General features: G+C 38.5%; 3 protein-coding genes and 1 long non-coding RNA gene across 8 annotated transcripts in view; 1 reads left to right on the forward strand and 3 right to left on the reverse strand.

The window, feature by feature from the left end:
• Positions 1-2431, forward strand: part of txlnba (taxilin beta a) — an 11616-nt gene extending 9185 nt beyond the window's left edge. For all 3 annotated transcript variants that reach the window (XM_067571786.1, XM_067571787.1, XM_067571788.1), the window contains exons 9-11: positions 285-377; positions 628-723; positions 1001-2431. In XM_067571786.1, coding sequence (XP_067427887.1) covers positions 285-377; positions 628-723; positions 1001-1945 — 1134 coding nt within the window. In that variant the 3' untranslated portion in view covers positions 1946-2431. The remainder of the gene's footprint in view (positions 1-284; positions 378-627; positions 724-1000) is intronic.
• A 25141-nt stretch (positions 2432-27572) lies between these two features.
• Positions 27573-43989, reverse strand: slc35d3 (solute carrier family 35 member D3). Its single transcript, XM_067572518.1, has 4 exons — positions 43016-43989; positions 38662-38872; positions 32046-32203; positions 27573-30317 (listed from the first exon to the last, which is right to left on the reverse strand). The coding sequence occupies exons 1-4, from the start codon at positions 43238-43240 to the stop codon at positions 29568-29570; spliced, it is 1344 nt and encodes a 447-aa protein (XP_067428619.1). The 5' UTR covers positions 43241-43989; the 3' UTR covers positions 27573-29567.
• Positions 43990-57827: 13838 nt separating this feature from the next.
• pex7 (peroxisomal biogenesis factor 7) lies at positions 57828-118250 on the reverse strand. Of its 3 annotated transcripts, none has more exons than XM_067572225.1 (11): positions 118101-118250; positions 116547-116691; positions 115703-115760; positions 115219-115369; positions 114969-115046; positions 113872-113980; positions 93469-93575; positions 92040-92153; positions 88026-88081; positions 75791-75890; positions 57828-58929 (listed from the first exon to the last, which is right to left on the reverse strand). In XM_067572225.1, the coding sequence occupies exons 2-11, from the start codon at positions 116656-116658 to the stop codon at positions 58861-58863; spliced, it is 954 nt and encodes a 317-aa protein (XP_067428326.1). In that variant the 5' UTR covers positions 116659-116691; positions 118101-118250; the 3' UTR covers positions 57828-58860. The 3 variants fall into 3 exon arrangements, with proteins under 3 accessions (XP_067428326.1, XP_067428328.1, XP_067428327.1); XM_067572227.1 differs by having other exon boundaries at positions 116547-116684; positions 118097-118250; XM_067572226.1 differs by having other exon boundaries at positions 116547-116707; positions 118116-118246.
• LOC137169192 (uncharacterized) lies at positions 59139-62836 on the reverse strand. The gene is made up of 2 exons (XR_010924411.1): positions 61707-62836; positions 59139-60791 (listed from the first exon to the last, which is right to left on the reverse strand). It is a non-coding gene; the product is annotated as an uncharacterized lncRNA (long non-coding RNA).
• Positions 118251-127818: the final 9568 nt, after the last annotated feature.

The following is a 127818-nucleotide window of genomic DNA, read 5'->3' on the forward strand; positions in this document are numbered from 1 at the left end:
TGCAGCTCTTTATCAAAAATAGATCATTTTGTCAATACTGAAGGGAGGGCACTGCAGGGTATAGGTGAATTAAGGATCCAAAAAACATTTTTAAAATCGCAAAAAAGAGTCTTGCAACGAGACATTTAACCAATAACTTCAATGCAGTCCCTTAGTCACTGGTCTGGAGCTTGCAGTTGTATCATCCAATCATTGCTGGTGGCTGGTTGTAATTTCCCTTCATGACATTTCAGCCTGTTGTCCACCTTTCTGAAATGTTCATGTCCGTGTCTGTCTGTCCACAGTTGCACCTCTACTCTCAGAAGTTTGAAGAATTTCAGGAGACGCTGGCCAAGAGCAACGAAATCTTCGCCCGCTTCAAGACAGAGATGGATAATGTAGGTGGTGACCACCGATATGTGAAGCCGTGTGGGTGTGAATGAGATGTTCCGGCGCCCACTAACTGGGACTAGTTTGTCTTTGTCTTTTATGTGAGATGCCAAATGTGCAAAAGTGAATGGAGTTAATAATTGAGAGAGGGTTATTGATTTTAATGAAAGTGAAGTGTTTCATAATTAATTTCTTCCCTGTACAGTATTATTGTCTTGTCCAGTTATCTTCTAGTTTTAAATTCTTTTCCCCTTACAGATGTCAGAGAAGATGAAGAAACTGGAGAAAGAGTCGAACGTGTGGAAGACGAGGTTTGAGAACTGCAACAAGGCTCTGAATGATATGATGGAGGAGGTATGTTGATGATGTTTCCTCATAAATCTGAACTTCCTGTTGAGTCTGATTGATCTAAATATCTGTGACGGGGGAGTGTCTACTTAGTTCCAATGATAAACCAAATGATAAACCATCTCTCGTCGTCTCCTCTACTGTTACATATGATGCTCCTTTCAGATCCATTCAGGCACTTGACTCTACCCAACCCAGTTAGAGTATAATTTTCTAGTTTCATTCTCATCGTATCTCACTCATTCGCTTCTCATTTTCCTCCTCCCTCCTGTTCCTGTTCCAGAGAGCTGAGAAAAATAAGGAGTACGACATGTTCGTACTGAAGATTCAGAAACTGGAGCTGTTGTGTCGTGCACTGCAGGACGAGAGGAAAATCCTCTATGACAAGATCAAGGATGTCCGCCACGCTAACTCCAACCTCCCATCAAGGATCTTGAGCAACTTGATGAACCACGATGAAATCGCCGTCACTACGGATGCTGACGAATCTGTCCTGACCTCTGCGGAGCCTCAGGAGCCTCAGAAGGAGGACCCAGTCCTGACAGAGGACATCGCCCGACTGAATGCGGAGCAGGCCAAGCTGCAAGAGCTTGCTGACTCCCTGCTGGCAACACCCATCGACAATGATGAAGAGCAGGAAGATTTAGACTTTGAAGAAGACATTGTGGCTTCTGCTTTTGCCCACTTCCACAACAAATCTAAGGCCAAACAGCAGGCAGCTGATGTCCAATCAGATGCAGCAGAATCAGTTCTCCCACAGGAAGGTAAAGCTGAAGAGGCTCAAAAGCCAGATGTGCCACCAGCTGAGGAGAAGACTTCTGAAACGACACCAACAGACCCAAAACCAGAGGCAGTAAAAGATGAATCACAAGTTGAGGTCAAACCCGATGAGGAGATCCAGCAGCAGCACTCTGAAGAGACACCAGAGCCTGAGAAAATCCAGATCAATCCACCAACAGACAAAAAACCAGAAGCAGTAGAGATCCTGGAGGAGGCTGGTGAGGTCAAACCAGCGGTCAAAGAAGAAGGTGAGACAGTCCAGCAGCAACCAGAAGAACCTGCACAGGTAACAGAAGCAGCACCAACCAAGTCAGAGCCAGCTCCAGTCTCTGAAAACACGCCTCAAACCGCCGCCGTTGCCTCCAACGCCAACTCCTCCAACGCCAACTCCTCCAAGAAGCAGGCGCCAAAGAAAAAGAAGAGGAGGAACGGCAAGAATGCTAACTAAACGTTAGGATGTGCTGACGGTGTGTGTGTTTGTGCGTGTGTGCGTGCGTGTGTGCGCGTGTGTGTGGTGTTATTTATACTTTGCCTGTGCACCTTTTGTAAAGGTTCAAATCTTTACTTTGCCTCAAGTGGTGCAGCTGAAGTGATTCATTTTCTCAAGAATCAATATCACCAGATGAGAACACACAAATAAACCAGCTGTATTTTACAGTTTAAATGTCTGAATGAACATTTAGTTTGGCAAGACAGAAGAGATTAAAGTTTTAACTGAACTCTAAGGATGTCTAAACTGAGATGAGCAAGCAATGAGAAAGATTTCTAGTCAGAAATATTAAATGTTAACAAAAGTGCCATAAAGAGTTTAAGTTTTGCCAGAACAAAATCATTGTTTGGTCTCTATGCCAGTGAAAATGCAGTGTCTCTTTTAAACCAGAAACCACAATGCACTTTGGCAACTCCAATAAAGTGATTTCTTTTGACAATTTTACATTTTGTGTGCTTTCTGATTTTTTTTGCATCCCAGTTATCCAAGATTTTTGGTAGCTTGAATATCCATATTTCTTTCATGTACACACACTGCTTTACTTATCAGGATCCAGATTGAAATAATAATAAAAATCTTATAATAATAAACCTTTGATAAACATGCTTTAAACTTGCGTCCATCACAGCGTTCCCACGGAGTATTTGTTGTGTGTGTCCTCAGAAATGAACGTTACCTGAAATGACCTGTGAGGCCGGTACAGTGTCTATAAAATCCATCTTGGAAGTTTTCATGTTTTGTCTGTTTTACATAATTTAATCAAAGTTGATTTAATGTAATGTTAAGTGACTTGGAAATTTTCTTGACTTATGCTTTTCAATCACATTTTCTTTGAGTTGTTTAGAGTGTTTCTTTGCCTGCATGGTTTAGTTTTTGGCCATGATACTGTGAAGTTGGACCTTGCAGATACAGCTGGATTTATGCTACAATCAATTGAAACCACTAGACTAACTAATTACATGACTTCAAAAAAACACTTTCAAGTATTCAAGGAAGTTTATTGTCATTCCAGAACATGTTGGTACATGGAGGGAATGAAATTAGGTCACAGTTCAGAAAATAGCTTATCATCTGGAGCTAGAGAAGCCACTGCACTGCTGCGTGCTGCCATGAGTACAAGTATAATAGATGGCAATAAAGATACAGCAGAATAAAACAAATATTAACAAACAAGACAAAAATGACAGAAAAGCAAACCAAATTCCAACCTTAATCATGAAAATAAGGCTTAACCCTCAAACAACACTTTGAAGAAGCAAAGATTGGAAAAATATCCTTACTATCCAAAATATCCCCACTTGTCAGGTCTAAAACTCACATTGGTCCTCAAAAATTAGAAATACACATGGGCACAGATAAAAGTGTGGCCTACCAGTCTGGTCCATTTCCAGATTATCTCAGTTTGCAATGTTAACTCCCAATCAGTCACTTCTAAGCTTAAGAGAAATGCTGTGGAATAATAAAATACTGTAATATATTACCTGTTGCAAGCTTGGAAAAGTATTTCCGATGCTGCAATACAATTAAACATCCACTAGATGAAGGTGTTTTCCTCCACATGTGAATGGCTTTACGCCAGCCTGATTATATTGAGAATGCAATACAACTCTATAACCACTAGATGGAGACAGTGATCTTCATAATACATCTGTGTTGCATGAACATGGTTTTCAACTGTTTTTCAAGCCATTTGATTGGTTCATTATTTCCAGTTTTTGGACACATTTTGCATTCACATTTATTTTTGTGAACCTGTTTTTTCTTTCAATGAACTTCAGGAAACAGAAACAAAACGGCAGAGTTTCTGTTTCATTTATCCTTTCTTGTGACACCAAAGAGAAACTTCAAAAAACACTAAAGGCATTCATATAGGCTATTGTTGCTTATTTGTTCTGAAATCTAAACTCTTTTTTAGTTTTAGTTCAGTTAATTATGATGTTGAAAACAAAATGTACTGTCATTGAATAGTAGATGTTCAAATTCCCATTTTTTCTGAGCACATTAACAACTTCTCAGTTTATTTGTGGACCTTTTGATTACATCACATGATCTTTATTAGCAGGTAATGTCTTCTATTAAAGCACCGCAGTAAAGCACTAAACTGGACATTTCTCACATTTAGTGACACATTTTGATCAGATTCCAAATAAGTGTGTTTGAATGTTTAACTCTTGCATTGCTCTGACAGTGGAGAGTTTTGCTGTCTAATAATGAAATTTGTCACTGTGATGATAATAAAATCACATGGGAATACTGAGATATAACAAGAACAGGGCTATATCTAATGATGAATGGGTTCTAGTCCGGGAGCATTATTTAGCTTCCTTTGTGTTCATACAGATAGAGTTAAATGCTTCATTTTTAAAGTAGGTCAAATGTTCATTCACAGCCACTGGTGTGGTCTTTCATTTTGTCACTAAAGCTCTTGATCTGATCCACTTAAAATAAGTTCAACAGTAGAATAATCTTAAATTTCTTAAAAGTAAATGAGGGCAAGGGTCAGAGGTGACTAACAAAATGTATCAGAGACCAGAATCACTGTGAATAATATGAAAGGTAAATCAGCCTAAGAGATTTATTCCCTCCAAGAGACTTTTAAAATGTTTTTAGCCCCACATTTCACCCAAGAAAAAGAAAAGATGAGTACTACAGTGCTTGGGAAAATTAAAAAAAGAGGAGAAGAGAAGTACAAAGGGTTTTTAAAATTCAAGATAAGAGCTTAATAGAGAGTGGGGGAGAAGAGCACAGAGATATGGGAGAGAGGGATTTGATTTGAAGCGTTTTTTGAAGTGTTTCGACCTAGTGACAGAAGATAAGAGTTGACTTAATGAGTCTGTGTGGATGAATGTAGGATATGAGTAGAGACACTCTGATTTCAGGTTAGCTGAGTAATAATCTTGTCCTTAAATAAAGTTCAACATGTTAAGATTTGTCCAACCAGGGCAGCAAATAAATATCAGTTTCTGCACAAGTTACCTACTTACATTTACATTTGGCAGACGCTTTTGTCCAAAGTGATGTACAAATGAGGTTCAATCCAAGCTACAGTAGATCAAGAAGGAGCCTGAACACTCAGTTCCACCTAGACTCATCAGTCAGTCTCTAAACGCTTCACTCATAGGGACTAAGGACAATCTCCCAGGTTTTGTGGCTAAAACTGGGTGGAAACAATTAGAGAGTTTAAAAAAAGCCTGCATTGGAGAACCAATCCAAAGTCTTTAGGGTGGCCCTTCATATCGGGGACATGCAGTTCACTACGGAGGAGAATGGGGGGAGAGCATCATTTTCGGGAAGGCGTGTCCTAAGGGGCATAGGTTTGTTAGCCGCCGTTCTTGCCGCCGTTCAAACAACTACCGTGCATTCAGAAATCCCTAGACTTTGGTAGGTGGAGATCTCGGCTTGTCTGGTATCACAAGACTAAGTTCCACCTGACACAAGGCTGCAGCTGCATTAAGTTACATATAAGATCATAACAAATTACTTTTTTTTTGGTTTTAAGAGAGGAAAGGGATTCTGCTGACCAAATGGAGAACTTGTGCCACCACTGAGAGATGATACAAGAGAAGATTATGGAGTGACTGTAGGACCAGTTGCTGTTCATTTGCAGATCATAGTGAGGAACAGATTAAAAGATGAGGCTGGCAATTTTCTAGATTTTTCTTATTGTCAACAAATCTCATGCACAGAGCCAAACCAACAATTTACTGATCTACATGTGTGTGTATCTGAAGCCTGATATATCTAATTCCTCTGTGCCATAGACCACCATTATTGTCCAAAACTATTTAAAAAAAGGTCAGTGAATCACACCGCTGCACTGGGTGACATGTTCCTTCATTATGAAGAGTTTGGTAATGTTAGTTTGTTTAGAAATGGCACCAAAGACTAATAACAGTGATCAGGTTTTCAGTCTTTTGAGAGTAGTTCTGTGTAAAGCAGACTCCACTGAGCATCTGTGGCAACTCTGTCTCCTAGAAATTATGTTCATACATTACTAAATTACAACAGCAAATACATTTTATTATAAATGTAATGCTGCTGAACCACGTTTTCTCTCAACAAAATTAGAAAATCGACGTATCTAGTTGTTTTTTTTTCACCAAAATATCTGATCTTGGAGAGGGAGGGAGGGGATATTGGGTATTGGGATTGGGATGGGGGGAGGAATACCTGTTAATGCAAATCTTGGGCTAGATTAAAATATGTTATTTCACGGAGTCTATCATCATCTCATTCCATTTTTATTATGTGGTCTCTGATTGTAAAAGTTAATTTTTCCATGTCCAAAATTTGTTCTATTATTGATAGCCATGAATTTAGTTTTGGTGAATTTGGCTGTTTCCATGTCCTTGTTGATATGTGGATGTTGATATGAGATGCATGTCAGTCGATTTTATCTTTCCTATTAAACCTAAAATATTTTCTAGTTTCAGAGGTTCTTTTAAGACAGAAATATACTTTAGGATTTTCTCAACTTCTCCCCCGAAGGTTATCAATATTGGACACGTAAAGAATGTGTGTATAATTTTCTACTTGTTCTTGTTCTTGTTCTTTAGCATCAAAAATGTGTCCTCTGTCCAGTGTTTTTGTTTTGTTTTTAAAGAAAACTGGTTTTTCATTAAGCAAATTCAAGCAGTAGCCTATAGACCTGCTATTAAAGTGCACAACACGTAATGTGTATTACAGAGAACATTCTCTGGGAAAGTCCCTGATGAAACAACGCTTGGCCCACCGGCTGCATGAAGCTATCACAGAGATATACTGTATGTCACAGTGGGTGAAGATCCCCCCGCAGGGTACTCGTGCTCACTATAGAGAGCTTTGTCCTCCTCCACAGTTCTTCTCAGAGCGATGGCAGCAGCAGACGTATGTGCAGGGGTATCATGGGCTTCACTGCATCTTTTTATTCGGTTCTATCTGTGTGAGTTTTCTCTAACTCATTCAGTATTCAACGTGCTCCGTGACCACTGACACACTGTCAACTCTGGGCACGTTACGCACACACAGTCATCTCGGTGGAGAGCCGTTATGTGCACTACAAGCTCAAGCTGTCATACACTCAAGCTCTCTTGTAATTTATTTGTACGAGTCTTTGGGACTGCCACAGTGCGCAACGGCCGTCCCTGCCTACTCACTGTGTGTATGAAGTGTGTGTACATGCACAGGATGATCATATGCTACTCACACCATCATGGATCAGTGAGTTATTTGCCCTCTCATTCCTGCTATGCTTACATTTGAGACTTTTACAGTGAATTGTAGAATATTGTTCTTTATTTTAAAATGAAGGCTATTTTAAAATTGTAATCCTGTTGATAATCCCCATTTTCACTAAATGTATGGGTATTATGTGTCTGATTAAATCTTTTTTTCTGTAACTAACGGAATACAGTTTTTTGTATCCCAATAACATAATGTCATTATTCTGTTACAAGTCTGTTTATAAGACGTAATAAAGTATCTCTGATTGTGATGTTTTAAAGTTTCCACTTAAGGAGTCTTTCCAGTCTTCTGCAAATATGTTAATTTCTAATTGTTTTCCCCATTTCCCTTTTACTTTATTATCTACAACGGTGAGTTTATGCAATATTTTATGAATATTTGAAGGATTTTCTCAAGTTTTATTTCAATTTTGAATCATGTATTGTGTTAAATCAGTTTTTTGATTTGTCCTCTTCTAAATATTTCATGATAGAACTTCTCATCTGTAAAAATTTAAAGAAATGTTTTTGGTCTAACTCATATTTGGAGGCTATCATTTCATATGAATTTATTGTGTGTTTTGTAAGTAATTGAGAGTATGTTACTAACCCCTTACCAGCCCAGCAATCCAAGATTTTATCAGATCTGTTTGGGATAAAATCAGGATTGTGCGCCATTTCTCTAAGATACACACATTCTCTATCTTTAGGGTTTTGCATCTACATTTCCAGTTACGTTTTAAGATATTATAGTTTTAAAATAAGGGTTTATGAATAAACTATCTTACAAAGGAGATCCCCACATTGGGTCTTGAACTCTAGTCTCCGACTGCGCGGACTACTGAGCTAAAAACCAGTGCACTGCAGATGTGCAGCCAGACGTCTGCTTATCTAGACACCCGTAACATAGAGACAGCACAGCGTGAAACATGTAGGGAAGAACTTCAAAGGTGATTCTTGCTTTGCACTTTTCATTTATTGCCTATTTTTTTACAACCTAACTTTGTGGAGAGGAGAAGGGGAACAACAGGTTATGGAGAGTCCCTTGAGAGCACTTCGCTTGAGTCAGTAGCTCAGCTTTATCTCTGGGGAACATCCCCAACTTGGGAGTGATGTCCAAATAAGGAAATGTGCGTCATGCAGCAGGTGGATGTAACTCCCTTCGTTGAGACCTGCTGATAGACGCAACAGCGGAGCAGAGGAGAGAGACTGAGATAGTGATGTATCTGACCGACCCACACCCTGGTATTTAACTTTTTTTTTTTCTTCCCAAAAGCAAATAATTTTTGAAATATTTGTATGAAATAAATGTTCGTAAAAAACCCACTATTTGCGCTTTGCTGAATAACGTATCTGTATCTGGGCAGAGAGAGAGTGAAATGAAGCTAAAATAATAAAAATAAAAGAGAAAGAAAAAAAATTGTCAGCTCCAAAAGTTTGGATTTCTTCAACCATTTCTACTCTCATGGTTGTGAAGGCGTACAACTATTCACCTTAAAAATATGTACAAATAAAAATTCTTCAATTTATCACAGACAGCGATACCACTGTTCCTCTAGTCCCTATTTATTAAACCATGTCATTATAAGAGCGGGAAAAAAGAAACAAAGAAAACATCTACCTTATTTTGTTTTTACTCTTCTCCATAGCCTGTTTAAACATTTATGTACTTTGCAAACTTATTACATATTTAACTCATAAACACACTTCTTCCAATATAAATTATTTTTTCATGGTATATAAACCTTTAGCAGTTGTATTGCAGTGCCAGTACGTCTATGTATACTCTGGGTTTACTCTGCTATATTCTGTGTAGATATACCACACACTCAGACCACACTTAGACATACACATGATCATTTATACAACACTGGATGTAGAAGTCGAAATGTCATCTTTCTCCTTTTAGACAAAAGATTCTCTTGTTTCCCTTCTTATGTATCCCCCACTCTCACATCCCCCCGCCTTTCCATCCCATTCGCACTTGTGTTCACACACACACATACACGCACTCAAACACAGGGAGGGAAAGAGAGAAACCATCACAGTAGCTCATGCATCAGTCCATAAAGTTATCCTAGTGTCTGTAAATTAGGCCTATATAGTTGTAAATAGAAAAAAATAAAGAGGAAAAAGGTCCATCAGGCAGATAATGTCAGCACTTAGAGTTCAACAGTATGTCGTTAGTCTTCAATGTGAGATCTGTCTTTTATTCCCCATTAGATCATTTCCCACTGTTGCACTTGAATGCAATTTTCCTGTCCCGTTTGTTTCTCCGTCTGACTTGTAGAAACCTTTCCGCTCCAGATCTTGCTAGTTCTGCACTGCTGTAGATGGTTGCAGTGCCATCCTTCTTGAACACTTTGAGTTTTGCTGGGAGCCAGGATGTGTGACTTGACCTGTTGCTCTCATAGTTGTTCTCACACAGCTCCGTATGCAGCCTGATGTTGTCCAGGTCCAGGTACATGCGTGCACCATTGGGGAGGATCTCTTTCTTTGACCAGGCTGCCTTCAGCACTTCTCTCTTACTATCATAGTTGGCGAGGTGCACAATGATTGGTCTCTTGAACCGATCCCCTTCCTTTAGCATGCCTACTTTATGTGTTTGGGTCATTTCCATCAGTAGAACATCTTTAAACATTTCTGGATGAATGCAGTCATGTTGTTCCCTTCACTCTGTTCAGAAATGTTGTAGATGCATACATTATTTTGCCTGGATTTATATTCAATATAGTCCATCTGATCTCCATCTCAATGATGTGACTGTTAAGGTCTTTTAGTGTTTTCTGGTGCTTAAGCTTTTTTCCTCCAGTTCACCTCCAGCTCTGATACTCTGGTGTTCATTGTCTCCGCATCTTGTCGTAAATCTGTCGTTTGTGGCATTATTTTGTTAATGTCTTGCTCTGTGTCAGCTCGGAAGTCTTTGAATTTCGCCCTGAAGTCTTTAATTTCTCCAGAGATGGAGTCCTTCAGCCTCACAATTAATTGTTTTACCTCACTGGTATCTGCCATTGTTTGTGTTCCTGTTGTGTCTTCATTTTGTAGTCATCACCAATAAGTTTTATTAACTGCATTTTTTCTTAATATTTAGTTAAATTTAACTTATTTGCTGAATATTTGGGGTTTTCAGAGTTTCAAGCTCCCACCGCCATTGATCATGTGACCATTTATTAACATTTACTGTAAGTAACACCACCATCTTTCACTAACCTGAAACAAAGTGCTTTTGTTGTCTAAACCTGAACACACACAGGATTCAGGATGTGAACTGGAGTCTGTGGTGTCGGAGTCCTGCATCTTGTACACCCACCATCCACCCTGACCTCCTCCGTCCGTCTTCAGAGCTTCATTCATTTGACAAAATGTTACCTGTGAACATAATCCAGGCAGCAACTACCTTTGCTAATGTAACATAATTGGGAAAACAATTTAGTTGTATATAACCATAATTTCTAGAAGACAGGGATGGGTGCGGATGTGTTTTTGTTTACAGCTTCACTAGCTTGTTATGCTACAAATCACAACCTATTGACTTTGTACTGAAGTTCTGAGAAATTTATAATGTAGCACAAAGTCAAGAAGTTGTGATATGTAGCACAACAAGCTAGCAAAGCTGCCTGCCTTACACAGAACTACTCTACGGAGACTGAAAATGTGATCGCTGTTAATAGTCTTTGGAGCCATTTCTAAACAAACTAACACGACCAAACTCTTCATGATGAAGGAACATGTCACCCAGTGCAGCTACGTAGCTCACTGATTTATTTTTGGTAGTACTAGTAGATCAGTTCATGGTTGGTTTGGATCCAAACATGAGATTTGTTGACAGTAAGAAAAGCATAGAAAATCACCAGACTTATCCGTAATGGTAAGCTGAAGGTCAGTCCTGCAGCACTGACAGTCAAAGCTCATGAAAAAAAAACAGAATTATGTGCAACCTGTGAGGGGCTGCAAATCCTGACAGTGTAACAGGAGCCGCAGGTGGAAAATGTAAAGCAGTCTCAATTCTTATGCACGCTCCTGCCTATCTGCGAAAAACATGCAAGACGCCTGTCTGCATGCAGGAGACAAGGTTCTCATGAGTGAGTGATTAAACTAAGCCGTGGCACACATAGATGTTAGAAATGACTCTGACAGAGAGAAAGAGAAGAGAGATGTTAATGTTCTACCTGCTGACCTTTCTATAATCCACTCAAAGTCTTTATTACACATTATTTATTACATCACTGTTCTTCCACACCATACAGGAAAAAAAACATTTCGTTATGGAGCTGCTTTGTGTCATGTTGAAACAGGAAAGAGAGAAACATAAACTGTTGGCACAAAATTAGAAGAACATTATTGTCTTAAACATTCCTAATATTTCTGGTGTCTGACCCTTTGTAGGCAAAAAACAGCTTCTACTCATGACCCCCCTTTACAGATTGATTGATCTTTTAGCACTTCAATCAACAACAACAACAAAAAACTGCTTAGCACTTATAGAGGTGAGAAAAAAAGCACACAGTTTATCTGTAAGGTTTAGGGGACAGTTGTGGTCGTGGTTTAAAAGAGACGACAAGTTCACAGTTCACAATGTCACGTGATCTTCTTCTTTGCTCCCGCCATAATTACTACAGCAGCTCGACGGCGCCGTAACTCGAACATAAATATGCGTTGTTTTGGGTGAGTCGCGTTTCCTGAATCTCTACAATGGAGGTGAAGTTATTACGACCCAGAGTCAGAAAGACCACAGTTAATTAGACCCAGATTGGCCACAATTACACCGTTGAGTGTCTGCATACTTTTAATAAAATATAGTATAGCTCTGAACACTAAACTAACAATCAAAACCTCACCTTTAACCCAAATACAAAACTCAAAACTATAAAAAATTCATAATCAAAACAGCAACAGGTCTCAATGATCACACCTCAATACAAATATTGTACTTATTGTAGTAAGAAATTCAAAACAGTTGCTCAAATATAATGTTGATCAGGTGCCCGAGTATATCAGCTGCTATGACGCTTAAATCTCCTGAAGGCAGACAGACGAGGACCGACTCCGCAGCATCTGATCAACAGGGTTGTCACATTTTGTGCTTTTCAAGCTCCAAAAATGCACCTTTTTAAACTTTGGAGAAATGTTTAGTGTGTGCAGTGTTAAGGAACAAAGATGAGTATTTTGCTGCAGGGATGATCTCCGGTCAGCAGTTTGACTTTAGAAGATTTAAGATGGCAAAATGAATCCAAGACGTTATTTCATAAATCACTTCCCCCCGAGGGCTGTTAAGCGACCTTTAACTTATCTTTGTTGCGAAATATGTGAGCGTGGCATCACAGAGGTTTTTATTCAACACAGTCTCGACGCTTATATTTTGTAGTCACGCTTTACACATGTTGCATAAAGACTGAACTAACCCCTGCACACTGAAGCATCTTTATATTGCGTTTTTACAAATCATATATAACACAAGTAACACATATGGAGACCCTGCTGGAAACTGAACTCCTGTGTAAATAAACTGATCATCTGAGCTACAAAAGCACTGAGATGAACTTGCATTTAGGCAAGAAACATCCCTGATAATACACTCTTCAAAACATCTGTTTGCAACGTGTGTTGTGCTCACATTGTTGGACTTAAAGAAAGGTAGTGAAAGATATATCAGTAGTGAATCACGAGCTTGTCTCAAACTCGTGAGATAAGCTTAACCAGTTCAGACCTGATCAGACTTCAGGGGGATTTCTCTGACTGCTTCTGTTGTTTACTGAGATCACTCTGTAAGAGCTGCTTTTTGATAAAATCAACTATGAACGTCAAACTGCCTTTGGAAGGAAGAAAAACCTCCCAAAATATCCTTACTTTACAAAACTGTCCTCTCTGTAAGAGGTCAAACACTTAGATTGGTTTTCATGTTGGAGAAAAAAAAAAAGCAAAGAAGCTTAAACTAGTATCAGTTATTGTTGCTTGAATTCAGTTATTTCCTCTTTTGTTTCATCTTTTTGTGCTTTTCATTAATCTTTCTTCCATCCTGCGTGTTTCTGGATGACAGCTGAGTTGTGTTTGATGTGGATATGAGTGTCGAACAGGAAGATAATCTCCTGTAACACACACATTCACCTCTGTCAGACTCATGTTTCTGTCTGACAGCTGCCGCATGTCAGAAGAAATCCATATCACACCAGGAGAGCTGTGCGTGAGTGTGTTTTCTATCTTTGTGAGGACCAGATTGAGTCTTAGACTCACAGCGTGAACAACTCTGTCTCCCAGAAATTACTAGAATTACACACTGCTAATTTATTTTGTCAGTTATGTCTTGAAGGAAAGTGCTAGGATTATGTTCAGTGAAAATATTTTTTGCAGAGAAAGTGACTGATCTGCATGCAAGTTGTACTGAGATGTGGATGATGAACATACAAAGCGGTGCAGGACTTTGACACCAGAGACCGAAGTTCACATCCTCAGGTTTGGTGTCGGAAGAAGTGGGGACATTATGAAGTTAAATTTAAAGAATATATAAATAAATATAAATAAAATATTACATTTTTATTAAAAATTGTTTTAAAAAAAAGTTAAAAGTATAAGGAAGAATTGTTATCATTAGTTTTGCAGGTATTTGGACAAATCTTTGAACTGATGATGGTATTAGATGGAAAAGTTAAGCATCACCAAAGTGAATACAATTCATCCAACATGAATTTCTGGACCAAATTTGATGGGAATCATCCCAAAGTTGTTGAGATATTTCAGTTTGAATCAAAAATTTGAACCTAGACATAGCTAGAGGAAAAGTCAGACATTGATCCTCTTGGGAACATGAATGTCTGTACAGCATTTCATGTGGTTTTTTAAATATTTCTGTCTGGAGCAGCCGACTGAACCAACGTGTTTATCATCAGAAGTGTTTCCAGCTGTGGTTCAGAGGTCTGCAAAGGCCAGTTTGGATCCTGTTCCTGTCCAGTTCACTTGGGTTCTGGTCTGGTGTTGTGTTTGTGTGTGTGTGAGTGTATCTCTCTATCTGGGGCTCCTATCATTACTGATGCAGTGTGTAATGATGTTGGCTCTATTGAGCTCCTCACAGCTCAGTGCACAACCAATGATGTGTGTCAGGACTGATGGAGACTCTATCTGCTGGATGCTGCTGCCTGTAATGAACACAGAGAACACAACTGCGGACAAACACACACACACACACACACACACATATTCACACAGTATATATGTATACAGTGCGACTATGCACAAACAGCACATATATGAGGAGTATAAAGGTCATGTAGCCTAGAAAACTCATGTTTTCTCAAGATATCAGATAATTCTTTGCAGTGATTGTGATTTGATCGGACAGTTGACTGCGGTTGTAATTTCTGCCTGTCAGACCTTCACTACAGTACAGTTTTCCACTTTGGTGCCAAACACTTGAGCTGTGGCCACATCTCAAGACTGAATGTGTCATGATGAAGCTGTCTTATTTCCAGAGGTCCAAAGGAGTAAAACGTGACAGAGCTTTTAGCTTTTTCTCCTGCCTTTTTTAAAGGAATATTTTGACAGATTGGGAACCATCCTTATTGGTATTCCTGCTGAGAGACGAGAAGATCGATGCTACTTTCATATCTGCTAAATATGAAGCTACAGCCAGCTGCTGGTTAGCTTAGTTTACCATAAAGACTGGACATTAGGCGAAACAGTTAGCCTGACTTTCCAAAGGTCCAACAAACAAAATCCACCTGCCACCTACGAAAAAGAAGTGTATCAATCTTTCTGGAGTCTCTGCTAGTTGCTCAGAGCCAATAAATAGCCTAGTTCAGCACATAACTCCTTGCAAAATGGTGTATTGATGTCTTTGCACCTTGGTTTTTGTATGGATTAAACAAAGAGATGTTCATTAATTAGCTTTAGAGATGCTGGTAGGTGGATATTGTTACCTTTAGACAGATCCAGGCTAGCTGTTTTGTGTTTCCAGTCTTTGTGCTAAGCTAAACATATACATATATACATTTATTTGTCCCACAAATTACTTTTTACTCGAGCAAAATAGCAAAATCTTTTAGATTTATATCTACATTTTGACACAGAATCTTTTAAAGTTTAAAGAAATATCTTCAGTGTCTCCTGAATGTTTGACCTACACACTCCGAAGCTTCTTCACTCTCTCCGCCTCTCTCTCTCTGGAACAAACCGTGGGTGAGAGTCGAGTCAGCTAAACGACTACATCTTCATGTAGGAGCTGCTAACTGTGTGAAATCACAGTGTGAATAGTGCTGCTGCAGCTCACTGGCTGGGAAACATTACCCGCTGATGCACTTTCACTTTGACCTTGAACTCTCTTTGTCTAATCAATACTTTACTTCACTGCACCTGCTGGATGTTTGACAGAACACACTCTGCCACTTCCTTACACACACACACACACACTCAGATATTATCCTCTCACTAACACTTTCTCAATTAGCCCATGAATTAATTATTGCACAGCACACTTTGCCCTTAAAACAGCACCGGTTCTCTTTAAGGTACTTGGCAGGTCGGTTGTTTCTGCATCTTGGAGAAGTTGACGCAGTTTTTCTGTGGATTTCAGCGTCTCAGTTGCTTCTGTCTCTTCAGGTGATCCCAGACTGACTCCAAGATGTTTAGATCAGGACTCTGTGGGGGCCAAACCATCTGCTGCAGGACCCCTTGTTCTTCTTGTTGATAGTCTTGTATTATGGATAAGATTATAAACATCTAAAGTGCCCTAAAACTTTTGCAGAGTGCTGTACATCTACACATAATATACACAGTGAAATGAAAACTAGATTTTCTAAATTCTAATCCTTGTTACGTGCGAGATATGTGTCAAAAAGTATTATTATCATTATTATTATAGAGTATTTGTTATTTTTTTAATTTCAAAACCCCTCTTTTTGCTTCCTGTAAAATGTCTCACAGCAGTCTGTGCACATCCTAACATGTTATCAGGTGCGTAAGCTAAAAGGCAAAGACAACCTCCAGAACAAAGAGCGCCCACACACAATGAGTAGACGCTCCCAAAAAGGCGATTTTATTCAGTAAAAATTATGACGTTTCGACTTTACATCTTGTTACAAAGCTACGGCCTAGGGGAAATCCTGACGCAACATGAAAACGAGGCTCCGCTCTTCCCAGATCCTCAAGAACCACCAGCATCAAGTATTTATTGCACACAACTATTTGGGGGATATTTTGGCTTCAGGGTGGGTTAACAGCAAAATAACATACAAACTGAACTGAATTAATAAACCCTTAAATTATCTACTCAAGGCAAAAGTAAGCAAAAATACATAATTCCCATTTTTGTTGCCCAGTTCACTTTTTTGTCATCTTCATAACGCGTCGAGATGCTGTTATGAGCTCCTGTTGACGTTTGTCCTGTTTCACACTTTGTGTTTATGTTTTCTGCTCACTCTTATTTTAAATTTTTCTCTTTTCAGCGGATACACTACTAAACCTGAAACTCTACAAGTCGCTTTCTATTAATTTCACCATTATTCATGTTCCTTAAGCAACCAAAACAAACAGTGCTCTGGGTCTTTTTTCCCTGTTTCCCAGTGTGACCATTGAAATCATGTTTGAAGTGAGAGGTTTCTCTGCTTCATGTCGAGAGATTTTTTTTAGCCTCTAGTACTTTGTTTCTCCAAAAAAAAAAAAAAAAATAACCTCAACAAAGCACATGCAGCCTCTCTGGTGCACATTGCTTCCTTTGAAAATAACAAGAAACATCCACAATAAGGAATATAGAATATTTTGGGGATATATATGCAAAACCAGTCTCTGTGTTATTATATATAATATTTTGTTTGAAGTTTAAGCGTACCTTCAATTTTAAATAAAATGGGTTGCACTTTGCCAAAAAGCTAATCCTAAAATGAGTCTGAAAGCCTCTGCACAAAGGAAATCACAGTCTGCTCTCCTGATGTCCAAAATAGAGGCTATTTCTGTCTGAATCTGAGCCAAATTCAATTCAATTTCACTGAAAAGATAAAAGCAGGGTGTCAAATGTGTTCTCCTCCTCCTCCTCCTCCTCCTCCTCCTCCTCCTCTCTATTTTACTTCCCTACACCTGGTGTCTCTTTTCTTTTTTTTCTTACCTTTTTTTTCTTGTCATTCTCTCATTCAAACTCTTTGTCAACCCAACAAATGAGTTCAGTCACTTCTTTCTCTGGAAATGGCTTCTTAGCAGCAGTCAGACAACCTGCAAATTGTACCATTATGTGCAGACCTGTGTGTGTGTGTGTGTGTGTGTGTGTGTGTGTGTGTGTGTGCTGCAGTCCTGATGAAGCATTTGAAGGACAGTTTTTGGATGGATTTTCCAGTCGTAAAGTGCTGAGTGGGCCTTTTAGTCGTGCAATTTTCTCCTTATTCCTCACTCGAATTCCTCCTCTTCCTCCTCCTCCTCCTCCTCCTCCAGCAGCAAACTGTTACCTGAGAGAGCAGAGATGCAGTAGTTCCCCTGAGCAAGGGGACCCAAGTAGAGATGCTACGGGTAATACATTACATGTAGAGAAAGCTGGAAGAAGCAGCTCTTATAGCGCAGTGAAGTTTACACAAGTTACTTTATATATCAACGGCCATAGCACAAAACCTCCTATCTGCAAAATTTTCTGATTGGCAGATTTTACTTTGGATGATGAGATTTGGATATTCAGTCTGTCTGCAAGATAATCCCGCCCTTCGTTGTGACAGAAAAGTCACACAACAAAACAGAAACACAACGCAGAGTCCCTGAGTGTGTAGAGAGGCTACAGCACAAGTGTGTTACACAATCACTGAACATTCATTTCCAGTGGACGAAGAAGCAAATACACTGAATTTAAGGAATTTCCCACTTAAGGAATACTGACCCTAGTATACTACAATGTAGTAACTATTACATTTACTACATCTTTTTACCTGAGAACAAACTTAATTTTATTTTTAATTTAATTTTGATTATTAACTTAATTTAGAGCATCGTTTTGTAGAACCTCTTCCAACTTGCACCAAGTGCAAAAGCTCCTATCTGCACTTTGCAAGGCATTAATATCTAGTCAGTATCGTTAACACATAATATAGTAATATAGTCCAAAAACAGTGTATTATGTGTTGGGTATCCTTAACAAATAGCATTCTGCAAGAAAACAAGTTTTTTTTTTAGTTTTCTCAAAAAAGTGCATTTTTCAGATAAGAGGTTTTGCTCTTCGATATTCATGCTACAAAAATAACAAGTATATATTGTCTTTTTACTGTCTATGAACTTTATGACATTATTTTAACTTCAGCTTCCACTATTCAGTGTTCAAAATTATCCAAATGAGAAATGTAATGAGTAAATAATGGCTATAGTCTTCATTTTGGTTTTACATCACACAGCATGTTCTAATTAAGTATTAAAGGAAAAATTTTATATTTTTCTTATTGTTAATAAATCCTATGACAAGCTAAAAAATCGGGATGTCTCAATCAAGTTTTTTGAGCCTGATCTGCGTCCTTTAATATCGTCCAATCTGTAATTACAAAGCAACAGAAGATATGTGATGTTGATTCAACATGTGTCCATCACATTGAAATAACAGCTGTAGCTTTCTGACTTTGGCACACATTGTTCACGACCTGATTCATCCAAATACTGAAGGTCCTGGTTCAAAACTATTAAAGTGATCATCTTGAATCTGAATGTGACTCCTGAATTGACATGACGCAGTCCTCTAGAGAGAACACGTATTAGATGTTTGTCATTTTAACGAGCAAAAGCGATGGTAAGCACCGGCTAAACATGAGAAGCTGCTAGCTGAATGTTTTACAATGAGAAAGAGTTGGAGTTGAGCCATTCTGTGTATTTTCCCAACCAGAACATCAAAATTTCACAGAGCTCAAGAAGGACCATGGAGAAAAAGAAAACTAATTTGTTCTCTCAATTTAATCATTCGTGCACACAGATTTCTTAATTAGGGCTCTCAATTTATCTCCTTTGTCTGTTCCCCTCTTGTAGAGAGAGGAAACCAAATGAATTCAGTTAGCAGGAGGTTTGAAGAAAGCGATGAAGAAGACATTTCCTGATGTGCTGATGCGTGGTGAATGAAGAGCAGGCAGAATACGTTTATATCCCTGAAATATACTGAAGTATACCCACATATCTTAGTCCAAGATTAAAATGAAACCTTATTAAGTCCAAACGATCCACAGTGAGGGTGTACACCGGTAGAGAGAACAGCATGAGGGTGAATTCTGTTAAATCAAGAGCACAGATTTTTAAATTGAGAGCACGAATAAGGTTTTTTTTTTTCCTCCATGGCTCCTCTCGGGCTCCGTTAAAATTCAGTCACTCACACTGCTGAACCCCAAATCATTTTCACTTTCACACACCCTAAAATTCATTTGCATGTACCGGTGAAATGCTGCACTGTAGGCTGCTGTAAAGGAGATTCCCTGCAGGCTGAACACAGTTGACAAAATGCAGCATTTGCATTAGATCTGCTTCATTTTAGCTGATACTGATCCTTTAAAATATGACCTGGATAATGATCCCAGGAATTGGCTCCAGACATCTCTAACCAAAACCGAGAAGGTGTGTTTGCTGCCTCTACTAGATTTTAGGCTTGTAGTTAATGTGTCTTTTTCCATTATTAAGATGATGGAAATATAGCTGACTCTTAAAAATGAAGCTATTCAAAAATAATCAACAGGGTCAGAATCATTTCTGGTTACAGACCACAAAAAGAGTCATGACTTTATCAGAGCAAACAGCAGAACATCTTCATCCCCACAAATAAACTGAAATCCAAACAAATCCAAATAACTACATTATTATTTTTTTTGTTTTCTTCTGGAAAACAAATGATTTATGATGATGCAACAGCTTCATAGAGCGAGACCACACACACACATAATGACCCATATCATCTAATCATGTCCTCCAGAGTGATTCTTTACATCATCCGTCACTACTCTCTGCTGATGGAAACACCATCATCGCCGTGGAAACACCTCCGTAAACAGGGCTCCCGACCTCCCCCCTCTCCTCCGCCCTCCTCCCCAAACAACACAACAATAACAATGTCCCACAGGAGCGATTTCTTTTATTACAAAAAAAGATTTTCAATTTATTTTGCATTGAACATGCAAATTGAAGAGCAGATGGTCCTTTCACTTCACCAGACAAACATGTTGTTGTTTTTGTTTTGTTTTTCTATGCAGGAACAATACAGAGTCTGAACACAGGCGCATCGAGTTCACATGCAAATATAAAAAACCCAAAGATTAAAAACCATCCTGGGAATTATTGTTTCATAGCTTGTATTCCTTCAAAATGTCTCCAAATGTGTGTGTGTGTGCATGTATATGTGTGTGTGTGTGTTCAGTACCTGCAAGGACCACGTTTTATACCTAGACAATGAGGAAATTTTGTCTGATTTTTGAAATAAGGTTAGAATTATTTGTAAAGGTTTATGTCTGCAAAATGAGCAAAATCTGTTGATTTAATATGATGATTTGGAAGGGAATTCATTTTGGACACTTCCATCTTTGTGGAGGTTTTCTTTTTTGGAAGTAAATGAATGGGACTGGAAAGTGTCTCTATTCCTTAATACACACTGAATCTAAGCATGTGTTGAGTCTGTACAGTAGTTTGTTCTCACTAGAAAAAGGAAAAAATTAGGTGTACTTAAATGCTCAGTTGGCATACTTTGTCCAATTTCCATACTGCCTACTAGCTGTATACAGTATGTACTTATCTCTCTACAGTAGTACACCATTTTTGCGGTTAGTATGCAATAAAATCAAAATACTTATTGGTTTTATACTAACAGGAACTTTGTCAAACTGAGACTTCAAGGTATTCGCAGGTCAGATATTACTTTTGTTCAACTTTGACTGTTAAGCCAATAGAAACCCCGCTTCACTGTATTTGGAAAGTGATAATTTTAGCCTGTTTCATCACCATTTTTAGAATATTATCACACTATCAGACTACAAACTGTAGCGTAGCTCTCATAACCTAATGGGCGACGCCTGGCCATTCAGGGCTGAAGCCCCGAATAATTCTCCGCTTTGAGTGGTTTGTCACTAAAGAAGATGGTAGTGTTGTAATTTTGTATCTTCAGTAAACGGAGTGGAGGCAAGAATAAATCAGAGAGGGTTTACAGGAAAATGCATGGCAATACTTGTGTCTTATTGGCTGACAGGTCTCTGTCAGTTCTTCAGTTGATGAGGTTATACCAAACGCTAGCTCACAGGTTGAAGCTGAAGCAGTGCCAGAAACATCCTCTCATGCTGAGCCAGGAAAACAAGGTGTGTAAATGTCTGTATGAGTTTGAAGTTACATTAACATGATATGAGCAGAGCATAAGTTATATAAAGCAAGCTGTAGCCACTGTAGCCAGCTAAACCATTAGCAATGGCTACAGTGCTAACACCCGAGGCAAGTTCTACAACCAATCCAACTTTTTCTCTGATCATGTCTGTTTCCCTGCTTATATTGTAGCCTGGACAAGTTGGGTCGTAACAATACTGAAGTAGGTGAAATTTAACCAGATAATACTGGGCTGTGTGTTCACTTTATTACGTTTTAGCACTGGTGCTAGCAAGCTAAAGATTTCAGTAGCACAAAGGAAAGTTTACTAGCACACACAGGTGGACGGTTAACCCTTACACACTGTTCATATCCTGACCCTTCATAGTATGAAATGGGTCATTTTTGATCCAACTCAAGTATCCCTTTATAATTAGTCCCTATGCATCCATAGATGTCTTATCAGTCATTAATAAATGGGTGATTAATCCTTCATTAATGTTTCAGAGAGCAGAGAGAGTGTTTTCTTTAGGTTTGACACCATTCATTTATAGAGAAACATTCACAATAACACTATATTATTGTCTCATGTCATCTAAAACAGTAGAACAAAACAGCCATAATTATTTCTATAATATAAGTGAAGGATGCAAAAACATTTTTGAATGGTAGGTTTCATTATAACCAATCAACACTGCTTGCAAACTGAAAGCCCACCTACTCAGTCAGTTGTACACAAACAACTCTGCATTGAGTGTATTAGTCATAAAACAGAACAACAAACTGTTTTGCAAATTTCAAAGAAACCTGCAAAAAACATCACTTGTACAGTCCTTTTTGTTGTGCAGAAGTTGCATCTCCCTCTCTTTAGTCCCCTTGCGGCAATAAACTGTGGAAATGCTCACTGATCAGGGCATGATTTGGACTACTGTGCTGCTGTGTCTGCTGTGGTTGGCGTGTAGGGAAGGTGGAAGTCACAAGGACCTTTCCTCCATTTTCTCTATGTTGTCCTCTTTTTCTAACACTTTCTCTTCAACTCACTGTCTCCTTTTTCTTCTTGGATTAACAGATCTAGTAAATCACTCCTTCCACTTCACCAAATCAGTGAAATAAGCAATGTGTAATGTAATAGGCAATGAGTAATGTTTCTTTCACTGATTTTTACAGATGAGCACAACCCACCGGTGAGTTGGTACATATTTCTCTTCACACAGAATAATTTTTAACAGCATATACCATCAAAACTGTCACATTGTACAGCCCTGTTATTTTAAAAAGACAAGTCAGTTCAGTCATTGTCTCCATTTTTCCCCAGGTAACAATGTTTTTTGACGTTTTACTACCTGTACCATTGAGATGGGAATTGTGGTTTATATCAAGTAGGTACATCAGCAATGATTTTGCAACCAAATTATGAAAGTTTACTTTGAGTAGTTAGCCGTTTTCAACTCTCATTCATGAAATCGCCATTGTATTATGGGTTTTAAGGATTTTCCATCATGTAGGCCCAGTAATAATGATTGTAGGTATTTGATGTGACGCTCATTTTGGTTTGAGACATTTGAGTGGCTGGAATATTCATATGCAGATTATATGGTAAAAAATAATCCAAACCTTTCCTTCTCCAATTTTAATTTTTAAGCAATGTGTAGCCCTTACATGCAAGAGAGAACTGTATGGAAACAGTCTATATAGAAGTACGTTTTTAAAAGTTTTTTGAAGGAGAAGAATCTGGGCTTAGCCCCTGATGGTTAACAGCCCAGCCAGGGTCCCTGCATAACCTGTTTTCAGTTGTGATTGTTCTGATCAATATTTATTTATTTATTATTGACCGTCCTTTTTCAGAGCAGAGTGCAAGGGAATTTTGTGGAAATGTAATGTGATCGTACCGTAAGACTGATGCTGCCAATTACTCTTCACCAAGAGAAAGAACATTTTTGTTTGTGTTCCTAGAGTTGCTTCACCATAAGTTCCAACTGTAGAAATGTAAATTTCCTACAAGTGGCACTAGATCGCAATTCATAAAATTGGACGTAAATTCTGAACTCAGTAATAAAGAATCGTAATCCTAAATACATTAAAATATGTCTTTAAACCTCAATTTTAATGTTACATTTTATTCCAGATTGCTTTGGATGAATTAACAAACCATTATTTTAACGTTACAAAGTCTAACGGCTTCAGTTACATTCATAAAGCAAATGTAGTAGATGTATTTAAACAGGGTTGGGGTAGAATAAGGATTGGGGGTTTTGGCATGTAGTTTTGATGGTTAGGGAGGGTCCTCACAAGTACAAATTTGAATGTGTGGTCCTTAACAGCATGCATGCACAGTTAACTGCTCTCATTGACCTCATGTCGATAACAAGCTGTCAATATGACTAACAGTTCAATAGAAAACATTCAACCTTCTGTCTTGTAAAGACAGCACATTAGCATATAACCATCCCTGCAGGTTTCACAGTGACTCCAAACGGACCAATGAGCCGTACCCAAGCTCCAATGACATCAGAAAACTCATAAATAATCATGGCAAATTTATTTTTGAGCAGCTCTGTAGTGTCACCCTTCTTTTTTGGTCTTTGTATCATGCAAGCGTCACCATTAAAAGTTTGAAAACTCTTCTTCCCAAAGCACAAAAAGACAAACATACAGATGAACCAATTGTATGAATTCTGCATTTTACTGCAACAAACATCTGCTAGACACAGAATAGAAAGTTTCCTGGAAAGAACTTAACAGTTATAGAGAAAACAGGACTTTCCTTGAAAGAAAAGCTGTTTAAACCCAAAGAAATATACATTCATAATAAATGATTACTGGAAACTTCACCCTCTACATGTTTTAATCTCTATGCTTCCCTTTGACAGATTTCAGATTTTTGCATATTCAACTGACCTGCCAGGCACTCACTTAATGACTCTCAAGGTTATAGCAGCCATTAATTGGAATTAATCAATTTAAAGTGTACCATTTGAACACTCTAGTACCAAATCACATTGTTCTTTCCTGGAAACCAATATATTACCAATATTTCTTTTTCAGACATTGTTTCAGTAGATTGAACAAATGCTCTTCAAGATGTGAGCTACAGTAAATTAATTGGCTAGTTATTTAACATCAACTGCCTATTTTTTACAGGAGGAATTTTAGTTTATTTACCGAATTTACCAAAAAATTTTCTCTATTCCAACATTCAGCAGGTTTTAACAGTCTCAATCTTTAGATTTGGATGTAAAAAGGAAAAAGCAACCAAAAACATGCACAAACAACTTTTGTCATCTTGACTCAAACAAAAAAGGTCTTAAAATTAAACAAATTCAATGTGCAAGGCTGTGATTATTCACGTTTGGCCTTCAAGGAGGCTTGTCGAGAACTTCTGGATTACAGTGAAACATCACATAAACACTTTATCATGGTGGTGCCCATTGACTCATTATCACCCAAAAACACATCTGAAAACATCTAACAAGTCACATGTCATGCTTTAACAACTATATTTATATTTTTTAAAGTGTTAATTGTCCAAATAACGTCCAAATCGGTCTGTTTCGACCAGCCCACACCCTGTGTGTTGCAGCTCGGGGTGACATCAGATCTCTTGTACCGTTAAATTAAGTTTGGGAACAGTGGAGAAAAAAATCAATATGAATCAATACCACTGGTTGACAGCTTTTTCTCTCCACACAATTCAAGACGCCTGAAGTGTTTTCTTTGTGGAAAGGAGACAGTATTTGAAGGAGAGGAGATAAATGTTTCCTGTTTGGAGTTAAATACAGAAAACAACAGGTCAAAGACACAGTATTGAGGTGAGTTATTACAAGGCTTCCATAGTGTTGAGGTGGTAGAGATTCTCAGTTGCATGCTAGTCAGGATTGGCCCTGACTGTGTGTTAGAGGAAGGCAGACTACCAGGGCTGGGTGTGCAATAGATTGTATACGATTTTACGTTATCTTCACCTTGGGCATTCAGTAATACTTTCTGTCCTTATTGTTTGCCTGTTTGTCAGTTAGCAGGGAATCATAAAACATTCAAAATATTCAATGAAATTTGGTGTAAAGTTTGGCCATTCACCAAGGAACAAGTGATTAGTTTTTAGTGGGGATCAGTTGACAGTTCTGAACATTTTCAGTTTTAGTTGAAATGTTGTTTCCTATGTTTCCTATTTATGAATGGGTTTCCGGATACAGATTTGGAAGTTCAATTTATGGCATATTTCATTTTTAAAATTCAAACAAATAAAAAAAATATGAAGTTGTGGTTTTATGGGGAGTCACGGGCTAGAACTATTTCCTGGTGCAGGTTATCTGGCAACTTCATGGTGACGAGAAGACTTGCTGAAAATAGTTAGCATGTAACTCCGTCTAAAACCACGATACAGTATAATCAGTGAGCGTTAAAGGTGTTGATAGGTGCATTTTTAAACTTTGGACAGCGCAAAGCTAGCTATGCTAAACTCATCTCCTGGCTCTATCTCCGTACTTAAAGAAGCCTCCTAAGAATGATATCAGTCTTCACATCCAACTCAGAAAGATATTCTCCATTACATTGGGTTTTTAGATATTACCAGGAAAGTTTATTTCATCAACCGCAGTAAAGCTCTCTTTCCTATGAATAGTTTTAAGGTTCACATTATCGTAGAACTTAAAAGATGAGATAAAAGATGATGAATGATTCACCAATAAAGGCCTAAACTTCGTTACTGAGTCTTATATTTGCTGGTATACATGTCATCATCAGCATCAAGCCCCAGTTTAGTCTGTCCATGACGTTACAGCCCACATATGGAGGAGACTTGACTCCAGCTGGCTGATATGAATAATTCTTTTAGACATTCGGTCTGCACACTGGCCCACACATCCCTTAGAAAGGCTGATTTTGACTAATTTTATTAGAAACTGTCTCTGCCTCGGGGTGGGCAGACAGCAGTGTTCAGCTGAAACTCTATAGATCCAGAAAGAATCTCCTGCTGAGTTTATACGAGAACACAGAGTGTGGGAAGTCTTGTCGCCATCGTGAGGAATTTTCTCATGTAACTCTTGGGCAAACATGCGAATAAGCCTATTTCTCTCTTTAACTGACATCCCATTGGTTTGCAGTTCACTTACGCCTTGTGTCGTGCCCCAGCTTCAGCAGCAACACATTACACTCCAAGAAATAAAGATAACATTTCATCAACTCCAGATTAACATGAATTAATCAAGAAACAATTTATCACAAGTTTATAATTCCACCTTTAAAGTCTGATCAGATTATACACAATTCTTTCCTACATCAATCGTTTTTCTGGGGTCAAAGCTCACATGGACAGTCTCCAAATGTAACCAAGGCTGGTAACCTGGTTAAACAACAGTGGAGCGCAGCCACCTTTCCTCCCACCACTGTTTTTATAAAGCTGTCTCTGAGCTTTAGCACAGCTAGAGGTATTAATTGCAAATCTGCCTAAAATAATGAATTAGGAGAGGAGTAAGAAAGGGATAATCCACAACAAGGTATGAATTAAAGGATGCTACCACTCACAGCTTTGTGTTAGATGCCCCCACCCAATCCTCAATGTGGGCAGGAATTATTTTCTACAGGAGGTAGAAAATATTAATAACTGTTCACAGTCAGATGTGTGTATTATTCAGAGTCACAAGGGCATTGTTTCTGGAAAGCTGCTGTTTCATGTTTGTTTTGTGTTGTGGGGGCTTCTGATGTTTCAAGGGCAGGGATCTCAAAACCTTGGTACATAAAACTGAAACTACACAAACAAATTTGATAGAATTTGAACAAATACCTTTTCTGAACTTGGAGAAAAAAGATGTTAGAATCCACCTCAACAAAGTGGTCAGAGATTGGTTCAAGTCAAACTGAGGTATGTATACAGCCAGAACACAATTTGTACTTTATTCATTCTCAAAAGGTAAAATTTTGCAGCAAAAACAATTCATTTAAAGGGAACCACGGTGATCAGTGGATTTGCTTAAGTAAATATGTGTGAATCTTTCATGCTGAGTTCAACTTTGGTGAACTTTATATATGAAATTCCACCTTTGACAAATAGCAAGCTGTCTTGACATTTCCGACCTCTTAAGGAACAGAGACCTTAAAATAGAAGAAGCTAGCTTGTTAGCTATGTTGCAACATCCACTTTTATTTAAATCTGCCGGAGTATAAACTGCTCCACAAAAGAAACATGGTTTGCAGACAGTATCAGACAGCTAGGAGTCGATTGTACAAATATGTCTCTTGATTAAACTGTGTGAACTTATCGAGACCAAGCTAACTAGCTCGCTCACTGTCAGTTAGCAAGGTAGCTAGCTATCGTGATTTACTGACAGTTAGAAAGCTAGGTATAACAGAGAGTTGTTGTGACTGACTAGCACGACATAGCATGTTAGCAGTGAGCTCATCAGCTATGGTAGTTCACCATCTAACCATCTATCACCAGGTTTTAAGCACTGCCTATTTTACGAGGTTGTGTCGATGACTTTAAGGGTCCGTCCCAACACCCACACTTACGGCATTTGCAAGTAATCGAGAAATTTCCGAAAACTGCCACAGCTGCCACAATTTTGGTGACAGTAAAAAATGCATTCAATTAATAATGCAACAAAATTAAGTTCTATGGAAGCATGTTGGTCTACTGTTTATAAAGAGATAACATTTTATTTTAAAAGTTTTCTGCTAAAAATGTTAAAGGAAGACATCTCTCAAAATCTTTCTTACGGGATATGATATTTAATATTTATGTGTCAGATATGCATTATTATTATTACTACTACTTTTTAAATGTTATGTAATATAGGTGTTTGTAAAGCACTTTGTAATCACTGATTTTGAAGTGCTAAATAAGTACATGTTACTATTATTATTATTTACTATCAATCTCATGAAGAAGGGCAGAGTTTTAATATTGAGAGAAAACCATTGGTGGAGGCATTGCCTTAACTGTTTAGTGTTGGTACATTAATAATAATATTCACAATGAGTCCAACATGTCAGAGACATCTGTTGATTATCATTGTGTTACCACCAACAACCGGACTGTTTGTTGCACAATAGACCGTGCCTTCTACCTCGCAACGTGTTAATGTGCACTTTAGTGCTAGAGACTGCAAGTGTGAGTATTAGGATGGACCCTATGTCACGATAACTTTACCAGTGGCGGGAAAGATAAAATACCTCACTGATGTATGAGCAGAAACTCCATTTTTACTCCATTTTTCTCATGTACATAAAAACTGGCGCTGACATTGTTTTGTGTCTATGATGGTAAAAAAGACACATGAATGGTGAACCAACAGTAAACCAACAGTAAGTGTGACAGACAATTAACTGATTTTCAGACTCAAACAAAACAAACCCAGTGTGAAAGTAGCTATAGATTAGTTAGCATCTTTGTGGCCAGTGCATGCCTACAAGTAAATAAACTTGATCTGAACCACATGTGCATTAAAGGTGTCATCAGAAACAAGAATTAACCCAGGTTTTCATTGAACAAAACATAAACTTTCAGTTGTCTGCTGTTTGTTTTGCGGTTCCCTGATTGGATGTGTTATTTCAGTTTGCACAAGATGCACTCTTTTTCTTCAAGACCTGCTTTTGTTTGGCTAGCTGGCAAATCAGTGGGGACACAGAGCAAACCGAATCATGCTACACCATGGTTAGTCTGGTCCCTGCTGGACGCCACAGAGCTGAAGGAGACGAGGCAGAATTTATCACCGACAGGCAGCTTCTCCAAATACTCTTTATCCACTTTTCTCCACCAGGAACCTCTATTTAATTTCATCATAAACAAAGAAAATGAATTTTTTGTTTCCTGCTTTCAAATTCACTGAATCTGTTCTTTTCACTCAAAGCCCCATGTGATGAAATTGAACTTTTAGCATAAAAGCGTGGGCTTTCGTTGAGGTGAAGACAGCAGCAAACATGATCTGTGTATTCAACAAGCATTTGTTCAGCAGTGCTAATGCTAATAAAAGAAGTTCCCAGTGGACGCAGAGCTCCAGTCTGTGATTTTTATTCTGCCCATCTCCTTTTCTTTGTCTCTGGTTTCTTCAGCATGTTCAAGACTTTTTATACTGTTTTATTTATTTTTAGAGTCTGTCCAGGTCTCTGTCCTGCCCTTACGGACTCTGCTGCTCCATGTTATCAATCAAAGGGTCTTTCTTCATGAACTGCAGATTTCTGATGGACCTCCACACCCCGACATAGCTGTCACTGGCTGACTGACTGGAAGAAATGTTCTCCTTGTGGAGATGCTCCCTCTGCATCTCCAGCACCTCCTTTTCTGTCATGATGTGGGAATTCATGCCTCCTTCTCCGTATCCTTGTCCACCATCTCCCGTCCTCAACTCTCCATTAGCCAAGCCAGCTGGTGCCTCCTCCTCCTTCCCTTCGATGCTCACTGTTACCTCTTTCTCTAGTTTTCCTGGGTCAGATCCGGTGTCATCGGCGGGCCCGGAGCTGTTTAGAGGTGGTTTCTCTTGGTAAGGCTCACCAGGGGGCGAGCCATCCTTAACCGCCTCCTCCAAATCCTCATATGAGCTCTTCTTCTTTGTCTCAAAGTATTTGACAACACAGTAGGTGATGGAGCCGATGGTATTCACCACCACACCACCGATGAACAGCCCAGTCGGCGCGACATCGTTGAACGCCAGCATGCCGACGGTGATGGTGGCGATGCTCTTGACTACACCCACAAAACTGGTGGTGACAGCGGAGTTGATGTAGGTGCAGTGCAGCGTGGTGAAGTTCATGGCGCAGCCAATGAAGATGCAGAAGACGAAGATGGACGTGATGTAGGGGTCCTTCCAGCCCTCATACGACCACATGTTGATGGCATCCATGGAGATGAAGCAGCACACCAGCAGCACCTGAGAGGGACGCAAAGACACAAAGAGACTCACATGGACAAAATGTCAATAAGAAAACTTGACAAAACAGAAAGGAGAGAGGCTGAGAAGGAAATAGAGAAAGTAAGAGAAGGGAGAGCAAAAAAATACAAAAAAAGAGAAAGAAAAGTGAAAGTTGGGGACAAAGAGCCGGAGGAAAAAGAGAAATGTAGGTAGAGCCAAAACAAAAAGATAGTAGAGAATATAATGAAAAGTAGCAACAAAAAGGAGAGAGGATGTAGAGAAAGAGAAGAAAGGGAAGAGAAGAGGTAAAGGTCAAGCAACAGAAGATCATGCAGGAGAAGCAGAGATAAAACAGAAAAGGAAAAAAAAGAAAGAGATAAAAACTGAGAGAAAATGAGTGGAAATTAAATAAAAAGACAAGACAAAGAGAAAAATCAGATGTTATCAGGTGCTGAGAGAAAAAGGGGAAGGGGAAAAGTAGAGAAAAGGAAGAAAAATGGAAAAAGAAGAGGCAGAGAAAAAGAAAAGAATGAAAGCGACAGTGAACAAAAAAACAAAAAGATGAGAGAGAAGGGAAAAGAAGAAGGAAAGAAAGGGGAAGTAAACAGACAAAAAGAGATAGAATCAGAAAACAAATACTGAAAGGAAAAGAAAGAGAAATAGAAAGCTGAAAGAAAGAAGGTCAAACAAACAGAAAGAAAGAATCACAGAAGTAAAACTGAAAAAACGAGTGACCAGTTTACTTTGCAACGTTCTGCATCACAAAGGCAATAACAGCAAAACACTGCATCAGTCTATAAAGGCTGTACACAACAGTACAGCCAAAAAGCATCTTTGATAGCCTGTTCTAAAAAACAGCATATTCACACCAGATTTGTGCATTTATGAACAAGGCACCACAGTGTAACTTAATTGATTATTTAAATTTCCCAACACGCCGACAGGATCAGTCAGAATACAATGTTAATTAATGTTCTGTGTTCCTCTACACACCCAAAAGGCCACACACAGTCCAGGTTCATACAGTGAAATTGTTTGGAGTAAAGCAGCTGTCCTCCTCCTAAATCTTGAGCTCCATCGGTGCTGTCTAAAAAATTATTTCAGAAGCTAAAAGTTTAATTCTGTTTCCTCTTTCCTGTCAAGTTGATAACTAGAGTTTTTAGTTGTTGGGCTGCAGGAGACAATTCTAACTGGCATGTGTCAACTCGGTTCTTCTCCCCACTCTACTATCTTAATATCAGGGTCTATTTTTGCCAGACCCGCTCACAGACAGAAAAAAAAACTAGTTACACAACACAACACAAATGGGCCTATAGGTCAGCAGTCACCTGGCGGCTGCAGCTCCCACCAGCACCCCTACTTCCTGCAGCTATGGATGAACCCGCATCAGGCGGACAGGGAGAAAGCGCTATACCGCCAGGGAGCAAGTGGTGAGCTGACCTCATTGTGGGATGATGAGTCTGGTGGACTCAGTCGTTGGAGTTTCTTCTTCCTCAACTTACAAAATTACAAATTTTGTTTGGCCATTGTTGTAGCGTTAATGTAACATCGCCTGAAAAGCAGCTAGCTGGCTGAAGGCAGCTCAGGATAGTCTGTGTCCAACCCAGAGCAACCAATTACAGTCCAGAAACTTCCTACAACTTATTTCAGCAGTTTTGTTTCTAATCAGACAACAAATTCAACACGTACGTAAAGGCCCAGGCCCATTACTGGCTACGTGTCTGCTGTGCAGTGTTAATGCCTTACCGGCGCGGCCATGATGGCGATGGCGTACTGTGCTGTGAGCGGTCCATATTCGCTGTCCAGACTGGTTTTCTGGATCAGGACCAGATAGGAGGCATGGATGATCACTGCCAAAACACCAGTGATGTAACCGAAGGGATCGCCAGTGAGATCTCCAGCACCTGGAGAGAAAATTAAAATCATGAGGATGCAAAAAAATCATGAGGAAGCAAAAAATGCCCCCAGTGTGTAAAACCTTTAAATAATGTAGTTAGCTAACGGCATGCCCGTTGCCTTTGGAAGTGTAAGGCTAGGTGACTTCTGTAGGTAGTTAGCTTGTTAACCGGGCATGCTAACATTAACAGTTTACATTACAGAACATAATCACACCGTTTAATCCATTCATTACACTTTTGTTGTGTTTTTGGAAAAGCTAGAGAACAACTGCAAAGCAAATGCTGTGATTATGTCATGTCAGAATGATCAAGATGAATGAATTAAGAGAATCCGACTTGTAAATAGTGTTCATGTCAACATCCAAGTCATAATTTTGACTTGGAAACTTTTCTGAAAGCTCTGACATAACCGACTTGGCTCTTAGTAATACAGAAGTGCCAGAGAGCTAAGGGACGTCTCACATCCGCCCAAGTCTGGCGTTCATGGTGATTAAACTAGAGCTGCAATGATCAGTTGATTAACTGAGTTAGTTGAGTACCATATTTCCTCAAATAAAAGATGGTAGTCAATTAAAAGCCAGGTCTTCAATAATGGCCGGGCATGTGGTCAACACAAAAACAGGCCGATGAAAAAATAAGGGTGGATTTTTAGAGTTCAAGTTCCTCCCGAAACGTTTTGGCAGTGTACCACTTCGCTGTAGCATGCTCACAGATGTATGCTAGCCAGCTTAGCCAAGGTAGCCTGGTTACCCTGTAGTGTTGATACTGTCAGAATGACAAATAAAAGACCCATAACACTGACCGAGTGCAACATTATTAATAAAATATGCACTGTTATCTCCATAATGAAACAATACCGAGTACTAATATAGAATTTGCTGATTCTAGCCTCTCAAATATGAATATTTTCTGGTTTCTTTACTCCTCTATGACAGTAAACTGAATATCTTTGGTTGTGGACTGTTGGTCGGGATAAAACAAGACATCTGAGGACATCACTTTGGCCTTTGGGAAACAGTTATCAACATTTTTCACCCTTTTCACATGTACCAAAAGATTAGTTGATTAATAGAGAAATATTCATGAAAATGAAATGAAATGCCCTAAAAAGAGATTATGATTTGGCAGAATATCGCTCTACTGTCAGAGATAGAAAGCAGAGACAGATCCTAAAAAAGTACAGGCTCAGTGACCACAAATCATCTTTGTGTCATCCCTTTTCAACTGCCAAAAAAGTACGACACAAAAAAACATATGGCAACCGAAAGAAAACAGACATTTACTGGACATAATGTTGTATTGTCAATACATGGTATTTTTAATTCTCCGTTTACTTTTGAATCATACAACTGACTTGAGTTATCCCATGACAAGTTGTGAACATGGGATTCTTTCCTATCTCTACTATCCATCTGATAAGTCATAAACACGTCATATGATTGGATAATCACTGATCATGTGTGGGGTTTAGTGAATGGTTAATTGTGATCGTGTACCTGCACAAAATCAATTTGGTATTGTTAAAAGCTTTGAGATTCCCTTCATCAAACATTTGCCCTGATGAAAGTCTATTGACTAAAATTTTGGTTTCATTTTTAAATACATGCATTGCATTGGTGTTCTCTTGTACAGTACCTTAGCATTGTGTTGATCTTAGCAGAAAGGAAGAGATAAAAACAGAGGAAAGAGTGTGGGACTTTGAAGGAATCAGAAGCAATGAATGAAGCAAGAGGAATTAGCAGAAGATAGAGGATTTAATCCTGTGAGTCTGTACGGTATTCAGTTCAGTTCAGTTAAGATCTTTATTGTCTCTCAAGGGGAAATTTGAGGGCAATAACACAACCACAAAATAAAAGCATGGGACATTAATCACAACAGACTGCATACCGCAAACACACATACAGACTGAGAAATCCTTCTTTCATCTAAAATGGGATACTGGATTACATCAGTGCTCATATATTTGGATTAAAATTGTATAGTTGATTATCTATATTTGATATTTTTTAATGTTAAATAATAAAATAAGAATAAAATAATTACTTGATGTTCTGAGTGCCTCTGAATCTACGTTTGATTTCTGAGGCACTAAAACTGTCTACTGAAATCAAAGGAAGTAAAAATAAAACATGTTCAGTCCTGTTTAATGTGAAATCCATAAAATCAATAATAATCAATCATTTTAATGACTTTCAATACATGAGCATTGTGCACCAGATCACAGTAATACCATAAATATCACCATAGGAGGACAATCGCTGGCTCATCTGTCTGTTAGTATTTACAACCAAGATCATTCTCGTAACGAAGCAGCAAGACAATAAACCCTTTCTTTACAAATTCAGAAGCAAGTGCTGTGAAATGGAAGAATGACTTTTACACGACCCCGTAAACACCAAAGAGTTTGGTTTTTGGCTATGGTACCAGTGATTAGTTTTTTAAATTAAATGAACCATAAAGCACCAGGCCAAGCAATATGATGCTTTAATGTAATATTGGAATTTTTGCATTAGTATGTTGAAGCACTTTAATTTGTCTGGTGTTTATTATTATCCAAAAACAGATATTTGAATACATATATATATATATAATGTTAGCTTGGTGATTGGCTGTTTCTTGCAGAAATGCACCATGTAAGTTAACTTCTATACTAGACCTTTTCTAACACTGCTGTTCAGAGGGAACTGCAAGTCATGGAACATTGTCTATGGGGAAAATTAATGGGATTTTTACTTTGAAACCAAGGACACCCAAAATAGTTTTTCCCACTTTGCAACTCTATAAATAGTGACAAAAGTCAAAGACAAAAGTTTGAGTTAAAAAAAATGCTTTATGGTTAGGAAGGAATGGTTTTCATGGTTGAAAGAAACCAACATTGATTGATGGAAGGAAACAAGAACCCATACAAAGTTTTTTGGCGCTAGTAACATGACTCCACTTTTACATAAGTCATCTTAGGTCTACTTAACTGCTGCTGATGGTACAGTGCGAGCCTTCATCATCATATCAACCAATAAAGAACATCAACTCAGGTAGGATACAGCAATTTAAAGCCACTTCAGTATGTGTAGGATTAGGTTTTTTTTACTCCAGTGCCTAAAAACACAGCAAAACCAAGCGGGTAGTTCTGGGTCTGAGAAGTGAAAGCGATGCAGAAGAAACTTAAGTGACTCCACTGGCTCCAAAAAGAAGTCTGATTATATGGAAGTCTAAGGGGAAATGGCCTTACTTCTCACTTTATTTATTACCTCAGTAAATAGTTTCCTAATGAGTTTATGGTCTAAATCGTTAGTTTCAAGTCTTCTTCAATGCAGCATGATGTTCACTTTGTAAATTATGGTCCCTTTTAGAGTGAAATAGACGATAAAGCAGGGTATGCTTTAGGATGTGGCTATGTTGTGATTGACAAGTCGCTACCACAGCAACAGTATTGGTTAGGTAACGTAACCATGTTGTGACCCCAGATTCACAGAGTATAGATGTAGCCGTAACTGTCACTATTTCAGTTTTTAGTTCATGAAAGTTAATTGTAAAATTTTGGTCACTAAAAAAGTCTTGTTCAGCATTTGGTTGTATTCAAAGACCCTCTAAGGAGTCGGATGTTCACTTTCTAGTAAGTACATTTTGTTTTAATGGTTTTAAGCCTGTTCTTTGCAAGTGAAAATTAGCATTAGCATTATCACAGTTAACCATAGACTGTAAATGCACCGTACTAACCAAGCTAGCAGCTGGAATTAGGGTCAGCTCCACCCTTTCGTCCAAATATGTTAACTTCTGGCTCCAAAAATCCAAGATGATGATGGTCAAAATGGCTTCAAGGCGGGAGTTCACAAACCAATGGGTGTCATAGTTGCTATGTCCATTATTTTTTTTACAGTCTATGAGCGACATACATACAAAATGTTAACAAAATTACATTAACTTGATTAATCCATGGGCGCCTGGAAGATACAAATATTAAATATTCCTCAGGAGAAAAGGTGATTAGCACCAACATTAAACCCAGAATGATGAATTGCACATTAGACTCATACGCTGCACATTTTACCACTTCATGTTTGAACCCCCCTGGCCCTCCTGCCTGAGAAACACTGGGAGCAGCGGCAGCAGCAGTGGAGATCAATTCAGGAAATTAATTATCTCTACGTTTTTTGTTTATGAGTTCAGGATCATTAACATGAATGGAAGAGGAAAATTTACTGCTGGGAAAGATAATTAGATGAAAGATCTGTACGCAACACTGGAATTAAATTTATTAAAAAACTTTACGTAAGATGAATAAAAAGAGATTTTTATAGAAAAATTAAGCACTGTTATAAGAAGACTGGTATATCCAGTAAAAAGTGGAAGAAGATTTTGAGAGACCACGGTCATCACGTGACCTGATTATAGAGCTTTGTTCACATAATGGGGACAAATCCTAATGGGAAGTGGTAGTACAGACGGGTTTCCCAGTAATTTAGAGATGCTGATGGGAAGATGAACACAAGGAATTGTTTTTGGGCCATTAACTGCAAGAACTGTAAAAGATATTAGGTGGAAAATGTTAAAAATCCATGAGAAACTTAAGGGTGCATAATTTAAAATCAGCATCTAGAGATCTGGTGAGAGCCTACGATTTTAATAAGGTGGTGGACAGTTGTTTTTTTGTTGTTTTTTTTAACAGAACAGGTGAGGAACAAACATAGACTGTAAAAAATATGGGCATAGCCACCATGACATCACCCATTGGTTTCTGAAGAGCAGTTTTGAAGCTCAAAGTGGGCGGCTCTAGCTGTTCCCATCTTGGCAGTACCTGTTCCACCTCACTCCTGGCTAATCCAAAATGGGTAAAGAGGTGGGGCTGAGGCAGGCTGAAAGAAGCCTGGTTTCTGAAACAAGCCACTTAGCCGCTAGCGACCTGTCACTCAAAGCAGCCATGTCCTTAATTATGCATAACTCTATGGCTTAATAAAATTTAAACGGGTGAGTTATAAAAAAATACATCCCCCGTACAGTCATAAAGTTAAAGTTTATTTATTCAAAGTGCAAAGTCACACCAAGGTGTCTTAATACACTTTACAGCAGTAAGACAAGGTTAAATGAATCAAACAATATTAAAAGAATCAAGGAGGAACGACACAAAAAAAAGATAAATAAAAAGAATGATAAATTATGGAAAATTTAAAAGTGGTCCAAAACACAGAAAACCATCTGAAATAGCTCATCATATGACAGACGCATATTATCACATCACTACAACTGATAGCAGGAATGGAGATATTGGTGAGACAGTGTAGCTGTTCTACAGCCTCACTGGAGTGACGTAAAAGACTATATCAAACCCACGTCATTGGTGTTAAGGCAGGTCATATGATTGCAAGAATAAGTATGTTTTGAGTCTAAATTTAAAGATTTCAACAGAAGTAGCTTCCCTGATTATAAGAGGTAGCTGGTTCCAGAGATAGGGAGCTCGGTAGGAGAACACTCGACTGCCTACTGATTTTTTCTTGATTCTAGGAGCAGTAAGATATCCAACATCATGTGATAGGAGTGCACGAGGGGGAGTATAACGAGTGATGAGGTCAGAAAGATATGATGGTGCAAGCCCATGTAGTGATTTATATGCTAAGAGAAGCACCTTAAAGTCAGATCTGGCTTGGATTGGGAGCCAGTGAAGGGAGATTAGGACTGGAGTAATATGGTCAAATTTTCTAGTTCTAGTAAGTATTCTGGCAAATGCATTTTGCAAGTTGTAGTTCTCTAATACTGCAGCTAGGTAGACCAGAGAATAAGACATTACAGTAATCTAGTCGTGAGGTAACAAAGGCATGTATTAGAATTTCAGCACCTGCCATAATAAGCAGAGAGCAGATTTTTGAGATATTACGAAGATGGAAAAATGCAATCTTGGTGAGGTTTTTAACTGTGGAGCTCTGTTCCCAAAGTTTAAAGTAAGGTCTGCAAGGAGAGGAGGGAGAGTTGGAATTTTGGGCCAACAACTAGCATCTCAGTTTTAGTGGCATTTAGTCACAACAAATTTTGTGGCATCCAGTTTGTAACACCGATTAGGCATAATTCAAAGTTTGCAATTTGTGAACGATCATCAGGTGAAATTGGTATATAAATCCGGATGTCATCCGCATAACAGTGAAATTTGATACCATGGGTGTGGAAAATTTCACCAAGAGGGAGCATGTAGACAGAAAAAAGCAAAGGCCCCAGCACAGAGCCCTGTGGTACACCAAAGTTAACTTCAGAGTATTTAGATGTAGTGTTTTTAAGTGAGACACAGTGAGTTCTGTCAGATAGATAAGAAGTTAGCCGGGAAAGTGCAGAGCCACAGATGCCAACATAGCTCGCTAGGCGATTTAAAAGAATATTATGATTGACAGTATCATATCGTATCATATTTTGTGCTGCAGAATAATTACAGAAAAACTCAGAGAAATTCTCAAGTCACTGGAAAGATGATGTGTATTTACCAGCTAGTGCGGCTCCACCGGTGGTGATGATCACGGCGGTCACCACGCCTATGGATGGCACGCCGTTCCTCAGCACGCACACACCTATGCTGAGTGTGAAGAGTGGCAGGCAGCGTTTGAACACCACGTACATGGGTAGACTGAGGCCTCGCAGAGACCACAAAGTGAGAGTGGACTGCAGCGTGGAGAGGATACACACCGGACCAAACTCCTGCAGAGACAGATCGAAAGGTAGAAATACACTTTTAATGGACTTACATTCATTCTCTGGAGATTTAGCCAAATCTTAATGTAAAAAAAAAATCCACAGATTTAGCATCGCACTCCCATAACATTGTGGGATTTATGATGGACAATGATACAGCAGAACCAGAGATATTGTCTTTTTTGCATTCGTCTTCCTTGTCAAAACCTGCCGCCTACATTACCCACAGACAAGGTCTGTTTGGATGCTAGTAGTCACTAATGTAACTTTGAGCTGCTAGCCTCCAGCAGAGACGAATAGGGGACTACAGAGGTCTGGTAACCTCACAATCTCTCTAACTCCACACCCCACACCAACCAATGCTGACTCAAGTGACATCACATGAGGCAGTTTATCAGATTTCACATAGCTCCCTCTGGAGACACAAAAGTCTTTACACTACTTTTTACACATAGAGCACCTGTAAGACACGCTGAGGTGGAACATCAGTTGCGTTAACTTAAAAAAAATTGAATGGTTTACCTTGTGATTGCTATAGTCCCCACAACATGATTAATACAAGTACTCTGACACACACAGAGGGAAGAAAAACAACTTGTAAATCTGCTGGTTTTACAGTGTATCTTCTGATTGTACCACTCTTTTTTCATATTGAATATGTGTATTTTAAATACATTAATAAAAGAATCTGAATAAAATGTATTGGTGTTTATTCTACGAAGATGGATGAAATCAGATTTTAAAATATACTATTTTTGCATTCTCTACCCATTTTTCTCTTCACTTTATGTTACTGGAGCCATTTTCTGAGCTGAACTAGTAACAAGGGGACCTTGTTAACTGTAAACTGCTGTGATCAGTATTTTTAAAATGTTCAAAACTGTAAAAAAAAATGACGATCACTGTCCCACACCCCAAGCTGACATACAGCTGACAATGTCTTGTTTTGTCCCAACAAATAGTCCGCAATAATATATTCAGTTCACTGTCATAAAGGACTAAAGAAACCAGAAAATATTCACATTTAAGAAGCTGGAATCAGAGAATTATAATTTTTTGTAAATGACTCAAAACAATTAATCAATGATCAAAATAGTTGGCGATTAATTTAATAGTTGGCAATCAAACAATTAATCAAATGATTGTTGCAGCTATAATTGTTTTTAAATTACCTGCTTCTTCAATGTGACACATTATTAAATCCACAAACATTTAAAAATAATAATAAATTATAATAATGTAATATTTTCTTGCATTGAACAAGATGTTTGTGGTCACTTTTGTTTTAACCTGTCAGCCAATAGCATTAGCTGATTACAGTAATATCTAACTGAAAATCTAAAGAGGTTTTACTTGATATTAGCAGTTTGATCAGATGTTGCATGAACCTGGTTGCAAAATGCTTCATCTAAGTTTCTACAGTAGTTGTTATAACTTTCAGTATAAACAAACAAGTTGAGATTAAAAAAAAGTATCATTACTGTTATACACATATCTCCCTCTTTTCCCAACTTAACTTTTATTCTAGTAATTTATGATGAATTATGCAAACCCTTTCATTCATCTATCTAGAGCCGCCTTTTACCTTCAGGACAGCCTGAATTAACAAGCTGCTGGAAACAGTTCAAAGCTCCATGTTGACTCAACACATTAAAAGAAAATGGCAGAACTTCCATGCATGTTTAGGTTAGTAGCAGCAGCAGCCTAGTTTTTTTTTTTTTTTTCTTGATGGTCACAGATTAAAGGTTTAAGTTTTGGTCATGCTTGCAGCTAGCGGGATAAAAATGTCAGTAAGTCTGTTCCTTCAACTCTTTAGAGTGAAATACCTCAACTACTGTTGCTATGATTCTTCTGAAATTTCATACAGACATTCATGGTTCCCTGAGGATGAATCCTAATTACTCTCAAGATCACTTGACTTTTCCTTTAGCGCCACCAAGAGGTAAACTTGTATGCTCTTCCATCACTTCCAATCATGATAGGATTCTGTAGCTCTAAAACAAATTACTGAATTTGTGTCGTCTCAGATAAACTTTGAGCTTCAGATTACACAGTGAATCACCTGGTTCATGTCTGACTGTAAATAAGCACATCTTTTATAAAGTCTGCAGCTAGCTGCTACTTCAGTTCAGTCGTGGAGTGTAAAGCTGCTAAACCTAAACTGATGCAAAGGTTGATGACAATACTCACAAGGTTTTTGTTATTTATTTGAATTAATGAGGCTCATTTTAAAGTTTTAACAGATTCTTTCTGGGGCAGAAAAAGGTAGCTGACTGACACACAGCCCTGCCATAATATTGCCATATTACTGCCCAGTATTTTATTATTTAATAATACTGACTAAAATTTGTGATGTAGTCAGTCTTGTTGTGGTATGTCTCCCAGCCACCAGTGGGTGCACTGAGCACTGCTGTTAAGCAGAACTCCAGTTGGTGTGCAAAGAAGAAATCCTTTGCCTGTGAGGGATTTTCTTGGTCAGAGTAATTTGTGTTTTTGTCACTGTGCACACCTGTGATGCCATTTTTTTCCCACCTGCAAATTGAATATGATCTACCACCTCATTTGTTACATTCTTTAGTAATGAATTTTATAAACCCCCAAGTAAAATTTTGGTTCTGGGTATAACAATACCAGATCAGGGCTAAGAGCCACCAAGCTAATTTATTGAAATATGACTTTAAGGTTTATTTGGTTGTACATTGTGAGTTGAAAATGAGCTGCCTGAACATGAATGAAAGAACTTTTTTAAAATGTGTCACCCATTCTGGGCTAAATGTCCTAAATTAGGTGTCTGTTGTGTCCAGAATGTGAGCCGCAGCAGCAGCAGAGGTGTTCCTGTGGGTGCTTCTTGTGCACTTGCATGTAGCACATGTACGTTAACCCAACAGTGGACTTTTCCACAGGGGACCGCTGTTCATTTCCAACCTCGAATGTCACATTTCCAACTGTGAGTCGGAACAGTTTTTAAAAAAGTGTAACTACAACCATCCCCTAACCTTAACCACCAACGTTGTCACATCATAATACATCATTATTTTTAACGGTTATGTGTAATGGTTTTGGAAAGCACAGACAGATGATGTCGTCCTGCTGATTACTGCCGATTGGGGCGCCAGATTAGAAAACGCTCCTATGTGTTGTTCTGGAGTCACACAGTCAAACCTTGTATTTGGTTGTTTAATTTGGTTTATCTTGTTGTGAGATCTGGAAGGTTTGCACACTGGCCTCTGTGACCTATAATATCCTTCACCTAATTAATATTGGTTGTCAATTTCAGTTTGATTTTATAACTTCCTGATCCTCCATTTTTGCTGTACATACTCTGTGAGTCTGTATTGATTCTGATAAACAGTCCTGCCAATAAGTTAATGAATTGTATCAGTCAATCAGCTACTCGGCCACTCAGTCAGTCAGTCATTCATTCAGTCAATCAGCCAATTATCAACTGGAAAATGCCAATACAGGCAGTTTTAACAATATTGAAGGGGGAGGAGGAGTTACTGGTCACCAGTTTGCAGCTTTGATATTAAAACAAACATGAGAATATCTGCTTAATCATGCCAACAATTTCCAGGCATCCATAATCTGCACATTAATGTTCACTATTAACATGAAAAGACGAAATACATACTGATGATGTGGTGATCCTTTTAGGATGTTCATGCGCAGAATAAAAGTTAAGGATGCCTCCTGCATCTCAAACAAGATTAAAACGATTCAAAATTCAAAAGATTCAAGATTTAAAAAGTAGGAAAATAATTATTCTTACAAATTATTATTTCTGTATTAAAGTGATGAATTCAGAGTTGTGGAATGTATTAGTGTATTTAAACTAAGTTTAGACTATTTTCATTTTGTTAAACAATAGAAACTTGTAGTAATCGCATCATTTAAATAAATATACCTCATCCACTTCTGCAGAATGACCCATGTGAGTCCCAGGACGCAGATTTTAACTTTTTTTTCCTGTTTTCTCAATATTCTGTTTTATTTTCAGTCTGCTTTTAAAGTTGCAAAGATAAATACAAGCTGGTGAGTTTTATGAAGCAAACAGATCAGCGTCTCTCCCACCTGAGGGTTAAATTCTAGCAATAGACTACAAAGACCCCCAGAGAGCCTCGGGATCCCAGTTTGGGAATCAGTTTTTACCTTAGAGAGCTGAATGCTGAACGGAGGGATGTTGACCTTCCCCAGCCGCCTGAGGGTCTCCAGAGTGAGCGCTGCGGTGCTGCTGGTCAGGAACTGGATGAGCGTCAGGAAGTTGAAGTGATAATTACTGATGAGGAACTTCAACAAGATGTTCAGGGAGCCGGAGAAAATGCCGTGCGCAACGGCCACGGAAATCCCCAACAACCGGCTTTTAAACACATCCATGATGGGTGCTGGTGGCTTTACAGAAAGTCAAACAAGAGGTAGAAAGTAAGCTTATCTCGGTACTGGTGGCTCCACTTACAGCCCGGTTCGGAGAGGTTTTGTCTGAGGGATGATGAGGGGGAGGGTTCGGTTTTTACGCACAGCCGCGGCGCGATGCTGCTGGACGGAGAAACGAGGGGAAAGGAAGGACGTGGAAGCCAACGTTGGTATCGTCTGTGAAGTGAAATGAATCTGCATTCAGGAGCTTTTAGTGAAATAAATAGATAAACGTGACATCTGAAGGTGTAAAAAGAAAAGAGGGAGGAGAAGGAGGAGATCCTCGGTTCGGTTCTGCTGACTCGTCTCTTCGCACTTCGTCTCTTTTCTCCTCAGTTGAAATTGCTTCAGTTCAGGACTTTTTTTTTCTTTCTCAGCTGCAAACAGTAAAATCATCCAAAAACATTCTATTTTCTTGCATTGGTTTCCACTCAGTCGTTATTACTATGAGATGACTTGTTCTGGGACTTTTGTCTTTGCGCTTTTGCTCCAAAAGGACAAAAAGAAAAAAAAAGGTTGAAAAGAAAAAAAATCTTTCCCGCAACTATGAAAGAGACGCGAACCAAGAGGAAAAAGAAGAGAAAAAGGGAATTCCCTAGAAAAGGAGCTGCAGTAGAGTACAGTAGAAGCGCAGCAGCTGTACAGGAGGTGTACAGTAGAGGGGAGGTCGTCCTCTGAGAGCGCTGCCAGTGAAATATGACATTTTGCCGCAGCGCCTCTTGGCCGCGTCCCCGAGAGAGAGAGAGAGAGGGAGGGAGAGAGAGAGAGAGAGAGAGAGAGAGAGAGAGAGGAGGGGGGGGGGAGGGGGGGGGAGCATTAGCGTCAATGAAAAATATTAAATTGATTTATCACGATAGAACACATTGAAAAACATAAATACATATATTTTTTTGTAACTTCACTTAATCTAATCAGGTTGAAAGAGACAATCATAGTCAAACAACCAACAATAAAGCAACTATTAGGTAAACATCTTCTATAGACATGAAGTAAGATATAAAAAAAATACTCTGTCTGGAACAATAATGTGTGTCTGAAATGTTTTTTGCACAAAAAAAGCAGAATTGCCACTTTAAATCCTTAAAATGACATCCACTCATCTCTCATTAAATATTCCAGAATCTATGAATATGTAAATATTTTTAATTTTAGATGTTTAACTGCTGAACACAAGATGTCTCCTACTTCACTGAGAAGTACATTCTCAGTGTGTGTGCCCTGGAGGCTTCAGGTTCTCCTTGTGTAAGTTGAATACTGGACTATGATTGGCTCTAAAGTTGTTGTGATGTCATAATCCCTGCTTGTAGGCCCCGCCCCTAAAAAATCAGATTCTCAATGAGCTTAAAGAAACTTTCCTCCTTCAGCAGATGAATGTTAAAAAAACAAACTCTGCACATACATCATTCTGCACAGAGAAGAGAACAACATCCAACTGAAGGAACAAGAAGAAAAACATGTTTCTGATATAAATAATTACACCAGTCAGTGGCCAAATTAACCTCCTATGAGGCCTCAAGGCAAAAGTTTGTTGTTGGGCCCCTATTGAACTCTACTATACATGGTTGTAATTGATTAATCGTTTAAGAAGAAGAAAAGGAATATTTATTTATATACCACCTTTCAGAACCAGAGTTACAAAGTGCAAATGCAAGCATACAATGACAAAGTCAAGCAAATGTTATTGAAAGAATAAAAACAAAGAGAAATAAATCAGAGCAGGGAAGCAACATCTTAACATGAGATTTAAAACACTGAACTTTGAGCATGTGAGTCATTTTTTATGCAAAAATGCCAAAAATTCTCTGGTAGTACCTTCGTACATGTAAATATTTACTAGTTTTCCAGTTTTCCATGATAGTAAACTCAACATCTTTGTGTTTTTGACTGTTGGTCAAACAAAACAAGTCATCAGAATATGTTCACTTGGGCTTCAGGGAATAATGATTGATGTTTTTCACTATTTTCTGACATTTTATACACTAAACAATCAATAGATAATTGCAGAAAAATAATAGCTGCTTGCAGCCTTACAGTACTCCTATGATGGAATAAAACTAACTTGCCCTCGGTTCTTTGTGTGCAGCTTTATAAAACTCAACTTAACAACAAATTAGCTGAATATAAACGAAACTATTAAAGCCTTCAAGCTAGATTTTGACACAGAGTCCCTCAACAGCAGGACCATAAGATGAAGGACCTGTCAGTTCAGGTTGGACCCAGATGATTTGAAGTAAATCTGGGTTTTTGGGGGCTTGGTTGGTAATCCAGGCCTTGCACGAGTCAGAACAGCATCAGAGAGTAAAATTTGCAATCTCCATCCAAGTGCAAATGGAAAAAAGAAGAAAAAAAATAGATTACAGTCTGAGGAAAATTGACATGTGTTTGTTTATTTAACACTGGATTTGTGCTGTCAGGAAAATAAAGCCATTTTTCTTTACCTCACTGTACCCCCTCATTCACCCTCTCTCTCCTTCTCTTTCTCTTCAGTCAATTCAAATCTGCTTAATCGGCGTGACAGATAAAGGATTTATACGTTTCCAAATCCTTTACAAGCATGAAATAAATCAGAAAATTAACAAACACAAGATAAAAATCTACAGATCCTGCAGATATAAAGTGCAGAAGCACCTCAGTACGTTCAGTGAACATCAACACAGTTAATGATTATTTTCATTATCGATGAATCTGTTGATTTTTATATCAGTTCATCTATAAAGTGACAGAAATTGTTATAATCTCCATCAGTGTACCAGAGTCCAAGGTGACGCCTTCAAATTGCTTCTTTTATCCGACAAGCAGTGGAAAAATATTCAATTTACGATAATATAAAACGGAGAAAATCATAAATTCCTCACATTTGAAGCTGGAACCAGAGAACATTTGCTTCATAAATGACTTAAATTATTAATAAAGTTGTTGCTAATTCATTTTCTGTCGACTACTATCAATTAATAAACAACAAAATACTTTCAGAGGTTTTGTTGACTGTACTGTTTCTTTCATATTTGTTATTATTTGGATAAAGTTTGTAGAAAGATTGTTTTCTTTTTGATTTGTGTTGCAGCTTTCATACAACTTAGATACAGTTCAGTGTGCTGCAGGTGACAACAAATAAGATGATGGGACTCGAATGCACACAGGGAAGTAAAAATATAAAAAATACAGACATGATTAACATGAAATACAGTATACAGCTAAAAGTATGTTACATGTTACAAATATTTTGACAAAAACAAACTACTGCAAGGTAACTGTAAGTCTGACTATGTTATTTGAGTGCAATGCTAAATCTGTGGAGGACTCTTTTAAACATTGGGGGCCTCATTTGTCAAAGCATGTTCTAATTACATGTATTTATGCACACATGCAACATGCACAATTTCACATAAAGAACAATGATAAATCTCACCTGCTTTACATCCATCTGCTTGTGCATGTGCAGGCTCATTTACATACAGACACGCCAAATATGGTCAAGACATCCCTATGAAAGTCCTGTTGCATTAATGCAGAGTTACAAAAGAAGAAAACTAGATGGATAAAAATTAAATGTATCACAAACAATGTGATACTGCAGCGTCCCAAGTACAAGCATGAAGTAAAGCTTCCCAGCATTCACCATGGCAACGGACTCAACTCAACACTATTTCCACACTTCATTTTTTTGCCACATGATTAGTTTTTACAAGTGAATGTGGTTAAACTGCGACTGATGTGGTGTGCACAATTCATCAACCCCCATCCCCCACCCCCCCACATGCAGTACTTTATTTTGAAAAGACATTGGGGACTTTTTACCAGAGGATATTGTTCTACAAGATTGGATATTTTGGCGACTGTAAAAAGTTCAATATGTTGTCACTGAACATTTTACTCATACATACAGTATCAGTATTTCTGCAATTTCCCAGATACAACATTCAATCAACATTTTCTTAAAAACAAATTCACCTTTGCAGTTTTATTGTATATAAACATAATTTCCAGGAGACAGGGTTGTATGTGAGGTCGGCCTCGTTGGTGTTGGCTGAGGTTGAGGTCAAGTTCTTCCACACCAAACTGGGAAACTTATTTCTTTGTGGTGCTGCTTTGTGTCATGTTGAAACAGGAAAGAGACAAACACAAACTATTGACACAAAAGGTAGAAGAAGACTGTTTTTTTAAAATGCCATTGTGTGCTTGGACAGTAAGATGTAAGATGTAAAACTTCACTGGAACAAATCCAATAACAATACAGATAACAAAACCTTTTCACTGTGAGACTCTTTCTCCCTCCGCCTCCTTATCAGAAACAGAGACATCACCATCACTCTTAACAGGCGTGGAAATGGCTTGGAAAACATTTTAATTGAAATATTTCATCAGAAAATCAGTTTCCAGGCCACGAGGGAGGAAGATCCGCCCTTATCGAGCACAGACTATTAGCTTCCAATTAACACGCAGAGACAGAAGAAGACGGAGACAATTTCAAATGTGAAGAGATTAGGACCAGGCGGAGGATTTAAACCGGGACTGTTCTCTGCTGGGAAAACGCATGCATTATTCCACTAAGTATAGGTAATATAGATTAGGCTGAGTAATTTAACTTAAAAAAACAACACTGCCTGAATGGAGCAGAATCCATTTTAATATGAGTTTCCAAATTAAATGCAGCACACAATCATGAGAATGAATGAGAGGACATGTGGAGTGCAGCTAGTGATATAAAACTGTACAAACATTCAATTTAAGTTGAAGGAAGAGACAGTGATGCTTTATTTTAGAAGTCCTTGAATTTAATAATAATTTCTTGGAGATTTGCAGGTATTTAAAGGTTAATTTTTAGGTTATTTTACAGAAAGGTGGTGCAGTTTGGTACAAATTATAAGAAAAATGGGGAAAATAACACAATAGGTTGTAATGTCAGTCTCAAAAAAAATGACCTATAGTTACATTTGAGTAACAGATGCCATCTAGCAGCTGTAGTAATTCTGACCCGGAGCAGTGGTGCAGTTCAGATGATGAACTGAAATGATACACAGCATATGTGGACAGATTTTCTCATTTAGAGGAAGAGGGGTGCCCAACAGTAGACTTTGCTGCCAAAGAGCCATGATGTTTCCCTAAACCTAACCAGACCTTAATCACAGCGTTGTCACACCATAAAACATCATTATTTCTTAGCAGTGATGTGTAACAGTTTTGGAAAGCACGGGCAAATGATGTTGTCCTGATGATTACTGCTGAAAGGATAAAATAGGAGGATATAATAGAAAACACTCCTATGTGTCGTTCTGGAGTCACATGGTCAAATCCATGTATGTGGTCGTGTAATTTGGAAGACTTATTGGAAAACAGTGTTAGGTTGGTTTAGTTGTTTATTTTCAGAAACCTAATATGCTAATATATTGTTTGACACACAAAACTACACACTGAAAAGTATGTTTTTGTTTTGTGTGTTAAAGAATTGTTAAGAATCTAATTTATTAAAACTTTTTTTTGCAAATTAAGAACCACATATGAGCCTAAAGATATTGAGTGGGTACTTACCAACTTAACACTTTTTTTTTTTTACAACCTTTAAACTAATTTGTACCAAATTGCACCAACCTATCTGATAAATTTGTATTTAATGGATATTTTACAGCCAATTTCCAGGAAATTAGTACAAAATGAAAAGACCTGTAAAATAAAGTCTTACAGAGGAAAGTTCATGCATGTGACATACGTTGGATAATATACAGTATGTGCAGATGGATTTGTCAGTTTGTGTCCAGTTTGTTGTTGTGTCAGGTTGAGTGTGTCAATATTCAAAAATGATAACATGAAAAATCAGAAAACTAAACAGTGTATATATACAGAATTTACAGAACAATTTAAAGACACTGTTGACCAGAAATCTGTATAGTGATGGTTTAATAAACTGGTGACACTGATTCGCTGGCTATTGCTCCTGTCTGTCTGGCCACAGATTTTCATCAACATCACACCTGAAATTTTCCATTGCAATGCATTGGGGGGAAAAATCTCCTTGCATGCCACAACCATCCCCTGCATTCATCTGCTATGATGTCATCACAAGCAGCATCCATTGCAGCAAGCAGAGACATCTGATGTTGAGGCAGATGATCATATACTTTTCACCTCCATGCAGTAAAGATTTCCTCAATTGGATTCAGGAATGGGGAATATGGTAGAATGAACTCCATCAGCATCCGATGGTGGACAGCAAACTATTACCTGATGACATTTGCACGGTGGAAGCTTACATTATCCCCCACAATCACAAAATTTGGCAAGTTATGTCTTATCAAACCTCTCTCATTCTCAGGGATAAGATCTCTATAGAGGGTGTCCAAGAACATCAGGAGATTATGGGTGTTGTATGGGCCAATAATGGGAATATGTGTACTTACTCCATTCTCAGATATTGCAGCAGATATTGTTATATTGCCCCCACGTTGGCCTGGCACAGCTGCTGTGGCTCGGTGTCCTATAATGTTTCAGCCATGTCTCCTGCCTTTCACCAGATCGAAACCAACCTCAACCACGAACACAAGTGTGGGGGATTCCACTTCCTTCAAGTTCCATTGTTCTCTATAATACAGTTAACAAAATATCAAATCAATATTGCTCTAATATCATACAGTTACAGGAAAGAAAACAGTAATTGTTCTGTTCGTCTCTATAACTTCATAAGGACATGGGCGGCTGTGGCTCAGGAGGTAGAGTGGGTCGTCCACTAATCGGAAGATCGGCGGTTCGATTCCCGGCTCCTCCAGTCCACGTGTCGATGTGTCCTTGGGCAAGATACTTAACCCCTAATTGCTCCAGTGTGAGAATGTGTGTGAATGATTAGATTTCCTCTGATGGGCAGCTTGGGACCTCGCATGGTAGCCCCTGTACCCATTCAGCATATGAATGTGTGTGAATGTGATTCGTAGTGTAAAAGCGCTTTGAGTGGTCGGAAGACTAGAAAGGCGCTATACAAGTATAGTCCATTTACCATATACAGGCCTATATACTGTAAGTACATACAGGCCATAGTGAAGGAAAACCCATAATACTGTAGAATATACTGCTGTGTTGTGCACACGACTGCTTTACCTGTACATATTGGTACCGCAGCTCCTTCACTCTGTCATAGTTTCTCTCAAATGGTACCCTGTAGAGTTGCTTCATGGCCGTCTGATGACTCTTCAACTCTGTCTATTGTAGAGATGCTGACAGAGTTGATATTTTGAAAGACGTCATTGTCCTCTTAAATTACACTCTGGATCTCTCTCAATCTTATAACATTATTTGCTGTCACATGCTGCAGATTTCTTGCTCTTGCTGAGGTGTAAAAACTGCTCTTCTGCCACCAGCACAAGGTAGTCGTCCGGTCCTACACACTGGAATTCAGAAATAGATCATATTACTGTATTTGTACTGTATTGTATTGCACTATACTGTGCTCTACTGTGTGCTTCATGTATTTTTTACAGCATGAGTTTCACTGACATTTAGTTACTGTATTACTGTAACTGGAATACTGTACCATGAATAATTACAGTATCGAGTGAGTACATACCTGTTTTCTCTGTGGAATGTTTGGATAATTGAAAACACTGCAGAAGGGTTTACAGTCGGCTGCACTCGGCGACCAGCCTCCGCCATTGTAATGCCACGGTTAATTACATGGTCCACTATTGTGGCCCATATTTCATCTAGGACAGCTCTATGTCTTTGTACTCTTCCGCCTCTTCATCTGTTTTGCTGTCTTCCCCTCACCACACCACCACACATCCTTACTCCTCTTCCTCCTCCTCTTCCATGAGAAAGCAGTTGCCTCTGTTCTTTTTTTTTACCACGCCAGGTGCCTCCATGTTCAGAAATTGTAGTGATTCTGTTGCGGTGAAGCACCATAAATATGTTTGACACTATCCATAATCATGAATAGCACCTGTCATCTAACTTGACAGGATGTGTGATGTAAGATTTGAGAAACCCCCCTTTGTTAGTGATGTTCAAGTTTCACCTGACAGGCAATTTACCAATTTAGCAGACGTTACGAAGCTTCCATATCAATGCTAGTTATTGAATATATGCCTGAAAGATTTTGTGGAAAATGAGCTGTAAAAAAAATTTAATCTTACCTCTTATCTCATTTGCACCAAAGTAAAACGTTTCCACACATATTTTTTAAATATTTTGTGTATTTCAGATTTTAGAGTTGTATTTTCCAGGATACGTTACTGTATTAAGGTGTAAACAGAGTTAAAATGGTAAACATTTTAACGTTTTATTTGATAAAGAGAAGTGATACATTATTGTTTTCCTGGTCATTTACATCACACATACTAGTTTTTAAATTGATTTCATCATTTCTATCAAAGTATAGACCTCCCGCAACCTTCAGTTCAACCAATCCAGTTCTACCAAGTGAATAACAACCACAAAAAAAGTAACGTAAAAACAAAAGTACATTGCAATTCTGTTTTTCAACTGATTCAAAAAGGAGAAGACACATACAAATGAACGACCACAATGCCTCTCACTTCCTCTCTATTCATTTTGTGTGGAATTTTTGGAAGCAGTTGCGTGGGCTTTTGCTGGTGACGATGCACAGACGAACTCCATATTCCTGACAGGAGATGGTTGTCTGTCCATCTGGGCAGAACCTTCCCATGTTAGTATAAACTGAGAAGTGATCCACTTGATCATAGTGGACACCATCCACAGGCACATTCTCCTCCCTTCTCTTCGAGGGCCTTAACTTCTTCTTTCCACACCGTGGATAAGCGCATCTGCAACCTCCAGCCTGAACGTCTTGAGGTTTTTGTGCTTTTGCCCACCAAGTCTTTTGGCATCTCAGCAATATAGCAGCCATCCATTGTTGATGGCTTCATAAGCCATTTGCCAAAAGAGGCACATGTACCACTGCCTCCCATGTTATGACACAGTGTTTGGACAAGGAACATCAACTTTTCTTCTCTCCTCTCTGGAGAAGCACTAACTTCTTTAAGAGGGCTTACAGCAACACAGGAGCTAGCTAGAGCGACAGCTTTGTTGTCGACCCATTTCACATCAGCCACTTTTGCCTCATTATCCACCCTGTAGTCATAGCTGCCCTTTCCTTGCCTTAGCAGAGCACGGTCATCCTCAAGGGTGCATCCCTTTAGCCTGTTCTTGCAGATGGTTCCCAGAGTTTGCAAGCCAAAGGACTCATTCAGATGCACAATGAGTGGTAGAGATGTGAAAAACTTGTCAAGGTAGACAACACACTCTGATGGGTTACTGATGGTCTTGCAGAGTTGAAAAACAACATTGGCTCCAAGTCTAAGTTCCTTGACAGGACCCTGTGCTGTGCCAAATGTGGTCTTTCCAGTGTATGTCAGGAAATCATACACTATCCCAGAAACACCTGCTCAAACACAGATCTTGATACCTCAATGGTAAGTTTTGCGTGGAAGACATTGTCGGAGGGACCCAGCCTTTGCTCCCTTGTAAGGGACCATCATCTTGTCTGCTGAGAACTGGTTCTTGCTATCAATTTCCAGACACTTCGTCCTTATGTGCTCTAGCACTGGTGTGACTTTGCAGAGCCAATCCTGGGCAGGGTCTGATGTCTCAATATCTTGAAGTAGATGAATCTTGAGAGGCATTTAGACCTCGTTATCAGCATCATGTTTGCCATTTTGGAATAACACCAGGAACACCGTTAGACCATTTTATTCTTCATCAGGATATTAAGACAATAATCATAATTAGTTGTCTGATTTTATATTGTGGTTTTATTGAAAATAACTATGATTAATATATAATTACCACCTGGTAAGCATGTCCTGCACCACTGGCGACCATGATGATTTCTGATCAGGCTGACTAAACAATGAACCTGAACCAAGTCATGTGATCTCGATACTAATAGAATATAAATGATAACTTGATTGGGTGAAAACCTTCAATCATGCCCCCTACAGGATGCCAAAGAGGTTGTATCTCCTGGTGCACGTTGCAAAAACTTTCAAATGTTTTGCAAGGCAGCCTGTCTTTTGGTGCAGAGTCATTTAAAGTCTCTGAGGAGTCTGTGAGAGAGACAGAGGAGAGAAGAGTTAATGGGAGGAGAGTGAGGAGGAGGAAATGAGGACAGAAGAAGGGGGCAGGGGGAATGAAGAAGACAATAGGACAAAAGAGGATGGCAGGGAAGAAAAATAAAGAAAAGGAAGTGAAAGTAAAGGACGGGAAGGAGAAAGGAAAGATCAGGGAGAGGGGTTGGAGAGGGGAAGGGAAGGGAAGAAAAAAGACAGGAAAGCAAAGAAAAGAGAAAGAGGAAGGAAAGGAAAAAAGGAAGGAAAGAAAAAGGAGAGAAAGGAAATGAAAAAGGAAAGGAAAGAACAAGAAGAAAGGAAGGAAAGGGGAGAACAAGGTAAGGTAAAATTTGGGAGGAAAGAAAAAGGAAAGTAAATGAAACAAAAATAAAAGAAATAAGAAAAGAAATTAAGTGAAAAGAAGGCAAGGTAGGAAAAGGAAAAGATGGGAAAGGAAAGAAAAGCTGAAGATATAGGAAAACAGTTATGGAGGAACATTGAATGATAAAAGAAGTGGAAAGAAAAATTAAGAGGAAAGGCTGAAGAAGAGACAATAGAAAACAGTAGAAAGAGGAGGATAAAATAAAAGGGTAATGATCAATGGAAGATGCCATGGCACACATCCTCCACACCACCCTATCTCACCTGGACAAGAAATGGAGCTCTGTGAGATTACTGTTCATCGACTACAGTTCAGCGTTTAACCCCATAGTTCCATACAGGCTCATCACAAAGCTCAAGAACCTGGGATTAAATACCTTACTGTGCATGTGAATCCTTGACTTCCTTTTTGGCAGATCCCAGGCGGTGAGGGTAAGCGGAAACACCTCTTCTACCCTCATCCTTAACACCGGAGCACTCCAGGGCTGTGGTTCAAGCCTCCTGCTGTATTCCCTGTACACACACGAATGTGTAGCCAATTAAGCACCAACACCATCAAGTTTGCTGATGACACAGCTGTGGTGTCTGATTACAGATAACGATGAAAAGGCCTACCTGAAGGAAGTAGAGTACCTGACTTGCTGGTGTCAGGACAACAACCTACTCCAGAAGGTCAGTAAGAGTAAGGAGCTGAGAGTGGACTTTGGAAGAAGCAGGGAGGGAACTACGCCCCCCTTAACATCAATGGATCCTTCGTGGAGAGAGTGGACAGCTACAAGTACCTTGGTGTGCACATCACCAAGGGGCTGACCTGGGGACCTGGGTGCAGCATACAGACTCTGTGGTAAGAAAGGCAAGGCAGAGACTGTTGCACCTCAGACACTTGAGGAAATTTCAGATATCCCCTCACATACTGAGGAATCTCTACTCCTGCACCATCGAGAGTGTCCTAATGGGGAACATCACTGCCTGCCTGAACGGGACCACAAGGCCCTGCAAAGAGTGGTTTGCTCAGCTGCACATACAATAGACAGTGCTCTACCCTGCCTAAAGGATATTTACACTAGGCGTTGCAAGAATAAGGCTAGGAGAATCATTAAGGATCCCAACCACCCAGATTACGGCCTTTTCTCCCTGCTGCGGTCAGGAAGAAGATACACCAGACATCCACCCCCAATCATACACATATATTTATTACTATTCCTTTTCTATTTAACCTCTTTTTAATGCACAAATTGAAGAAACTGGAGGAATTACATTTCCCTGTGATTGTACCTTATGTGATTACATGTGACAAATAAACTTAATTGATTTTATTGCTTGATTGATAGGAAAAGAAAAGAGAGGAGTGTAGGAAAGAAGTAAAATAAAAGAAGTGAAGGAAGATCATGACACAAAGGAGAGCAGGAGGAGATGAAAAGAGAAATGAGGAAAGACAGTGGAGTGGAGGAGGAGCGGCGTAGAGAATCTGTCTTCATGGTTTTTCATCCTTAGTGAAAGTGAGGCCAGTTTTTCCCTGCAGAGAGATTGGCTGGAGGGCAGAGGGAGCCTTCATGCATCATCACCAGAAGAGCTGTGATTGGCTGCGGTGAGGACGAGTGGGGGAGCTCCATACGACACACATTCATCATCATCATCATCATCATCATCATCATCATTTAGCAGAACATGTAAGGCCTGCCACATTCAAGAGGATCATCATTGTAGACTCAGGCTTTTTGGGGAAGGGGGGGGGGGGGGGGGGGGGGGGGGGGGTGTAGGACAAAATAACAGAAACACCTAGCAGAGAATACCTGTTATAGGTGAAATTCACCTATAACAACTTGTTGAAGTTTGTTGTGTCTACTTAAAGCTTCACTAATCATTATTAGTGTCCAACTGAAATCACATCTAATCATCCATCTTGGCAGCAGCTGGGGCAGCAGCTGGGGGTGTGTGTCAGTATCTGTGTTTGACAGCAGCTGGGGGGGAGTGTCAGTGTCTGTGTCAATGATGCTGCCAAAGGGTTGCCAGGGGTGCCACAGCAACCCTGATATAATTGCTGCCCCCCCCCCCCTTCGTTAGTGGCATATGCATAATATTTTTCCTCTTCTTCTGAGTATGCACTGGGGCATGTTTTCCACTGGGGATGGGGGCGACATGTCCCCTCCCCTTGTTTCAAAATCCCGTTTGTGTCCCCCTTCCCACTTTCAAAATCTTACTTAGTACTTAATATGCTACTATTTGGCCAGCTGTCAAATTCTGGCTGAAAATGTGAATTGAGCTGCTTATTTCAGACATCAATTATAGATCTGTTTCGGCCAATAACGGGTTGGTTTTGTTTGTGTCTCGGCCTCCCATGGGCTGTTGTTGTGGCTGGATGGAGGCGACATTACCGGAGAAGCCTCATACCATCTGGAAACACACGGATGGAGCTGCGCTGACTTCTAAACAAAGTTTCATATACTTTGATACATTTTATATATGTATGCTGTGATTGAGGTTACAAACGACATATTATCTATTGATAATGCCACAATAATGTACCATAAATGTGTTTATGGTGTCCTATTCTTCAAAATGTATTTAAATCCATGATTGAATAACTCAACATGTGAAGTTCAGTAAAGTTATGGGTTACAGAAAGTAAGACAGCTTTTTCTTATGCATATTTGGTAGTATTCTGGAAGAATTTAGCACTATTACCAAATAAATTATTTCCCAGATTTTGTATTGTTACCGTAGTCCCTAAATATATGTAGAAATGCAGGAAATGGGATTCAAACTGCAGCCTATTTGAAGAACAATGAATCACCTTGGAACTCAAAATGTTAACTGTACCAGTATTAGTCTGTACACATCAGATAATTAGTAACATTAACTGTAAAATAAGAAACCAAAGTATATAGGTATGTGATTCCTTAACTCTCATACATAGTTTTAAACTAGCCTATATACTACAACAGCATAATAGCATTCCTGAAATTCCCCTATGGCCACCCACTGGTCTGTGTTTGATTGAAAGCAGCCAGAGGGGCGTGTAGGTGTCTGTGTTTGATTGACAACACCTGGAGGGGCGTGTAGGTGTCTGTGTTTTATAGCAGCTGGGGGGAGCGTGTCAGTGTACGTGTTTGATTGGTGTGTACAGTCAAAATGGCAGCGAAGACGAGGTTTTATTCATCATTGTGCCTAACTTTAGTAGATCATAACATATCAGGTATGGAATTAATCTGCAGATGCTCCAATTCAAGATGAGACCAAACTTTTCTATGGATGTCCATGACAAAAGCCAAATGTGGCCTGCAACAGACTAGATAAGCTTTGTTTTTACCCTAGCTGATTGCTGTAAATGCCTTTTGCTATGTTGTAACACATATCATATGACGAGGACTGCTGAAAAGACGAAAGTCTAAGCTCTACGATAGGCTCATAAGGAATCTTATCAATATTTATTTGAATTGACAACATAAGCCCCTCTCAGGGAAATTTAGCAGTGATTGATCTAATGTGGCAACAAGGCATGATTGGTTGTCCCTTGTGGAAACAAGATTCGAAACTGAAGCAGTTGTTGATCCCTTGTGGCTGGTTAAAGAGGAGTGACAAGTCAGCAGACAATAGTGGTATAAAACAGAGCAGTCCATGGTGTTATAAAATAGGTTTTTCAAAAATTGTGAATCACTGCATCCACGAGAGGTCCTTGAGCATACAGTCATAAATGTGCACAAAAATATTAGACTGATGGGTCCAGTAGTATCTAAGATTAGCTATGGACTGATACACACACAGACACACACACAACTAAACGCATGATGCCCTCCAGGCTTACACATGGCAGAGATAAAAATGGCTGTTTTTGAGTTTTGGACTGTTCTGAAAAAACAAGACATTTAAAAGGCATCACCTTCTGCATGAAATACTCACTAGAGTACCCAATGTGGATTCATCCGCCTCTGAAAATAGTCTGCAACAAACGCATCATTTCTTAATTTTTGAGTAAATTAAGCTGGCTGTTTTTGTAAATTAATGAGTAATTAATTTTTTAAAAATGAAAATATTTATTTGTGATCTGTTTTCTAAAGATTTACTTCTTCAGTAGAAACCAGAGGAGCTGAGACTCACAGAGTAGGAACTTCAGAAAATATGCAGAGAACAACTAAAACATTGATGTTTTAATGGGATTTGTTGAGAAAAAGAAAAATACAGAATTACACCAGTTACACTTAAAGGAAATTAAATTACATGCTTTTAAAACTTTAACTGATAAGATGAGTCTTCATGTGATATCTGCTGCTTTATTGAAGGCACTGCACATACAGATCATCATCATCATCATCATCCACACTGGTGACATTTCACTTGTAAAATTTGTCACAGCTGACATTTGTACTCTAGTTGAATTGAATATCGCTGAGATAAAGCAGAAACACACGAATATCATGGATCACACAATCACTATTAAACATCCTGATTTACATGATACATTCACAGTAACTCAATGTAACAATTAATAATATCTAAACACATGATGGACATTTACAAATCTCATTTTCTGCTTTTACTGAAACTAACTGATGACATACTTTACTGATTAACATTATAGCTGCATCACTGCTGTATCATAATCACAGTATAATGTTGAATTATACTGTTTACATGCTAATTAGGGCACTCGCTTGTCAGTAAGTAATTAAATTTCAGCTCTTTTTATTCCCTCATGTCCTTCATCAGACTTAAAAATCATTATAATAGAACATTTAGGGACTTATCTGTTTCACAGTGTTGCTAATAATGATGGCACTGTGTGTTTGTATTCATCAGACTGTGAGGGACAAATGTCTGGTCACACAGTCACTTTGTGGGGACCTCCATCTGGGGACAAAGCTGTGGTCCCCACAAGGTTAACAATGTGAGTGTTTAGACTTTGTTGTAATTTTGGAAGCACCGATCCAACATTTTCCTTACCGACTCTGATAGAAAAACTCAATCTGTTATTAACCTAGATTTAAAATGTGTAAACCTCTCTCACAACTTGGGGGAGTGAAAATTATCTTTACCCACAGAAGAGGGGCCCGACAGAAAACGTTTGGGAATCACTGAGGTAAGGCAAGTCTCCAGGCAATAAATGGAAATCAATACAGTGTTCAAAAGAGTGTGGTAGTTCCTCTGTGTGTGTTATGAACCAGCTGATAGACAGGCAGGTGTGTAGATCTTCACCGTCTCGTCCCAGGAGCAGTCGACCACCTGTAGCCAACGACAAACAAAAAACAAGTACTGTTAGAGACAAGGAGGCGTTGAGAGCATGTGCTTTGCTCAATGGCACCTTACCAACAGCAGTACCTTTCTTTCTTTTTGGCAATATAAGTGGAAAAAAATGTTGTTTGCTGCAAAAGGGAAAATACAAGTTTTTTTTGGAAATATGGAGTCAGTTTGTTAAATTTTTGGAAAGTAAGTCAGCCACTAATTTATAGTAAAAAGCCGTTCATATCAATGGAACACAACCCCTGGATTGTTTGTGTATGTATATTTTCTGTATGTATGTAGTCAGTATATACTGACACAATTTAGTCTATAATAATAGATTCACCAATCAACAGAAAATAAACAGGGTAACACTTTATTTGAAGGGGCATAACACCTGTCATGAACATGAAGGAGTCTTATGAATATTTGGGACTGTTGTCATTAATTGTCATTTGGTCAATTATGTCATTTTTAATGCAAACTTGACATTGTTTGAGATGTCTTTGTTACGACAGCTTGACATTAACCAAGACAACATAACCACATAATGATAATTAGGCCTGCTATGACATAAACATGATGATCAATGTTATTACACTGTCAAATACTTTTAAATACCTTAACAAAAACAATAGACAAGTCAAGAGACAGTTTTTCCTTTATGTATTTACTCAACAATACACTTGTTCTTCCTCAAACAGAGGGTTCTGACATATTCTCAGTATGTACATTTTGTACTTTTGAAAACAACAACAACAACAAAAAAACAGGGTTACTTGCTCTTTTAAAGAAAAAAACTGTCTTTCCAAACATTCTTAAGTGTATTTATACATTACTGGGAGGTTTTTTCCACTTTTTTTCTTTGCTGTGATCATTTCAGCGCTCTCTTTTGTTATCGCCCTCCTGCAGTGCTCAGCGAACTGGGAGATCTTTTCATTATCTTCGTCTCTGGGGAGCAGCTCCTTGAAGGTGTCTGGAAATGTGATCACTAGCTCAGCAATTACAGCTGTTCATGCAAATGTGTTGCAGTCAATGTTAATCTTGGCGAAGTTCTTTTTTCATAGCTCCAAACTCGATGAATCTCCTCAGGGCTTTCTCGCACCGGTGGATGACATCCATCTGTTGTGGTCACTTAACAAAAAATTAACAAAAACAAATAAAAAACTCTGTTAGCATCTATTTTCAGGCATGCATTGTTGATTTGGCACCCTACAGGTAGTACTAGCAGATAAGAAACTATTCTACTTACCCTGGTGATTCACTGTGCATCCTCCTTCCAGGCTGGTCATATTAGATTTAGCTCCCCTCCTATCTGCCTCTGCCTCAACAGCCTGGAAGGAGGATGCACAGTGAACCAGCACAGCAAGTCCTGTCCTTTCTTACCTGCCTCAGAGGCTATATCTAACAAAACCAGCCTGGGTGGACGATGCACAGTGAGCCAGCACGGTAAGTAGATTCCTTTCTTATCTGCTTCAAAGGCTAAATATATCTAACATAACCAGAAGAGAACACAGCATAACCTGAGGAGAGTGAGGTAGCTATTAAACAGGGCTGCAGAGATCTGAAACACTGATTTTTAGAGTGAATACTAAAATATAACAATCAATGTAGGACACGAACATAACGTAGCAACTCTTAGGCCCTCTCTGTTTATTATTAACTAAGCCCATGTTAGTAGCTGCTTTTCATACAAATATGAACCATAGAAGACAGTTAAGTAATGGGCAACTTAAGGGTAAGAAACCATCTGATTATAAAGATGATCAATGCCTGTGCTTACCTCTTGAACAGCTGTGTGAGTTTCTTGGACTTCTTCTTTTTCTACTTCTTGTCTTCTTCTTAGGATGATGAGGAGCTGGAGTCTGAGGAAGAAGAGGAGGGGGGAGGGAAATGTTGAAGGTGAAATGAATGAAGTCTTTCTAGAGCCTGTGAGAAGAAGGGGGTTGTGGGGGGTTAGGTGGACAAGCAGAGAGGTGTGTAAGTAAGAAAAGCTCAAAAACGTAAAAAGCTGCCTTTTTCAATGTTGGGTACTGTCTTGAGTTTTTGAAAGCAGAGAGGTGTATCACTGAAGAACATGTCCTAAAACAGGCTTTGTTTTATAACAGATAATGAGTTTTACAATGCTCACACTGTAGTTGATGTTTAAAGGGACAGTTCCCAAGTCTTTCTGTAAGTCGTTTCCTTTTTGAAAGCAGACCAGAGTGCCATTGGAAGCGCATGCCACTGGAAATAATGGATTTCAGGGTGCAGAAGTGGAGTTACTGCATTCTGAAAGCCACTTAAAGGGATTGACAACTTATATCTGAAATTTCCTCCTGAAATTACTTTTTCATCATTTTGTTGACCCTAACTCCATCTTTGCGCCATTAAATCCATTATTTCCAATGGCTCCACAATGACGGCTTTCCGCTGTGCCGAGTGAAACGCTCCCCTCGGTGAGCTTGCACCCAATGTTGAACCTAGCTAAACTTTTGCGCTGTATGCTGTGATGAATGCCTGCGCCTCAAACAGAAAGGAGATGCAGCCAGTCAGACAGAGGAGGAAATAGGAGGAAAAAGTAAACAGTGGCACTATCACAATTCCCTGCATTGTGGAAACACGTTTCCAATCAAGCGGATGTCCAAAGTGTGTTTAAACAATGCAATGAAGCTTATCTCTTATTATCTATCCTGACACTCTGCTCTTGAAAACCCAGCCTCTCCTCCATGACTTCCCTGAACATTTAGTCCATCCCTGAACATCTAGTATGAATAATGTTAATTGTATTGCCATTGTACCTGATTCCCCAGTAAATGTAGGCACCCCGGGGGCTCCCTTAATTTGGGCAAGTAGGAAGTCCTTGTCATGCATTCCTCAGGGTGTTCAATCTTCAGTCGATCCATCTTGGCTCATTCTTTTAGTTTGGCCATCTCCAATGCCCCTGTTGGTGACAATAATTTAATTTATTTCAGTAAACAAATGTGATTGTATATAAATTCAGTCTTTTTTCATCTACCGTCCCCAGAATGTCCCTTGTTGCATATGGTGCAGAAAGATAACTGTGCAGTAACAGGCTGTTATAAAGTGTAATACAATAAACAAAAGCGTATTCATATCTTATCTGGACTAAACAAGTAGCATAATTACTAGGTTGGCTAGCTAAAGCTAACTAGCATTAATTGCTAACGCTAACTTTACGTGAAACAGGAAAGATTGATGTCAATGTTATGTTCCCAAAGAAAATCCAAATGACATGTTTAGCTTACCTCAAATAGCTAACGTTTTGGGTACTTCGTTTCGTAAATATTCTTCTTCTTCTTCTGTGTCAGTCTTAGGACAATTCTGCTCTCCGTCGTTGGACAGTCAAGTACGTGCGCATTCAATTCAATTTAAATTTGCTTTATTGGCATGAATGTCACAACAACAATATTACCAAAGCATCAAGAATTGATGAAACAAAGTTAATACAGTTCATACATTAAAATATATATATAGGAAGAGAGAGAGAGAGAGAGAGAGATCTCAGATGTTGTACCTGGAATCTGCTGGAGCCACTCTCCCAGTTTGTGAGTCACAGCCCCCAGTGCTCCAATTACCACTGGTACCACTGTTGCCTTCACTCCCCACATCTTTTCTAGCTCCTCTCTCAGCCCTTGGTATTTTTCAAGCTTCTCGTGTTCCTTCTTCCTGATGTTGCTGTCGCTTGGGATTGCTACGTCTATCACTACTGCCTTCTTCTGTTGTTTGTCAATCAACACGATGTCCGGTTGGTTAGCCATCACCAGCTTGTCAGTCTGGATCTGGAAGTCCCACACGATCTTAGCCTGGTCATTCTCAACCACCTTAGGGAGGTGTCTTCCATTCTGACCTTGGGACTTCCAGCCCATACTGAGTGCAGATGTTCCTGTACACTATGCCAGCCACTTGGTTATGGCGTTCCATGTACGCTATATATATATATATATATATATATATATATATATATATATATATATATATATATATATATATATATTTGGGTTTTGGACAGTTTAGACTTTTGTCAAACAATTTGTTACCTTAAAGTCTAGGAACAGGACATTTTTCAGTATTTTCTAACTTTTTATAGAGCAAAAAAATAATCAGTATATTAATCAATAATGAAAAGTCGTTAGTTGCATCCCAGTAGACACATGCAGACAAAAACACACCACAATCCAGTGAAAAGATGTTTTACAAAAACAAAATGCTCCCTACTGCATTAGAACAAAAAGTGATTGTAGAGGAGAGAGCTGGATGAAAACACACACGGTGTCTCTGCAGAGACCAGAGTGCGGTCTTGTTTTCTAAGTGCAATTACACTCGAGCTTTCAGCTGAAATAACCTGAACCCCTGTGTTCTCTGTGCTACAGGTGAAGTGTGGGCGCTCGGGGAGGACAGACAGCCGGGAGACGAGACGTTCGGCACTCCTTCTCCTTCTGATGCAGACATACATCAAAGTGTTTCACCAAAATTACTTCCATTACCAGGTCTGGGACAAAGATGCTTAGAGAGATGGCTGACTGGCTGCCGGTGTCCGCTCTTGAGACTAAAGTTTGTCTTTTAACCGTCTGATTTTTCCCTTTCTTTTCTGCCTTACAGAGCTCAAGAGAAGTCACAAGGGCAAACTTATTCTTTTCTGTCAATTATAATTTCACTTTCATCATTCACCATTAAAAAAAAGCAGATGTGCATTAACCTATAATCATGTTGTCCACAAGGTAAAAAAAATGTTACAACAGTAAAACCATGTAATATCATTTGTGACAGTAGGTTTTTGGAAAATAAGGTTGAAAACAATGATTATTTTCAATATCTTTATATTGATCTGTTTTAATATTAGTTTGTGGTGTGGCTTAATCTCAGTGAGGCACTTTTCATAGTTTAATAAATCATAAAAATAAAAACATATATATATATAATTCATAGTAATTATTTTTTATATATTTGTGAGAAAATAGTGAATAACGATCACAAGTACAAGACATCTTTCAAATGTCAAAAGCAGCCAATGAAAAAGAATGTTTGATATTTTTGATCAATGAATGATTTAAATGATTAATTAAATTATCAAACTTTTTGGCAAATTCATTTTCAATGTTAAAAGTATCTGTTACAGCACTAGTTGAAAGGATTGGCACAGACCAATACTACAAACTAATCACTAAACACTAAATTATTGCTAATTAAATAAATAATTGTATTGTTTTATTTGACTTTTTTACAACTTGGATGCAGTTTGGTGTAGGGCTGAATGATATATCAAATTAATGCAATTACTGAAAATTTTGTTTTCGTATGATGTGCAAAATCACACACACTGCCTTTCACATTTTCAAAACCAAGTTAAAAACAGTCTTTCAGTTGGAGAAATTCCAGTAAAATAAACAATAAATCAAGTAAAAAACAATTAAAACCAAAATGAGCTCTGTGATAAAATGCATATTTTAAGAAGAGATTTCTTTTGCAGGTAAACAGACATTTCAGAATAAGCAGTGGAGGAGACAGTACAGCTGTGTCTCCACCTTCCTCTCTTTACTCTATAATCAGGCAGGACGTGGCTATCATCTGAATGACATGCCTCTGTGTGGACGTGGCTATCATCTGAATGACACACAGTCGTCCCTGTCGTCTCTTCTGGCTGCAGAACACAAACCAACTGATGGGTCTGAACTCTGCTTGCAGCTTTCAAAGTAAAACACTGGTTCCACTTAATTTCCTCCCTCAGGAATATAAAGACGCTTTATGGTTCATGCCTTCACACTTGTTGGAACTCACTTTGTGTCTATTTGGATAAACAGTGAACCAGCACGGGCAGCTGCAGCCTGCTGGTTGGGGAAATGGGATTATGAATACATGATCAATGGTTTGAATCCGAACTGGGAGAAATCCTGTTTCTTACTGTCAGCTGCAATGAACAACACTGAAGCTGCTGAACAACCTGCAACATCCTCAAACCTTTTCCTGCATATTATGCTTGTGTACAACAAATTTGCAACAAATGTGTCTTTATCACCATAATACATTTTTATTAAATGTCCGGTGCAGAATTTCAGATCGGTGTTCTGCCTCAAGAAAAAGGAATGAAACATGTTTGTTTCCAGATAAATAAATTCAGGAAAAAGGCGACACTCTGGTGGTAAACAACACAAAAAGTCTTCAGCCACGTACAAAGCCACAAAGCTTTGAGTAATTCATGAGCCAGTTCATGTAGTTAATAAGATATTTCACTGGATAAGGGCTAAGTGAAAAGTCAAGGGTTCAGTAGTCAAAAAATTGTTATGATTCACCATTAATGTCTGGACCAAATTTCATGACAATCCATACAATGGTTGGATAATTAGGATAATAGTTAAGATATTTCAGTTTGAACCAAAGTGGACCAACTGACCAATATAACAATACCATCCTTAAATCCATGCTGCTGGTGTGATGAAAAAACAAGTGGAAGAATTCCCTTCATGTCTTGATAATTTTCATAAAATTCATTTAAAACTGATGGACTGACTGACAATCATCCACTCAATCAATCATCTGCAGCGGCTATTACTGATACTGCATAGTTTTTACCGGAATAACACAGCGACAAGTGGAAACAGTTTGTAATGGACAAACTGCAGCAGCAGCGTCAGAAAAGAGAAAAATATGTGTACTTTGGTGGGTGGCAACAGCATCCCCCCATCCTTTGTGCCACTGAACCAAGCAACAGCTACCACATCTTGAGGCTGAAGCACCTTAAAGTGCCACCGACGGCTGCTAGATGCTCCCATTCAAAAAGCCTCAACTTCTCTGTAGAGTGAATCATTTATTTCGAGGAGTCATTATGGTCTCAATCTCTAAATGCAAGCCCTCTAATAAGTGTGCCGGTGGTCATTTTGCTAATGATTGCTCCATTAGTAAGATTTGAAGACTTAATGTAGGCTTTGATGTCTGCCGTGTGGGCGTTGATTGAGAGTTGTGATTGAAAGTTGGCTCACTTGCTGATCTCCCCGGCTCCAGGACTCGCACTTAGTCGGACTATTATCACAATATTTCACTAAGTTTAATGTTACTTGATTACAATACGATCTAAGCTTGAAACTGGCTCTAATGGGTGACGTCACGCCTGGCTATGTCCATCTTTATATAATGGTTATGTACTGAACCCACAGCTGGCTCCAGGCTAAAAATGCACCTCTCAAACTTGCAGGCTTGTAGTTGGGTCAGATGGAGATCAGATCATGTTCTCAACACACTACCTCCAAAGGATCTCTGTACGGTTATTTTGGTCAGAGTACGATTGCTGTGTTCAGATCTGCCCAAACAAATCGTACCAAGTAGGAAAAACCCCTTCAACCAGCCTGAGCTAGAAAGGTTTGAAAGCGTCCTTAATGTGTTTTTTTTTTGTTTTGGATTGTGGCTCTGAGGTGAGTGCTGATCCTGAAACCAAAGATCTTGAATACGCACTCCATTTTTGTTCTGACCCTTAACTTGGGAACTCTGTGCTTGTTTTGCAGCGTCATCACCCTCTCTCCTGACTCCGGGCTTCCCTTCTGCTCCTTTTGTGCTCCTGATGGGATCTTTAAATTAGTGATTCAACAAGCTGAAGGGCCTTTCAGGGCATGAGTAAGCAAAGTAAGTGAAGCGGTGAGTCAGCCATTGAGAAGAGGAATGCCTTTCTTTAATTAACTTTTACAGCCGGCTGTAATGGAAAGGCTCACACACCGGCCAAGACTGCAGCAAAGCACATAGAGAGAGAGCAAGAGAAATGACGAGATGTGTAACGAGGAAGGGAGGAGGAACACAAGACTAAAGGGAAAACAAAGCGGGACAGAAAGTTCAAAGTCTGATGAATGTTCAATGCCTCCTTAAAAGGCTTTTTTGTTTCAAATAATGAAGGACAGATTAATGAGGAAACAATTAAAACACTAATAAGCTTGTGGCAGATATGTACTCATAGGGGAAAGGCACAAAGCGGTCAAACAGTACAGGACAGTACAGTGTTGAGTTGTCATGGTAACAGTGTTTTGAGTGACAGCTCCGGGACACATCAGCCGCTCAGGTTAGCAGCAGAAACAACCTTAAGTGACGATTTTTAATTTTCCGGCTTTAAAATCTCACAAACATGCAGACTCCCGAGTACTGAATACTTCTTCCTCTGTACACAATATCAGTGTCCTTTAGTGCTTTAGTTTACAACAGAATACCTATGGCTACGAGAATAATTACATTTTTAAGTTTTCTTCAGTATCAAAGTAATCCAGTAATAATTGTCTGTACATCAATGGCTACACTGCAAACAGGAGCTGCTAATAGCTTCTTCAGCAGACTATTAATGGAGGAGAATAGCAGTACCTACCTGTAGCTGACAGGTCTGACAAAAAGCTGACAGCCTATTGGTTATAATGCATATCACATAATCGCAGTATTCGACTCTGGCCATGGACCTTGTTGCATGTCATAACCCTCTCTCTACCCATGATTCCTGTCTCTCTGTACTTTCCACTACCAAATAAAGCTAAAAATGCCCCCAGACATAATAATCTAAAATCACTGACCGGTGCAGGTAATGTTAAAATCACCACACCTCCTCTACAGACAGAAATCCCATCCGAATGGGGCTTTAGTAGGCAGTTCAGTTTTACTGTAGATGTGTAGATGTGTCCAAGACATCACTTTAAAAGGTCTTCATGTCTAGCCGCTGTCATATTAGAAGACCACACAGGATTTATCAAGAACTGTCACTCATTCATAAATGTCAGACGTTTACTTAATATAATCTTCTCTCCAACCTCAACAACTGTTCCAGAAGTTGTCATTTCTTTAGACGCCTATAAGGCCTTTCATCAGGTGGAATGAAACTAGTTATTCCTTTCTCTCAAAAAAAATTGGCTTTGGAGAGCACTTTGTGTCTTGAGTTTGGTTACAATACACATCTCCACAAGCATGCATATGTACAAATACTATCAGGTCCAATTTCTTCACTTTAGCTTTGGGGGCACGCTAAGGTAATCCGTAATCCAACCTCCTCTTTGCCATAGCTATGGAACCCTTGTCTGTAGTATTTAAGGCCAACAGACTCATCCCAGGCGCTATGAGGGGGGGGAGTTGAGCATAAAGTGTCACTGTATGCAGATGACTCATTACTTTACGTACTGGACCCAAAAAGAGGCATCTCTCATGTCTCAGACACTCTCAAAACCTTTGGTATGTTCTCTGGGTAAAAGCTCAGTATAGGAAAAAGTGATTCTTTTCCCATCAATCAGCTGGCAGGGGATGTTACACAGTCTTATTTGCCATTCATCCTTTCCCCAACAACATTTAAATATTTAGGAATCAACATTTCCCACAATATATCACCGCTATTTGACAACAATGTCTCTGAACTAACAACAAAAGTTAAAGATCTTCAAAAGTGGAACAGCTTGCAGATCACACTGGCAGGAAGTATACAATATATTAAAATGTCCCACGATATCTGTACCTATTTCAATGTTTACATCTTTTCCTCCCCAGGTCCTTCTTTCATAGCACTGACAATGTATTCTGCTCTTTTATATGGGGCAATAAAATCCTTGCCACAGTGGAACAGAACGGAAGAAGGTTTTGGGTTACCAAATTTGCAACTTTACCACGGGGCAGCAAACATGAAAAAAAATTGTACACTGGGCCTTCTGTCCTGAGACCCAGTGGTGTCAAATGGAATCGCACTCATGTCATTCTTCCTCCGTAAAAGCTACGGTTTGCCATGCCAACAGACTTAAACTCAAACAGTACACAGATAATCTGATAGTAATATCCACTCTGAAAATCTGGCAACAAATTGGAACACGCTCCCCCTTAACACCTCAGTATGTAAAAATGAATTATTCAAACCTGCTGAGATTGATGCCAGAATCTCTCTTTGGGACAGACAAGGCCTTAGCACAATTGGGGATTTCTACAGAGAAGGCACATTCTCCAGTTTTGCTCACCTGCGTACTGCCTTCAACTTACAGCAATCTGCCCTCTTCAGGTACTTTCAAATTAAGCAATTCCTCAAATCAAACACATCTACTTATCCAGATGCCCCACCTTCTTCACGGATTGATAACCTCTTGTTGGTGACAAAAATGACAAGGCAGCATATTTTGTTTTTATAGGACCTCCTAGCTCTAGATACACCTCTGGCTTTGCTGAAGATTAAAACAGAATGGGAAACAGAACTGGGCATTATCGTGTCTGACAATCTGTGGACTAAGGCAGTGGAATAAATATTGAGCAAAATTTCAACTCACACAATTCAAAATAGTTCACAGGGCACACTTCAGTAAATCTAGACTTGCCAAGAATATGGCTGACACTAGTGAAAGATGTTCACAGGCTCCTTGTAATCTCACTCATACAATTTGGTCATGTCCGAGGCTGGGGGAGTACTGGAAGTCTTATTTCAGCGTGATTTCAGTAGTATTAGAACAAGTAATAGAACCATCCCAACAGATTGCTACATTTGGTGTACCGGTTCGATACTGGAGCGATTCATGTCACCGTACTATTTTGTGATGATCCCTAAAATGCCAGTAAAATATATTTATATAAAAAAAGGTCTTTATGGTACTGTATTAGCACCACAAATAGCACTATATACTGTACTACCATTGTAGTAATACTGCACCACACATAGCATCACGCATTACAGTAGCAGTATGACTGTAACTATGGCAGTTACAACAAGGATTTTGTCTTAAATGACCAACCTACAGACCTGAGAATGGCTGTCATCCTGCATTTCTGTATGATCTATCACCTCATTCTATCTCTTCCTCTCACACACACACGAACACACATACACACACTCAAAGCAAAAGGCCTCTTTGTGTGTAAGTGTGTGTGTGTGTGTGTGTGGTTTGGCCTGCAAAGCCTTAAAGAGGGTGATCCATCAGACACATGTGACTAAACCTGGATGAGACCGGAGACCACACCAGGGAGGAAGTGAAGAAAAACATGTTTTTGAGAGGAGGGGGACTTTAACAGCGAGATACACTGGTTCGCGTGTAAGCTTCACTTTAACAGTGAACAAAACATCGATGTTCAATTTAAAATCTTACTTTATAGTTGAGGAGCTAAAACTTGTAAAACCACTGGTTCGATACTTTAAATTGTAGTCCAGGGCTCCTGTGCAGCACCAGAATACCTCCTTCAAGACACTCTAACCTCAGACAAAAACTGTTTTGGAAATTACATTTGATAATACTGTTTCAATGCCTTCAAGAGACTGAACAACGTGTTGGGAGAACTGGAGCTGTCTGTGGTTCTGAAACTGCTCTTCTAGCAGTGGATACGTCTGGTGATATTCTATATTTTTCTCTCATTATCAACAAATCCTATAAAAAGACCAAAACCAACTATGAATCGATCTACTAACGAGTATTGTGATTTATAAAACTATTAAAAACACATATTAATGAGCCACACCGCTGCACTGGGTGACATGTTCCTTCATCACCATGAACACACACACTGTTTATTTTGATTCAATCCCACACACACCGTCCTGCTGCCAGAAATGCTCACTACAGCACCAAATGTGGATTCACCCACTACTGAAAATAGTCCCCTTTAAAATGCACTATTTCCTCCTGTTTGTTTGCTAAAAAACTACAGCTGTTTTAGGAAATGACTACTGAAGATTTACATCTTCAGTAGGAACCAGTGGACTTGCTTTTGCTGCAGAATTGCCTTGACGTTAAAGGACAGGTTCACAATTTTTCAAGTGTGTCTTAAATCAACAGTCAGGTGTCCATATGAACAGTGAAAGAGGTTTTCCTCACTGTAATCATTCTTCCTGTTCATACTGGCTGTTAAAAGATCCCCTTCAAATGTGCTTTCAGTGTACGTGATGGAGGCCAAAAGCCACATTGTTTCCTAACAGTCATTTTGAGCAAAAATGCATTTAAAAGTTTATCTGAAGTTTATATGAGGCTTCAGCGGTCTGAGTTAGTCATATCAAGTGGATATCTGCCAAATTTACAGTCTTTGTAGCATCAAATTCCCTCTTTGTGTTTCCCTGTTGAGCTGCGGTGGAAGTATAGTAACAAAAAGAGGGACTTTGGCACTAAAAAGATGTAACGTTGAAGAAATATACTTGATTTGACACATTTGGACGACTGAAGCTTCATATTAGCTACATATACAGCTACATTTTCGAGGACTGTGGATTTTGTCCCCCATCACTAACATTGTAAGTGCATTATGAAGGGATCTTCTAATGGTCAGTATGAACATGAGGAATGATTACAGCAAGAAAAACCTGTTTCAATGTTCATTTGGGCTCCTGACTGTTGCTTTAAGACAGGCTTGAAAAATTTATTCTTTCACCACATGACTTCATTTTCTGAATATGTATTTCATCAAGTGTTTTCACTTGTGAGCAGAAATAGCTCGCTGGAAAATCAGAGCAAAGACTTTTCCAGGACACAAACAATGATGAGGTGGAAGTGCTTATGTGAGTTGTGGGCTTGAACCCACAACGTCACGGTAAACAGTCAGTTTCCCACGGCAACCAATCACAGAGGGCGAGCTTGACTCCAAGTTTCCCCTTTTCAATCTTTTGACAGGCTGCTTGAGCTGCATGTGTGTGTGTTTGTGTGTATTCAGTAATGAGCTGTATTGTCCGTGTTGTTGATGTTTGAGAATGTCTGTGTGTGTGTGTGTGTGTGTGTGTGTGTGTGTGTGTGTGTGTGTGTGTGTGTGTGTGTGTGTGTGTGTGTGTGTGTGGCAGCGGCAGTAATAAGCTGTATTGTTAGCTGTGTTGTTATCAGACATGTCATTACAGGGAAACACGCACAGCTCTGACAGTTTTAACGACACTTACACTGACGTCACAGACCAGTCCCCCTTCTATTTCCACTGTTTCTCTCTCGGCCTCTCCATCATTTCTGTTTGTCTCTTCCTCTCTGCTTGATTTTTTCCGTCACTATGTTTTTTTTTGGCTTAAGCATTTAAAAATATAACAAATTCTAATAATATGATAAATTCACAGGAAATTCACAGTGATATCTGAATAATAAAAAGAAAGTTGTAGCCAATCTAATGTCTAATATTATAATATTATACTGTATCAAAGACATATATTACTGTATGTCTTGTTGCTAGTTTTAGCAGTGGCTAGTGGTTCCATTTCATCATTAGTATTAATGTTAATCCCATAATCCCAGCTCACTGTTGGTGTTTTAAAACTCAACACAGTTCACATGAAATTTGGGGAATTTTGGGTATAACAAATGCAAAAACAAAGTTTAGTGTATTTCTCCATATCAAGTGTGTCTTTAAGTATTTTGGAGTAGAGACAAAGACTTAAAAAACAAAATAAATCTACAGTATCAGGAAAGCCACTGAATCCACCGCCTGTTGTTCTTTGAGAAGCTTTGAGACTCAACTGTTAAGACAAATAAAATATAACCATTTATTTATTTAAAGGGGAAAAGCTGTTTGCCATAGCTGAACAGTATACTGAAGAAATACAATATGCATATAAAAGTAATATATATGCAAATAATGCATGTGCAAATGAAAAATTCTGTTTATACAGTAAAGTGTGAACTTGTCTCTACTGTATATAATATAAATATCTCTTATTAAAGTTAAATTATGTGTCTGTACATTGATTGTTAATTTTATCCTCTCTAACCATATTGTCACTGTTGTATTCCTTGTTGTTTGTCATCAGCATTAAAGCAAACACATGAATATAAACTTAAAATATTAATGACCACATCTGGTACTTCTTTATGAGAGTAGAGTCACAGTGCAGGTCATGTTGTGAATCAGTGTGTATATGTGTGTGTGTGAGACAATGACAGCTGGGATCTACTGCCTTCTCCTCATCACTGTGATTGGCTGAGTCAGCTCTTTGTTCTCCGTGGAGACCACTGACCAGAACCGTCTGTGTTTTTTATCCTCACGAAGACACATTTTTTTACTGTAAAAGCTTCGGCCACGCTTTTTGTATCTTGTAAACAGGTGAATCCTTCGCTCGCTCACTGACACGAGAACCTTTTTTACCTTTTAAAATCAGATCAGACTGAACTGTAGTTGAATAATGTGGCCGTAGACTGTTGGTGTTGTTAGTGTGAAGCAGGTGTGGTGAACGTTAAGCTGTGCCAAAAGAAGAGATTTGAAGGGAAATGTTGTGCTGCATTAGCATTTTGTTGGAAGAACTCAGAGTGAACTTGAATATCATTTCCATAAACATGGCTGCCTGGCTAGTAATCCTGACATCAGACTAATCTGCTGGAAACACGCCGACGCTACGTTATCTGTCCCGCTGTGTTATATCAGACTCCTCTCCTCCTCTTGCATCAGTATTTTTGGTCTCTTTTTTTTTTTTTTTAACCTCCTCTCTGTCCTTTCTTACCACAGTTTCTACATTATTTTTTACAGTCTGTGCTTGTTCTCGCCTGTAAGCCCTTTTCAAAGTGGGTTCCCATTCACATTTCCGATTTGCACATAAAAATCCAGAAATATTGCTTTAATGAAGGGGAAAAAAAGTCGATTAAAGGAAAATGTGACAAAGTGAAATGTAAACAGACTTAGTGAATAAATGACGACGTACATGAAGCATTTGACTTAAATGTCAGCGGATCTGTGTGGAGCGATGGAGGAGACTGTAACGTTCCTCAAATTAATACATGAAACAAACACAAATGTCATATTTCCATCATATTTTCCACAATGTTTTCCATCATTTGAGCTTTTACTGCCTCAGTTTTAATGACATCATCTCGTTGTGTTCTCTTCTTCTGCGATGGTTTAATGGTAGCGACTAGAGCCACCTCTTGAACATATTAGACACAAATTATTATTCAAAGTAGAGTGTTTGTTTTTTTTAATGTCATAAAACATGCCTGCAGGGGATCTAAAATATCAACATATTCCTTACAAGCAAAATGTTCTCAAGTTTAATTGTGTCTCACTCTCCTGAAGGAGTAAATGGTAGCCGGTGTATTGTTCATAATTTGCTTTTAGGTGTTGATCCATACAAAAAGACAATGTAATAACAGGTGAAAGGAACTTTTACTCAACTTTTCTAAACTACAGAGCTGTCCGGCTGCAACTTTGCTTGTTTTGGTTCATTCTCAGTGCTCTTATAGCCTTGTTACAGCCTTGTTACAGCCTTGGCAGCTGTTTTCAGAGAAAGAGCTCTGACAACCCCACTATACACTACCTGCTCAGCACCAAACGGCAATCAGATACAGTTATCTATAGACTAGCTGAAGAAAAAGTGGAGCTATTAGCAGCTAGACAGCCAGATATTTCCCTCAGGAGTTAGTAGAGAGCAGAAACAGAGCTAAAAGAGAGTGAATATTGGACTTAAATTCACCAGGTTGACAGAAACACGACTCCAAATGAATCATAAAGTTGCTCCGTAACTGCTGGATGTGGAAATAAGCAACTGTTTGCTAACAAGTTCAACATATCAACTTAAAAGTTGATGATGTGTCAGCGTTGTGTTCACTACTTCTTTCCCAAGTTTCTGGAAGTTCATTTTCAAAGTATTATTGAAGTGAATCCAACGGCTGCCTGGAAGGTAGGAAATCAATCTCAAAATTAATGGTACGGTTTGGACGCTGGTCAGCAGTAATGTATGGACCATTTGAAGTTAATGGGCTAAAACATGCAAAGCCGCTCTTGTTCTTTTAAGGTTCAAGGCTTGAGGCGTTTTAGGGAGCTGTTGTGAAGTTTAGCCAAACTTTTTCCTTGAACAACTTTGAGCACAAGAGTTTTAAATGACGCAGTGACGTAGGCGTAATAACCTCACTTCACTCTTTGGTGTTTCCTTTTACGTCACAGCTGAGTCTGCAAACAAACGCAGCTGATTTCAACACTCATTTCCTGATCCAGACGTTAACCCCAGTATGGTTTTTGTCAGTATTTTCCCACACATGTATCTCCTGACTTCAAGCTGAACTCTGCTCTCTGTCATTTTCACCTCTTTGCTGGATTTACACATCTGGAGGGGAGTTAGAGAGAGAGAGACGCCGCCTGTCTAAATTAGTCGAAAAACTGAATTAGACATGAGTGGCCTTTTCAGTTCACTGCTTCTTTACCCCGAACACATTCAAACACTGACAGCCCTGTGTTAGTGTGTGTGTGTGTGTGTGTGTGGGTTAACCTCAGCCTGCTCATGTACAGACAGACTGATGGATGGCCCCATTTCAAGAAATACAGAAAATAGGCCTACTTAGACAGACAGAAACCGGATATGGACCCAGAGATCGGATGGTTGGCCACACACTTGACAGAAAGACAAAGAGGTGAGGGGCAGAGAGAAATCCAAAGAAATATATAACTCTCTCTGCTTTTTCTTTCTGCATTTTGATACAAATAAAGTATTGAGGTTAATTCTCCAGGACATTACAGAGCATCCAGATTCCAGTTCATTTTCTATGAATGTGCTTGTAATGAATGTGTAAACATCGTATGAGATTGACGCTACAGTTTGTAGCCTGGTAGTGTGATAATGTACCAAAACTGGTGATGAAACTCATTAAAATAATAAAAACTTCTCCATTTCCAAACTCTGTGCAGCAGGGTTTCAGTTCTGACCAAATTGTGACCTGTGAAACCACCAGAGCTGAGTGGACATCACACCAAAACAGGAAACACACGCTTGACTTTGCCCCTCAGCCAGGTTTTACAAGAAGTGAATCGGAAAACAGAGCAAATATTTGTACAACGGAAATGTAACGTGACCTTTGTAGACGGGAGTTTCCAACAACACAACTCAACAAGGAACACAAGGTTAAGATACTGCAAATTGGTAATGCTTGGCTAAATTTAAATACTATCAATTCATAGCGTGTTTGATCAACACACTACCTGCACAAGTGTGTGAATGTGTTACCTGGTTGGGGACATGCAGGTTGAAGTCTAACCCGCAGACGAACTCTGAGTGATGCTCTACGGTGTCCAGAAGAGGCTGGTTCCTGCTGTAATCCCAGAACCTACGAACACACACACACACACAGATATTTGACAAACTGCTGTTTCATATCAAACACAAGGAAAACTAAAGATCCCTGTTACAAAGGAGTAAAATTGCTTTACATTTAATTGTGTAAAAAAAAAGGAAGGTAAAGATATGTTACTGTTTTTTAGTCTGTTTTTTTTCTCTAAACCATAAAAAACAGCAGATATCTTAATACAAGATCAGATATTTTAGCAGGAAAAAACATTTCACTAACATATTCAGTATCAACATTTTTGTGACTTGCCAAATATGTTAATTAATTTCCTCATTATGTTGAGAGAAAAAGTCATTCGGGCAGCATTATGTTTCCTTCATAACGTATTTGCGGTCGCAATTTAGTAGTACATCAACGTAATTTCTAGGAGACGGGGTTGGCGTCACGTTGTGCGACCTGACTTGAAGATAAATCAACTTCAGTCGTGTCTGACTGTGACTCAACTTGATCCAACTTATTGAGAAAAAGTGTTTGTTTTTTTTCCAAAGTTTGAATCATCAATCAGTGGCGAAGTCCAGAAACAAACTCCCTCTGCACATTAGGAATGGATGTTAATCAGAACTCTATCTCTCTCACACACACACACACACACACACACACACACACACACACACACACACATACACACACACACACACAAACACGTACACAGCAGCAAAGTGAATGTGAGCAATGATTTACACTAACAACTCACTCAATATATAATATCTCTCAATGCTGGACTCTCCCCAGACACCCATCACTTATTGTGTGTGTGTGTGTGTGTGTGTATGTGTGTGTGTGTATGTGTGTGTGTGTGTGTGCCACAGCTCTCGTACTAATATAGGCCTAATGGAGCCCAGTGGGAGCAGCAGTGTTCCCTCTGAAAATGATTTAATTACATTTGCAAAGTGGATGAGTCTGGAGGGAGTGTTTGCTGCGTCAGGGCTTTGGCACACGCACACACACACACACACACACACACACACACACACACTCCATTAAGACCAGGAAGAGAAACAGTCTTCCAATTAGTCTGATTGGCCGCTGCTGGCCGAGGTTGGTGGGCAGTGTTTTATTGGCCTTCTCTCTCTCTCTCTCTGTTTCCACTCTCTCAGTCTCTTGCTCTCCTTTCCTTTTTACTCCTTTGTCATCTTTATTTTTTCCATCATCTCATTCTCTAGATTGTTTTAATATCCCTTTCTCTTTATATCGTTTAAGCCACGAAGATGTGATGTGCTAGATTTTTATCCGAATGTAGCTCAAATTTAAACCGAATTTCCACAAAATCTGCGAAAGAAAATGCAACTTAATGCTTGTTTCCATCCACTACTGTAATGAGAATATCAGGAGATAAACAGTTGGTGATCAGTTCTTACGTTGCACTCGCAAAATGAATTGATTACATGAAGTGTGAAGAGTGAAAAATCTGGAAAAATGCTGCATTAAGTGATTGTCCGACTGTCTGGTTCAGAAAATCGGTGATCATTTTTATTGGAAGCATACTGACACCTTTAAACTGATGAAAACTGAGCCTAATTTACAGCCTGACGAGCTGAGTACGATGTCCTAAAAATGCCGCTACACCTTTAAGGTTTAACATGACCTTTATGTGTTTTTGGTAAGGATCTGAAAAGAGTAAAAATGTCTCTTCATCACTCCTCTCTCCAACACCTGAGCAGTCTCAAAGGGCAGCTGATGCGGCTGTTTTTAATCTTATTAAAACTGAGGTTATCTTGTAAAAATGTGATTAAGTTGCTGCTTGAAGGGATAAGTCAAAAAGACCAGAAAGTAACCTTTAAAATACACATTTTTATTTATATCTATATTCTATTTGAATACATGAATATATGTTTAAACGTATGTATAACCAGCTCACTCATGCACAAATATATGCGTGAAGTTAAAAAAAAAAGAAAAAGTCTGAGTCATTCATCATCCACAGTGCAGAGCAATATGTCTTCAGTGTAATGAAGTGCAGTGGCAATAAAAAAAACTTAACTGAAATGAATGCATTTCTGTCACAGCTCTCCCATTCAGTGCATTAAGACGCAGGAGTAATAATCCTGCAGCTAAGAGCTTGATTGGCTTCATTAAAATGAGCAATAGCGATGATTTACTGTCGACGGCAACGAGACGGTTTTTTAGATTTCAACACTGTGAGGAAAAAAAAGTCTGTTCATAAGCAAAGTGAGAAGCTCGATACGACACGTAAGAAAGTGTTTTTCTTTTTAAGTGAACTGATTATTATTGGGAGCGCTGACGTTAACATCCGCTGTAGTGAATCCTCAAGGTTATACTGACTATAAGTGGGAACTATTTGTTTAAAAGTGTCTTTTCAGGAAAAAATGTGCCAAAATTGTTGGTTGTTTTTGCCTTAATTTAAGATAAATTGCTATAAAATTAATGATCATCATGATATTTACTTCCAATGAGAGTAAAATTGAGTTCAAGGACTTCCAAAATGCCTTGCTTGTAGAAACTTTTCAGTAGCTGTTAGCACTTAGCTAGCCAATAAATTGAACCGCCTTTGTAATTTTTTCCCCTGAATTCAGTCTATAAGTCAGGAGTAATCAAATTCCAGTCTTAGGGGCCAACTTAATACATTTCTAGCGCATCATAGGCCCAGTAAGGCTGCATTACATGATGATATTTTAGTACAAAAACTCTGTACATGAACAGCATTTCTGTGTTAATGGGAGACGAGACTCCTTTGTTGTGTAACCAAGTCCTTAAACTTTAGTATAAAAAGGTGCGATGGGCAGGCAGAGACACTGCTGGAAGTGTTTATCAGTGAGTTCTTCTCTGTAGTCATTGTTGAAAATGTTCAGTATACTTTTTTATCTCCTCACGGTCTGCTAGTTGTGTGTTACATGTGTGCGCAGTGTTCATACACAGCACAGGCTCTATAAATGGAAACAAAAACAAAGCGGCTCAGACCGAGAACACGCACAACACTATTGCAGCCAATAAGCAACTGGGGGCGTTCATGCTCGTGCACAGGAGGGGGGAAAGTCATCAGAGCAGCTGTCTGTGTGAGGACGTGACAGTCTCCCCTCTGCAGCACCAGCTGAATGGTGGGAGAGATACGATTCCATTTTATTAAATGTATCAATCCAACTGAATCCATGACAGTCTCATGGAAACCCCCTGTGTTTCTTTAGGCTCTGAGTCTGTTTCAGTTGCATTTAGTGAAGTTTAATCTGAGTGACCAGCTGTTTAAATCACACTAGTATCCTGCTGTATATGTGTTTTGAAATTATTAACTGTATCAATGAATCAATAATCACAAACTGACGATTTCTTCTCGTGGAGCTGACATGCAAACTATTTTGGTTCAGTAAATTTCTGCTGTCAGTCAGTCTGGTGAAGGCAGTTTGGCCGCAACAACCTTACTAAGTGTAGCAACTAGCGGGCGGCTAAATGAACACAGCAACAGTGACGTGACAGTAATGTGTCACTCAGAAGTGGTCTCAAAAGGGTCAGGTTGCCATTACATTTTGTTTCCGGTCGGATTAAATTATTAATCAGTCCAAATTTGGATGGGAGTCTGCTTATTGAGTACGTGTGTTATAAGGCAACCGTAGAACTTCTTTGCATGTTCTGGGTAACAATAATTTACATAAAATGATGAAAGAGGGTCAGTTACCCCCACACTGCTGTCTCAGGTAACCTGAGGAAGAACATTTGTAGTTGTAGTTGAAAATAGTAAGAATATAAAACTCACAGAAAGTTAAATCAGTCATTTTTTAAAGTAAGAGAATGAACATCATCTGGTTCCAGCTGCGTTAATGTGATGATATGATGGTCATCTCTGTTTTATAATCACTATAAATGGAGTATCTCAGGGTTTTGGGCTGTTGGTCGGCAAAAATTTGAATATTGCTTGTGAAATATGCTTTATAACGTGCATTTTCTGCTATTTATTAACATCTTATAGACAAAATGATGCATTGATAAATTGAGAAAATAATATGCTTCGTTCTCAGCAAATTCGAAATAGACTTACTTTTTTTTTTACAAAAGCAGGCGTCAGATTCACGTGTGATTGTGATCACAGGTTCAGGTGACGTGAAAGTGTAAATGTGTGTGTGTGTGCGTATGAGACCAGATGACTGTCCCAGTTAGACAAAGACACCATGTTGTTTGTATAAATGAGGCTTGCAGTGCCTTTTGTCCGTAGTTTCCATGGTGGGTAATTATTTAGCTTCTATTGTGTTTCATTCTGTGGAACAGTCCATTCACCTGTCAGCTTTATGTGTGTGTGTGTGTGTGTGTCTCACTATTACTACCAAACTCATTAAGTCACAGCGGAAACAGAGAGAGAAAGAAGGAAAAGAGAACACGAGGACAAAAATGAAAGCCAAGCGGAGAAACTGAGAGGAAGCGTACACAAAACATTTAAGATAAGAGAAGTGACGGAAGACAGAACAATAAAGACAGAAAGGTAAAGAGAGCGACGAGCTGATGTCACTGATGCTTTTAATTTAAACAGGAAATTAATCTTAAGAGTCACACGAACACGCAGGCTGCTGTGAAGCAGACGGAGGGGGGGGAAACATGTTATCTAAAGCAAATATGAGGCGTTTAACCTGCTGTTGAAACAGGAAAACATGACCTCAAGAGTCTCAGTTTTATACTTCATACTAACTCTGACTGTGTTTAGAGTGAGTGGTACGTCCACAGAGATAATGACAACTAACATGATGAAAGCTTTAAAATATGATGTGTATGCTGAAAGTTGCAAAGAAGATAAAATGAATGTCAGGAATGATAAGAATAAAACTAAAACTAAAATCTTAAGAAAACATATTTCGTCACTATTTTATATGTTTTTACATTTGAAGAAGGGAACCAATGATGGAGCCTAGCTGCCAGTTCTTCATAGAAAAGCAGAAAAGATGACAAGTTACATATAACAGGAAGCATAATAAAGAGCTGAAGTGAAACTGTCATAGGTGCGAATCAGAGCGGTAATGAGTTCAAAAGGCTTTGTCGTTGAGGTTGTAAACAACAAGCAACATCGTAGCTGCTGAATTCATTCAAAAGTGACTTAACACACGTAATCTTTAGCTTTAACGCAGCATGTAGCGTCTCTCCTGTTGGCTGCTGGCTGTCAGCTGAAGAGTCAGTCACACTGGGCGGCGGTAGAGGAGGAGACAGTAGAGACGCTACTACGTGTCAGTTTAAACATTAGATTAACTCACTTTACTGTATTCAACAAGCCGAGCAGGATGTTTCCATCACAGTTATGTATTTAAAGACAAGAGTGATGATTTACAGCCTGTCATGCTGTCACCATGCGTCGCTCTGTGTGTAAAATGTTGAGGCTAAAAACGAAGGCAGTGACGCGACTGATAAAATGTCGACTCAGCAACTTTTAGGGGGCAGTCCTTAACGTCACTACGCCAGAAAATACTCACAATGACGATGTTAACACACTGATGTTAAACCATCTTAGTTTTGTGTGTTAGCATGCCGACAGTTTAGTGTGTTAAGTATAGCTGAGGCTGATGGGAATGTCACTAGTTTTGCAGGAATTTGGTCATAAACCAAAATAAAAAAAACAAAATAAAAGTTTGACCAGATGAAAATGCCAAGAAAATGCTAATGCTAAGTTATTATAATTCAGCCAAAACTTCATGGCAATCTATCCAATAGCTGTTGAGATATTTCAGTCTGAAACAAAGTGGTGGACTGACCAACAACTTTCTTATTACTGAAATTAATTGTGTTTCCTTGTTGTTTGTTGTTTTGTTGGCTGATATGTTGATATTTAATGGCCTTGTGCGCCGCCAATCATGATATTCATCAGTTCGTTAAATGTGAGTTTCTTTGGAAGAGGGGCTTAATAGCATCAATGAATCAAATGGTAAATTACAGAATAATTAGATTAGATCAAACTGACGTCAACGTAATCTGTCTCCCAGAATATATTAAAGTCTGAGGTTGCAGATGGTTTAAACTCACTGAGCGCTCCACTGACAACTGACTACGACTAAACAAACACACGGGAGAGAGAATGAGGGAGGTGAAGAGCGGAAACGAGGGATGAAAAAGGATTCATACATCCATTTGTATGTGTAAATGCATATGTGACTATAAAAGAGCGTGTGTTCAGATGTATTTGCATATGAGTGTACCGTATGTGCATTCAATGTGTTGTCCTTTGTGCATGCAGGTGGATTAGATCTGTATTTGTTTGTATTATAACCGGTGTCTGAACACACAGGGAGACCTGTAGAGGCAGGTGTGTGTGAGTTTACACAAAGGAAGGTGTAATGTTTACTGAGCTGAACACACCAACAGGTGCATGTGGAAATACTCAGATTCAAGATTTAAAGCATCTATAATGTAGATTTTAAGAATAAAAAATATCATCAAAAACTGTCAAGTATCAAATACGGACACTGAGTTCTCAGACTGAAAACATTTTAAGGTTTGTTTACATATTCTTGGACCAGATATTTGCTGATCTCAATCAAAGTTTATTAATTATGGACTACTTTTATGTACTTGCAAATATTAGTATTTGCCTGAGGAAGACCTGTGATTAGTCGTAAATGTTGTAAATAAAGTAAAGGGAGCTCTCATTCAGTGTGCAGGTACTCCTTGTATCTTGGCTGTGGTTCAATGTCAACTCACGGTTGGAAATAGGAGGTGAACGGTGATCTCCCATGTTTAAGTCTGATGTTTAACTCTAATAACATTAAGCCAAAGTTATGACATTACTTTGTTTCTAGCCTCCTTTCCATTAGCTTCTTTCTGTAACTCAGTCATTCATTATTTCTGTCATTGGCCTTTCTGTTTGTGCCTGGAGTTTATTTTCCATATTCTCAGACAACTTGGCTCCACTACAGCAGCTGCTATCAGAAATTTAACCCTTAAAAAGTTAAACAACGATTACTTTGTGAACACAGAAAAAAACTACAGCTCCCATTAAAAGAACAAACATGGCAGCGTGGGTACGTGCGTCACTGTAACTTGGTTCCATCCATGGATGTATTGTACGAGCTGGATAGGGCACCGCCGCTCAGCCTTGCCGCCAATTTTACCCAGTGGTCACTTGCGGTATTGCAGCTAAAAATCCCCTTGTGGCCCAAAAAGCATTTTCCCCCCATAGACCACCGTTGTAAAAGAGACGTCTGTAAAATTGTTGACAGGACACATAGAACTGTGCAAACAAGGTCAATTATGACTCTTTCTATTAAGAAGTTTTGATCCATGGAGGTTTTATATTTGTAAAACAGTTCTAATTGGACTGAATGGGCGCCATTTTTGGTCTGGTATCCAGCTCTTATAATACATCCATGGTTTCGTCCATGTTTCTAGCTGTAATCTGTGCCGTGTAAAGACTTGTACAGCGTTCTCTGTCCTGTTCTTATTACAGACATGTCTGAACTCGCCACTACGACCCTCGACTCGCTCATGGACCCGTCTCCTCTGTCGAGCCGTGATGTTTAGCTCGCAAACGTCTAGGACTTATGGGAAACGATGTCCGTTGAAGGCCAATAAAAAACATAAATACTGAATAAACAATGATATTAGATGGTTTTTCAGAAAACTCCCGTCCTTATCTGAACATATGGATCGAGCCATACGACATACTGTTGAGAAAGGTTCTGTTTCAAGGTTGGATTTTACTTATTAGCAGAGTTTCACATATTAATGAGCTTTTTAATGAGGTTTTCTTACTTCTGGAGCAGAATCCAGCAGTTCTGGTTTCACTTCAGCCCTCTTTAACGTCACCTAATATCCTCCTTTTGCTACCATTATAATTACTATTCCTGCTAGAGGGTGCTGTCACTGAAATGTAAATTTATGTCATTTTGAGGCACTCACTGAGACGACTGATTTTGTAATTTTGTTTTTTTTTGGGAGGACAGTTTAGTTTTGGTGAACCAGTCTGAGTCAGAAAGTCCTGGGGGCAATTTTTATTCCCGCTCTGCCTCTGTGTAAAGAGACGATTCTCCCGTTAATGAGGTAATTAAAGACTTCTGCACTCAGTCGTGATCGATGGTTAGAGGGTTTACACACTTACATGTCCGCACACACACACACATATACACACACTATATCCGCCCAGACACAAATTGAGAATAGGTGATAATTAGTTTGATACCCTCTATGTTTGTAGTTGTTCAACAGAAAACAAATCTGCAGTACGTGATGTTGCTACGGAAAACACACAAACACACTTACATACATGCACACACACACACATGCACACGAAACAATCGTGTAATTTGTGGCCTTGGCTCAGTCCAATCGTATTAAGATAACATCAGATGAAGTAAAGTCAGTGAAACAGTGTCATCACAGCAGTAATGAATGGATTAAGGATTATCTCAGAGTGGACAGCAGTAAAGTTAATAAAGGAGAAGACGGAGTAAAGATTAAATTAAAGATAAAGCGTCTTTACAGATGCTTAAAAAAGTTCCTCTACATTGACACATTGTGCTCTTATTGAGTCCCCTAAACGGTTTCTTACAGTTAAAAGTATTGTGGAAAATCATGTAAAATGAAGAAAAAGAAAGGAAAATGGTTCTGGGTATAATATTTACATAAGTATTAGATAACTCTTCTGTTAAACAGACTTTTGTCTGAATGAATCATAAAGTCCTTTGAACATGTTGAGCAGATTTTTGTGTCTGAGATCAAGTAAGACTGTAGCAGTAAAAGTATATAAAATTAAGATTTGGTGTGTTTAGTTTCTGATATTCATTTTAAAAGCTTCACTTTCTTTTTGGTGCAGTTTTTGTTTTTTCCACAGATAGTTTTAACTGGACATGACTTTGTGTTCGATGGCAATTTTTCTTGTGTGTTACTGTATATTTATTAGCTGTTATAATACTTTTAGAACATGTTACTGATGAAGTGGTGACCTAACCAACCCTCCCACAAACAGCGCGGGGCTGCGAAGCGAGTTTGTTGTAGTAGCCGCATCGGGTAATTACAACTTTGAGGTTCATCACATGTTGCACACTCGCCCAAAAAGTATTTTTCCTATACACAATGTTACATGCTCCCCCCACCCCACCCCCCACCGCTGGTTATGATTTGACTATGATTTTTTTAAGTTATGTTTGACCTCTTTTGTAAATAGCCTTTCTGGGGATCGTAAAACACAATCAATTAAAAAGAAATTAAAACAGTAATAGTTTGGCTCTGCACATGACATATGTTGACAATAATAAAAATATAGGAAATCATCAGAGTTATCCTTTAATGCACCCAACGGGTGGACAGATACCAGGTGTGAATGTGAGGGTGTTGCTGAAAAACAGCTTTTATATTCAGCAAAATTCAGTTGCATAATTAAGTGATTTAAAAAATATATTGTGATGAATAATTTCTACACATCAGTTTTATGCCAACATTTTTGTTTTTGCTTTTGTTCGCTGCCTGCAGGCATCTTCATAGAAAACAAGAATAAATGGTACTTCTTGGATTTGTATCTGAGGATTATTACTACAGACGCTTTTTTTATTACCTGAGACAATCTTAAAAGCCACGGGCAAAACTCTACCAGAGTCTGGCAGGTGGTGATTTCCCACTCTGTGTGTATGTGTGTTCCAGGTATTCCTCATGTTGTGGGGACGTAAATCTGTTTACAGTCATCACGTTTACAGTCCCCCCTTTAACGTAAATCATTAATTTTAGGGTGAAGACTTGGTTTATGTTTAGGGTTATGGTTAAGGTTAGGATACGTCTCCAGGAAATAAACGCAAATCAATGTAATGTTCTCTGAAGTGATGGAAACACGACTCTGTGTGTGTGTATGTTAATGAAATCTGTACTCAGCATGGAGTATTTGAGCCAATGAAAGCATGGATCAATAAAACACAGGGTTTGGCAAAGAGCCAGCTCTCAACACATTTATCTTTCAGACTACCTTCTTTCCCTCAGGCTCTCTCTCTCTCTCTCTCTCTCTCTCTCTCTCTCCATTGTCTGAAATATCCAACATCTTATTTATTTCAGCATCATCCCTCTTCCAGCTTGATACCAACCATCCCTCCATCTTTCGCTCAGGGACACAACAGAAGCCGAATTGAGTCATTTGGAGACTTTCATGAAACCAAAATGATGGGGAAGGGGATTTCTCAGACAGAAAGTTGAAAATCTGCAGATTTGTCGACATATGTGTTGCCAAACTGCCGTCCCTCTCCCTGTCATATGTATCCATCCGATCGACACACATAAAGATAAAATAGATCCGTCAGCAGACTTAATGAGGCCCGGTGTCGGATGGATGTAGGGCTGCGGAAACTAAATGAAAACTATCTCTGGGATGGAGAGAGAGAGAGAGAGAAAGGGGGGAAAGACTAAGAAGCAGCATATTCTCATAAGAAACACAGAGGCGGTCTTGCTTGAAATTACAGATTCTATTAAGTCAGCCTCTGCAGCTCAATAAAGGAACAGCTCATTGTGTCTTTTGTCTCTCTGCTCCCTCTTTCTCTCTCTCTCTCTCTCTCTCTCTCTCTCTCTCTCTCTCTCTCTCTCTCTCTCTCTCTCTCTCCATCTCACACACCAGTTAACTTTATCACACATATTATCAAACCGTGTCCTTACTCATAACTACTCCTAAGGTGACACCATCCATCCGCTTTGGTCAGTAACTAAGGGAAAAAGGAGCGTAAGCGTACGACCGCATCCGTCGCTTCTTTCTTTTAACCTCGTAGAAAAGTTTCAAAAAGTCAAACTTGTGTTTTATAATCGCAGATAAATGTCATCACAAGTCTGGATTCTAAACTAAATTAAACTAAACTTAAAGTTGAAAGGACCATCAGTGTTTATGCAAGTTTTAGCTACTAAACTATAAATCATGTATACTTTACTTTGTGAACTGGGTTCCAATTCAAAGTCTGCGTCTGGCCAAGTTCAGTCCAAATGACCGGACGTGTTCTCGCTCTGCTTGTTTTATCGAGGCTACGGTACCTCGGGAGCTGATATGTCTGGACTTATCAAGTTTGAATATTTTTTCAGGCGCAGCGGTCCAACTCCTGAGATGATCAGCTGGTCAACGTCCGTCGTCATCCCGGCGTTCGCTTTGGTGATTCACCGCTGGCTCTTATGTCTCTGTAGCATTTTGATCTATGATGTAATTCCTTTTAGATGATATTTTGGTAAAGTAAATGTAAGTAAAGGTAAAGTGAAGCTTCACGCTGCCTCTGCAGACTTTGGACTCCTTATATGTACAGATACCAACACATTTCAATTAAAATCTATGAATATACATTTATTAAAATGAATAGATCCATCTATATTCAATTTTGTTTATTTTATTGAGCTACAGTTTGGATTTTTATTATTACTACATAATTGACTCCATCTCACTGTCATTTCTTCTTGAGAAAAACTGTCAGTGGAGCTTTGAGTGGATAGTATTTGTCACGGTACAGTCAGGTACAGCTGTGTTGAAGATTAATCACCAGAGCTGAGCTGAATTGGTGATATCAGCAAAAACACAGCTGTTCTTCCGGCAAATGATCATACTGCGTCCACCTGTTCTCAGGACTTTGTACTCCCGAGTTGAACTTGCCCGAGTCATTGTAGAGTGAAGATAATATCAGGAATATTTGTTCAAATGTGTCATCTTGACTTGTGTTTAAACAATATTTAGATGAGCTTTAGACGAGTTCTTATCTCAGCCTCACTGTTTGCATTTCTTCTCTTCTCTCTGTTGACTGTCGTTTCTTTGGGCCGACACATATAACTTAAACCTGAACTACCTCCTTCATTTCCACTGCTCACTGTTATAAAACTACTTACACACATACTTCAAAGTTGTGGCTGAGACACTGATATTTTGGTGTTTTACTTTAATTCTGGTATTTTACAGTGACATAACACAACCACCAACAAGCCAACGACAACTTCCTTTAACTCTGTAACTTTGGTTGTAAAATTTAAAGAGTTGCCTTTTAAATGAATGGTTGAAGAACAGTAACCTTTATATTTTGTGAACATTGTTTTGTGCACAAAAATGGGGGCACCTGGTAAGAGGTTTAAGAACTTTTATCAAAAGGTGTAACAGCGCTTCATGATCAGGACTAAAACATATAAAGGGAAACATCACACAAGCAAAGAAGAAGAAGAAGAAGAGAGTAATAAAAGAGGCAGAGTTGATCTTACCTGACAGTGAAGTCGTACGAGCAGGAAGCCAAAACCGTCTTACTGAACGCAGAAAACTGAAGGAAGAAAAATACAAAATCTAAATCAGGAAAATGCTAAAATGTCATGTAATTCATCTGTTTGTTAAACTGTGAAATTTCCCAGCGACTGAATGACTTTTCACTTCGCTCTTGTGAAGATGAGGTTCTTCACCAAAAACAAACTTCATAAGTTCTGGAAAATTAGAAATGTTTTTTACGATATCCTGAACATAATAACATACAAAATGATGAACTGATTTGACTGCTAATAGGGCTGTGTTGTTGTTGTTTTTTTATTTTATGTGTGTTATAATGTGTTATAATTGTTCAGATTATTATTTTTGTTTGTTTTGTTTTGTAAAAGACAATAAAGAGATGTTTTTTAAAAAAAGGGAAGGTCAAAAACAAAATGAACAAACAATAAATACTATTATTATACAAATATACTGTTAAATTATTAATATATTACATATATTCAATGTACAGATAATTCTGTTTATGATCCATGGACAATCCTCCATTTTACTGTACAGCTTTTAGGAATATCCACCTGACTCGAGTCCCTTTCACACATGCACTGCAACCCTGAAATTTTCCAGACATTATCCGGAGAAGGTGTGTGTGTGTGTGTGTGTGTGTGTGTGTGTGTGTGTGTGAACGTAAATGTCTGAATCAGTTGGACCGGACATTAAACAGACTTTACCCTGCAGCTGCCTACTACAAAGTCTGATTGAGCCCATGTGAGAATATAGCAGGTCGTTTTCCGGTGAAATCACAGTGAGCGAGCGGGCGTGTTGATGATATTTCTATCATGCGGCCGGCGCTGGATAAACACAGCAGGCCAGCTATAAGCTGTATTGTTTTGATTAAGCCTGAACGCTCCACTGTGAAGCTAGCGCTAATGGGAGAGAGGATTTCCTGTGATTTCTCATAAGATAAAAGCCGATTTATTTCTGGCAAAAAGCTTAAAAAGGCAGAATTACAACCGCAGCGCACTTTTTGCATCATGTCCTCCCTCCTGCACGCTCTACCCAGGCGCCACTCCTCACCTAAACCAAACAGTAGCTGAGAACACGTCTGACACGGACGAGCTCCTGTTACATGTGTGAAAGGGCAACTCCAGACAATGTGAGGACCTGATTCTCCATAGAGAGGACTTCCTGTGATTCTAGACATTGTCCAGAGTTCATATGTGAAAACGGCTTTGCACTAATGTACAGTGTATTATAGTGTATTAATATTATTGTACAGTGTATATTCAACACACAGTATAGTGTAGTTTTTGTTTTTTAGTCTCTATTCTATTTTTTATATATTTTATTGAATCTATTTAGTTATTGTATGTAATTTAGCTTTTAATTGTGTTTTAATCATTGGGATTAATGGGTTATTAATGCGGAGGAAGTTATCCTTTCAAAATAAAAATGTTGTTAAGGTGGGAAAAACTTAATATTGTGCATCTTCATCTTGCTGGGTTACATATATTTCATCTGTTCTGAGCTTTTTCTATGTTGGACTAAAGTCTCTTGTTGGAAGTTGCTCTTAATCCTGTAAAAAGGTGTGAATTCTTTAAAAAAAATCGTGACATTTTCTCCATCAAAGTGAAACACAGCTTCAGGCAGGTCGAGCAGCCTATTTTCTGCTCAGCAGTTACAGGATTGTGCCGACGCCGAGAGACTGAGAGAGAAGAGTCCGCAGAGAGTCATTTCACTAACTGACAGCTAAGCACTCTTAAATTAATTTATTCGTTCATTTGTTCCCCCTCTGTGCATCTGACAGTTTCACCTTTCCTATCAGGAGGATACAAACGGCCTCGTTTAACACGTTTCTCTTTTCCTCTTTGTTCCTGCCTCTCTATTTGGTTTATAGCTACTTTATGGACGTTATCAACAAAAAAAACGTTTATCACCGAAGCAAAAACAACAAATATAACGAGACACTGAGCAGCTGTGATGATAAAATACACAATCATTTCTCTGCTAATGTTTTCTGTCTGACGTTGAGTTTTATTGTCAGTATTTCAACTCTAATACACACTGTTCATGTTTATTTGCTTGTTTTTTCTGTTTAAATCATTTAAATGTAAATTTTGAAGTAAATTCTTTTTAGTTCTGCAGAATCATTTTATACCTTTTTAGAGGTCGACGTGTTTTATTTGTAGATAGAAGAACAAATACATTTATTGGCTGATGAGCCTTCTCGTTAATAGATGTGTGAATTTATTTGTTTTCATCATTTGAATGAAAAAAAAGTTTTGTCCATCACTTCTATCAGTTTAATATCAGTTATTAAAAATAATGGAAAAAGTATTTCATTGTTAGGGCTAATCTACAGCATGATGACCAGTTTCCCCACAGTTAACAACAGTTAATAAGAAAAGTCTGCTGGATTTTTTTTTTTAATTTAACTCTTTTATGCATGAATTATTAAATCACAGGGTGAAAAAAATTTTGATTGTTGAAGTGAAAAATCATGTTAGTAACTTTTTTTTTAATATATTGAATTTTGAAATGTGTCCACTGTAGTGGACACCATGCATGAAAGGGTTAATAAGTCTCAATTTACCCAGAATTCATGAATTGTTCATATTTAAGATAGACGGCATTGTGGAACTTATGAATTAACATGTTAATCTTAAGTCTGACTATTAGTTTGATCTAAATCACAGCCCCTGAACCATTAAACCAAGAGACCTGAACTCTATCCCTCCAAAACCTGCAAAAAACTGCCTTAAATTACAGAAAATATACCTGTGAAATGACCTTAGCTTGTTGATGCATGTTCATATTAGTGAAGTTTGGTGTTTGAATGAAATCTATGATGATTAATGTCAGAATAACTTCTGTTTCTACTATCCTACACATGTCCAGTTTAACCTCATTTGACAGTATAAATAATGGCAGTTTTTGGGAAAACTACTCAAGGAATTATATCCAGTAAGAGACATAAAAGATGTGTCCAAATCTATTTACAGGAACATTTGGTAATAGTGATGTAATCTCCAGAGCCACCGACCAACCAACCAGAGCCAAAAACTGTGGTTGCATGTGAGAATACGTTTCATTTACACTGTACTTCCAACGTTTGCTACACCTTATGTACATACTTTATGATTGTGTTCCTTCCCTGTTGGACTCTGCATCACTGCATCGTAAAATCTCAACAGTAAAGTTAGAGTTTTGATAAAAAAAATTATGTAAATAGAACATTTAAAAAATTGAATTTTCCTTTTAAATACTCTCAAAATGAACTTGACATTCGATAGAAAGTGTCTCCGTCTGTCGCTCTTTTCTCATCTTCTGCTGATCATGAAATCGCTTCACCTCCTTTCTGCTCCCTCCAGTACATTAATACCAGCCGACAGATTTGCAAACACTAACAAAACACACACACACACACACACACACACACACACACACACACACACACACACAGTATAGTATAACAGTCACTTCTTTTCTCGATCGATTGGTGGCACCTGTCCTGAAAAACACAACTTGAGTAGGACAGGTCCTTGATTGGATGGACTCAGGTTTCTGTTTGTGCATGCAAGAGTTTCTGTTTGCAGTTATAAGTTTGTGTGTGTGTGTGTGTGTGTGTGTGTGTGTGTGTGTGTGTGTGTATTCCTGACGTACAGTATGTGAGTGTGAAGTGACGTGTGCCTAATCTGAGTAACTGGGATGTGTTTGGTGACTTGCCTGCAGCTGTCTGTTTTCTCACACATACACCCACACACACGTCTAATGTGTGTGTGTGTGTGTGTGTGTGTATATATGTGTGTGTGTGTGTGTGTGTGTGTGTGTGTGTGTGTGTGTGAGTGGTCTTATTAGGTCCATTTAAGTGGGTGTTTTGATGCTGTCAGGCGCTGTACTACATCTCTGCTGCAACACACACTTTGCTCTAAATTCTGAGAACAAATTGTTACATGACATTTAACGGAGTGTGTGTGGTGAAAAACCTGAATGTGTGTGTGTGTGTGTGTGTGTGTGTGTACCTTGACTCTGCGGATGGCGTAGGTGTGGCCTAGCAGTTGATTGACAGGATGTCGGACGTTCCTCAGATCCCAGATACACACGCTGCAGTCTACTGAGCCTGTGGCCACAATGTTCTGCACAAAAACATCAAATCACTGATATAAAAACTCACAATTATGAGAGAATATGTTGGTTAAATGCACTTTAAACAATGAATGAAGATTAATAAAAGAGTTTTAAAGTAGAACAAAGCTGCTTAAATGAATTTCAACAGAAATACGGCTCCTAGACTACAGCTTGTGAAATGCACATTTTAAACTATATGTCTAATTAATTGTATTTTCACAGTAAAATACCTTCAGTAACTAACTTAAAGGTAGAGTCAGTCATTGTGGAGAAAGATTGTTGATATTTCAACTAAACACACACACACAAAAAAAAAAACACCCCTCCCTTCGTGCTCCTTCAGAAGCTCCGTCCCCAAAGTCAGGGACACACATTGCCATGGCAACCACCAAAAGTGAAATACGGTGGAATCCAGAGCGATGCTATGACTTCCCCCTGTCGTGTGCACGAGCATGAACACCCCCTGCTGATTGGCTGGAGTAGTGTTGTACTGCTCGCTCCGAGCCGCTGTGTTTACATTTACAGAGCCGGTGTGTTTGTGGACACACAGAAGGGAACAGCTAGCGGACTGTGAGGAGATATTTGCTGAATATGATAAAAAAATGTACTGGACTAGAATTGCTGACTTTACCTTTAACTGCATTTAACCCATAATTAAGAAGATAAAACCAAACTATAGCTCAATATGTGCATTTTTAAAAACCTGAATAAAATTCAGTAAATAAACTTTAGAATAAGAAGAACAAAGAATGAACTTTTAAGAATAAGGTTTATGAAATGCATTTGAAGTAGAATAAAGCTGCTAAAATGCATTTGAAGTAAACTTTAGCTCTCTAAATGCATAAATAAATGAATAAAGCTCGTTGAATGCTTGTTTATTTTATTTAACACTTCTTAACTGTATTTTTACCCCAAATTAAGAACATAAAACCAAACTACAGCTCAATATATGCATTTTAAACTTGAATAACTTCCACTAAATGTTGTTTTAATTAAGAATAAACTTTATTACATCTATTTAAAGTTAAAAAAAAAGATAATATGCTTTTAAGATAAGCTGCCAAACTGCATTTAAACTAAACTATAGCTTTACTAAAGACTAAAGATTATTGAATGCTTGACTTATTTTATTTGAACAATTCTGAACTGCATTTTAACCAGAATTAAGGGGATCAAACCAAACTATTATTTGTTTAGTTCATAGTATTCTACACTAAAATAATGCAGGTTAACTGTATTTGAACCCACAGTGAAGTTTATTTCCATTGTGTGTTTTTAACAGTGTGAGCTTGTCTGAGGCAGCAGAAGGTGGTGGGCAGTTACCTGGTCGTATTTGCACCAATCACAGCTGAGGATCTCAGCCTTGTGCGCTGGGATGACCAATCGACACGCTGCGCTCTTCACCTCCCAGATTCTGAGCGTCCCGTCACCTGAGAGAGACAGAGAGTAGAGATTTACCCAACATGCTCTGTACTGGAGACCTCTGAGCTGCTTCTCATGGGCACTTTGGCAGCAAAAAACAAACAAACTAAGAAATGGAGGTTGTGTGTAAAGAGGAGACAAAGAGTCAAATGTAGAGAGAAAGACAAGCGACAGTAAAAACAGAGACCAGTAAGAAGAATAAAATGAGAGAATTAGCAAAAAAATAATAAGAATGACATTAATTAAAAGCCAAATTAAAGCTGTTGTTTAAAAATGTTCACAGAGTCTGCATCTCTTATAGCTCTTGAAGCTGCGTTTTCTTTTTTCTTGTGTGTATAATTATGCGTATTCAAAAATCCAGAAGTAAAACATCTAAGAGCTTGTGAAGGATTATAAAACGACAGAGAGTCTGAAATGTAAGCCAGTCCCGAACCATTAAAAGCTTTAAAAACAAGTAAAATAATGTTAAAATCTATTCTAAAAGATACTGGGGGTCGATGGAGTGTAGCTAAAACCAGGATAACACGCTCTCTCTTCCTTGTTTTGCTTAAAAGTTTACCAGCAAAGTTCTGAATACACTGACATTTTTCAATTGGCTGCTTCGGAGGACCAGTAGAAAGAGCACTGCAATAATCTTATCTATTTGAAATAAAAGCATGAATAAGTTAGTATATATATATTTATATAATGAGAGAGAGAGAGAAATGTAACTTAAGACAGATGGAGAGAGACAGGAAGACAAAGAGGTTAATTGAGGGGAACACGGCAGCCAGAGTGTTTTGAGTTCCTTTAGACGTCGGGTTTTATGTGTGTCCCAACATAACTTATTCTCTTGTGAGGCGAGGGAGTCATTTCAGGGGCCACTTCATTATGGCATCAACCCAACTGTGTGTGTGTGTGTGTGTGTGTGTGTGTGTGTGTGTGTGTGTGTGTGTGTGTGTGTGTGTTCCTGGCTGGAGGTTGAGGGTCTGCCAACACTGCGACAATCATCAAGCAGAACCTTTACATTCTCCTCTCCTCTTCTTCCTCCTCTCTCATCCTCCTCCTCCTCCTCCTCCTCTTTCATTTTACAGCCAGCAGGTTCTGAGAGGTTTAATCAACTCTGCAGTCTTTCCTCCTTTAAGCCAAACACGGAGTCAGTTTGCTTCAAATGAACGAGCGTCGTACAAAGTAGCTGCGGTTACACGCACGCTTCTTTTCATTCTGATGGAAGATTTCGGTCAACTGTTTACATGAGATGTAATCTAACATGTTCTGGTGTTTCTGACGCATTTCATTGGAACAGAGCAGTATGTCAAAATGTTACTACCAGCCACCGTCAGCCCAACAAAAGTCAGGTTAGGCTAACCCATTGTCGCTAACTTCAGGGCTAACCCTCTTCACTTTAATCAGCAGGTGGCAAACAGGACACAGGCAGGAACTTGGCTTGAGTGTTGAGTTGCTGTAGCATTTATTCACTGACAAATAGCCTAAACTGTAAAAACACTGCACTGTTCACAGCTATATTGCTAACTTCATACACATGCTCTCTCTTTCACTCTCTGTCTATCATTACGTCACCTAATGTTACCCCCACGTGGGGCAAACATGCGTAGAACGAATATATTTATTCCAACCAGAGAGAAACAATCACATTAAGCATTTACATGGTTATTAGGCGCTAATATCTTCCTCTTGAACGGATTATCAAAGGTTTACACCAACCCCTATAAACCCGATTGAAAATTCCCTCCGATCGGGACGGATCAGGCCACCTGTAGAAGCTCTGCCCCCAAATTCATGGGGGCGCGTTGCCATGGCAACACCCAAAAGAGAAACATGGCGGAATCCAGAGCGATGTGACGACTTCCCCCTCGAGGTGGTTTGATTGAGGTGGTTACAGGGGCGCCACCTGTTACATGAGGCATTTTTTTACTCTGATTAGGCTATTATCACAATTATTAGATGACATTAGGTTTCCTTAAACTATATTTCCTGTTGCAATTTAGTAGAAACATAAGTTCTAGGAGACATGGTCGCTCCCAAAGACCTGTAAACTAACTTTGTTTTAAAAATTCAGCGGAGTTCCCCTTTAATATCTGCTTTTTCTGGTGTTAAAAGACACATTTCACATACTGTTCCTTTTTTTTAATGGCAAAAGTCATGGTGCTCATATGATATAAGCTCCCTGGCTGTACATATTTTGCACTGCAGGGGGTTTTATTAGGATTTATACTGACAAGATTGAAGATTTGTGTATGTTTTCTTGAATAATTCATTTACTTAAATAAATCTGTTTGCAGCTAATTGAACTCTTTTGTCATGCTCTACTTAAGCTTAAGTGAATCTTTAAGATCTGCAGAAATGTTTATGACTTCATCTCTATCTAGATATAGCTACATATCAAATGTCATTTTGTTTTGGCAAAACTAAAAGCTTTTTATAAATGTTTAATAATGTTTGAATGATCCAAAGAACAAGGAGAAAGGACGGAAGTTTGGACCTCCTTGGTGTCATTGTCTCGAAGCATAAAAAATAAAATACATTTGCTTAATAGGATTATGTGACTGGGACTCTGGGGTTGCTCTTCAGAAACAATGCCACCTAAATTCGATTTGAGGCTGAGCGGAGGGGTAAACTGGCCGGAGTGTTTTGGATTCAAGGAGGAAAGCCCACAGAGTCTGAATAAACAGCTCAGAACAAATCCTAACTGTTTGTTGTAGATTAAAGAGGAAGCTTCTTCCTCTTCCTGGCTTCACCTCATGTTTACTGACCAGCAGATTAATCCTCCTCCTCCTCCACCTCCTCCTCCTCCTCCTCCTGTCAACGTGCTTCCTCTCCTCCTGTTCACCATTTCCTCCACTTCCTCTTTAATCCCGACGATGGATGAAAACCCAACACACACACTCCCAGCATCGGTCTCTTCCAGACCCCCGTCCTCCTGGTCCTTATCGATTCCTCCATAACTATCTTAACCCTTCGTGTCATTCCTCCTTTTTATTTCATCCTTTTTTTTCTCCCTCTTTTACTTTTTCCATCACTCACACACTCCGCTTCTCAGCCATGCGTGGCCTCTGGCATCACCGAGTGGAAAACATGCCGGCTAGACTGTGTGTGTGTGTGTGTGTGTGTGTGTGTGTGTGTGTGTGTGTGTGTGTGTGTGTGTGTCACCGTTTACAACAGCAAAACTGTTTAACATTATGTTTCTTTTACAGCAGCAGCAGCAGCGGAGAAGATCTGGCTGTGCATGTAAATGTATGAGGACGTGTGTGTGTGTGTGTGTGTGTGTGTGTGTGTGTGTGTGTGTGTGTGTGTGTGTGTGTGTACGTGTGTGTGTGTGCTTGCTCTGCAGTGCATTAGAGGCTGACTCCTATAAACGGGTCTCGCTCTATTACACCTGGTATCTCTGCTGTATCAGCAGGTTCAGCTAACACACACATACAAACACAAACACACACACACACACACAGTTTTTTTCCCCACATGCAGCTTTTTAAGCTTCATCCTCGTGTGTATCACAGCCAACTTTAAATTTCTGCCAATATACAACACACACACACACACACACACACACACACTTGATGCCAGCGAACTAACAGATGTGAAGAGGAAAACATCACAGGGCTCATTATAATCCTTTTTTTTTATTTAAAAAGAGCCAATATTTTATTTTTATCAGTTCATTTTGTGAAAAAAAAACAGAAATCAGATTTTAAAAATACAAATTGTTGTATTTTTAAATTACTTTGAGGTTCTTTAAGTTAAAATCCTTTTCATTAGGGCTGCAACGAACGATTATTTTCATTATCAATTCATCTGACATTTATTTTCTCAATTAACCAATTCGTTTTTCGGTCTATAAAATGTCAGAAAATGGTGAAAAATGATCACTGTTTCCCAAAAATGTCTTTGTTTGTATCGACCAACAGTTCACAACCCAAAAATATTCAGTCTGCTGTCATAGAAGACTAAAGAAACCAGAAAATATTCACATTTGAGAAGCTGCAACCAGATGTTTATACTTTGCTTGTGCACTCTATGATTATGTTTTTATAGTTTAATGAGACAGAAAAGCGAGTCTTCGATTTCACGAAAATCTCCCCAGTTAATACTTTAATATTTTCAATATTTTAAGCTGATTAACTTCACAGTTTCAGGAGAGAACAGCTCGTGAAAAATAAGATGTAAAAGTCAGTCGGCTGCTGCTGATATCTCGATGTGTCAGATACATATTTAATATTTTCAGGTTGTATTTATGGGCTGCAATCATTCATTATTTTCTGCCTTCTCTGACAACTAAAAAGTGATTAGAGAGCTTTGAGTTTTACTTTAGTTTGTGACATGCAATTGTTAAAAGCTAAACCTGCGCAAAATTAGATTTGATAATTAGTTCAAAAGGATTCAGATTTGATAATCAAAAAGCTACAGAAACCTGAGTTACTCAACAACTCCTCTCACTGAGCTACATCTCCATCCAAAACTGTCAAAAACTGTCCACTATGTCTTGAGATAAATAATATTAACTTGCTGCCTGTTGAACTCTGGATGTGGCTCTTCACTCTGCTGATCAGCTCATATTGATCTAAATCAAAAATCTATTAAATCGAGCGTTCAGGTTCAACCTTCGAAATCACAAGCAGGTTCACGATTCTCCCGGTATTTTTTTCTCTCTGCCCCCGCCTACTTGCACACATCCAAAGAAAAAAAAAAAAACATTTCAAAGAAGTTACAAAATGAATGTGGTGGTTCTTAAACACATCATTCTATCAAAGTCCATTTGGATATTACAATCAGGCTGTTTGATCATTATGCTTTTTATGCATTAGGTTTTCTTGCTATCGAGAGCTCGACTGGCACCTGCTGCTGTTTGATGTGAAGAGTGAACGCTGCAGTTAAAAGAGGAGCCACTAGATGGCAGAAGTGAACTTTACAACAACAGCTTGAGTTTCCTCGCCTGCAAAAAGCCACCAAGATATAGAATTGTCTTCTTTATTTTTTTTACGACAGTGTGATTTCACCAGTCGATTGGGAACCAACTGCATAAGCTGTTGTTATTACATTTTCAATCAGTTATTTAGAGTGTCAGGGCATAAAACCAATGATCTGTTGATCTTTACAAATCAGGACTTGATAGTTTAACAGCGTAGCCATCAGTGCTGAAAGGAATAAAGTTTAAATTGAAAACCAAATTGAATCGTGACCTCAAAATCGAAAGAATCGTGGATTTTGGAGAATCGTGAGACCCCTTACATATGACCGCAGCACAAATACTGATACAGTTTAAGTCTACAAGTGCATCCTGCAGAGATGGATGCATTTACACCTGTTCAACAACCAGCTAAAATGTGTCTCAAAAACATTTCATTTCTGTTTCAACGTATATCTATATCCTATTGCTGATGCAGTTCTTCCAGCTAATCCCTCCCTGGTTGAGGGGGGGGGTATCTCTCTTCATGTATGGGGTTATTTGCATTTAAAAAAACATTCACTACATTTTCAGAGTGGAGGCTGAAAGTGATCGCAGCAAAGCGTGTGGGTGACCGCAGCAAAAAGGGTTCAAATGAAAAGCCAGAGAGAGCTGCATTCACAAGATCTGCCACCTCCAGAGCTTATCTAGAATAGCATGACCACTGGTAGCACAGGCCTGAAAACAAACACACACACACACACACACACACACACACACAGCTGGGTCCTGTCTTCTACAGAGGCGAGCTGGCAGAGAAAACAACCAGAGGAATTATATGCAGAGTAAAAACATGGTGCTTCTTTTATTCTGAGATTACTTTTCATTGCAGCTGAGCTTGACTTCATTACATTCTGTGGATGATGACAGAAAACATACAAAGAAGTGAAAGAAGACATTCAGAGAGATACTAAATGCACTAGACACAACATGTTTGTTGGACTATGAGCTTCACAAATTCAAGCATTTTACCAACTTGGAAACAGATCCAAATTACAACCAGGTAATATAATCCATAACTACTCATGGAGGGCTGGAGTCCAAGGAAAATTTGAACCATTTTAAAGGGGAACTCCACCAATTTTACACATCACAGTGTTTTTTCCAGGTGTTGGGCAGTACTACAACACTTTTTGTGGCTCTGATAAACTGCGTATGTCACTTGACCTCATATTTCTGGAACTGTTGCATCAATTTTGATCCTTTTTTAAAAAACTGTTGATCATGAGTCCAGTAATGTTAAAGCCAGGGAAGAGTAAACAGTTGAAGTACAGTAAAGTTACGTTTGTGCATTCAGCAACGGTGCTTCTGTTAAAGTTACTCGCTGCTGGCTGTGATAACAGATTAGAGAATAACAGTTCAGAGGTATGAATCAGATATTTAACTAGTTAGTAATGTAGAATTGTCTTTTGTAACTTTGTCTTGTCATGTGATGTATCAGCTCAGCTAACATCACTGAACATAAATGAAATCCTATCCTAAATGTAAGCCAGGTGGCAAATTTGGTTTTTAAAGTCACTTCTATTGTCATTTTCAAATAGTCATAGACAAAGGTGAGCATTCATATTTAAGATGTGTTACATCTGTCTGTCTTATGTTAAAGTCTTAACGACCACATTCATGTTTATTAACATGCTAATCGCTAATAGTGAGTTAAGCTAATCGCTAATTAGCCACCGTGCTGGACGGACTTTGGCAAGAATATGTACAAGTTACCTCTGTGTCCAGAATGTAAACTCACATAGTTCATGCTATTTTAAGCTAAATGTCAAAGGAATATGTTGCTTTAGACGTCATAGTTTTACTCCTTATGTTAGAGAGTAACGTTAATGTGTGTTTTGCATTTAATATAAGTTAGAATGAGCTATAGTTTGTATTGTGAATTAAAGCTAAACCACAGTAATATAACTATTTAATATTGAGCTTAAAAAGGGTTCAGATGGTTGTAGCTGTGGCCTGTGAGAGCTGGTTGCTCACTCTCTGCACTCACTAGCCTCAAATCACCTGCTGATGTGATTTTCTCCTGTTAGCTTTGAGGCGGACTTTAGATGAAGAGGGACCTCTTCTTCCCTGTGGCTGTTGGAGAGGAACTGACGCCTGCTGATACAAAACCTCCTGGACAATGTTTGGTATTTAATTTCCCAATTAAAGACAATTAAAGGTCCCCTTTGAATTTCTATTAAAGAGACACTTTTTAAAAAAAAAAATTGAAGACAGTTTAGGTTGTACTAGTCCATGGACTCAGAAATGACTCTTCACTGATTTGTTACCAGGGCTCAATTTGTTATGCATCTATGACTATCAATTTCATTTTAATGGAAGTGTACGTTTCCTTTAATTTCATGTCTATAAGGTATGTAATGAAGTAGATAAAGATACTCTGTGATTATCTTAAGTATAATAAGGATAGCTATGCACCAGTACAGCAATTCATACAAATAACTGGATGTAAGGAGTAAACTGCTATGAGACCCTAAATAAATTCTGCTGAGTTTTTAAACTCATATGGTCTCAGTAATTACATTACAGTAAGCTGAAGCAGTGGTTACAACTACAGTAGTAAAAAAAATGTTTAAATGGCATTCATTTTGATTTGGTATTTTGAGACTGGATCAGGGCTCGAAGGCGGGGGGTTGCCGTGCTCATGTCCCACCTCTAGAACCCTCACACTTTTAAAATCGCTGCTCCACCCCTGCTGCTGGCCAACTGGAAACCATTTTAACAGTGACCTTTGAGGTTCAAATTGTTTGACCCGATTGGAAACGGACCCATAGAAAACCTAACCAAACCTGACGTGTATTAATCAATTTTTAAAAAAGAAAGAACCAATCCAACCAAAGACCTGAGCACAGTCTCGATCCAAATAGACACAAATGTGGTTGTCCTGAAGAGACCCTAATAGAGAGAGAACTCCAGTACCGGCAGCAGCATGATGCGTAATGTCTTCAGAGCTAAGATAAAGTCATAGGAGCTATAATAATAAAATGCTGCAATAAAATATTCTGATGTCAATTAGGTGACAGACAGACAGAAGATGATAATTTTCCACCAATTTAATACCTGTGAATCAATTTTTTTTTTTAAAATAATCATTTATCATCATTAAAATATTAAATATGCAGCTGATTAAAATACTAAAAACTAAAATGTTTTCTCCTGCAGTGATTATGATGTACCATGTGATCAAAGCTAATACTGCGTAAACTCTGATCCATTCAGATATCAAACATGCTGACCCTCCCTGACCCAACTGAGTATAATTTGGATCCGGTCTGCCTCAGGTCCCAGGTTGAGTCTTGGTTCCCCAGAATCAAGAGGATCTGTGAAGACCTCTAATTTGAGGGAACAGAGAAAACTGGAGCGTCCAAAATGCAGCTGCCACCAAACTGCCACCAACACTTGACCAAGTCGAATCAACATCCTACTATCTTTCTTTTAAAAATAAGCTTAAAGGATTCGCTTGTTGATTTTCTATATTTTTCTAATTTTCAACAAATCTCATATTTGGATCCAAACCATCAATGAACTAATCAACTAACAAGTATTGCGTGTGCATCCAAAGCCTGATATATCTTGTTCCTCTGTGCCATAGACCTCCGTTGTTGTCAAAAACTATTAAAAACACATCAATGAGTCACACCGCTGCACTGGGTGATATGTTCCTTCATTATGCAGAGTTTGGTCACGTTAGTTTATTTAGAAATGGCTCCAAAGTGTAAAAATAGCTATAAGATAGTAACCCAGTCAGGAGTGAGGTTCCTTGTACGGCAAACGGCACTGAACATGCATAGAATCGTGGTTGCATTTACAGAGCTTCACTAGCTCTATTTAATGTATCTTTCAATTAGCTTTGTGCGTGTGGGGATGTTATAACGTCATAACGTAGTTTCTGATGTTCTATCACTCTGTAAAGCACTCGTTTTTGTGTGATATTATGATATACTAATAAACTTGAACTTATTTTAATATAAAAGTTACTGAAGTTTGTGTGAAGAGTTCTGCCTTACATAACATATAATAGTGGAATATCAATTTGATAATTCAAATGTGAATTTAAACGGTTTTAGACTGATATCATGACATTTTTTTCCTCATTTAAGTGATATTCATTTCAGACACATTATCCAGTCCTGTCGTCCAGTGATTTGGATGATAAAGACAGTTGGAAGAGATGAAGAGAACACAAGTAAGGAAAGAGTCGACTTGTTGTTTACTGAAGCTCTGATTTGTTGCAGAGTTGAGAGCAACACTGGATGTGGCACTGCAAATTACACTGGAGGAGATATGGAGGTGCAGATGGAAGCTTAACACACTTAAACACACACAATCTCTTCTCCTGCTGATGCTGGAGGTGGAGATCAAATGTGGCACTGAACCAAATTGGAGGGGGTAGGGTGGAGAGAAGAGGGAGAGGAAGAAGAAGAAGAGGAGGAGAAACATGAAGAAGATGTGAGGAGGAGAGGCAGCAGGGAGCATGGGAAACCCCGATAAGCTTATCTGAATGAGACGCCATCTTCTCTCTCACACACTGTCTCTCTCTTCAAAGCCAACAGCAGCAGCACTAGCCTATCATGCTAACTGCTAAATGCCACCAGAGGGGAAGCCTCCCCTGAGAGATAAGGCAGCAATTCTCCACCATATGATAATGCTATAACACTGTTTGACAATTCATTATCATCCCTCCATTCATACGTAATACCCACCAGAAAAACACAGGCAGGGACAGTTCAGTGAATTTATTGTCAAAAGTGAAGATACAAAAAGCTCACAGGCATGAGTGGCAACTCCAAACAGTCCAAACAGCAGTAGTATTGAATCTACCGTGTTGCAGGGATGAGATACGCAATGAAAGATGGTAATTATATAATGACAAATCTCATTTATGTTGCAGCTTTCAACATGTGAGTTTACAAACTGCTTAACAAGCACACAAAACTGCCACAAAACGGTTAAATGCTCATGCGACAGATGTTTATGAAAACAGGATAAAACAAACTCAATTTATGCAAAGGACTATTTGCATAAATGAACCATTAAACATAGAAGACAAGTGATTGTCAAGAAAATTTAAGTGTTTTCTGAAGTGTTTTACAGCAGGCTGAGGGAGAAATTTTCAATGTAAACTGAGCAGGAAATACTAAAATTTCTACCTCTTACTAATGTTGGGACATTACAGAAGACTTTAATATGTTTTTTAATACATTTGGTGAATATTAGGTGCAAAAATGCCGGAAACAAATGTGGCCTATACTGAACCTGGTTTGTTTATTGAAATGTTTGAAATGTCATTTATTAACCCTTCCATGCATAGTGGTCACTATAGTGGACAGCTATTCAAAAGCCGTTTTTAAGGTTTTAATGGTATAGTTCGACATCAGCCAACACAGTGGACTCCAGTGTGTCATCCCATACGCTGCCATCCTTTGGCCAGCCTTTGTAAGTGCAACACAAATTTCTCAAAACCATTGACTGTAAAAGCTCAAAACCAAGATGGCCGCCTGCCGGCCGGCCAAGAATGCTCTATAGCTCAGGAATATCTTGCCAATCCTTCTATAGTAATAGACCCTTGCAGGTAAATAAAATTTTGTAACATCAAGTAACAACTAAGGAGTAATAAAACTGTTAAAATTAATATTGTAGTAAGTATTGATTTTATGTTGGGAGAAAATGACAATTAATCATCTGTCCACTAAGTTGGACGAACTCCTTGAAAAATACGTGTTTAAAAAATGCCTACAGAGGAATAAAAACACTTAGGAAAAAAATCCTGACTGAGGTTATCATAATTCACGCATGAAAGGGTTAATTAGGTATGAGTTGCCTCACAAGAAGAATTTGTCTTGCTGTCTCCTTTAGCTGGAGATCATCTCGCTGGCCCTCTAGTCATTAATTTACTGATATAACTATTTTTTTCTTATCTCATCAGGTGATTGAAATCACCTGCCAGCCAATCAGAATCAAGAATTGGAAGTGGCCATAATATGATAGACACTGAGGCTTTGGCACCACTTTTTAGGCGCTCATCAGCTAAATTGCATTACTAAAGGGTTGCAGGAGTAAAATTGAAGAAAAGCCAAGAAGACCCACCTAAAAAAATTGCATGTTTGGGCTCGTGCAATATGTATTTTAAGATGTCTCTGTTTAGAGTCGTTAAATATGGGAGGAGAGAATGGAAATTCATACCAACATCTGCTGCACCTGATATATCGTAACAGACCGACCCCTGCAGCAGGAAAATGAGTCTGAAATTTAACATCTGAGAAAAGCAGATTTAAAATTCTTCTAAAAGTTCTGTTTCATTAGACACACACACACACACACACACACACACACAGAGGGAGGGAGAGAGACTACGGCACAGAGAAACTCAGTTTAAAAGAAGCATAACAAAGTGACTTTAGCAGAGCTCTCTGCTCAGCAACACAACACAAGATAAAAGAGCAGGAATGCAACAGTCTGTTATTCTTCTCATCTCTCCTTTCAACGGCTCAGCAGCTCCAGTCCAGTGTGATATGATTGAAGCAGCCAGTTATAATTATTAACTAGACCGTTATATTATCCGTTTACAAAAGTAATCCTGTGAAGGTTTTGCCAAATATCTCCCACTGATGTTTCATAACTCACTGAATCACTGATCTTCACTGAGTTCACGTCAGGATATTTAACTCATATTTCCTCACATATAACATTCCTCTAACAGGATAAACACACACTCACAGGCCCAAAGGTGTCTTTACCTCAACCAATATGTACAGTTAAATATTGGTCCGATCCTTTCCAGGCATAAAACACTACAGCTCATTTACATTTGTAGTCTCTGTTCCATGTTTCCATTCAAAACTTGGTTGACCAAGATTTCTCCATTGCTCCATTTTGCTGCATTGCTCCCAGATTGTGGTTCAGTTATAGCATCTACTGTATCGCCACATTTACATCATGGCTAAAGACTCGCCTTTATAAAAATCACCTTTGATTCCCCTTCATTTTAATATCATAATAAAAATGTTTTCACTTTGTCTGTTACAGTTATTTATCTATTTCTTTTTGTTTTATTTTAATTATTTAACTTTGGTCAACTCCTGTTGTTTTTAAATGTGCTCTATCAATACATTTGTCTGGATTTGACTAGTAAAAACCCACTCTGGATGAAAGTGGTGGACCAACTGACCAGCAGACATTACCATCCCTTGAGCCATGCTGCTACACTGTAAATTATCATAAACTCAATTTTACTTGACTGCAGCTATGCTATTTCACATTGTGTTGGTAAATACCTTTCTAAATTGAAAAAACACTGAAACAAAATTTGGGTGGCGTGCCTATAAATCAGCTTCAAGTATGACTTGATGATTATTATTAAGGTTCAATTTTTCAGGATTTTGCAATAGTTGCACTGACCTGTGAAATATATATATATTAAATTCCAAAATAAATGTCTTAAATTGATTTTGCTTTTGTCTTTATTTGAACTTAACCTTTTTATATTTTAGGTTTGTTATGGGTTTACAGAAAAAAAAATGTGAAATGGTTAAATTTGCAGTATTTTATGTTATCTGAAGTGTACATTTACAGTAAATTACAGGCTGAGTTGCATTACTTTTACAGTATATTCTGTAATTATACAACAATATACTGCTATATCACAGTAGTCTGATGGACATTTTTACTGTAAAATCACAGTACATTACAATAACTCTACAACAGAATATTGCAACATTACCATAATTTACTGTGCATTTTACTGTAAAGTCACAGTGTAATACAGTAATTCTACATAGTTTTATATCACAGTAATTTGATTGCACAGCAGACTGTGATGTCACAGTATACAACTGTAATTTTACTATATGATACTGTGAAAACGGCATATTAACCTACTGTGACAGTAACGCAACTGGTAGTCATTAATTTACTGCATATGCACAGTCAAATATTTGCTAAAAATCCATCAGCAGCTCAGAGAGACGTATAATTTTTTTTTATAGCTGTTTGTGTCAGAAGTTTAGGTGACTTAATTGTACTTTTGGTTTATTTTGTGTTAGTTGGAAAACACATTTTGTTTGGAGTTTTCCATCCTGAGGCGACAAACACTTAACAAGCTGAATCCTGGAGTTTGATGGTCATTCTTGGAAGCAGAGAAAGTGGAGTCACAATTCATGTCATGCCAGAGTTTCCCCGAGGCCAGGGCGTACCACACACACCGCTGCAGCTCAGTGAAGTGAACAACAACACACATCTGACACTGTGTGTGTGTGTGTGTCAGTACACCTTTGTTTCTGATGGACGCCTGCTATCAATTATTTAACCAGACACTACATGGTATCATGGAGCAAACACAAACAAACACGCATATAAATACGTGTGTGTGTCAGTGTCCTGCAAAAACATAATTTGGCTGATGAGCACTTTAGTCTCTGGCAAAACACAAACACATACATTTTTGCTGGGGGGTTGACGGACAGGGTTACAGCTTAGTCACACATAAACCTGAGCAGTAACTCAATATTAGAATGCATCAAATCTCACTGGCATATATGACCTGATTGGACAATTCTGTTGCAAATTGATGATTGCAGGAAAACTATTTGAAAATCAACAGCATCGAAAGCTTTGTTTTCATCACAGCAGCATCTCTGTATTTGGTTGTGTTTTCTATATTTGCAACACTTTTCTGAATCCTGCACAAGTGTTGTCAAACCGGTGAAAAAAACTGGTGAAAAATACAACTTCAAACATCAACTCAAAGTAGTAAGGTTTGAGGCAAATGGTTGGCGATTCATTTCCTGTCAGTTGACTAATTGCTTAATTAACTAATTATCACAGCTCTAACTCCTTTGAGGACTTCATTTCTACTGACATTTCAACTTCTTTCAGTGCTTGAACCTCAACTGACTCATCAACCTCGCTCACCACTTACACTGACACTTCAGTTTTATTAAACACCAAAACATTCATCTCCAAAAAAAAATTAATCTGCAACTCTTTTGATAATTACTCATCATTCAAGTCATTTTTAAGCAAAAAAAAAATGCAGAAAAGTTGATGGTTGCAGCTTCTTAAATGTGCTGCTTTTCTATTTCTTACATGATAGTAAATTGATTTTGTTTTGTTTTGACTGACCAACTGTCCAAAATCCAGACATGATGATGTCACCTTTAATAGACCAAACAATTAATCAAGAAAATAATAGCCAGATTAATCTATAATGAAAATAATTGTTAGTTCCTGAGCAGATTCACTCACTCTCCAAATGTTTTTTACTCTTTAAGTGACTTTTCAGACTCTTTTCAGCACTTACACTATACAGTCGACACAAATTTTACCATTCTTTGGTTTGTGGAGGAATCACTGATTCTAGCAGTGTCCCATCACCCCGTTTTTCATTAAACTGCAGTAAAGCTCTGCTCAGTACTTCCTGATCACCTACATCTGACCCAACACTTCACATCCTGATTTGAAACGCAGGGCAATTTCTTTTGACTGAAGGAAAGTCTGAGTGAGTCTTTAGTGGAGGGAAATGGGAAACTGGGAGAGAGCAGAAAACAAGAAAAAGAAAAAAAAGACAGAGAAAGAAACTCAGAGGGTTGAGAAAAACATAAATGACTGAACTGGCTGCAACTTAAAGGACCAGTATGTAAGATTTAGGAGGATCAACTGGCAGAAATGGAATATAATATTCATAAGTATGTTTTCATTAATGTATAATCACCTGAAAATGAGAATCGTTATGTATTTGTTACCTTAGAATGAGTCCTTTATATCTACATAGGGAGCTCTGCGGAGCCTGCCGTGTTTCCGCAGTAGTCCAGAACAGACAAACCAAACACTAGCTCTAGAGAGGGCCTGTCATGTTTTCGGTGAGTTTTGCAGCCACCGAAGGTTCTCTTGCACGCTTGGAAGGGGAAGGTCAGGGGGAGGGGTATTCGGTTGGTTGCAATCTGCAACCTCACTGCTAGATGCCACTAAATCCTACACACTGGTCCTTTAACTGCAGTGAGTTGAAACAGGCAGCAGAGAGACGAAGAGAGCGATAAGCACAGAGGGTGACTTGTGCTTGTCTCATATCAGTGCCGCTGCGGGTCAAAAAGCAGAGTGCAGATCCTGACCTTCACCTCAGGCTGCTGCAGTAAACCATCCATCAACTGGGCAGCTTAAATGAAGCTTTAACAAATTCACCTCTCCTCTCACTTTCTGGTTATTTTCAGACTTGAACCAAATAATTCAGTCTGGACACAGGTCTGTTTCTTTAGTCGACTGGGAGATGTACTCAGTATTGCCCATTACTGAGCCATGGACTGATTCCTATTCTCTAATATCTGATATTAAATTCCTGTCTCTTTCTTGTAAAGATGGTTTGTGGACAGTTAAAACACCAGGCACAATGATACAAATAAGTCTTGGACTTTATCATTTTGTTGCAATTTATAAAATATATTAGAATATTTAGAGTTAAAATGTCAACTAAGCCAGAAAAAGTGCATTCATGGCAACACACTGTTATATCAGCAGTTTTTAAAACCTTGACACCTTGATGCTTTGAAACTTGTTTTTTAATTATATTTAATTATATAGTTATGTAATCCATCCCTTCTTTTGGACTCATCTTATTTTATAATATCATACTTAAAAGGTGCCCTGTGAAGTTTCTGATCTCTAGTAGCACTATGGAGCAGTTTTTTTATGAGACATGGAAAACAACATGTAGTTACATTTGTGAGACAGACGCCATCTAGTGGCCATAGTAGTAATTGTGACCCGGAGCAGTGGTGCAGTTCAGAAGACTTACACACACACACACATATATATATATATATATATATATATATATATATATATATATATATATACACATTATTTATTGTGATCAAGATACACACAGAGTGATAAGTTGATCAGCACTCTCTGGTGGACAAATATACCAACCACTCTATTTACTGATCTAGTTCTAATTATTACTAATACATTAAAAATATCTCTGTATATCTGAATATTTAACAGCTGCATCAGAGGGCTTAACAACTGAAATTAAAGTGAAAAAGTTCAAAAGTTTGTTTTATTTATTGGACTTAAATACTGAACTACAAAAATCTAATGTGTGCATAATAGAGTCATTTTAAAGCGAGACTGAATAAATCACCATATAAATATGAAATAAACCAGCGGTAAGCAGGACAGAGTGTGGGTGTTTTGCACTTTTATTCACATTAGTACTAATGAAATCTGAGCTTTAGTGAATAAAGTGCGTTGACGGTGACAGGGGGGGCGTACCGCTGTGTCTGGATGAGCTGCTGGCTGCTGGTTGATGTGTCAGATCAGATGTGAACGTGGAGGTAAACAGCTGTAACTGCTTCACATGAACAGTCAGTCCACAGTAAATGGTTTTATTATGGAGGTCAGTTCTCAGTAAATCATTTAGCTGCAGATTTATCTGATCTGATGTGGACTCGGTGTTCTCACAGATCTAATGAGCTCTGTGTCACTGGTCTGAAACTCAGCAAATGGAACTTAACCTCTGACTTCTGCAGTTAAATGAGTCTTTTATTTCAAATAGATCTTTATTTGCATCTTTAGAGTCCTGATATGCTGACTCTTTGAACAACTGTTATGTTACTTTTGCATTTTATGTGTATTTTGTTTAGATTTGTACTTCACAAGACCAATATTTACTGTTTACTGTGATATTTTTACCTACGATGATGGTAGCGTTAAAATTTGATACTTGGAAAAAACATTAAAAATAATACAAAAATGTTCTTGCAAGAGGCCCATTTCTTTACTTTCAAACTGACTGGATGTGTATGAGTGTGGAGGAATCAACTCTGATCTTCAAACATGAGATTTACATTGTTCTTTTTTAGTTATTTTGTCTTTTTTTTAACGCTACTAATGCCACATAACCACTGGAGTGTCACAGATCTAAATTTCAACAGACAGAAGCCTCTCAGGGTTTCATCTCAACTATGCAGTTTGTATTTTTTGTGTGTTTCTGTGTGAATATAAATCAAAACCTTAAAGGTCAAACTGTTAAACCAAAATTAACCCTCCCCCCCCTCCGACCAACAGGAGCTTAACATCTCCCTAGTTATAAAATCTCATCAGAGATTTCCTCTCACTCTCTCAAACCAATTAACCCAAACTCATTAGCCAACTTATTAAAGAGCGCTTCACAAACTGATCCTCAACTGAAGAGAGCTGCTGCAGATTTGAAGACTCAGCCTGCTCCACAATCTGATCACAGAGCTGAAAAAAACGTACGTCCATCACCAGCTCGGCTCCACCCCTCCGATAAAGTTAGCGTGTACGCTCTCGCACGAAGGATAAGATAATCCGAGCTCTCCCTCTGGGCACAAACTGACTCACTTAATTGTCTTCTGAATGAAGCTGCTTTCTAAAACTCACTTCCTCAACAGAGCCAGAGGAGAGGAGGATCTGTATCACAACCACCAGCAGGATTCTTCTCACTCTGGTGCTGCTGCTTTTATGTAAAGAAGTAGATCTGAGTCAGGTTTTTATGATCTGGTGAGGTGGTTTTGGCTTTCTTCTTGTGACCAATTTGTGTGGATTTCAGGCTCTTTGGTGTCTAGAAAGACAAATGAAGTGCACAACAGTAGAGCTGCAACAATTAGTCGATTAATTGATTAGTTGTCAACTATTTTTTGTTTTGAGTCAGTTTTTAAGAAAAAAAAGTCCAAATTCTCTGATTTCAGCTTCTTAAATGTGAATATTTTCTGGTTTATTTAGTCTTGATCTATGACAGTAAACTGAATATCTTTGGGTTGTGGACTGTTGGTCGGGACAAAACAAGACATTTGAAGATATCATCTTTTGCTTTGGGAATCAGTGATATATACGTGTTTCACTATTTTCGATCATTTTATAAATCAAATGACTAAACCATTAATCGAGAAAATAACCCAAAGATTAACCAAATTCATGGTGATGTACATAAAAAAGTGACAAAATTAGTTCTGTGAAGAATGAAAAAAGAGAGCTAGAGAGAGAGAGAAAGTTCAAACTCTGCCGACTTTCACACTTGTGCACATCTGGTCAGTAGTGGGGTTGAATGTTGGGTTGTGAGTTTTTGGAAGTTATCGAACAGTCAATTAGTTGACAAAAAATGAATCAGCAACTATTCTGATAGTTGATTAATCACTTTAAATCATTTTTCAAGCAAACTTTTGATGGTTACAGCTTCTCAAATGTGATAATTTATTGCTTTTCATTGTCTTACATTATACTTAATTGATTCTATTTTGATTTTGGATTGTCGGTCAGACAAAACAAGCCATGATGACATCACTGTGGGCTACAGGAAACTGTAATCGGCATTTTTCACTTTTATCTGCTGTTTTATAGCCAAAACGATTAAGCAATTACACGAGAAACTAATCATCAGATTAGTCGATAATGAAAATTACATCAGTTGTCAGATTTCCGACATCAGAAAGGTGTGGAGGGAAGGGGTTTCAGGTGCGGTTTGCCCATCCAACAAGAGCTTTGGTTGAAGTATACTTGTGCCTTAAGGCTACAATGATGACAAGATACAGACCAAACAGCTGATGATACAATGAGAGTGAAGATTATACATATTTTACCTAAACAACGACTGCTAGTGGAATTAATAATGATGTCCAAAGCTGGGTATTACATGGACTTTTACATTTCATGGATTTATTTGTTTTCAACAGCCATGAAATCAAAACTCATGACTGTTTTGAGCTACACAGAGCATTCAAGCAACATATAAATCCCAAATATAAACCCCACTAGTCACAGTATCACAGATTTCTGAGCAACAGCCTTGCAATTTACCTGCTTCACCCCTGATTCCTGACATAAAAGGCCAAGGCTGTGAAGCTGGATGTTCAATTTTGAACTTCAGGAGATATATACGATAAAAAGAAATATAAGGTCAAAGGTCAACTTACTGTTTATCGGATCTTTCAGCTGCATGTCATGGTTTTCATTCAGTGAATAGAGCTGGCTCAGGTATCTTCACATTAAATCTTAAATGTGAAATTTCAGTCACGTCTTAATGTGGTTTTGTATGGAGGGGATATTGTGTCTCTGTTCAGGGGTGGTCTTAAGCGTCTTTAGAGTTTTAGATTAATTTGGAAGAATCCAGAAGCTGTGACAGCTCCAGATCAGACTCTTGAACAGTGCCTCTATATGTTTTGTCACACCTCAACATCTTGTTTGAACTACAAATACATAAAATTACAGGACACCATCAAAATGCTGTTTTCTTTGTGATTTTAAATCCAAACTTTAAATCAGTACCAGCAGCTGAATCTGGACAGAAGATCACATAAACTACTGTCTTACTTTGTCTTTTATCATATTTTACTCTTTTTAAATGCTATTTATTTTATTTTATATCGTCTTGTGTTTCTTTTCTCAATTATTTTTATGTAAAGCACTTTGACTTGCCTTGTTTTTGAAAGGTGCTATACAAACTAACCTGCCTTGCTTTCTGTGCACCTTGATATGAAAATGATTGAAACCAACACCTACTGTAGAGACACAGAAAAGCCTCGCCACAATAACACTGCAACACCGCCACCTTGTGGTGAGATTACACAATCCACTGTGCCAGCTCTGATTCATCAAACCGGCCTAGTTAGTAAAATCATCAATCATCACACACATCAGGAGCAATTTGGGTTTCAGCGTCTTCAAGAACACTTGACATGTGGAGAGGACAAAATTATCTCAATTATCCCTCTTCAATAATAAATCCTGCTCATCAGGCTTCATGGTTTAAAGACGTGGGAGGCAAAATGTGGCCCTGTAATGAAAGCTGAAGTTTTCCCTCTCAAAGATGACATCACATCTTTTATATGACTCTTCATATATCTACAGAAGATAATGATGTAAACACAAGGCTTATGTAAATAGGTTAATAGGTAAATAACATCATTTGGCCGAACTGAGCAGCAACAGATTTGTGTCAGTTGCCAAACTTTAAAAGTCATGAAGCTGCCGACTGTTTATTGTGTGCAGATAAGTTATGAATTACTGTTTCTATTCTCGTAGAAATATGATGAAAGATGGGAATGCCCTCATAAACAACCCTAAAACTGTTTTATAAACCAATTTTATTTTTGAATGAATTAAAAGAAATAAAGAAATGAAACATCTTAAGATGTGTTTTCACTGCACCTGTTCAACATCCGAAAAACTGGTCCATTGTTGAACGTAATTGCTGACCCCTGGTTTAAAGAATTTAGTCATTAACTGCATCTCTATCCTTTGGAGTATTTAAAATCAAATAATTCATGTTTTTTGCTCATTTATATCTTCTTTCATTCTTTCGTTCCCTCTCTCAGCCTTCGTTATGTGTGTGCGTGAGGGCTCACCTGAAGCTGAAGCAAAGCATCCTGGGATGTGAGGCGACCAAATGGTACTGTATATGACCCCTTCATGACCTCTGAGTGTGGTCAGCGATCGGCTGAGAGTGGGATCCCACTACAGGGAAAAAAAACAAATACATCTCTGTCAGGAAAAAGCTCAGAAAAATTCAAAATTTCAAGGTTAAGTTCACACTTTGAGTTTATCCAACGTAGAACTTTTTCCTTCTGTTAACTTTAATGTCTTTATTTTACATCATCACAACTCTCAATTTACTTCTGTTACTGTACTTTACGTAAATGTAACATTGTGATGTACTAGAACTTCTCAGCTAACAAATGAGCTTGGATTTTATTTTTGTTTGACTTGATTATTTACTTTGTCGTGACTTTAACAATCACAAGTCATAATCACAAGCACAACATTCCTGAATATGAACACCTATAACTCAAATGTTTTACTCGATGAGGAAGTGCACATCTATCTTCATCTTGTTTAGCATTGAGAGAGGACCGTCTGACTCCTCTGAGACACGTGTATAAAAAGTCACATAACAGCCTCCATCATGTAACGTTTTTCTTACCAGAACATAAAAACGATTTCAGGAGAATGTTAATCTTAATGCAAAGCCTGCTGGGAAGTGCTGGCAAATAAGCTAATGTTTCTAAATAACTAAATTTGATGAGTTAAGTGAACAATTCACTGGACATTTAGTCAACTGAACTCATGATTATAAGTTCTGAAAAGTGATAATTAAACTTGAAACTGACCAACATATCTAATTACACTGAGTTAATGAAAGAAAAATGTATTTAATATGACTTATTATGAAATTTTACAGTGCAAAAGATGAAGATACTCCTGCATTCCCCAAATAAAGAACACAAGTTAACTTTAGCTTCTCGCTTTGTAATGAATCACAGATTAAGATTCAAAGTTATCAGATCTTCTTGATTTGTTAACACAGTTTCAACTTTTATTTTAAATGCAGACAATTTAGGTTTCTGAGGTCCGACAACTTGTTATTGTTATTTCTGTCAGAGAATATAAGTTGGTGCTTTAAAGTGAGAAAAGAAAAAAAAGAGGCACAAAATAGATAACTGACCACTTTAGCCGTCTGATCCCACGATCCAGAGACGATGAGGTTCTCACCTCTGGTCTGACTCCAGTCTACAGCATAGACCTACACACACACACACACACACACACAGACACACACACAGACACAGACAAACAGACAAACAAACAGATAAATGATTACGATTCTGCCAAAACACAGCATCTTTATGAAAGAACTCAAAGTTTTATCCCCCTGTGTGTATAAGTGTGTGTGTGTGTGTGTGTGTGTGTCCTACCTCTTGTGTGTGTTCCTTGGCCACCCTCAGCGGAGCGTTGTGATTGGTTGTGTCCCACAGCTGCAGGCTGCCGTCGCCGCCCCCGGCCACCAAGACGTGCTCGTTGGTTTCGCTCCACGTCACGTCGAACAGACCATCACCCCACTCCCAGCTGACACACACACACACACACACACACACACACACACTTTGTTTTATTATATTTACTCACAAATATGTGGAAAAACTTTAAAACTCTAAATCAAGGTTACTGCAGATGATCATGATGCACTTAACCTTAAAATCACTGCCTGAAGGGATAAAAAATGTCTTTCTAAAATACTAAAATGAGGAAAAAGAAGAGAAATTAAATTAAAGTCAGACAAAAAAATGAGGGGACTCTTAAAAGCATCTTCTTCCCCACAGAAAAGAGAAATGACAAACAACGAACGACAGAATACTGAGGTCAGAAAGAGGCAAGAAAACAGAATAAGAGAAACTTTACCTCCTTACAAGAGAAATCCCCGTCTCTGTCTCATCCAGAACCAGGAGTGTGCCACAACCTGTCAAATTTATTATATCAGGATAAAATTTAGTCTTGTTTTAAAGTGGGTCCCAAAACGTACTCTCACAAAGGCCAACAGACAACAAAACAACCCAGAACACAACACACAACACAATATATTAATATCAACTCAATAACAAAGACAAAAGAGACAATCTGAGGTTTAACATTGTGGTGAGAGAATGATCTGTGACTGCAGCACTGAAAACACAAGCACTTTGTTAAATAAACCAAATAAAGACAAAGAACAAATATGTGCAGGTAAATTATTCTAATCTACAGCAGAATCACTGCCACCAAGACAAAAATATGATCTCAGTTTCTTGTTTTAATACAGTCCTTTTCTTTTTTAACAAGATAGTTTCATGTTATAATGACTAACTTTTTAAAGAGAAGTTTCTCTGAGAAACTGAGCAAATATTTTTTTGTCACACACGTTGCTGAACCAATCAGCAGGAACCCTAAACATAAAACCATTTTTACTAATTCTCTTAGAGACAAAAGGTCTAATATGTATTTTCTACATGTATCGCTGCTTTTACATCCCACTTACAGACCCTCCTTTATACAATTGCTTTAAATTTTAATAGAATGATAAAATTGTTTTAATTCTGTCTGTTACAATTACTCATTTATTTATGTGTGTTTTAATTATTTCACTGTATTTTTACAGCACTTTGGTCAACACCGGTTGTTTTTAAATGTGCTTTACAAATAAATTTCACTTGACTTGACTACAGTGTATGAAGTATAATCACTGCACTATATATATATATACACTGACCTGCTATTCCATAGTACTGTGAGGCAGTACAGGCCACTCTGTTGGGGATGAATGGAGACGTCTCCACAGCGTAGCCATGACGAGCCGGACTGCGAAACACCTTCATCATCATCAGCAGCTACCTGCAGCCCCACTGGGCTACCTGCTGGAAAAAACAAACACTATTGGAAATGAGAGTGTTGTATGAAAAAAAAATGGTGAAAAATGTTGATCACTGTTTCACAAAACCCAAGATTCAAGCTTAAATGTCTTATTTTGTCCCAACTAACAGTCCACAACCAAAAGATATTCAGTTTACTGTCATAGAGAACTAAAGAAACCAGAAAATATTCACATTTTCATATTTCAATTTATTGTTTTAATGTATTCTTTCTGTTTTTTGGTTGTTTGGTTTTTGGTGTTTGAGTTCAACAATCTGCTATTAACTCTTATTGTGTGTAACTTGGGACATTTTTCCAGGTTTTACCCTGATTACCATTTCTTCAAGATCCCTCTGAGACCCGGCTGTGAGGTGATGTTGGTGAAACAAACTGAAGTTTGTATGCAAAGGAGAAAATTTTGAGATTGTCCACTGCTTTAAATATCTCGGTGTGATTGAGGAGCTGCATAAACAAACATCCCGTGCTATGTTTGCCCATTTGTAAATGTAGAAATTTACCCGTAGATATCACACGAGATCTTTTTGACAGGTTAGTCACACCAGTTATGTGAATGCATGTGAAGTGTGAGGGTTTGAAAAAATAAATATATTGGAAAAACCACACCTCAAATTTCTTAAGTACACCCTTAAAGTTAAAATGACAACCTGCAATAATACGGTCTATGGGGAGCTGGGAAGATACCTGCTCTGTGTCGCATTTAAAAACAGACTCATCGGCTTCTGAGGGAGGCTGATAGAAGGTAAAGAAACTAAACTCAGTCGAATAACGTACAACTATTTTGCATAATTCGAGTGCATATGCGTCACCATGGGTCTTGCAGGTCAATCAGTGGGTGACTGTGGTTTGTCTGACCTCTGGCTCACACAAAAGTGTAACAACATCAGCAGGTTGAAAGTAACTGTTGAACAGAGGCTGAAAGATCAGATTCATGCAGAAGTGTCAAAGTGAACCACTTCTCCTAAAATACAGACAGGCTTTTTATAACTTTGAGGTGAACAACAACAGGATTCCTGAGGTAACTGGAAGATATAAAGAGCTGGATAGAAACCAGAGAATCTGCAACCTTTATAATGACAAAGGGAGATGAGATAAGATAAGATAAGCCAAAAATTATTTGTAAATTAGGTGCCTTTTTGAAGAACGTCCTATATTTTATCAAGGTGTGACAGTTATACTGTATATTATGTGTCACTACTACACATTGCAATATTACCTCAACATACACATAGGAGCTTCTAATGTCAGTTTAACGATGACCTCTGTGTTATTTTAGTTTCCTCCAAGTACATTTACAGTATCTTAAGTGTAAAAAGTGAGCATATTGCTAATAATGTAGCTTATTATGAGAGAAACAGCTAACTGTTAGCCGTTAATGACTTGTCGCGTTACTCACAGATAAAGAAATAACCGGTTTCAGAGTTTAACGTCACGTCGAAACGTTAAAACGACAGAAAAACGGTTCATAAATCCATAATAACTGTTCTCCTGTTTACTCCAGCTCGTTGACAACTTCACACCTGCAGCTACTTCCGTGTTTGGGTCAGCTGACCCAACAACCCGGATATGAAGGCCGTTTCAGCAGATGGCGCTGTTTCTACTAAATGTAATATGGGCAGGATTTGAAGTAGAGCTACAATGTTTAGTTGATAAAGTTGATCAGAAGAAAATTGATCAGCAATTATATTTTAATCTTATATAATTGTTTCACTATTTTTTAAAAGAAAAAATGCCAAAAAATGTGTTGGTTTCAGCTTCTCAAATATGCAGATTTGCTGCTTTTCTCTGTGTTATATCACTTTGAATTAAATATAATAATATAATAATATAATAATATTAATATGAAGAAGTTCCCTTGTGGTCTGGATGCGAAAAAAGGAGTGAAATCACACTTTTTTACATTTTCACAAATATAGTAAAGGTTTCACAAATCAGAAACTGTGTTTTAATGAGTCTCCGGAGTCTCCATGATAATCTAGTCCAGATTTGACAGTTCTAAGTATAATGGTTTCTGATCTGGACCTGATCTAATGTTGTCTGGATGGAAAAAAAACAGTTAAATCGCCCTGTTTTGCATTTTCACAAATAGAATAAAGGTTTCACAAATTAGAAACTGTGTTTTAATGAGTCTCTAGAGTGTCCATGTTAATCTAGTCCAGATATGATGGGTCTAATTATAGTGGTTTGTGATCTAGACCTGGTCTAATGTGGTCTGGATGCTATAAAAGGAGTGAAATGAGTCTCTGGAGTCTCCATGATAATCTAGTCCAGATTTGACAGTTATGTATAGTGGTTTGGCTGAATATGTAAATGTCATGCTCAGTGCAGAGTTTCAGAAACAATCTAAATGCTCATATCTATAGCAGGATAGTTCTACATTCATGAGTAGCTGCGGGGTCATTTGTAACCCATTAATGAATGTTTTTGTGTTTCTGGTGAGCAGAGCTTCCAACATGAAAAGAAGTGATGGTTGTAAGTGTCACAAGCTGCCTGTGGGAGGCGACATCACATCAAAACAAAGTCCTGAACTCTGCACTCAGAAAATGTGCAGTTTTAAAATGTAGATTTCCAGACCATCAATCATATTTTAAACATACATTGGTAAAGAAAACGTATCTCTAAATATAATTTTCCTGGAACTATAACTCATAAATGATCATATATGAAATGTATCACGATGTACAACTGCTGGGGGTCTTTAATAGATTAGAGCTGCAACTAACGATTATTGAATATAAATGATGATCAGTGTTTCCCAAAGCCCGAGGTGAAGTCTTCAAATGTCTTGTTTTGTCCACAACCCAAATATATTCAGTTTCTTGTCATAGAGGACTAGAGAAACCAGACAATACTCACATCCAAAAATATTCACATCCGCCAAGTGACATTTGGAAAGCTGGATTCAGAGAATTTTGACATTTTTTTCTTCAAAAATGACTCAGAATGATTAATCGCAATTAATAGCAGCTCTGTATTAGATGGAAGCACATTTGTAGAGACCCTCCGAGATTCTTTACATCATATAAAAGGTCAAAATCTATCCCACCATGGTTCGGTTCATCTCCATCCATATTTACTGATTTAACAGCAAATATTAAGGATTAAAATACAAAGTAACTACCCAGTGATGATTGGTTGAGCGTATGCAGCCTTTTTTATTTATTACTTATTATTACCTTTAATTGCAAAAACTTCCAAATGATTATTGGATAGCTGTCAAATCAGCTGCTATAGCAGATCAACAGAAAAAAAAGCTTTTCCAGCTGACTGTTTTTAATGTGTATGAGCAAAATTTGGAAGTATTTTTAAAAATATCATAACAGACACATATTACAGTACCTGGAAACTGATTTTTAGTTTAAAAATCTTCCTTTGTATGTGTGTGTTTCTCATGTGAAGGTCACACTTTGTACTGACAGTAAAGAGCAAAATGTACGTCTAATTCTATGCACAAAGCAGTGCAAAGTACACGCAGCGATTTGGGGAAACCCCCTGTTTGTTTCCCAGACTGTTTACTAGACTAAATAAAGCAGCAGGGGTCAAAGGTCACCATGTCTAAAAATAGAACCTCCAGAGTTCAGAGAGGTGAAGTGGGCAGCAGCAGGAAATCCTAAAAACATACAAAACCGCCGGCTGGAGAGAAACATGGATGAAGGGTTAATGACGTCACAGAGGCGACTCAGAAAATCAACAACTCTGCAGCTCCTCTCGGCTTTACGGAGCTTTAAAACAGGTTTCAGCTCATTGTTTAGCTGTCTGGCTGCACCTTTACTGTTTTGGTTCACTCTCACTCGCTGTTTTCAGTGAAAAAGCTCTAAAAATCCACTGTGCGCTACCTGCTCAGCACCAAACTGCAAACAGACACTGTTAGCTGTAGACTAGCTGGTGAACATAGTGGAGCATTTAGCAGAGGACTTACATTCACCAGGTGGACAGAAATGAAATGATAATGTTTCTCCATAACTGCTGGATGTGTTGCGATGCCCCCAAGTTGTTGTTTTTTTCTATTAATGTAGGTTTTAAGAATTTTTTTCCAAATCTCCCCCAAAATAAACTATTTTCAGGAAGTGAAATTAACTGTTATAACTTCTTGTGGTTAAAAAAATGTCTTTATATTTTCAGAGAGAACAGGCTTTTTTCCCATTGATGTCAGTACCACATACCAGCATCATACCATCTCCCTTCCTGAAGCTCACAAGCTCCGATATATAACCATATTCAAATGAATATATGAATGTGTGCAACATAACTAACATGGAGATAAACAGTTGGGAATATTGCCATGAGAAAAAACCAAAAACTTCTGATTTGCTACAAGAAGTGTGTTTCCATACACCTGTTTTTATGCACATTTTCAATTTATGCATAAAAAAAAAACGTGTGGAATTTTGAAAAAAAAAGTAGAAATATTGCAAAAAAAGTGTTGTTGTCTGAGGTGTAAAAGTAGTTGTGTGGATAAAAAAGCAAATATAAACCAACTTAGTGAATAAATTATGACATAGATGAAGCATGTGACTCAAACATCACTGAGGAGACAAAAACATCAGATCTGTGTGGAGCGATGAAGAGACTGTAACATTCCTCAAATGAATGCATGAAACAAACCATCACATTTATTATCCACATGGTTTTCCATCGTTTGAGCTTTAATGACATCATCTCGTCGTGTCCTCTTCTTTCTGACATTGTTTAACGGCACCGACTGGAGAATTAGCGCCACCGACTGTTTATCTTGTAATATTCCCACAACAGGAGTGGATGGAAACAAGCATTTGGAACATATCTGATTTTATGGAAATGTGGTTAAAATTTGCGTTACGTTCGGATAGAAATTCGGCTAATGTTATAAGCTCAGATAAGATAAGAGAGCTGAGAACAACAGAAAATGCTTTTTGTTTATTTCTTTTTTTCTCTTCATGTCACGTTTCTCTCCCACCTTGTTTCTCAGGTTCACTTTCTTTCTCTTTATCCCTCCATCTCTGTTTTCCTCTCCTGTCTGTCTCTGTCTCTCTCTTTCTCTTTTCTCTTGTTATGCAACAGTGTGGCGGAGGCTGATCAGCAGACAGCAGCAGCTCTGTGTGTGTGTGTGTGTGTGTGTGTGTGTGTGTGTGTGTGTGTGTGTGAGCGCCCCAGGGTATTGGCAGTGTCTTGGGAATGGGGTGATCGGGACGTGGGAGCAGACGTATGTATGCGCACACACACACATGCAGAGTCCCAGACGAGGCTGAGAAATGGGTCACTGTTGGCTAGAAGAGATATTATTACAAACACTCCTCTCTGCTGTTTGGACACTCACACACACACTCCTCATCATTCTTTCTTTTTCTACGTCCCTCTGAATTGCACAAAATACATTCTATAATCCCGCTAAGTATTTGCACCCTGGACAAAAATGATCTCAGAAAACATATCGTCTTGGAAACTTGACTGACATTTTCACAAAGGTTTAAAACACAGGAGGATAAGGCCGGTGATTTTTGTTAAGAAATGTTGTGTTTGGAGCCAAACCAACAATGACCTAATCTACTTATAAGTGTTGTGTGTCACATCTTGCCTGGACTTTGTTTGTGTTCCTGGACTTTTAGTGTTCTTTGGGGTTTTCTGTGTTTCACTGCTGTTGTCTGGGATGGTTTGGTTTGTGCTGAGTTGTGGTTTGTGAGTATTGTGTTTTTGGTTTTCTGGTTTCTCTGTGTTCTCCTCCTGTGTTCATGTGCTCCTCCTCTCACCTGCCCTATGTTAGCCTCTTCAGCCACTGTGTGTGTATCCAAAGCCTGATATATCTTATTCCTCTGTGCCAATTCATTGTGAGTCCTGGAGCCAAGGAGAGCAGCAAGTAAGTCAACTATCAACTGTCACAACCGTCAATCAACGCCTACTCAGCAGACATAAGATCTACTATAAGTCTTCAAGCAATGATTTCCAAAATGACCACCAGCACACTTATTAGAGGACCTGAATTTAGAGATTAAGACCTTGTTGAAAAAAATGATCAACTTAGTATTTCTAGAGAGAAGTTGAGGCTTTTTAAATGGGAGTCAGTTGGAGCTAATTGTATTTACCTGAGTAAATGTATTTGGAGCAGCACCTGAGAGATTGATTCACCTGAAAAATGTCACAGAAAAGCCGGGAAATGATTACAAATGATGTGATGTATCCTTTATCTTTCAGTCCAGAGTTCTCATCACAGCCACTTTAAGTGCAATACACAGCACCTTTTTAGACAATTTCTGCAAAACATGACTTGAAATTCTGGCTTGTAAGTTGTTTTTCAGGTCACAACTTGAATGCAGCATTGAGCTTTGAACTGTGTGAAGACTGACATGATGCCAAGAAGCAGCCATGTTTGCTGCAGTTGGAAGAAAGTGCCGGAAACTTTTTTTCAAGATAAAGATCAGAGAGGCAGAGTGGACAGGACTCACTTTGATTTTCTACCAAGTTAGCTTCAGGCTAAAACTAAAACTGATCTTGTAACAGCTGGACAGGCAGTGGGTGGATGCAGTGTGTGTGTGTGTGTACGTGTGTTTGTGTGTGTTTAGATCTTGTTATGTAATGTAGGCCTCAGAATTAAAGACTTTAAAATGAACATCAAAGATAAGTCAGGACAGACACAGTTTCACACTTGCACGCATACTCAAACACACACACACACACACACATAAACCCTGTAATCCACATTCATACACACAGGAGCACATGATACACACATGACACTTTCGACACGCTCTACACAGGAGAATGTGGCAGGTGACAGTTTACAGTCGGCATGTCAGACTGTGTGTGTGTGTGTGTGTGTGTGTCTACGCGACTGTATGTTGGTGACAAACAACAAGTTTACAGATTACAGAGATAAACACTGAGATATTGGAAAGGTTGGAGAGTTGATATTCTGACAGTGATTCAATTAAAGTATGCTTGAATTTTTGTAACTTACTAAAATCCAACAACTACTTTATGCAGTGATTGGCCAGGTGTGTGGAAGTTTAAAAGCAAAAAGCGTTTTAACTTCTCTTTCATGCTCTCTTTTTGTCATTCTTCACAAGACTAATTGTCACTTGTTGAGAACTGACACCATGAATAACTTTTTTAGAAGAGACTTTGCCAAAGTGCTGCTTTGTTATTCCCGTATTTAAAGTCCAACTGAAGTCACATTTACTTTTTGCAGTCAAAAAAGATGTCAGTGTGGTTTTAAATATATTGTTAATAGCTTTTTATTATCAAACAGAAATGTGGAAATGGCAGAAATGCTATTTTTTGTCTCAACTGGTTGGCGTGGGCGTGTCGGTGCCTGTGTTTGATTGACAGCAGCTGGCAGGCTACCGATGTGTGGTTTTATAGTGTTTTTTATGATATAGTTTTTATGATGGAATTTTTTAATGATGTATTATGATTTTCTTTCTAATTACTTTTTATTTTTTATCAATTTATATTGTTGTATTATGCATCTTTCTGCTCTCTCTATACACAGCACTTTATAAAGCCTTTTAACTTTACTACTACTATTATTATTATTGTTATTATTCTAATCAAAGTGTTTCTAATGTATGCCATATCTAATAGGCACATTTTTGGATTAACAAAAACTCAAGTACCACCCCCTAGTTGCACCTTTCTAGTTAATGGACCACATAGGGTGTCACCCATGTCCCTTCTTGGACACTCCTCTTACCTCTGTTAATCTTGGACAACGATTGGCCTGAAGCCACATGACCATATATCCAACCCATCTTTGTAGATTCCCCATTGGCTGATATGTGTCTGGATTTATATGATTGGTTGTCTTTTATATTTTTATTTTTTACCTTTTTTCATACCCAACTTACTTTATTGAAATGGTGTTTGTAATGTGTTTTATGATGACCCTGGTGAAGGCCACAAGCCGAAACGCGTCGGTCAACTAATAAAGTTGTTCTTCATACTACAAGTGTTGCTGGAGTTCTCATCTCTCTAGGCTACCGATGTTACAGCATACAGAACATAGACAAGTCATGGACAGACAACGTGACGCTAACAGGGATTTTGAGAGAGAGACGACCAAACCAGCATCTAATGGGTCTGAAGTGACATCTGCAGGTATTAAATGTGCTGCAGCTGAGGAGCTAATTAGCTATCTAACTGCTAACTAACATTAGCGGTGCACTTTTCCCCGGTGAATGTTTCTTTGAATCATTCAACAAGCTAACATGCAGGACAAGACGCGTGTTCATGTTTGTTAAGTTAGATAAGAAGGAGACTTTAGCAGGAAAGCTAACGTGGGGTTGTTGAGTCTTAGGCTGTTGTGTTGTGTAACAGGATGCTATCAGGCTCAGTGTGACCATCTGCTCTGCCTGTGATAGAACGCCACATTACCACTTTATTTACAAGACTCGGTTTGCTGTACAGAAATAAGGACGCCATTTACCGAAACAGGGAATCGGCCATTAATTTTGTCCGTAAATGAGTTGCTGACCTTTTCGGAAAAGATTCAGTCAGTCAGAGAGTATTTAAAGCTGTTCTGATTCTGAGCCTGAGAATTCGACTTCAGGGACTGAAACCAAACAATTGCTGTCGTGCAGCTCGCCGCCTGAGTCAACAAACACACCGACAGCAACACACACACACTCCGGCCACCGTGCGCTACTTCCTTGCTTTCTGCCTCTCCAACATCCTAGCGCTGCTCTCACTTGCAGCTCTCTTTCTTCTTCTCTCTCTCTCTCTCTTTGTCTCTGATTAATTACCACTAAATCACCCGCAGTCACGACACGACAGGCAGCTTTTCTTTCTGCAAGTCCTTCACTCTCTTCCTCCTTTTCTCTGACTTCCCTCCTTCTTCTGTGGTATTTTAGATGGTCCTCCTCCTTGCTCATTGTTCTTGAATAAACTGGAGGATTGCTCATTTACTGGCGCTGGACTTGTTTTTCTCAAAATTTTATTTATCCAGGGCAGGAACGCCTCTCTTCACATTCATACTGTTTCACACATTCACACCTGGGAGCTTTCCAGGACAAACAGTCTCCAGTTTGATAAACTAAAACAAAGACATGACAACTAAAGTACTAAATGTACGAATAAAACTTAAAGAAAATGTGTCGTCTACTGTTTTAAACATTAATAATTCCATAAAATAATAAATAGAACATGTTTAGAGTTTGGCTGCTTGTACTGAACACTCAAAAATGTAGATAAGTAACTTAAAATAATAACTACTTTAGCTAACACATACAAACAACTCGCATGTTTTTCATGCTGCTAGTTTATGTTTTACATTTTTTAGGCTGCTGCCTGCTTGTGTTGTTTCTCTGTGCTGTTTATTTGTTCATTTATGGCAAGACTGCAGCACAAAGTCTGAAACTATTTTCCCAGTGAGGACAAATAAAGTATATCTAGATCTTGATCTTGACAGGTTCTGAAAATGTATTATTGCTCATCATGTTTCCTGGATGTGTCTCCATCACATCTCCGTCGCAGGTCAAATGTGCAGTTTGAGCTCGTCTTCCCAAGAAAAACATCACAATAAGTCAATGTCAGTTAGTGTGTGTCAGTTAATGTCAGTCTCCAAGAATAACATTAAAGTTACGTTTGAGTGACAGATGCCATCTAGTGGCTGTAGAAACTATGACTGCACCTCTTTTTCTTTTTTGTCTTTGTTTGAGCATGAAGCTTTTCTTCTTCTGTTGATGTTAAACAACGTCATTAAGAAAGGAAAACATCACTGAATGTAAATTTTATGTCCAAACAGAATTAAATGTCTGCATTTATAGTTAGTTTGGACATCTGAACATGTTCTGAAGCTGTTCAAAGGTGGAGTGAAAATCCTGCCAATTCAAGAACACTTTCAAACAATCTTCATTGGAAAGCGGTAATAGCGTTGTTCTCAGTTGTTTACCAAACATCACATCTCCACACACCTGACCAGTCACTGCATGATGTCGGCGTGAATGTCAGATTGTATCAAAAGGTTAAAGAAGCTGCTTCCCTCCCCGATTCAAACACTGAAAAGGTGTGTTTATAATACGTCTGATCATTTTTATAATGTTCTGAAACAACTGGAAAATCACATCCCCGATACCCAGCGACTGGCCAGATGTGGGGAGGTAGTAAGTTAAAGTAAGCAGGGTTTAACAACACAACTACTTAAATCAGTCAGTAAACAATCCCTGTGCAATAACCAGGTTTAACCAATACATCAACTAATTATATATGCAAATTGTGCAATAAACATGTACAAGCTGTTGTAAATGACTGTACATACCAGACAAACATCTGCATATATCTACATGCATATACTGTACAGTGTTTCCTTTAGGTTGAGTGGTTTGGAATTAGCAGGCAGCTACACATTTCATTTTCTATTTATCTATATAGCGTTGTCAGGTTATGCTAACCCATTGTTGCTAACTTTTGAGCTAACCCCCTTCACTTTTCCAGCAGTTGGGGAAACAACAGACGTGACTTTTCATGGTCTTGACAAGCTGCAGCATTTATTAACTGACACACTGTAGTCTGTACTCTACATTTACAGCCAGACCGACAACTTCCTGCTAACCTTTTCCTCTGCTCCACTCACATTCACCGTTATTTTTCTGCTGCTCGCTCTCTCGCTTAACCGCTCACTCGCTTACGCACTGCCCTATTCCTTAAAAGGAGTTACGCTACCTGCAGTTTCCCAGGCAACGACACAGACGCCCGCCAGGCCTGTACTATTATAGGGGAAACACTGCTGTACACACCCCACTGTATACACATAAAGTAAATAAGGCAAAGCTGCTCACAAATATTGATTTCATTTAGGTTTCTTCTGTTTACTGAACAAAAAAAAACTATTCATGGAATTATTTATGATCCTTTTAGTGCATAAAACTTTTGCTTTGTACTATATATATATATGCACACACAGTATTCTTTTGCTTATCTGCTTATCTCTATTAGACTGTTGTACTTGTTTAGCCGTATGTTTTCTGTATGCGTGTCTTTCAGTGCATTGTATGTCAGTACACTGAGAGCAACTGGAAACCGATTCTGAACCACTTCTGTCACTTTTCCTGTGAACAACCGAGTTGAATGCGTCTCCCTGTTCACCAGGCAGAGAATACAAAGACTTGCAGAAGTCACTGGAGAGGCAGCAGCAGCAGCAGCAG

Source organism: Thunnus thynnus, chromosome 18 (genome assembly GCF_963924715.1).
Source record: "Thunnus thynnus chromosome 18, fThuThy2.1, whole genome shotgun sequence".
NCBI classification, from domain to species: domain Eukaryota; kingdom Metazoa; phylum Chordata; class Actinopteri; order Scombriformes; family Scombridae; genus Thunnus; species Thunnus thynnus.

Bases quoted from the DNA above. Each gene is read 5' to 3' on its own strand.
- slc35d3 (XM_067572518.1), bottom strand. From the start codon at position 43,240: ATGGATGTGTTTAAAAGCCGGTTGTTGGGGATTTCCGTGGCCGTTGCG. The intron at 38,873-43,015 runs GTAAAAACTGAT...CTGTCTCTGCAG, and splicing joins TCAGCATTCAGCTCTCTAAG to GAGTTTGGTCCGGTGTGTAT. The intron at 30,318-32,045 runs GTAAGGCATTAA...CGTCCCTCTCAG, and splicing joins TCGCCATCATGGCCGCGCCG to GTGCTGCTGGTGTGCTGCTT.
- pex7 (XM_067572225.1), bottom strand. From the start codon at position 116,658: ATGATGATGAAGGTGTTTCGCAGTCCGGCTCGTCATGGCTACGCTGTG. The intron at 93,576-113,871 runs GTGAGCCCTCAC...TGTCTCTCTCAG, and splicing joins ATGCTTTGCTTCAGCTTCAG to GTGACGGGACGCTCAGAATC. The intron at 58,930-75,790 runs GTAACACATTCA...CGTTGGCTACAG, and splicing joins ACCTGCATGTCCCCAACCAG to GTGGTCGACTGCTCCTGGGA.